This window comes from Trichosurus vulpecula, chromosome X (genome assembly GCF_011100635.1).
Source record: "Trichosurus vulpecula isolate mTriVul1 chromosome X, mTriVul1.pri, whole genome shotgun sequence".
Taxonomy (NCBI): domain Eukaryota; kingdom Metazoa; phylum Chordata; class Mammalia; order Diprotodontia; family Phalangeridae; genus Trichosurus; species Trichosurus vulpecula.
In genome coordinates this window covers 5,295,687-5,439,865 of record NC_050582.1, presented here as the reverse complement: position 1 = coordinate 5,439,865, position 144,179 = coordinate 5,295,687, and the positions used below count along the sequence as shown (strand labels likewise).

Sequence of the window (144,179 nt, the reverse complement as noted above, 5' to 3'; positions counted from 1 at the left end):
TATTCAATTTGGTACTAGAATATTAGCTTTAGCATTAAGAGAAGAAAAAGTAATTGAAGGAATTAGGCAAAGAAGAAACTAAATTATCACTTTTGCAGATGATATGATGATTTACTTAGAGAATACTAGAGATTCAAGTGAAAAACTACTTGAAATAATAAACAACTTTAGCAAAGTTGCAGGATATAAAATAAACCAACATAAATCCTCAGCATTCTTATATATATTACTAACAAAGGCCAACAGCAAGAAATAGAAAGAGAAATTCCATCTAAAGTTACTGTAGACACCATAAAATATTTGGGAGTCTACCTGCCAAGACAAACCCAGGGCCTACATGAACACAATTATGAAACACTTTTCACACAAATAAAGTCAGATCTAATTAAATGGAATAACGTCAGTTGCTCATGGTTAGGCCAAGCTAATATAATAAAAATGACAATTTTACCTAAGTTAATTTACTTATTCAGTGCCATACCAATCAAACTACCAAAAATTATTTTACAGAGCTGCATAAAATAATAACAAAATTCATCTGTAAGAACAAAAATCCAGAATATCAAGGGAATTAATGAAAGGAAATGCCAGGGAAGGTGGCCTAGCCATACCAGATATCAAACTGTACTATAAAGCAGCAGTCATCAAAACTACCTGGTACTGGCTAAGAAACAGAGTGGTAGATCAGTGGAATAGGTTATGTACACAAGACGCAGAAGTCAACAACTATAGCAATCTCTTCTTTGATAAACCTGAAGAATCCAGCTTCTGGGCTAAGAATTCACTATTTCACCAAAACTGCTGAGAAAATTGGAAAATAGTATGGCAGAAACTGGACATAGACCAATATCTTACATTGTATACCAAAAATAAAGTCAAAATGATTTCATGATTTAGGGATCAAAGCTGATAATATAAGCAATTTGGGAGAGCAGGGAATAGTTTACCTGTCAGATCTATGGGAAAGGGAAGAATTCATGACCCAACAAGAGATAGAGAGCATTACAAAATGCAAAATGGATAATTTTGATTATGTTAAACTGAAAAGTTTGTGTATAAACAAAGCCAATGCAACAAAGATTAGGAGGGAAGCAGAAAATTGGGAGAAAATCTTTATACCCAATGTCTCTGATAAAGGCCTCATCTCTAAAATATACAGGGAACTCAGCCAAATTTATCAGAATAAAAGCCATTTCCCAATTGAGAAATGGTCAAAGGATATGAGCAGGCAGTTTTCAGAGGAAGAAATTAAAGATATCTATAGGCATATGAAAAAAATGCTGGAAAGCAGTTAGAGAAATGCAAATCAAAACAACTCTTAGGTACCACATCTCTCTTGTCAGATTGGCTAATATGAAAAAAGAGGACAATGATAAATCATGGAGAGGATGTAGGAAAATTGGAACACTGTTACATTGTTGGTGGAGTTGTGAACTGATCCAGCTGTTCTGGAGAACAATTTGGAACTATGCCCAAAGGGCTATAAAAATATACATACCCTTTGACCCAGCAATACCACTCTTAGGGCTATATCCCAAAGAGATCCCACAAGTGGGAAAGGGACCTATATGTACAAAAATATTTATAGCAGCTCTTTTGTGGTGGCAGAGAATTGGAAATCAAGGGGATGCCCATTAATTGGGGAATGGCTGAACAAGTTGTGGTATATGAATGTAATGGAATACTACTGTGCTATAAGAAATGGGGAAGATATAGACTTCATAATAACCTGGAAAGACCTACATGATACAATGCTGAGTGAGGGGAGCAGAACCAGGAGAACATAATACACAACCACAGACATATTGATTCTGTGATGACTAACTTTGATAGACTTGGCTCTTCTCAGCAATACAAGGCTCAAAGACAGCTCCAAAGGACTCATGATGGAAAAAGCTAGCTACATCCAGAGAAAGAACTGTGGAGTCTGAGTGCAGACTGAGGCTCTCTTTTTTTCTCTTCTTTTTTGGTTTTGTTTCTTCTCTCTCATGATTCATTCCATTGGTCATAATTCTTCTTTGCAACTTGACTATTGTGTAAATAAGTTTAATGCAAAGGTTTATGTATAATCTATATTGGACTGCATGCCATTTTGGGGGTTGGGGAGGGAAAGGAAGAAAATTTGAAACTCAAGAACATGTAGAATTAAGTGTTGTAAACTAAAAATAAAAAATCTAATTAAAAAAAGAAAGGTATGTTGAACCTAGATTCTGGAGGATCCTAAATGCTAAAGAGGTATCTGTACTGTATTCTGAGAGGCAATTGGAAGCTACCAAAGGATTTTGAGCAGTTGAATGATTCAGGGAAAATTGTGCTTGAAGAAGATGATTCAGACAATTTTGTGATACAACTGTGAAAGGTAGCCTGTAAAATAAAGCCGGCCTTGACATTTACTAACAGCAACCATCAATAAGCCATAAATATGGTCTGATTTTAGTGTTTCTTAGACTGGAAACCTGGAGTCACACAACCATTTCAGTGTGTTAGGAATACTTGAGCCATGCAGCTCCATAAGCCACTGGATTTCTCAATAGGCCCATGAGTTTTAAAATGTTTTTCTTCCTGTGGAAAACAAGGAGGCATATCAGATTATGGAAAAGTTTGATAACTGTTGCCTTGTGCTAAAACCAACAAATGAATTGAAAAAACCACTCTGCTGACTTTCACATCTACTCTAGGAGCCTGGCAAGGAAAAAGATACAACCACCTGTTGACACTCGTGACTACTTTGTCCTAGAAAGATAGTAGGAACATTCAGGGGTAGATCAGTGGGTGATTTGTCTGAAAGACAGAATGCTACAACTAGACTGTGAGTGCCCCATTCCAGGGGTTTCCCTTATCAGATGCACAAGGTAAAACTGATATTTGGGATTTAGGTTGAAATATTTGCAAACTGGTTAAAAAATAATATTGTGAAATTCAAAATCAATGTTAAAAGCAACTAATTTTAAAGTAAATGAAAATTTCTGCAAGAACAGCTTCAATCTGTATCCTTTTTTCATTTGGATTAATCTTAACCAAATATATTATGTAATCACAGAATTGTACAGTTGAAGGTGATCTCAGCAATCACCCAGGCCAGCCTGTATCTGAAAGGAATCCTCACTGTGATATGTGTGTCTAATACTGACAAACCACTGCTGGACTTAGTGAGCCTGGGACACTGTCCCTACTTTTCTTCTATTAAGAAGTCCACCTCTGCTCAGGACCCGGGCCTGTGGTCCAGACTGACTTTCATCCTGGGGGAGCCTGGACACTAATAAGAGGGTCTCAGTATCTTTTTCCATCATTGGGCTTTTAAGCCTGCCACTCAGCCACACCCGGAAAATGTTGTTTAAGGCCAGGTTACCTCTGGTCTACGGTTATCTCCAATAAGGATAGTAAAAAATTTTGCTCAGTATATTATGTGAATCATATATTTATTTCCTACATACAAAATAAATGCCAAAGGACACAAAAGACTCAGTGTGTACTGGCAGTGACTTAAATAGGATTCAGTAACTTAATTTATAACTAGGTATATTCTACCAGGAGGTTGTTGAATAAGAAACATCAAAACATCAGTTTGTGGGACTGGTGAATAAGCAGGGACACATTTCACCTTTCTTCTTCACTGATGGAACAACTCCCAGAATCCTCCCACCAGGGATGAAGAAACTATTTGCAGCTTGTCAGCTTTGTCCAATGGACAGAGGGCCTCTGGAACTCACAAGCTCACCTCCTAGCCTGGACGTGTTCCTCTTGAACTGGTCACCTACTTGGGAAAAGGATCACAAGGCAGCCAGGGGCCCAGGTGCATGCTAGCTTTGCTGGGTGAGTCCATGTTCCATCTATGAGAAGAGCACTCCCCCTACTCATAATCCTACCCCCTGCCCCCAAGGAAATCTTGTGCCACATGGGAGAGAAGGAAGAGTCAGAGACTGAGTCCACTTTTAAACTTATACTATTCCCTGCTACGGGGGAGGCTCCAGGGACCACTCAGAGTTTGCTACAGTCATAACAAACTTCCAGATTTTTTTCAGAAGACGCAGGACTAAGTATTGACCAGAAGCAGCCAGTAGCTTCTAATCCTCAAAACACTAAGTTCCCTGAGCACGGATTCACAAACGTACGGTCAACCAGAAGCAGGAAGGTCAGCTTTGCACATACCTGCTCAGTCCGTCTTCCACATATAAAGTATAAATGTACTTTTTAATACAGTCATCTACACTACTCAGTCTGTAAAACACAGAGCATCTCCTGTTAACATATCTTTGTGCAAGTTTCCCCGCCCCCATGCATCCTTTCCTGGTCTCCCTCCCTTGAAAACCTGAGTACTTGCCTTCAAGGCTCAGCGCAACTGTGACTTCCTTCCTACATGAAACCTTTCCTGATCCTCCCAGTTGTTAGTACTCGCTCGTATTTCTCTATCTGTGTACATTTTGTCTCTCCTTCTCCACCAGCCCCCTAGTAAAATGTAGCAAATAGATGTCTTGGTTCTGTGTTTGAAGGACTGGTTTAGTTTGTCTTTTTATCTCCACGGACTAGGACAGCACCCTGTACACAGTAGGTGTTTCTTGAATCTAATTAAATGAACAAAAACATCTCACTGAGTTAACAGTGAATTTTAAGAGGAAATTAATGAAAAACTTTTAAGTTAAAAATAGTTTATTAACTTCTTTTAGAATTCATTTCTTGACTTGATAAAATTGCTTTGAAAATTAGTTCTTTTATTATTGATCCCTGTAATTGCACAGACTGCATTGCTCAATCTCTGAATAGGCTGGTTTCTGAATCTGGGTTTTAACATAAATTTGAAGCTTTGAAATTCAGATTTCACCACGTAGCTGGCATCTTTCTAAGCCTTAAGGTTTTCAGTGAGAGCCAGGGAATGCAATTATCTATGGCTGTAAGAGTTGCGTGGTTTTTAAATTCCTCTTAAGCACCTTTTAAATTCTGATAAGTAAGCCACCTCAACAAACACTTATTAAGTGCTTACTACAGCACATAGATGATGGAGCTGGATTGGAAGTGCATGAAGGAGAGGGAGGATTAAGAAAACTAAAGATGTAGGGAGGGGTCAGGGTGGGGGCAAAGAGCTTTAATGCCAAACAGGATTCTGTATTTGATTCTGGAGGTAACAGGGAGCCACTGGGGTCTATTAAGTAAGTGTTGGGTAGGGGGAGGCAGTGTGTGACATGGTCGGTTAAAAAAGTCATCTGCCATTTGGGCATGGGGTGGATCATAACGGAGAGAGACAAGACAAGGAGAAGAATTTTGAGGTTATTGCAGTAGTCTAGGTGAGAGGTGATGAGGGCTTTGTGAATGGAGAGAAGGGAATATCGTGAAGGTAGCAATGACAAGATTCGGCTACAGGACAGCTATGTGTGGTGAGCGAAAGCGGGGAGTCGAGGATGACACTGGGGTTACGAGCTTAGTTGTCTAGGAGGATAGTGGCACCGTGGATGGCAACTGGGAAATTCAGAAGATGGGAGGTCCTGGAGGGAAAGAGAATGAGTTTTTTTTTTTAAATTTAAATTTATTTATTTAACATATTTGGTTTTCAGCATTGATTTTCACAACAGTTTGAATTACAAATTTTCTCCCCATTTCTACCCTCCCCCCCACTCCAAGATGGCTTATATTCTGGGTGCCCTGTTCCCCAGTCAGCCCTCCCCTCTATCAGCCCCCTCCCCTCTCATCCCCTTTTCCCTTCCTTTCTTGTAGGGCAAGATAAATTTCTACGCCCCATTGCCTGTGTATCTTATTTTTTAATTGCATGCAAAAACTATTTTTTGTTTGTTTTTGAACATCTGATTTTAAAACTTTGAGTTCCAAATTCTCTCCCCTCTTCCCTTCCCTCCCACCCTCCCTAAGAAGTCGAGCAATTCAACCTAGGCCACACATGTATCATTATGTATAACCCTTTCACAATACTCATGTTGTGAAAGGCTAACTACATTTTGCTCCTTTTCAACCCATCCCGCTTTATTGAATTTTCTCCCTTGACCCTGTCCCCTTTCCAAAGTGTTTGTTTTTGATTACCTCCACCCCCATCTGCCCTCCCCTCCATCATCCCCGCCTTTTATTTTTTTTTATCTTCCTCCCTCTTCTTTCCTGTGGGGTAAGATACCCAACTGAGTATGTATGGTATTCCCTCTCAGGCCAATTCTGATGAGAGCAAGGTTCACTCATTCCCCCCTCACCTGCCCTCTCCCCTCCTCCCACAGAACTGCTTCCTCTTGCCACCTTTATGCGAGATAATCCACCCCATTCTATCTCTCCCTATCTCCCTCTCTCAGTATGTTGCTCTCTCATCCCTTAATTTCATTTTATTTCTTTTAGATATCTTCCCTTCATCTTCAACTCACCCTGTGTCTGCTCTCTCTCTTTTACATATATATATATATATAAATACATATATATATATGTAAACACACATATATATACACATACATACACATAGATATATACATACCTACACATTCACTTATACATATACACACATACATACACATACATACACATAGATATATACATACCTACACATTCACTTATACATATATATATATACATAAACATATATATGCATATTCCCTTCAGCTACCCTAATACTGAGGTCTCATGAATCATACACATCATCTTTCCATGTAGGAATGTAAACAAAACAGTTCAACTTTAGTAAGTCCCTTGCAATTTCCGTTTCTTGATTACCTTTTCATGCTTCTCTTGATTCTTGTGTTTGAAAGTCAAATTTTCTATTCAGTTCTGGTCTTTTCACTGAGAAAGCTTGAAAGTCCTCTATTTTATTGAAAATCCATATTTTGCCTTGGAACATGACACTCAGTTTTGCTGGGTAGGTGATTCTAGGTTTTAATCCTAGCTCCATTGACCTCCGGAATATCGCATTCCAAGCCCTTCGATCTCTTAATGTAGAAGCTGCCAGATCTTGGGTTATTCTGATTGGGTTTCCACAATACTCAAATTGTTTCTTTCTGGCTGCTTGCAGTATTTTCTCCTTGATCTGGGAGCTCTGGAATTTGGCAACAATATTCCTAGGAGATTTCTTTTTGGGATCTATTTGAGGAGGCGATCAATGGATTCTTTCAATTTCTATTTTGCCCTGTGGCTCTAGAATATCAGGGCAGTTCTCCTTGATAATTTCTTGAAAGATGGTATCTAGGCTCTTTTTTTGATCATGGCTTTCAGGTAGTCCAATAATTTTTAAATTATCTCTCCTGGATCTATTTTCCAGGTCGGTGGTTTTTCCAAGGAGATATTTCACATTGTCTTCCATTTTTTCATTCCTTTGGTTCTGTTTTATAATATCCTGATTTCTCATCAAGTCACTAGCTTCCACTTGCTCCAATCTAATTTTTAAAGTAGTATTTTCTTCAGTGGTCTTTTGGACCTCCTTTTCCATTTGGCTAATTCTGCCTTTCAAGGCATTCTTCTCCTCATTGGCTTTTTGGAGCTCTTTTGCCATTTGAGTTAGTCTGTTTTTTAATGTGTTGTTTTCTTCAGTGTATTTTTCAGTATTTTTTTGGGTCTCCTTTAGCAAGTCATTGACTTGTTTTTCATGGTTTTCTCGCATCCTTCTCATTTCTCTTCCCAATTTTTCCTCTACTTCTCTAACTTGCTTTTCCAAATCCTTTTTGAGTTCTTCTATGGCCTGGGGCCAGTTCATGTTTTTCTTGGAGGCTTTGGTTGTAGGCTCTATGACTTTGTTGTCTTCTTCTGACTGTATGTTTTGGTCTTCTTTGTCACCAAAGAAAGAATCCAAAGTCTGAGACTGAATCTGGGCGCGTTTTCGCTGCCTGGCCATATTCCCAACCAACTAACTTGACCCTTGAGTTTTTCAGTGGGGTATGACTGCTTGTAGACTAACGAGTTCTATGTTCCACGTTTGGGGGGGGAGGTGTCAGCTCTGTCAGACTCGCACTGCTCCTTCCCCAAGAACCCCCAACCCGAACTGGGCTTAGATCTTCGGCAGGCTGTGCACCCCTGCTCTGATCCGCCACTTAATTCCTCCCACCAGGTGGGCCTGGAGCTGGAAGTAACAACAGCCGTAGCTGCCCCACCTCCGCTGCCCCCGGGGCTGGAAGCCGAACCTCGAACTCCTTCCACTCCCGCAGCTTTTCCCACTAACCTTCTCCGCAGTCTTTGGTGTTTGTGGATTGAGGGGTCTGGTAATTGCTGCAGCTCACATATTCAGGGCCCTAGGGCCCCCTCCGCCCGGCTTCTGGTCTGGATGGTCCACGCCACTCAGGCTGGGCTCTGCTCCACTCCGTTCCCAGCTCCCAGCTCCCAGCTCCGTGTGGAATAGACCTCACCCAGAGACCATCCAGGCTGTCCTGGGCTGGAGCCCTGCTTCCCTCTGCTGTTCTGTGGGTTCTGCCGTTCTAGAATTGGTTCAGAGCCATTTTTTATAGGTTTTTGGAGGGACTCGGTAACGGAGCTCACTCTAGTCCCTGCTTACCAGCCGCCATCTTGGCTCTGCCCCCAAGAGAATGAGTTTTACATTGGCCATGTTATGTTTGACATGCCTATGGAACATCCACTTTGAGATGTCCAAAAGGCAGCTGGTGATGTGGAACTGGAGTTCAAAAGAGAGAGATTAATGCTTAATATCTACATCTGGGACTCACCTGCAGAGAGATGCTAATTGAGCCCCTGGGAGTTGAGAGTGAATGAGTGAGTCTGGAGAGAAAAGAGAAGAGACCTTTTGGGGATATGCATGGTGAGTGGGAATGACATAGATGAAAATCCCCCAAAGGAGACACAGAAAGACAGTGATTGGACAGGTGGAAGAGCCAGGAGATAGCAGTGTTATTAAAACCTGGAGAGAAGACTATCCAGGGGAAGGGGATCTGATAATTGAACAAAAGGCATAAAAAGATGGAATCAAAAGTAGACATCCAAGCTATCTATAGCCGTATAAAAATACTCTGGATCAGTAAGAATTAGAGAAATATCTAATAAAGCCATTCTGAGATTCCCCATCACACCCATCATGACAAAAGAGGAAATGGCTGGTGTTAGAGGGGCTTCAGGAAGCCCCAAGTCATTCCGGAAAGCAAGTGGAAGTTTTCCCTTAAAGTAACTAAAATGAGCAAACTCTTTAACGCAGCATTACCACTTCTAGGTCCATGCCCCCAGGGAGATCAAAGAAAAAAGAAAAGGACCCGTGTGGAAAAAATATTTCTAGCAGCTCTTCTTGTAGCAACAAAAAACTGGAAATGAAGTGGATGCTCATCAACTGGGTAACAGCTGAATAAGTTCTGGTATATGAATACAATTGAATTATATTTTGCCTTGAGAATTCGTTTTCATACCCGGGTTGAAATGCCCTGCCAGAACCTTGTTAATCTTAAGGAGTCTTGTACACCACTTGTACTTTTCTCCCTTGGCTCCTTTTCCAAGGAACGTTTTGGTACTCTGTCTGAAATCAGAAAGCGTTATTAGAGAAAGAATCTCACTGCAAATTGGTATGTATAGACATATATTACACATGTCTACGTGCATATGCATATACATGCATATATGTATATACATACATACACACACGCACACAGAAGCTGGGCAGTTTGCCCTGATGGGCAGCCTTGTTATCATGTCGTGCTGAGTGCCTCCCGATTCACTGAGAAGAAGCTGAGCTAGATACTGCACACCTACATAACCAGAGGAAGAATTTCTGCAGATGGCTGGAGGACTTTGAGAGAGGTGGTCGAAAGGGTCAGGTACAAACTTTTGAACAGCTCTCAGGAGCCACTGATGCCACAGACACACAGGGGAAGCCAGCCCCCTCCAACATGTCCCAAGACTTATAGCCCTTGTATTTCTGCTTACTTAAATGAAGAGGTATACTAGCTATGGTCTTTTGTATAACTAGCATTTGATGGGAAGGAGCTAAGAGGTTGATAGCAAGCTAAACATTATTCTCCCCTTGAAAGGATCAGGATGTTCATCCTTGGCTCCAAAGTGTTATGTACCTAAATTACCAATATTTGAGGTGTGGTAGATAAATAGAATTATAGCTCAATATCTCTCTTGGAGATAAGTGGGGGAAAAGAGCAAGTGCCTAGCTACCACCTTCCTCCTGTTCCCCGCAAAGGCAGAAATTGCAGTTTCCCTTGGAGAGGAGCAGGCCAGATGCCAGATCACATATCTATCCATTTCGCATGTACGCTGAGTTTTCTTGATCTATATGCAGCACTCCACACATATCCTACTTGTTTATATACACATGTGTGTGTGTATATGAAAAGTCTAGTTGCTAATAAGAAAATCCAGTGTTAGAGAAAGCTAATTAGACTAGTTTATCAAAATTGGAAATACACATTAAAGAGGAAAAGTTTTGTTCTTGGCAATCAGTCCTAATTTCCATGTGTATTCCTTTAAATAGCACATTATCTTTCCAGGACAATAACAATAGTGTTTAAGCTTTCCAAGGTACTTTCCTCCCCACAGCTCTGGTAAGGTAAGGTTGACAATTTGCTGATAAGGAAATTGAGCCTAGGAAGGATTGGGAAAATTGATAAGTGGAGTCAGGATTAGAACCCTGATCCTGTGGGTCCCAATCTGGAGGGCTATTCACTACACATGCAGGATTTTCCTAATCAGTGCCTGTTAAAGTAATGGAGTTTTGTTTGGTAAAGAGAATTTTTAACGTGCTGCTAAACAAGATAGACACTGTGTATAAACGATTCCCATGAAGAGATTGCAATGAATACACACTGTCTTATCTTGTTCCATAACTCAACTTGTATTGAAAAGGATAGATTTGAAAAGGGTGGTTCTATTAGCCCATCACCAAGGAAGATGCACCCTATGGAGCTGAGAGAGGGCTGTACCTGGAGTAGGAAGTCCTGGATTCACATTCTGCCTCGGACACTGCTGGGCAAGCATTTTCATCTCTCTAAGACTCAGTTTCCCCATCTGTAAAATGAGAATAGTGATAGCACCTGCCTCCCGAGGTTGTTGTGAATATCAAATTACAAAGTATCTGTAAAGCTTAATCCAAAGGTTAATTATTGCTGTTGTTTTTTGTTTCTGGAGGAGAAATGAACATTTTGGAGTCCGATTCATTTGGTTATTCTAAGTCATTAAGTCAACTGACATATGTGACACTTTTCTCACTTTAATCTGATGTAAGAAATAAATAATTTAATTTCTCCCCTTTGGCACCAGGCAATTTAAGGATGGCTATGGCTTTCAAGTCATATTAAGTACTCACTTAGCCTCAGATGTCATAATTGATCTTATACAGAAGTACCTGACAAATATATTCAGTGAGTAGTGAAATCAAAGGGACTTTGAAACCTTTTAGGCTCGTGTAACCTTGAAAACCAAATTATAGTGCACTATTTCCTAGACAGTGTGAACCAGCGTAAAAAGCTTCGACCAAAAAACCAAAATGTGACTTTAGGATACTCTCAGAGGATACTTTAAAAGACATTTTTAAAGGATTTTCCTAATAGACAGTGGAAAATCCATTTCCAGGCCCAGCTAGTGTGAATATTTCATAGTAAAACCTGTTCAGTGTGAGCACTTATCTTGTGTAATTAGAGGTTCCGCCTTTCCATTTGGGTTGAGGAGCCCCAAACAAAATGTGGGTCTTTCCCCTTAAATCAGAATTTTAAGCCACACTAGAAAGGGTGTTAGTAATAGTCTAAATCTGGTTCCCCATTCTAATCATTCTCATTCATTTTTCCTCTTACATGATCATAGTATGAACTCCCATTTTTCTATTTTTGAAAAACTATGCATTATTTCCTAAGGGTCTCTTCAGATTGCTCTGTGTTTTTCAACTTGTTGGTATTTATTGCATTATAATATTCCATTATGTTAACGGACTACTATTTATTTAACTGTAGCCCTTATAAAAACTGAGGTCCTTATCTGAACTTTGCTTCATGCTGATGAGTTGGGTCCCCCAGAGCAAGGCTACATCTCCCCTTCAGGTTTCTAGGGGCACCGTGAAGAGTTGAGGCCTATCTTCTTTAATGCCATTGGCTCAAGTCCCCATTCTGCTGTGTTCTCCCCAATATCAATCACAAGTGATTGGCACCCCAGTTTTACCATCAATTGGCTTTTGCAAAGGGACATTTACTGGGTAGATATAGTAAGAACAGAAGTCCAAATCATTCCCCAACACCCAGGGCTGCCAGCTCCCCTATATCACCTCAGTCCCTGGGAGAGTGGACTCAGCCTTAAAGCAGTTGCTCCAAAGCATTCGCCCTACTAATTTCATTTATCAACGTGGCATAGCCAACAGATGATTCTCTGTTGCTCTTTCTTGGCCGTCTTCAGCCCCCTGCTGTGCCAAGCCAAACAGGTCACTTGGGAGTTCATTTCTTTCTGGGTTCAGCTGTCCTCAAAATCTGACATGCCCTTAAACTCCTAGAATTTGGTGGCTGGTTTTCCTGACCTTTTGAAGCTCACCAAGTCACAGCCTATTCTGATAATTCTTCACTGAAGAGCAGGAAAGAACGAATGTCAAGAGGCAAAGAAGAGAAACCCATATTTACATTCCAAATGTGGGCCCCAATGGCAAGGGCCTGGGGCCTTTCCCAACCCAGAGACTTGAAGCTCCCTTTCCTCACTGAAAAAGCATTCAACAAGCCAGGAGGAGAAAGGGAGTGGAATTATCCAGTTAGCCCTTTTGGTGAACATTCTCACTTGTGGCTCAACAGCCAATAGAAAGGCTCCTGTTTTTCATGGTAAAAAGACCAGAAACAGTACCCGTGTGTGCTCCGAAGTCCACATGGGTATGTATCAGCAGAACACATTACACGTACTCCTAGGGACAGGCCTGTTGGTCCTATAGTTTTCCCATAATACAACAAATCCCCTATTATTGGGCATTTAGATAATTTCTAGGGTTTTTTTTTCAGTTACTTATAATACAATTATGAAAATCTTCGAACAGATAATTCTTTTTGGTTGTTTTTGATAACATTTTCATGGTATAGTACAAAAAATTGTGTTGAAGACAAAATATCAATGCTAGTTGTGCATTTTTAAGGCCAAGTTTGCAGGGAATAATTTTTATTTAATTGATCGATAATATATATCCAAGCCATTTCTAGAATGGAGAAAAAGAACGTTCAAACTGGCATAATACACCATGCCTTCCAATATGGCTCTCAGTCCCCCTCCCCCAAAAGATTTCAGGTAACATTTATAGGAATACTGAACAAGGAAAAGATCCAATCTGGGTAAACATCCCATTCCTTTCCATTTCACTGCCCTTGAGGGCTTCTCCCAGAGATCTACACTGAGAATCTAAATAAATACGAAGGAGATCAAGAGTGTGCCTCCAGGTCAGGGAAAGAAGGTACTTTCCGTGGTTGGGTCTTAGAGCTAAGCGATCGCTTCAAGGGATGGGGAAAGCACTGATTTTATCTACATAAGAGTTAAGAGTTATCACCCTTAAACAGTGTCCCTAAGAAAGACCTTTTGGTTATCTACCTATTAATCCACCTTTCCAAAGGGCTTTCTCCAAAAGTGTAGAAAGGGCAAAGCAAAAAGGGAAGATTTTAATAGGCTCCTACAATTCCCCTTCTGTAAAAATTTAAAGCATATTCTACATTTATTAATTCCAAGATCTCAGTTTTGGACCTGCCATTCAGTAGCAAGATACATTACAAAATATGTTCCCTGTTTTGCTTTTTTTTGTCGTTCAGTCACGTCCAACTCTCTGTGACCCATTTGGGGTTTTCTTGCGAGGCTACTGGAGTGCTTTCCCATTTCCTTCTCCAGCTCAATTTACAGATGAGAAAATGGAGGCAAAGTTAAGTGACTTGCCTAGGGTCACACCTAAGTGTCTGAGGCCAGATTTGAACTCAGAAAGGTGAGTCTTCCTGATTCCCAGCCCAGGGCTTTATCCACTATACCATCTAGCTGCTTTTTTGAATGTAGCAGAACAGTAAAATGATGAGTACTATTCCCAATGCAATATAACTATACCAAGTAACACAGACGGGGATATAGAGAGCAGTGTGGTGGGTGATCAAGCAGCCTTAACAATCCCAAAGATAAGATTGACATCATTTGAATAGGCCACCTCGGGGGTAGTTAGGATTGTCTAAGGTTTCCGACTTCCCAAAGTCTGCTCAATTGTTTACCAAATTTAAATGGACACCTTGCCAATACATAAAACCTACAGTGGAATACTTAAGATCATCATTAACTTCCAGAAGAGCAGAAGAAACCTTGGGACTATGTAATAGTCCTAATTCCTAAAACCAATCACAGGATTCTGATCAAGGAGGATCAAACTTCCAAGTGTTGACATTCTAGGCATCATTCTCAAATCAACAGCAGTTCTAGGCAGTGATTTCCCAAAATCACAGTGTTAAAACTTGTAAATCACACGAGTAGACCCAATTAATTTATCAAACCCAATATAAATCCACATTTCAAATTGAGAGGGAAGAAGCATTTACTAAGCACCTACCATGTGCCGGGTACTGTGCTAAGCACTTTACAAACATTATTTCATTTGATACAACAATCTTGGTACCATTATTATCCCCATTTTACAATTGAGGAAACCAAGGCAGAGGTAAACTGACTTGTCTAAAGTCACATAACTAACAAATGTGTGAGGCTGGATTTGAACTCAGGTCTGTCCTGACTCCAGTCACAGTACTCTACGCACTGTGCTACCTATCTGCCTCAAGATTAAAGGTTGCTACACGATTCTAGCTATTTTCCCACATCCACAAGGATACCAGAATCTGTGAAATTAAGCTTGCAAATCATTAGCAAAAACTAATTCCGATTACCCGAGGAGAAAGTAAACATTTTTCCAGGTACAGTTTTACAGTATTGCAGGCAATCTTTCTGGAGCTGCTATTCTCTGTTTATCTCAATTATGTTTAAAACTTCCTTAAACTTCCATTGCTACTTTCCTCTCTGTCTCTGTCTGTCTGTCTGTCTCTGTCTCTCTCTGGCTCTGTCTGTCTGCCTCTGTCTCTCTCTGTCTCTGTTATCTCTCTGTGTCTGTGTCTGTGTCTGTCTCTCCCTTTCTCTCACTCTCACTCTGTCTCTGTCTCTCTGTCTCTGTCACTCTGTCTCTCTCTGTGTGTCTGTCCCTGTCTGTCTGTCTCTGTGTCTCTTTCTCTGTCTTTCTATCTGTGTCTGTCTGTGTCCATCTCTGTCTCTTTCTGTGTATCTGTCTCTGTCTCTCTGTCTCTCTCTCTCACTCTGTCTCTGTCTTTGTCTGTCTCTGTCTCTCTGTCTCTCTCCCTCTCCCTCTCTGTCTGTCTCTGTCTCTCTCTGAATTGATTCTTGCTGGAGATTATGACAGTTGGAAAAAAGGTCCTTATTTAAGTGAAAAAAAATCACTACTATTCTCTTGGTGTTGGGGAATCAGAAACTGAAGTCACTCATCAGGGCTCTAGATGAGTTAATACCAGGGTATACAGATGTGCACTTTATTTTTTTACTTTTAAGAGCACCTCAATACACTTCTCATTGCCTTTTAATGGAACCTAAAGTCTATACTGTATCAGTATAAATTATCTTTAATTTTCTTTAGTTCTTTTTTTCAGTTACTGACCCTGATTGTTCTGAACTGATTTTTCAAATCACAGAATTGCATTTTTTTTCAATGATTCTTTACCTAATTTTAAAAAATACTGCTAGTTTCTTCATTTTCTTTTTTATATTTTTTTTTGCAGGGGGAAAGGCATGGCAATTGGAGTTAAGTGACTTGGCCAAGGTCACACAGCAAGTAAGGGTGTCAAGTGTCTGAGGCCGGATTTGAACTCAGGTCCTCCTGACTCCAGGGCTGGTGCTCTTCTCACTGCACTACTTCGCTGCCCGCAAAATGATGTGTAGCATTTATTACACAACTTTTTCTTTTTTGGAGGCAGGCAAGGTAATTGGGGGTAAGTGACTTGGCCAAGGTCACACAGCAAGTAAGGGTGTCAAGTGTCTGAGGCTGGATTTGAACTCAGGTCCTCCTGACACCAGGGCTGATGCTCTTCTCACTGCGCCACTTAGCTTCCCCCAAAATGATATGTAGTATTTATTACATAACTTTTTCTTTTTTGGAGGGAGGCAAGGTAATTAGGGGTCAGTGACTTGCCCAAGGTCACACAGCTAATAAGCATCAAGTGTCTGAGGCCACATTTGAACTCAGGTCCTCTTGACTCCAGGGCTGGTGCTCTATTCACTGCACCACCTAGCTGCTCCTGTTTTTTTTGTTTTTGTTTTACAACACTCAGTTTCACAAGTTTTGGGTTCCAAATTTCCTCCCCTTCCTCTCTTCTTCCTTCCCTTCCCAGATGGCATCAAATGCTGCTCATTTCTTAATCTCATATTTGTCTATTTTCAGTTTGTTTCAAATTATTTTCAGATCTAGTTTCCATTTTTCCATTGAATATGTAGCAAATTAGCAACTTTTCTTGCGCATTTCAAATTCATTGCAAAACTTTGCTTTTAGGTGATCAGAGCTGAGACTTCCAGATTTAATGACTAATTTTCCCATGTAAAATATTTCCAGTTTGGTTTCTTACTTTAGAACTTGCAAATTCAAGGTCTATCCTAATTCTATTTAGGTGACTTTGCTTCTAATTAACTCAGGCAATTAAATTCTACCAAATCATTCAGAGAAGCCCACTGTGGTTGGGTAAACCAAACTTAAAATGGAATTTTGCCTTCTTCCATATTATTTTGCTGGTCTTTTCTGAGACAGTCTTCTTTGCTCCAGGTGATTTATACAAAAAGACAATTTAAGAGCATACCTACCAGATGGTTTTTAAGCATCAGATAAGACTTACTTCAAATTGCAAAGTGCCAATTCTCTTTCTCCTTCAGTGTGTCTCTCTGGATAGAAAAAGGCAGTTTTCAAACAAAGTAATCAAAGCTATCTCTAGCCATATAAAGAAGGCTCTAAATCACTATTGATTAGAGAAATGCAAATTAAAACAACTCTTAGATGCCACCCCACACCTTGGCTAATATGACAAAAAAGGAAAATGACAAATATTGGAGGGGATGTTGGAAAATTGAGACAATAATGCATTGTTGTTGTGAACTGATTCAACCATTCTGTAGAGCAATTTGAGCTATAGAACTGTGCATACCCTTTGATCCAGTGATACCATTACTAGGCCTGTATCCCCAGAAGATTTTTTTAAAGGAAAAGGACCTATATATATGAAAATATCCCTAGCAGCTCTTTTTGTGATGGCAAAGAATTGGAAGTTAAGGAGATACCCATCAACCGGGGAATGGCTGAACAAGATGTGGCATATGATTATGATGGAATACTATTGTGTTATAAGAAATGATGAGCAGGATGTTCTCAGAAAAACTTGGAAAGACTTACATGAACTGATGCACAGTGAAATGAACAAAGCCAAACAATATTGTATGATGATCAGCTGTGAATGACTTAGCTATTCTCAGTAATACAATGATCCAAGACAATTCCTAAGGACTTATAATGAAAAATGGTATTCTCCTCCAGGGAAATAACTGATGGAGTCTGAAAGCAGATCAAAGCATACTTTTTAAAACTTTATTTTTCTTTTTTGTTTTTTCTAATCCATGTTTTCTTTCATGACATGACTAATATAGAAGTATGTTTTGCATGACTGCACATGTGTAACCTATATTAAATTGCTTGCCTTCCCAATGAGGGAGCAGGAGAGGGAGGAAAGGAGAGAATTTGGAACTCAAAATTAAAAGAAAGACTTAAAATTGTTTTTATATGTAATTAGGAAAAATAAAATATTAAATTAAAAATATTGTTCCATTATCTGTGATGCCTTGAAGTATAATGTATTTTTTTTAATCATCTCTTTTAATAGTGTTATTGGTTGCCACTCCTGATTTTCTGAATTCAATTGAAGTGTGATATATTTTATGCCAGCCCCTAATTTTCATTCTGTGTGGATTGTTTGTGTTTTCTGTGTGTTTCTTGTATGCTGCAAATTGTTAGGTTTTGCTTTCTAATTGATTCTGCAACCTCCTTCCATTTTATGGTAGAGTTTGTTTCACTAACATCTAAAATTTATTATTGTTAAGTTTGTTTTCCTCTCTATCAAAGCATGCTGTCTTTTTTTTAAAAATGAGCACAAGGTATTCATAGCTTGTTTTGCTTGAAACAATCTGATCCCAGTCTGTCCCCAACACACACACACACACACACACACACACACACACTCTTTTACCACCCCTTCCCCCCACTCCCCATTCCTTCTACTCTTTTTTTTGTGGGAGGTGGGGGTTGGGGAGACACAAATATCTCTAAGGAGCTTTGGTTTGTTTTACTTGAAGCAGTTTCTTCCCTTACTTCACTCTCAGATCCAGACACACAGACACCTTTCTCCTTTCCCATTTCACTCTTTGCTGACTTTTACTGCTGTAATTTTTTTTGATACTTTCTTTAGCTCAGATTAGAGTATGGTTCGTGAGCTTTTCCTCTCCCCTGGGCCTTTGTTTAAACGATCTTTACCTACAGCATTCCATTTTGAGAAATGAAAATCCTTTCCTTCCCCTCCTTTCTTTTTCCTTCTCTGAGATATTTCTTTCTGATCACCCAAGATCAGAGCTAATTTCTATTTTATCTCCTTAATGACCCACAAAGAGAGTGGGACTCCCAAGGTATAATAATAGTCCTGTTTCCCCCAATAGTATATAATCATTAACTCCTTTAATGCTATTCATACTTGTTTATTATTCTTAATTTTCTTTTGATTACTACATTTTCCCTTTAAAAACTATTCAACTGGTTTTGTTAAAAGAAATGTTTGGAAATTATTAATATTGCCAACTCTAGGGCATCTAGTCCAATCCCCTGCCTAATGGAGAAGTCCCAGCTATAAGGTTTCTGACAGGTATCATCCAACTGTCACTTAAAAACCATCAGTAATAGGAGGTTACAAGGCATCTTACAAGGCAGTCCATTTCATTTTTTTGGACAGCTCTCATCACTAGGAAACAGAGTGTGAGATACTGTCCAACAAAATGTGATCTCCTTCCTAAACAGACACATCTTCACTCACTAGGAAGATCTCCTAAAATACCAAGAGAGCAGGTTTTGCTTGGAGGATGCGGCATCTTGCCTTCTGCCTTCCTACCCTGTACACATACTGTCCCTGACCCCCACCCCAACATTCTACTTTTTGCTTTTTCTCTGGGAACAGTAATCAATAAAATTAATGCAAACACCGTTGCTGTAAAGGCCATGTCAATCTACTGCTCTATGGCTCCAATTACAGTTCCTCTGACTGCCTAGATCATGTGCCCCAGCTTGGTTGGCTATTCCCCAATTGATGGCCCATCTACTTGGTTTCCAGTTCTTTGTCACTATAAAGATTGTGGTGGTGTATATGGGGCCTTTTTTCCATTGACCTCTTTAATATATATGTGCATATATATATACATATACACAGAAATATATATACATATACAAATATGTGTGTATATGTGATTATATATTCATTTCATTTTATATTGTAACCAGAATGGACTTTGTTTTCTTTGAATGACTCACCTTACCTCGTTGAGCTTCCCTGGACACTGGGGCTTGCTCTTCCGGGACAGGAGGCCCAGCGGCCGGGGATCAGGGAGCTTCCTGTGTGATGAGTCATGGGGCTGGCTGAGGGGAGGTGTGTTAACCTGGTCTACGCTAGGGGGAGGGGCCAAGTCAAGAACCAATTGGCCCTGGTCGTTCAGGCGGCGCTTGATGACCTCAAAAACTCTGTAAGAGGGGAGAGGACAACTTGAAGATCCTCCTTTCCTTTTACGGTTGGAGCCAGAGACGCCTACAGCCGAAGCTGAGCTGCCGGTAGCAGAGCTGACTGGAGGCTAGTAGGTAATCTTCTTGCCGTAGAGGGGAAGTATGTATACGATTTTGCCTTATACCATCTCGCTTCTCTGTGGCCTCCTGGTTACCCTTGTGAGGCGGACTTATTGGGCCTGGAAGCTTTTGATGAAAATATCAAAATGGGGACGCTGGTTTGTGGGATTGTTACTGTGGAGTATAAATACATGCTTTAGTTCTCCTGCCTTCTGCCTAGAGAATTCCTTATATCCTGCAGTTCCGGACCTTTTAGGCACATATGAGATTCTCTTTGAAATCATAAATTCTGCCTTCCTAATATATATATATATATATATATATATATATATATATATATATATGTATGTATATTCATTTTGCAAAGCTACATATGTATGCCTAGCAGTGGCATCTCTGGGTCAAAAAGTATGAACCTTTTAGTTACTTTTTCTGTAAAATTCCAAATCGCTTTACAGAATGGCTGGACCAATTCATAACTCTACCAATGGTGAGTTAGTGTACCAAAAGGGCAGAGCCAACATGGTGGGGTAGCAGGAAGAAATAGGATGAGGAGAAATTTAATATATAAATACAATAAATAGAAAATGTAACAGACCAAATAATTAAGATGAAATCCAAGAAAAGTCACAGTGAGTCCAGGTTGACATAGGGACACAGACAGAGAAGTCTCCAGACACTAAGCATGGTGATTGGCCAGGACATGCTGCACAGAGCCTTCCAGTGGTCAGGGACTAAAAGAGGACCAAGGTTATACATTGGTGCAAGACAAAGTCCTAGATGTATACCAGAGCACTGTGACCTTATGCAGGGTGTAGGAAGAGGTGCCAACTGGCAGGTTGATTGCTTACTCCCCAGTTCTGAGTCACAGATTGAATGCAGGCTAAGGAGGGGGCTTCTACCTAGGGGTGGCATTTATGGCCGAGCAATGCTTGCAGGTTCTAGGCTGTGTACTAAGAGACGAGATAGTTCAGAAGCAAGCAGCAGCAGTGTGGCTCAGACCTCAGGACTGGAGTTCGGTCTGAGTTCCAACTTCTAGCCCATTCTGGAGCCTGAAGAGGAATAACCAGGGCAACAATCCCAGACCAAAGGGAAGCTTATGGTTTTGTCACCCTGAACCAGAAGAGCTTTCTACAAGGCTGACAGTGGTTGAGTTCAGCAGCATCTACTTTGGGGTAAGTTATTCTTAGCTGTAAACCTATATCCTTTGTTTTCTGGAATATCCTATTCCAAGTTCTCTGCTCCAAACCAAGGCCAGGAACTTGCAGAGCTCAAATTAGGGGGGCAGTGATCATATTTTGATCTGGATCAGATCACTTCAGGAGCACTGAAATCTTTCAAGTGGTCAGCCTGAGCTGTTACTGAAAGCCTGGAATAACACAACACAACACCAAGAAAGCCACAACGGGACCAGGCAAGACTTTCTTTCCAGAAGTGCATGGAGCCTGCGTGGCCCTAACAAAAAGTCCAAAGTCAGAAAGTAGGTGGGAAAAATGAGCAAACAGAAAAAAGAATCCCATGCTCAAAAAGCTATTATGGAAACAGGGACACTCAAGACACAAACCTAGAAGAAGGGAATGACTCAAGAATATCTACAAGCAAAACCTCAAAGGAAAACACAACTTGGGCAAAAATTCAACTAGAATCCCTGGATGAGATGATGCAAGAATTAAACATGTTTTTTATAAGTGAAATGAGAGTGCTAGAGGAAAAAATGGAAAAGAAATAAGATCTATGGAAGGAAGAATTGGAAAAGGTATGTATGAGCAGTTTGGCACAAAACCTCACTCAAGCAACTAACTGTGAAAATTTGAATGGACCAAAGAGAAACCAATAATTCCATGAAATAACAAGGAATATTAAGACAAAGGCAAAAGACTGGGGGAAAAGTAGAAGAAAAATATAAGCTAGCTTATAGCAAAAGTGATCCGGAAAACAGATGGAGGAGAAAAAATTTAAGAATCATTGGATTACCTGAAATCTCTGAGCAAAAAAGAGACTAGACATTATATGTTGAGAGGTGGTGAAAGAAAACTGTCCCGATTTCTTAGAGCTAGAGGACAAAGTGGAAATAGAAAGAATTCACTAATCATCTGCTGGAGGAAAAACCAATCCCAAATGAAGATTCTCAGTAACATCATAGCCAAAATCCAGAGCTTCCAGGTCAAAGAAACAAAATATTATAAGCAGCCAGAAAGAAAGAATTGAAGTAGCAAGGAGCCACAGTCAGGATCACATACAGTTTAGCACTCATCAGTATAAAGGAGCAGAGAGCTGGGAATAGGATATTGCAGAAGACAAAGGATATAGGTTTACAGCTAAGAATAACTTACCCAGCAAAACTGAGTATAATGCTACAGGTTAAAAAAATGTCTTTAATGAAATAGAGGACTTCGGAGCATTCCTGAAGAAAAGCCTAGAGCTATGTAGGAACTTGTTCAAGCACAGAAGCTAGTACAAAAAGCTAAACAGGAGGAACAGTGATAAGGGATTAACAAGGATAAACTGCTTACATTCAAATATAGGAAGATGATACATGGAACCCTCCCTGACCCCTCTCATCATTAGGGGGTCAGATAGGAAGTTGAATTAGACCAAAAACCTGAGAATGGTTCTGTTATTTCATGATCATCTCAGAAGAGGAATGGAAAAGTAGGGAAAATTATTTCACACAAGTGAGATGTGCAATTGAGGTGTGAATCGAGGGGAGGAGCTGATACTTGAACCTCATTCTCATCTGAATTGGTAAAAGGAGGGAACTATACATAGACACAAACATAGACACACACAGAGTTCCTTTAGTAGGGAAATAGGAGGGAAAGAGGGGGGCACCTTCAGTTGTCCTGATCTATATCTTGCCACTGGACCCAGATGGCTCCAGAGGAGAGAGTGAGGCTGGTGACTGCACAGCCCTGCCTCACTTAAATCCAAATCACTTGCAAGTCAAGACATCACCTCCTTGATGCCATGATCCTCTTCGAGAACGAAGGACAAACAACAACAGCACAGGAGGGAACAAGGAGATGGGAGTAGGGGGAATTAAAGAGAAAGGAGATTAAGAGAGGGATAATTCTAAGCAAATCAAACTCTACATATGTTAGAACTACAAAAATATTTATAGATATTTTTGAGGAGGCAAAGAATTGGAATCTGAGCGACTGCCCCTCAATTGAGGAATAGTTGACCAAGTAATGATATATAAATGTGAGTTCACCTAATATAGGAATGATCTTCAACTTTTTTATACGTCATGGACTGTCCCTTTTGGCAGTGTGGTGAGGCCTTAGAAGAATGTTTTAAAATGCATAAACTAGAATAAAGAAGATTACAAAGGAAACCAAATATATTGAAATATATTTATCAAAATATTATGAAAAGTCTACAGACTCCAAGAAGCCCTGATCTTATCCAACCTCTGCGTTTTACAGATAAGCAGAGTGAGGCCCAAACACTGAGTGAGCTGTAAGGCAGCACAGGTGGGAAGTAGAATTGAGATGTGAAACCAGGCCTTCTGTCTTCAAATCCAGAGTTCCTCCTACTGCACCATGCGTATTCATCTTTTCCAACACCATCTTTACAAAGAAATCTAATTAAGGAGATTGCTGAAAAGAAATCTCTACAACATCCATAACAATTGGTTATCTGCCCTTGGCCTAAACAAGGGAAGTACTCAGAATTTGGCTACTGGGATTACAATGATGCCAGAACTTGGCTTGAATGTCATTGCCACAATGATATTTTAAGTAATACTGTTATTGGAATGGTTTGATACATAAACCCCTCGGTTTGTAGAAATCAGAGGCATTACTTTGGAGTTTGATCAGAAGCAAATATATGAACAGGCCATATTGTGGTGCCCAGGTGTTAAGTGGTATATGTGGCTGGTGCTTTCAAGCAACAAGCAGCTGTTGGGTAATAATGGGAATTTGGGGATGGTTGTCAAGTTTCTCAAGTACCAAGCTCATGTTAGAAGAATCAAAAAGCAAAAATAAATTCTGATGTCATGGAACAAAAAATATATTCTCCAATGAAAACACAGAGAAGAATGGTCTTGGGCAGAACTCCCGCCCAACAAGCCTCCATCCCATTACTGAGCCTGCCTTCAGGCAGGTTCCAGGAAATTGGAATGACTAAGCCATCCAGTCAGATTAACATGACATACGAGCAGACATCCTTGGACACTAAAACATTTGCTAGTTTCTCTATATGTGTTGTTGTTTGTGGGCCAGTCTATTTCATGAAGGAGGGATTCCCAATGGGTAGTTAGGTCCTCTAGATGCTCTTGTTTATGGATACCATATATATTGTTTCTTTTTTTTGAGGGGGGAAGGCAAGGCAATTGGGGTTACGTGACTTGCCCAAGGTTACACAGAGAGTAAATGTGTCTAGTGTCTGAGGCCAGATTTGAACTCAGGTCTTCCTGAATCCAGGGCCGCTGCTCTACTCACTGTGCCACCTAGCTGCCCCTGATACTGTAGATATTGTGCTGATTGCATTGAGGCTCTTCCCCCCTCCCCACAAATCCTATTGGGTCTCCTCTGTGATTTTCATATTCATTCAGAAGAAATTGGCTTCATTCACACAGGAAAAATCGAGTAGATACAGAATGCCCATTTCCCAGAATGGATTGTCCATTCAATTAATCCATATATCTTAGACAAGTACTGCATAGGGCCAGTGAGCTGGCTCCTTCGCTGAATAGCAAGAAGCAAATGAATATGTTATTTCAGATCAGGAATTGCTTTGTTCGTATCTTTGTACGGCCAGTGTTTAATATAGGGTCTTGCACATAGTACCTGCCTGATAAATGTTTATTGAATTAAAGTTAATTGAATGGAAGGTGGGTTGGGGAAACTTAGTGATGTCAAGTTACTCCCTGATACTAGAGCTTATCATTTTTTAATGCCATTATTCCCTTTGTGATGCCATGTGGCTGATAATCATAGAATGCTAGGATCTCTGAAAAATCAAAATTAGGGATAACCCAAAGGGTGCTAGACAGGGGCAGTGAGCTTAAATAGACTATAGCCCTTACCAGTAATCATGTGTGTAAGAGGTTGTGAGAAAGATATTGTCAGGGACAAGTATGGTTACAGGAGGAGACAGGCCATACACAGCCCAGCTGGGTGCCAGATCCTCCACCACTGGGAGTGCCCCTTTATCCCTTCTTCCTGCTGGGGCTGCTTGACTGCTTGCATGGCTTGAGTAACAGAGAATTCACTAGTCCTTCCAATGAGATGGAGGACCACCAGGCCTTACCATCTGTCCTGTCACTGCCTCTTAAAGTCCTCCAGGCTTCACCACTCTCCCCGACTCTATACCCTTCAGATCTCTGGCACTGTCACCTGACCCAATGACATAAGCTTGGGCCTTGCCATCTGCCCCTGTTGCTGACCCCTTGGCACTTCCAGGCTTTACTGCCCTCCCTGCAGAACTTTTTGTGTGTCATCTCCCCCAATTAGAATGGGACCTCCTTAAGAGTATCAACTGTTCCATTTTTTCTTCTTGTATTCCCAGTACTTAGCACAGTGTGTTTTTCCATTCATTCATTCATGAATTGCGTGCGAGGAATGACAGACGGATAGTCAAAGTGCTGCAGTACTACAGAGTGTTTATGGAAGGACACGGACAAGAGTGACAAAAGAGGAAAAGGCATTAATGGGTTGACATCTGCACTGGCATAAGAAGTACCCACACCAGTGAGATCCTGAATCCATCAAAGCACTCTGCACTAGTCCTGTAGCAAATATAGCCAATGATGGATGGATGTCCCAAGTGTTCCATCAATAGTTCAGAATTTCAGGGGTCTGGGGATCACACCGATGGGAGCATTCTCTCCATTACTGCCGGCTACGACCCACCTACTCTTCCTTACCGGTGGGAGTTGTGTCCATGTTTCTCTGTGGATACTCCACAAGAGTTTCACAAAGAGTGTTCATGAATTGGAAGAACAATCTAACACTTTGGTTAGATCCTCTATGGATTACACTACTGAGATCACAGATCCTTTGAACTGGCAAAGGAGTGTAGAGAGCCGCTCTTAACTAAGGGTCTATAAATGTGTGGTTTTAATATTTTAATAACTATATTTCAATATTATTGATTTCCTTTAGAATCTCATATATTTTATGCTTTTAAAACCTTATTCTGAGAAAGGTTCCATGGGCTTCACCAGGCTGCCTGCCCAAAGTGTCCTTCACAACACAAAAAGATGAAGATGCCCTGCTTTAGAGACATCTCATTTCACACAAAAGGCATATTCTTTAAAAATGATCTGGAATTTTTTTTGCAAAATGAATCATATTTTAAATATTCTAGGGAAACTCATTATATGATGATACTTTCTAGTGAATCAATTTATAAAGCAAGAATTTTTGTGCAATGAAAAATTCCCTAATTTGTTGTTTTTGTAAGTTCTGATCTTCCTGTGCCATATCAGGGTTTCTTAAAGCAATATTCACCTGTACTGACTGTGTGAGTTATGGTCTCTATTTCCTCAGGCTCCTTTGCTGGACCCTCATCTACGTCCTGCCCCTTAACTATAGATGGCCCCCAAGGCTCTGTCCTGGGTCTCTTTTTCTTCACTCTCTCCACTTGTTTCACATGGAGACTTCAGCTCCCACATGGGTTTAATTATCATCTCTATGCTACATATTTAGCCTTAGTCTTTCTCCCAATAGCTAATCCCCCACTCCCAATGGCTGATTGGATATTTCCACTTCGATGTTCTGTAGACATCTTAAACTCATTATATACAAAACTGAACTAATGATTCCCCCCCCCCCAAAAACCTTTCCCCCTTCCAAACTTCCCTGTTACTGTTGAGGGCACCACTGTCCTCCAGTCCCTCCAACTCACAACCTGGTTGTTATCCTGGATTCCTCACTAGCTCTCACCCTCCATATCCAATGGGTTGCCAAAAGCCTACTGATCTCACCTTTGCAATACCTCTCAAATACTCCTCTGTTCTCTCTTCTAACCTGGTCCCCACCCTGGTGCTTCACCTCACACCTGGACTATTGCAATAGCTGCTGGGGAGTGGGGGGGGGGAAGCTGCCTGACTCGGGTCTCTTCCCAGTCCAATCCATCCTCCACCCAGTTGCCAAAGTGATTTCCCCAAAGTACAGATCCTACCACATTACCCTCTCCTACTCAATAAACTCCTGTGGCTCCCTATTACTTCCAGGATCAAATAATAATAGCTAATATTTATATAGTACCTACTACGTGCCAGGCACAATGCTAAGTGCTTTGCAAAGATAATTTCATTGGTTCCTCACAACCATCCTGGGTGGTATGTGATATTATCATCCCCACCTTACAGATGACAAAATTGAGGCAATCAGAGGCTAAGTGAATTGCCCAGGGTTGCACAGCTAGTAATTGTCTGAGGCCACATTTGAATCCAGGTCTTCCTGACTCCAGGCCCAGGGCTCTATCCACTGTACCACCTAGCTGCCTCAAATATAAAGTCCATTGCCTCTTAATGCCCTTTCTAACCTAGCCCCTCCCTACATTTACAACCTTCTTATACCTCCTTCCCCCCCAGGTCCCCTTGCTGGCTTCCTTGCTGTTCCTTCTACAAGATGTTCCATCTCCTGACTCTCCCCTTTCATTGGCTATCCCCATGCCTAGAATGGATGCCCTCACCTACTCTCCCCAGATTCAGATGATAGTGTAACTCTGGGAAACTGATCAGGTAAGTTAACAGTTAAGACAGTCCACATTAAGCCACCACAACAAACCTAACAAATAGATATTTGCCACTTCTGACTATGAAGTCTATATTCTGGACCCAGATTTATTAGGACCTCTGTGACAGCTTAGGGAAGGGGGAGCTTTCTGGCTATATTGCTGTCATCTTCTCACCCCCTTTCCGGTAGATGTAATTTGCATGTGCTAATATGCTTGCAGCCCACGGTGTATTATCCCCATTGCCATTGGAGCCATCTAGTTTGGATTGTTTGGGCATCGTTGATTCACTGGGCTGTGGGGACTGTGTTGCACCCATAAGGTCAGTGACACATGTGCCCTTTTCTGAATCCTTCCCTATTTTCTTGAGCATGTCCGTGTCAGAATTTATAGGACCCTGACAATCACCCGGAACATCTGGACGGGGAAATTCCATTTTCCACATATTTCTACAGAAGTCCTAGTATATTAAAGATTAAATACAATGCCTTGGCCAAGGAATTCTCAGGAATTGCCTTCTGGTCCTCATTCTGTTTGCTTGAGTTCATTTGAACTTTGGACAAAGCTCGGAAGGGCTTTCAGTGCTATTCAAAGCTTCCTAAGAAACGTAGTGAAAGCCCCTCTTCATGCCTTGCCCCATCTCTTGGTAGGTAGCATTCCATTAAATACATGTAATCTAGCCAAACGCAGTTTACCATTCCATTTAATCTCAGCAGCTCAATGACATATTCTACATATTTAGGTCACTCGTTCCGAATTTCACTTACATTGACCGAGACTATTGTGTTTTCCACAGATACTTTAGGGAAGCGGGCAGGCAGCTGGTAGACATCCTCATTGCCGGCCTGAGGGCTATAAAAAGCAATTCACCAAATCTGTCTTGCCCCACTTCATTTCCCATCAGTTTTTCAAGAACTCTACTCTTGCCCTCAGGATTTCAGCACGTCTCTCCCCGGCAGAGCAGCCGAAACTGCGCTTGCGAATTAGTCACCACCGATTTGCATATTCATTCGCAGGGATTTTGCCCACTAGCTTCTCAACACCTTTTCCTACTTTTGATTAGTCAGTCCTTTTCTCTGCAATTACCTTTCTCCCCCCAATACATTTTAAAGCAGGACTGTAGGTTCAGAGATAGAAGGGACTTTGAGTGGCCACTAGTCCACCTCTTACACTTTACTGAGGAGGAACCCGAAGCGCCGAGATGTTAAGGGATTTTGCTAAGGTCACCCACTAGGTCCTCCAGTTCCAAAGTCCCACCCCCCTCCTGGGTACCACAATGCCTCCTCGGCACTTTCTCTTCAAACGTGCGGCGTGCGGCTTGATGAACTGGCTTCATGAGGGACTAATGTGATACAGAGTAGCCTCAGCGGAGTGGGGGCGGGGTAATTACAAAAAGGAAGGGAATAATCGTGTATTAAGCGCCTACTATGTGCCAGGCACTGTCCTGTCGCAAACAGCGCGTTGCAAACGTGAACTCTCTCCTCAATGGCTCTTACAAATAGGAGGCATCTGTATGTCCACAATCTTAACCGACTCACTCCAGTCCAGGTTGGTCCGCGGCCAGCCAGCAATCTGGGTGGGGTGCGAGCACGGACCCGGACTTCAACTTTCTGTCCGAAATAAGAAGCTCAGCGGGCTGTCGGAAGAGGAGAGAGGCGCCCTTCCTTCTCGGAGTCCTCTCGGAGACCGTGCCAGGCAGGTGCTGGGGGCCCCCACACTTGGCCACGATCTCTCCTCCTTTCAGCCGCGGGACGAGTTACCCTCGCAGTTTGGGAGAGGAGGGAAGGAGTGAGAGGGGCCGCCCAGACCAGTTGGCCGCGGCGATCGGGGCATTTCTGGCCGTGCTGCGCTCCTTTCCTTTCTGCTCTCGATGGCGACCCTTCTCCGAGCCCCCCGCCCCCGCTCAGGCCAGTGAGCTCACAGTGACCTCCTGCTTGCAGCTGTCATTTGCCTCTCCTGCCCGGGTCTCCCCTTCCTCCTACCCCCGCTGCTCGCCTCCCCCCAAGCTTCCTCGGCCAGAGCTGGGTGGGAGGGCGCAGCTCCCACCGAAGCGCCTCCTCCGCCTGATGAGGGTTGGTGCCCACCCGGAGCAGCGGAGCTGAGCCTTCGCATCCTACCCTCCCCTCCGCCCCCCACCCCAAGCCCCGACCTGCCGGCACCAGGGCTGGTTCCTCTCCCGCACCGCCCCCCCTCCCCTCCCCACCCCGGAGGCAGTCCCTGCCCCGCCCCCTCGGCCCTCCTCCTCTCGGCCCCCTGCCCCTCGCCCCCCTTCCCGTCGGCTCCCCTCTCCTCCGCCCCTCTCCCGCTGCGCCCCGCCCCGCCTCTCGCGCCCCCCGCCCGCCGGCGCCCATCCGGCGCATGCGCACCCCCCGCGCTCCACACCCCACAGCCCCCGCTCGGCCAGGAGTATTGTAGCGGGGGCTCGTCGCCTTGGCCCTCTCTCTTGCTTTTTCTCTCTTTCTTCTCCCCCGTCTGTCTGTCTGTCTGTCTGTGTGTCGGTCCCTTTCTTCTCTCTCTCTGTCTCTCTCTTCCTACCCCCCCCCCCCCGTACTCGCACGCACACACACACCCACGCACACACACGAGCCACACTCGCCCGCTCGCTCCCGGGAACATGGCGGCGAGTCAGGGCAGCGGCGGCGGAGGCGGCGGGGGCAGTCCGGCTCCCGGGCCCGCGGCCGCGGCGGGGGCGGGGGCGGGTCCGGGGGCGGGCCCGGGCCCCGGGCCGGCTGTCTTCAGCCAGCCCTTCTCGGGCGGGCCGCAGTGGCCCCCGGGGAGCCTGCAGCCCCCGCCGGCGGCCGGCCGAAGCCTGGACCGGGCCCTGGAGGAGGCGGGCACGTCGGGCATCCTGAGCCTCAGCGGCCGCAAGCTCCGTGACTTCCCGGGCTGCGGCTACGACCTCACCGACACCACGCAAGCAGGTGCCGGGGCCGGGGCGGGGAGGCTGCCGGGGCGTGGCGGGGGCGCGGGCGTTGGCACCTGGCTGGGAGAGAGCCCCCCTGGGTCCCTCCCCCTCCCCCGGTGCCCGAGGGCCGCAGGGGCTCGCGTTCCCCCGGTGCCCCAGCCCCTTCCCCTTCGCGTTTTTGTTTGTTATCCCCGAACATTCCGGGTTTCCTCATTGTCCCAGGCGTCTCCCATCCCTCTGAGCTCCGTCCGCCCTCGGAGTGGAGCTGGTGCTGGGGCATTGGCGCTCCTGCTTGGATTGATCGGTGCCCTTGGAACAAATGAAATCACGTCACTTAGTTACTCAGCGATGTCTGATGGGGGGGGGGCTTGCTTATTTTGGGTTATACCAGAACCTTACAATTAAATTTAGAAGGAGAAAGCGAACGGAACATGGCAAAATTTAAAAGAAAAAAAAGCCTTCCCCCATAAAGTTACCGGGATCAAATTAGACATTCTATGTTAAGTCCATCAGCCAGCATCGATTAAGTAAGGGCCTACTATGTGCTAACCCCGTGTTAATCGTTTTACGGACCTCCAAGTGCCGCTATCAGTGTTAGGTATTAGCATTTTGACTGAGAAGATAAGTGTTATATTGTTTTCATTTAGCAGTGACCACCCAGTGTTCTTAGAATTCTTCAAATACTTATTTTCTACTAATCTCTGTCCTGTATTGCATTTTCTCCTTGGGGTTGATTATTTTTAAGCGTCTGATGAAAAGGTCACTTGGCTTGTTCTTTAGTTTTGTGCTCTCTCTTCCATTTTCTATGCAGAGTTAAATCACAGATGAAATTGCTTTAATTGTTCGGAAATAGATATGGTGATTCTAAAGCATTTAGGCTTGCCTGTAAATTTGCTGTTAATGAGAGACAATAAAAGACCATTTATTTGTAGAACAAGATTTTAGCGTGTTGAATGTCTGGAAATCCAGAAAATCAAGGTGTAATATTAGCTTACATTATCAAGGCTTTGCATTTTGTCCTCTAGACAGTCCTGTAAGGTAGTATGAGAATAATTTTCCTGATTTTTACGGATAATGAAACCAAGGCCCAGAAAGCTTGTTTGCCCAAATTCACATGGCAGAGTTAGGATTTGAGCCCAGGTCAATGGCTAGAGTGTGGGGCTGGAAGTCAGGAAGTTCAACTCTGACCTCAGACACTTACTGGCTGTGTGACCCTGAACAAGTCACTTCAGCCTGTTTCCCTTAGTTTTCTCACCTGTAAAATGATCTGGAGAAGGAAATGGCAAACCACTCCAGTATCTCTGCCAAGAAAACCCCCAGAAAGGGGTCAAAAAAGAGACTGAAAAATGACTTACTGAGAACTTCTGAGTTCAAGTACTCAGTTGCTGCTGCTTCAGGGTGCTGAAGTGGTTGCTCAGAAGAGAAAACAAAGCAGAAGCGATCCCTTTTCCCTTTTAGCTCTATAATTCTGTGATTAGGATTTAACCTGGAACCCTTTCTTAAGGACCGCTACTTTCAATTCATTCATGAAACAAAGACTTGTGATTTAAAGGCCCCTCTGTGCAGTAGTCCTAAGTTATGGTTCTTAAAACCTATTGGATGTCAGATGTCATGTCAGAAGGCACGTGCACAGATAAATATAATACAAATTGTTCTAGAAGCACAGAAGGAAAATAAAAAGTTCTTTGAGATCAGATAAGGCAAAATACTTTTGAACCTGGAAAGCCTTCATAACAAGTGTTTGTTATTATTAAATTGACTTTTAGGGGTGGATATGTAATTTGCGGAGCTTGCTAAATGTTTTTTCTTTCACATTGAAAGTATTGCCCAAACATCACAAATAGATATTAAAGTCACTTTTTTGTTATCATGTTCTTGTTTGTATTTGGTCCTTTCTGAGGATGCTTAAGGAAGGGATTGTTCTGTACAACTTCATTACGCAGAAGTGAAAGTATGAACTTCCAGTGGTTCCCTATTACCTTTAGGATAAAGGTCCAACTTAGCCTGCTTATTGTGGACCTCCACTGCGTGGACCTTTCTGACCGGTCTCCCCTAACCGTGGTGCCCTTTTCCAGCACTCTGTTCCAGTCACATTCATTAATCCTCTCTAGAAAATTGTACAGATTGTTTCTTTTCCTCCCTTTTGTCCACCTACCTAACTTGTGCACACATTTTTTTTCCAGGTTTAGCTTGCTTTGTTTGTGAAATCCTCCTTGACAATTCCAGCCAACAGTGAACTTTTCTTCTTTTGGACTCCTGTATTGTATACATGACACATTTGGTATTTATACTACCTTTCTTGTTTTCTTTTTTCCTACAAAATCATAGAATCAAGGACTTTAGAGCTAGAAGAGAGCTTAGATATCTGCTAGTCCTGTCTTTATGTTTGATTCCTTTGACTAGATCACACACTCCTTGAAAGGGCCTGAATCTCCTCTCCTCCCCGCAACTATCCTGTCCTTTGCTCACAGAAGGCAGTGGGTAAATATTTGTGCAGTGATTGGCCTGACATATATGATTCTTTTGTTCATTTTGGGATTCCTAGAATTGTACATACATTTAGCAAACCAATTTAGTATTTAGAATTTAGAAGCTTCCAAGATCCTGTTGTCTCCTTTCCAGGTAGTTGTTTTCCCAGATTTATTAGAGAGTTTAAAAGTCAAAATTAGGTATAGCGAACTTTACCTCTAGTCCAATATATCCCTGAAAGGAATTACCACTATGAAATATCTAACAAGTGGTCATTTGGCTCTGCTTGAAGACTCCCAAGGAAAGGGAATGGATCCTCTTTCAAGTCCAACTGTTCTACTTTGGAGCAGCTCTGATGGCTTAGAATGTTTTTTTCACCTGACATCAAGCCCAAATTGACCTTTTGCAACTGCCCCCCCCCATTACCCCTGGTTCTGCAGTCTAGTGCCAAACAGAACAAATCTAATTCCTCTTCCACGTTCCAGCCCCTGAGATATTTGAATACTGCTTTCAGGTCACTCCTCATTCTTCTCTTCTCCCGGGAAAACATCCCTAGTTCCTCTAGATGCTTCTCATATGACATGGATCCCTTTGCCATCTTGGTTCCTTTCCTCTGGACAGCTTGTTGATGTCCTTCTTAAACTGTGGCATCCCCAGAGTGCACAGATGAAATCCCATGAAGTCTTTCTCTTTGTTAATTTGATTTTAAACTTTGGTTAATGTATAGTTTTTAATAATGTTGCACGTTGTTGATGTTTTTATTTTTGGATCTTTCTTGAACTTGCTGCAAAATCTTGTGTTGCTCCTTCTCCCCTTGTTGCTAGTTTGACTTTCCTTGGCTTCTGTGATACTGTTCTCTTCTGCTTCTCCTCTTTTCTGTCTGCTAGCTCCCTCTTGGTCTCAGACGCTGGGGTTTTGTGACCCAGGGCAAATCACTTAGCCTCTCTTTGCCTCAGTTTCCTCACCAAAATTGGGGTAATAACAGCACTTACCTCCCAGAGTTGTTGTAATGAGATTGGTATAAAGTGCTCTATAAATGTTAGCTATTATTGGTATTATTTATGCTGCTACTAACCATCAGTGTCCTTGTAAGTTCTCAAACGACGTGTCCGAAACATTATCTTTCCCCTAAAACCTACCGACCTCCTCTTCCTTTCACCTTCCTGATTTCTTGTGATGGCTGCTAACTGTACTTCAGATCTCAGGCTCGTCTTTGACTCTTTCCCTCACCTCCTGCATCCTTTGATTGACTGACTGACTGGCTAAGTTTTGTCTATTCTTCTTCCACAATTTCTCTCCCAGCCCTCTGCTTTGTACCTATATGCATTGTTTCTAGCTGTATTTCAGGCCTTGACTTTAATAAATAACCCTCTTTCACCCTTTCTCCACTCTCTTCTTTCAGTAAACCATTCTTAACATAACTACCAAAGTCATCCTAATTCACAAATCTGACCAAATCACTTGGCTGCTCAAAACCCTTCTGTGATTCCCTTTCACCTCAGCCTGACTTTTAATGCCCTTCCCAACTTGACTCCAACATAACCTCCTGGCTTTCTTATGTTCTAGCCATCCTCTGATCTTGTCTTAGGGGATGGCCATTCCCCATGCCTTGAACATATGCTTTCTGCAGCATTGCCTAGGAAATCAGCTTACTTGAAGGCCCAACAAGTTGGTATCTCCTCCTCAAGCCTTTACCTATCTTCTCAGCTGAAATGGAGCTTCCCATCTTCACATTTACAAATGGCATGTTGCCTGGATACTTCTTTACACTTATTACATTCTGTCTTGAATTGTGTTTATTTGTGTATATATCTTATCTCCCCCTTAGATTTAACTCAGTTGGATTTTCTTTTTAGTTCTGAATTCTCACCTTTCCTCCCCCTCTCCCACCCATTGAGAAGGCAAGAAAAAAAACTTCATAGATTTCAGATCCTTGAGGGCATGGATTGAGTGTTTTTCATCATTATATTGCTAGCACAGAAACATGCACACTGTTCATGAAACAGTGAAGTGATTATGTGTTGCATTTGGAGTAAGGAAAACTGGGTTCAAATCTCACCTTTGACACTCACCAGTTGTATGACCTCAATGAGTCTCATGCAGCCTTAAGAGTTATCTACTAAGTTAGAGCCGGCAATGAGAGGCATTGATGAGCACAGTGCCTTGTACACAATTAAGTGCTTAAAGAATGTTTGTTGAGTTGGATTTTTTAATGTGCTGGTACTCTATGTCATGTTGGAAAATGGCATTTTCAGAACTCTTAATTCCATGAATGGTGGTGGCTATGGCCTTTGATTCTGCATTATCAATTTCCTGTCTGTGGCTATTCTATAACATTAACAAGCTAGACCCATCTTTGTTCTTGGTAAATATTTGTTATAGCCTTTATTGTTAGTATCTATGCAATTTCACAGGACCTCCTCAAATTATTGTATCGTTTTCTTTTTCGCAGTAGTTCCCTCTTTTCTTTTTCTTTCTCTTCCTTCCTTCCCTCCTTCCCTCCCTCCCTTCTTCACCATTCATAAGCCCAATTCCAATACTGATTATCTTTAACCTGCCCTGTTTTTTTTTTTCTGACCTGGCTGGGCTTGACCCTCATTAAGCAGCCTGGAGGCTCTGCTGATTTGTTACTAGTAGTAGAGTTGGACTTTCAAATTCCCTACATATATTATCTCATTTAATCCTCACAACAGTTTTGTGAAGGACATGTTATTCCCACTTTACAGATGAAGGAAATCAGACTTAGAAGCAAAGTGCTTTAGGGTCTCATAGCCATTAAGTATCAAAGGCAGGGTTTGAAACCAGACTTTGCTGACTCTGGTTTAGCCCTCTATCTGTTATACTACCCTGTAAAAGATTTTCAGATGAGATAGAAAAATCAACTTCATTTTACTATCATTTTTGGGGGACTATATTCTCAAGAAGTTCTACCTTATGCCCAACTTCTTTTTTGCTATAATTTAAAACTGTTTTTTCTAGTTTTGTCATGCATGCATCCTGTGCAAGTCATTTATAGCCTTCATATATTTGACTATAAATATTTTGCTCCATAACTTGTCTCTAGAGTAAATAGATCTGACTTTTTTGTGAGGCAATGGAGATTAATTGCCCAGGGTCACACAGCTAGGGTTAAGTGTCTGAGGTCAAATTTGAACTCAGGTCCTCCTGACTCCAAGGCCCATCTTCTCTACACTGTAGCACCTAGCTGGCCCTAGATCTGACTTTTCATTGATCTTCTCTAGACTACGTGTTCTGAAGATGTGGCTACCAAACTGTTATTAAATATGAAAATATAAAAGCTGCGATCAATCCTGATAATAAGGAAGGAAGGATGACTTTGATAGAGCATCTAAATCACCTTGACTTGGGTTCTAACTTGTGGTCTCCTCTTGCCCCCAGCTCTTTTATGCTACATTTAAGTTTACCCACATTATGTGGACCATAGTTTATTTTTATTCAAGTCTACTATTTTTCACTTGGTTTTTTGGCTTATATGCCTTTCTATTGGCCATCTGTTCAAAGTACTGGAGCTGTTTCCAAATTGGAATTTTAGCAGTTTTTTCTTTTAGAATATTAGTAAACTCTGTTATTATCTCTATTATAATCTAATTAGTAATCTACTTCCCCCCCCCCATCTTTCCCCAAGCAGGAATAATATTCCAGCAGCTAAGGCACTCATTGCCACATCACTCTGGCTAAACTTGGGCAATTCCAATACTACACCGTTCATCCTTCCAGTTTAACAATGAGTTTTGTACTGGGGGAGCCCTTCTACTTGTTGGCCCAATGAAATGTAATTTTGCATAGACCATGCCTTCTGATCTTTTTCAAAATAATATTAATGTAGGGCACAGAGTTGGGCCTCATATTTTTGACTTGGATTGAAGCAGTCAGCCTTCCTGTGAATAATAACTCTCTGCTCTCCTCAGCTGATAAATAATTTCCCTTTACAACATACCTGACAAATGCTTATCTCTTCTCTGCATGTCTGTTACAAATGATGGGGCAGCCTGCCCAGTTCTTATATTGAGCCAAAATCTGCCTCCTTGTAACTTTTCTTCACTGATCCTGTGGGGTCAGTGGAATCCTGTTCACTTGACAGAACTTCCCCTAGGTGAAGACACTACTGTGTCCTCTTCCAATTTTCCTTGTCTGTGTTAAAAAAAAAAACCAAAAATAGTAGCTAACATTTGGATAGTGCATATATTTGATATTCACAACAACCTTGTAAAATTAGGTAATACAAATTTTATCATCCCCATTTTTCAAATTAAGAAACTGAGGGACATTGAAGGTAAGTGATTCGTAGAGCTGGAAATTGTTGATAGACTGGTTAGTCTCTATCACACTGTACTTGCCCCGTTACTTCAGCTATCCCTTCAGTCCTCTTAACCACCATAGTGGCTTTCCTCTGCATGTGTTTCAGCTTGTTGATGTCCCTCTTAAAATGTGGCTTGTAAGTCCTGCCTCTGACACATACTGACTGTGTGACACTGGCCAAGTAACTTCAGCTTTCATTGCAGAAGACTATGACTGCAAACTGCAGAGCAGAAATAGATCTGTGTTGGTAGAGGGAGATTCCTCACCGGGTATTTCTCTGTACCAAAATCACAGGTCCAGAAAAAAGACTCCTTAGGCTGATATGAACATTTTTGGGTAACGACATCACATGGCTGATTTACATTGCACCTCTAGTTACTACAGCTATCCATCCATCCATCCATCCCTCCATCCATCCATATATCTATATCTATATCCACATACATATATACACACACAGTAATCTAGTTTCCCCCTTGAGGATAAAAAATTTGAGAATATACATCAGCATATAACATGTATATATTTAATAAGAATAGCCAGCAATTATAGCATTTTGAAGTTTGCAAAGCTCTTTATAGATATCATGTGTATATGGTTTGACTGTTTTAAGATACCTGTTCTTTTTGCTTTTGCTAAGTTCGATAGCCTGTGTATGGTTAGTTCTTGTGAGAGAGATTCATTCTTTTTTTTAGTGATCAGTTTTCCATCGTTTTGGCTCCAGGGTATAGAAAGTAATTGAATTCTGCTTAATGTCTACTGTGTTAACATGTTTGTGATAACATAGCTGATGATGGCCAAAGTATGCTTTTAAAGAATATTTGTATGTTGTCAGTGCAAAAGAATTTTTGTTTAAAAATAACATTTAATTTCTTATATGTGTATGTATAATTCTTTTTAAAAGGAGCAGTTCTTACTGCTTTTTCAGTTCTTTAATATAAATAAAATCCTACAAAACCAGGATAAAATGTTAACCCAAAGCCCTTGGCCTTAATTTTGTGTGTATATATGCCTTTGATATGTATAGCATGATCACAGGGAGTTTTTCTGATCACGATCAGAACTCAGATTCATCCTCTACTTCAGGGGTTGGCAAACTGGAGCCTGCAGACTGTGGCCTGAGGACCAAAAACATGTAGCAACCAGTTTTGGGGCCACTGACTTAAGAATAGTTTTTTACATTTTAAATATAACAAAAGTTTATTTAAAAATGTAAAAACTATGCTTAGCTCAAGGGCTGAACAAAGACAGGTGGTGTCTGGCCGAAGTTTGCTGACCTGTACTTCATTTAAAAGAAAAATGAGAAAGATGTCAGCCAGTCACGAGACATTTATTAAGCACCTGTGCTAAGCACTGGGAAAAAAGGGAAAAGATAGTCCTTGCCCTCAAGGAATTTACAGTCTAATGGGGAGATAACTTGCAAGCAAATATGTACAAACAGGCTATATACATATTAAATTTGAAATAGTCAAGAGGGAAGGCACTAAGTGACTATGGCACATATCCCCACTCCCACCACTAACCAAAGGAGGAGTTACCAAGGAGAAGGCCAGACAGTCAAGTAACCATGTGGCTTAGTGAACCAGTCCAATGTGAGCAAATAAATGAACAAAGCATTTATTAAGCACTTACCATGTTCAAAAATCACTGTACTGACAACTGGCGGTACAAACAGAAAAGTCAGCCAGACCCTGCTTTTTAATGGGAAAAACAGCACATGGGGATGGTTTCAGCTGCCAGTCTGATGGAAATAACGGTCCCCCTTGGCTTCTGCAACTAGTCCCATTCTGTAACTTGAGTGCCTGGACTTGTTGTCTAGGTCTGTATGTTCGCTGACACAAACAGGCATCTCTTTTTGATCTTCTCCGTCCACCTGATTGACTTGATGGTAAAGCATTTAACTAGAAGCTTTTGGACAGTTTAGTCCCAGTTTGGGGACATTATATGTTTCTCATCACTTGAAGAATGATTCATGTAAATGAATTATTCAAATGCAATTTTCCTTGAAGAGACTGATTGTCTTTGCATTTTTAGCAGTTTTCATAAATAATTTTATAGTGTTTTTTAAAACACGCATATGAAATGTTATTTGTAACAGCTATTTGAGAAAAGGAGTACTAACTAAATGCTCATTTAATTGGGTGTGTGAGTGTGTGTGGTGTGTGTGGTGGGTGTGTGACACAGGTGAGTGTTAATGTTCTACAGCAGTAAGAGCAGGGAGTTTTTAGTTTTGCTTCATCTTCTATCTAGTGCTGTGACTCTGGGTAGCTTACTTTGCCCCTCTGGGTACACAGCCTCCTTATAGGTAAAATCAGGGGAGTTGGATTCGGGTGTCTCTCCAGTGTACATTTTAGCTTTGAGATTGGCAGTTAGGTTGCATAGTGGATAGTGACCTGGACTTGGAGGAAGGACCTGCATTCAAATCCTGCTTCAGACATTTATTTAATTGTCTGACCCTGGGCAAGTCATAACCTCTTTCAGCCTCAGTTTTCTCATTTGTAAGATGAAGCGATCGGACTTGGTGGCCTCTATAGTTGCTTTTAGCTTTAAATCTGTGATTCCCCCTCTAGCCATTGTAGGAATTCCCACTGTTTTTAGAATCTTTCTAGTTGAATGTATTTCCTATCCCCATACATCGAGTGAGACTTAGAATATCTTGTCTTCCTTCTGTACGATATTCCTATCATTTTCGATAGTGTGATCATTGTACTGTCCTCCCAAGTCTGAAATCTGGGAATGATTTTTGATACTCATCTTTCTCCCCTGCAGTGCTCAGGCTAATGGTTTTCTTCTTGTCATTGCTCAAACTATCTCTCACGTTCCTCTGTCCTGAGGCTCGTTAACTTATTGTAATGGTATCCCAGTCGTCAGCCATTCCAGAACATCCCGTATATTGCAACTAAGATAATTTTTAATGTCTACTATTTTATTTTAATTTCGTTAGATTACAGTTCTCTAATTCTTGGAATTTAGTTATTTGGTCTCTCAGCTAGAGACAGCTACATGGCACAGTAAATAAAATGTTAGACCTAGAATTAGGAAGAAAGACATGAATTCACATTTGGCGTCAGATGCTTACTAACTCTGTATGACATTAAGTAAATCACTTAACCTCTGTTTGCCTCAGCTTTCTCAACTGTAAAATGGGGATGAGAATAGCACCTACCTCCTAGGCTTTATGAGGATCAAGTGAGGTAATATTTGTAAAGTGCTTAGCACACTGCCTAGTACATAATAGGTGCTTAATAAATCCTGCCTCCCTTCCTTCTCTACCCTCCTCCCTTACATTGGAAGGGACATGCTGAAGGGGCTAGAGAGAGGCCCTTCCCTACCACAAAACCATGCCAGCTGCTGGGAGGGATGGGAGGTTCCAAAAGGAAAAAGCCACTGAGAAAAGACCCCAGTGGCAGCTCTCTGGAGTCACTTTGCATAGAAGTTACCAGTTATTTGTACCTGTGTAGGGCATCACTGCATGGTAATCAGAGTTTAGAACTATTGGGAGTCATTAAGAAGAGGCTACATTGTGATCCGTATATTTGGTGTCACAAGTTGGTCAGGTGCATAGCACATTTTACAAAGGTCTTTGCCCACAGGGGTTACAGTTCAAAGTCTTGGGACTTGAAGGGTTAAGCTTCAGTTATTTTCAGAATTAATTTATGTGAAACTCCTCATTGCCAGAGTGTTAGAGAAATGAAATAGTACTAGTCTTTAGTTATAAGCTCTGTGACAGAAGTGTGATTTGGATATGCTTGATAAGGTCCAGAAGAAATGGTCTGATGGGATGATAGAATAAGATCTAGTTACATCGACTCAATGAGAAAAAGAAAGAAAGTGCAGAAGAACTGACCAGGTAGTGGAAATATACTTCAAGTATTTGAAGACGCATATTGGGAATCATGGTAAACTTGTGTCTGTTGCTTGTGAGGACAGATTAAAAAGGGTATGAGCTTCCATTGGAGGAGGAGAAATTTAAGAAGAAATTTTGGACTCTGAAAATGACACCATATGCAATATTTCCAGACTTTTTTGTTCCTTGGCATCTGTGACCTGGACACAGAAGAGATGACACCCTGAGCATTGGTCTTTACTTCCCCTGATTTCCTAATGCTTTCATGCTTCAGCATTCTACTAGATTGATTTTTTTAATATTTATTTTTATTTTTAGTTTACAGCGGACGGTTCTACATAATTTTGAGTTCCAGATTTTCTCCCCTTCCTCCCCCCTCCCTCACCAAGACGGCATGGAATCTCATATAACTACCATGAATAACTTCGCATTGAATTAATTTATACACCAGTCAAGTTGCGGAGAAGAATTATGACCAATGGAATGAGTCATGAGAAAGAAGAAACAGAACCAAAACAAACAAAAAAAAACAACCCAAAAACAAAAACAAAAGAGAAGAGAAAAAGGCGAGCATGTAGTGTGCCTCAATCTGCATTCAAACTTCATAGTTCTTTCTCTGGATGTAGATAGCATTCTCCATCATGAGTCCTTTGGAGTTGTGCCTGCACCTTGTGTTGCTGAGAAGAGCAAAGTCTGTCAGGGTTGGTCCTCACGGAATCCATATATCTGTGGTTGTGTACAGTGTTCTCCTGGCTCTGCTCCGCTCACTCAGCATTATGTCGTGTAGGTTTTTCCAGGTTGTTACGAAGTCTGCATCATCCCCATTTCTTATGGCACAATAGTATTCCATTACCTTCATATACCACGGCTTGTTCAGCCATTCCCCAATTGATGGGCATTCCTTTGATTTCCAATTCTTGGCTACCACAAAAAGAGCCACTATAAATATCCTTGTACATATGAGTCCTTTTCCCGCTTGTGTGATTTCTTTGGGATACAACCCTAGAAGTGGTATTGCTGGGTCAAAGGGTATGAACATTCCTGTGGCCCTTTGGGCATAGTTCCAAATTACTCTCCAAAATGGCTGGATCATCTCACAACTCCACCAGCAATGCAACAATGTTCCAATTTTCCCACATCCTCTCCAGCATTTATCATTTTCCTGTTTTGGTTATTTTAGCCAATCTGACAGGAGAGATGTGGTATCCAAGAGTTGTTTTGATTTGCATTTCTCTAATCAGTAGTGATTTAGAGCATTATTTCATATGCCTATAGATATCTTTAATTTCTTCCTCTGAAAACTGCCTGTTCATATCCTTTGACCGTTTCTCAGTTGGGGAATGGCTTGTATTCCTATATATTTGGCTCAGTTCCCTGTATATTTTAGAAATGAGGCCTTTATCAGAGATACTAGTTGTGAAGATTTTCTCCCAATTTTCTGCTTCCCTCCTAATTTTTGTTGCATTGGCTTTTTCTGTACAAAAACATTTCAATTTAACATAATCAAAATTATCCATTTTGCATTTTGTAATGCTCTCTATCTCTTGTTGGGTCATGAATTCTTTTCTTTTCCATAAATCTGATAAGTAAACTATTCCTTGCTCTCCCAAATTACTTATGGTATCAGCCTTTACTCCTAAATCATGAACCCATTATGACTTTATTTTGGTATATGGTGTAAGATATTGGTCTATGCCCAGTCTCTGCCCTACCATTTTCCAATTTTCCCAACAGTTTTTGTGAAATAGTGAATTATTAGCCCAGAAGCTGGCCTCTTTGGGTTTATCAAAGAGTAGATTGCTAAATTTGTTGATTTCACCTGCTTGTGTACCTATCCTATTCCACTGATCCACACCCCTGTTTCTTAACCAGTACCAGGCAGTGTTGATGACTGCTGCTCTGTAGTACAGTTTAATATCTGGTGTGGCTAAGCCACCATCTCTAGCATGTCTTTTCATTAATATCCTAGATACTCTAGACCTCTTGTTTTTCCAAATGAATTTTGTTATAATTTTGTCCAGCTCCGTAAAATAATTCTTTGGTAGTTTGATTGGTATGGCACTGAATAGATAGATTAATTTAGGTAAAATTGACATTTTTATTATATTAGCTTGGCCTAACCATGAGGAACTGATATTTTTCCATTTATTCAGATCTGAGTTTATTCGCGTGCAAAGTGTTTCATAGTTATGTTCATGTAGGCCCTGGGTTTGTCTTGGCAAATAGACTCCCAAATATTTTATAGTGTCTGCAGTAACTTTGAATGGAATTTCTCTTTCTATCTCTTGCTGTTGGGCTTTGTCAGTAATGTATAGAAATGCTGAGGATTTATGTGGGTTTATTTTATATCCTGCAACTTTGCTAAATTTGTTTATTATTTCAAGTAGTTTTTTACTTGGTTCTCTAGGATTCTCTAAATAAATCATCATATCATCTGCAAAAAGTGATAATTTAGTTGCTTCTTTTCCTGTTCTAATTCCTTTAATTTCTTTTTCTTTTCTTATTGCTATAGGTAATGTTTCTAGTACCAAATTGAATAATAGGGGTGATAATGGACATCCTTGTTTCACCCCTGATCTTATTGGAAATACATCTAGCTTATCCCCATTACAAATAATGCTTCTTGATGGTTTTAGGTAGATACTATTTATAATTTTAAGGAAGGTTTCATTTATTCCTATGCTTTCTAGTGTTTTTAATAGGAATGGGTGTTGTATTTTGTCAAAGGCTTTTTCTGCGTCTATTGAGATGATCATATGGTTTCTGCTAGTTTTGTTGTTGATATGGTCAATTATGCTAATAGTTTTCCTAATATTGAACCAGCCTTGCATTCTTGGAATAAATCCTACCTGGTCATAGTGTATTATTCTCGTGATGAGTTGCTGCAATCTTTTTGCTAATATTTTATTTAAAATTTTTGCATCAATATTCATTAGAGAAATTGGTCTATAATTTTCTTTCTCTGTTTTGACTCCACCTGGTTTGGGTATTAGTACCATATTTGTGTCATAAAAAGAATTTGGTAGGACTCCTTCTTCACCTATTTTCCCAAATAGTCTACAAAGTATTGGAATTAGTTGTTCTTTAAATGTTTGATAGAATTCACATGTAAAACCATCTGGCCCTGGAGATTTTTTCCTAGGGAGTTCATTGATGGCATGCTCAATTTCTTTTTCTGAGATGGGGTTATTTAGAAATTTTACTTCTTTTTCTATTAACCTGGGCAGTTTATGTTTTTGTAGATGTTCATCCATATCTCTAAGGTTGTCAAATTTATGGGCATACAGTTGGGCAAAATATTTCCTAATTATTATTTTGATTTCCTCTTCATTAGAGGTGACCTCACCCTTTTTATTTTTGATACTGGTAATTTGATTTTCTTCTTTCTTTTTTTTAATCAAATTGGCCAAAGGTTTATCAATTTTATTGGCTTTTTCATAAAACCAGCTCTTTGTTTTATTTATTAATTCAATAGTTTTCTTGGTTTCAATTTTATTAATCTCTCATTTGATTTTCAGAATTTCTAATTTGGTATTTAATTGGGGATTTTCAATTTGTTCTTTTTCTAGCTTTTTCAGCTGTGTGCCCAGATCATTGATCTCCTTTTTCCCTATTTTATTCATGTAAGCGTTTAGGGATATAAAACTTCCCCTAAGAACTGCTTTTGCTGCATCCCATAAGTTTTGGTATGTTGTTTCATTATTGTCATTCTCTTGAATGAAGTTATTAATTGTTTCTCTGATTTGTTCTTTGGCCCATTCATTCTTTAGAATTAGATTATGTAGTTTCCAATTAGTTTTTAGCTTATTTTTCCATGGTTCTTTATTAAAAATAATTCTTATTGCTTCATGATCTGAAAAGGATGCTTCGACTACTTCTGCTTTTCTGCACTGGATTGTGAGGTTTTTATGCCCTAGTACATGGTCAATTTCGAGTATGTGCCATGTACTGCTGAGAAGAAAGTATGTTCCTTTTTATCCCCATTCAGTTTTCTCCAGAGGTCTATCATATGTGCCTTTTCTAAAATTCTGTTTACCTCCTTAACTTTTTTCTTATTTATTTGGAGGTTAGATTTATCAAGTTCAGAAAGGGGGAGGTTGAGGTCTTCCAATATTATAGTTTTGCTGTCTGTTTCTTCCTGTAACTCCCTTAACCTCTCCTGTAAGAATTTGTATGCCTTACCACTTGGTGCATATATGTTAAGCAATGATATTACTTCATTGTGTATGGTGCCTTTTAGCAGGATATAATGTCCTTCCTTATCTCTTTTAATTAGATCTATCTTTACTTTTGCTTTGTCTGAGATTAGGATTGCTACACCTGCTTTTTTCACTTTAGATGAGGCGCAATATATTTTACTCCAGCCTTTTACCTTTACCCTGTGTGTATCCCCCTGTTTCAAATGTGTTTCTTGTAAACAGCATATTGTAGGATTATGGTTTTTAATCCGTTCTGCTATCTGCTTCTGTTTTATGAGAGAGTTCATCCCCTTCACGTTCAGAGTTATGATTTCTATCTGTGTCTTTTTCTGCATCCTATTTCCCCCTGTTTATGCTTTTATTTCTCCTTTTCCCCTTCTCCTCCTCAACAAAGTTTTGCTTTTGACCGCCACCTTCCTCAGTTTACCCTCCCTCTTTATTCCCCTCCCTTATCTTACCGTTTACCACTTGCTACTTCTCCCCTCCCTTCTGACCACCCCCTCCCTTTTTCCCCCCTTCCCCTTCTATTTCCCATAGGTCAAGTTAGATTTCTAAACTTATCAGGGTCTGTTATTCCCTTCTTGAACCAGATCAGATGACAGTGATGCTCAGACACTGCTCTTCTCCCTCCCTTCTTTCCCTCTATTATAATATGTTTTTGTGCCTCTTCATTTGGTGTAATTTACCCTTTTCTACCACCTCCTTACCTCTTCTCTCATAGCCCTCCCTTTACAGCTCTTACTTATGTTTTTTGTCTTTACATCAGTTAATTTATACAGGCATTCACAATCTATGTGTATTGCTTTCAATTGTCATAATAGCTGTACCATTCTCAAGACTGACATATATATGTATATATATGAAACACACAAATGATGATATACTCCCACATAAAGATGCAGACAACCTGCCCTTATTGGTTAATAAGGTTTGTGGGGGTTTTCCCCCCGGTTACTTTTTTATGTCTCTCTTGAGTTTTGTATTTGGAGATCAAATTTTCCATTGAGTTCTGGCCTTTTCATCAGGAAGGTCTGGAATTCCCTTATTTCATTGAATGTCTATCCCCTTGCCTGAAAAAGTATGCTTGGTTTTGCTGGGTAGTTGGTCCTTGGTTGTAGTCCCAGCTCTTTTGCCCTTCGGAATATCATATTCCAATTTCTCCTGTCTTTTAATGTGGAAGCTGAGAGATCCTGCGTGATCCTGACTGTAGTTCCACGATATTTGAATTGCTTTTTTTTGGCTGCTTGCAGTATTTTCTCCTTCAGTTTATAGTTCTGAAATTTCGCTATAATATTTCTTGGTGTTTTCACTTTGGGATCTCTTTCAGGGGATGATCGGTGAATTGTTTCAATGACTATTTTGCCCTCTGGTTCTAGGACCTCTGGGCAGTTGTCTTTGGTAATTTCTTCGAAGATACTGTCAAGGCTCTTTTTTCATCGTGGATTTCCGGTAGACCAATAACTCTTAAATTGTCTCTCCTGGATCTATTTTCCAGGTCAGTTTTTTTCCCAATCAGATATTTCACATTTTTTTTTCTATTTTTTCATTCTTTACATTTTGTTTTACTACTTCTTGGTGCCTCATAGATTCATTAGCTTTCACTCGCTCAACTCTAAGTTTTAATGAGTTAGTGTTTTCATTTTGCTTTTGACTCTCCTTTTCCAATTGGTTGACTTTGCCTCTCAGGTTGTCATTTTCTCTCTCTAGATTCTGAATCTCCATAGCCATTTCGCCAATCTTATTCTTTAGGGACTTGATTTCATCAGTGGATTTTTTCCATATTTTCTTTTAGCTCCCTAATTTGGATTTTAAAATCCTCCTTTATTTCTTCCAGCAGTTCCTTTTGGGCTGGAGGCCAGTTCATTTTCCCTTTTGAGGTATCCGATGTATCTACAGTGTCATTGCTGACCCCTTCTGTATTGGTATTGTGATCCTGCCTGTCTCCATAAAAAGAATCTGTTGTCCTTGGTTTTTTTGTTGTGTTCTTCTTCATGTTTGTTGGTTTGCTTTTTCCTGGCCTTACAACAAATTTCTGCCTTTGGGGCTCAGGGCTCTCTGTCCCAGCTTTCTTATTCTGGGGATTGTGAGCCTAGAATTATAGCCTTCAGTTTCCTGAGGTGTGGGGCAGTCGTCTGGCTCCCTGACATCTCACTCCCTATGGGTGCTCTCCAGCACTGTTGCTCTTCGGCAATGGTCTCAGCTGTTTGTTGTTTGACCTGATGTCTGGCACTTCCCCTGGGGGAGCAAGATTACGTCTGGGCTCCTGGTATTGACCCCTGCTGACTCTGCCCCTCTGGGACTAATGAATTTCTACTATTTGACCACTGAAGCCCTATTTCTTTCTCCTCTGTTCCAGGTTTCTTTTTTTTTTTCCAAGGAATTCTCTGGGTGAGGGCGGGGAGGGATTAGAGCCGTTTACCTGGCCATTATGTCTACCGGAAGCTGCGTTTCATTTCTTCGGGCTGCAAGCCTCAGGAGTAGGTGTTTTCCCGGCCGGTGGTGTTGCGATGCCTCTCCTTGCTTCCACAGACTGTGGTCCTGTGTTGGGAGGCTTGGGGATCTCTGTTGGTTTGGGGCGCCCAGCTTTCTCCCAGCGTGTCTCCCACGTGGATTTCCGGGCCGGCTGCTTCCACTTTGGTCTGGAGCAGCCCCCCATGTAGAGCTCTCTCCGAGCCTACAGATTCGTGCCTTTGGCGTTTCAGACTCTCCCAGCTCAGAAATTTGCCCCAGGCAGACTGCTCGGGGTTTCTGACTCTCTCAAATCTGCTCAAATTCACTTTTTTATAGGAATCTGACAGACCTTGTGAGAGAGCTCTGGTAAGATGCTGCCTTCATGCGGCCATCTTGGCCTACTAAATTGATTTTTAACAGTCCACCAGATACATATGGGCGTATCCAGACACTCCAGCACAAACTATACTGCTCCCTCTCTACCACTGTTCCCCTACTATCTCTACCTTCTTGGTCAAAAATTGGCAAAACAGAATAAGGAAACTCATAAATGTCTGGCAATTGAAAGACATCTTTTCAAGGGCACTATGCATCATATTAAGGGGAGCATCAGCAGCTCATGACATGCCTGGGAAAGTTATTTCAGTGTAATTACTCCAGGGGATAGCGATTGCTAGTCCTGGGCAAAATGAGGAGGTCAGTAGGTTCCTTTGATTTCCTGTGTCCTCACTTCCTTTTTCCTTTTGGGTTCTCCTGGGTTCACTAGTTTCCTTGGGCCTTCAAGCTCTCCTCCAGTTGTCCAGAGTTCTTTATTGTCATCCTTCATCCAAGCCGGCCTTCTTCATGTTCCCCAGATCACAAAACCACCTTTTCCCATCACAAACTCCGTTTCCTTCACTGAGTGACAGGAAAAAGGCAGTCTGACTATGTGATTAAAGGGTTGTATACGCCCTGACCTCTTCCCTTTCCTTCCAGGACAGAAGGACAGGAGGTGACAAATTGGCACCACACCAGTTTCAAAAGATTGCTAATCTTTGTTGAAAAGCGTCTTTTGGACTGCCTTCAGCCAGACGTCCTAGGGAGCAGAGTCTTGTGCAACTGGCAATAGTCCTGTGCCAATTTGTTCACCTCGAATCCAGTCTAATCCAGCAAGCAATTAAGTGCCTATTTCTGTGGTCAAGGTACTGTGCTAAATGCTAGGGATACAAAGACAAAACACAGTGCAGTTCCTTCCCTCAAGGAGCTCATACTCTCCTTGGACAAGGGCTCTTAGCCTGGTGGCCATGCATAGATTTTAAGGGGTCCATGAACTTGGATGACAAAAAAATGCCATCTTTATTTTCATTCACCTCTAACTGAAATTTAGCATTTCTGTCAATTATGAATGTCAATAAAACACAGGAGTATTGACAGTAGCTGTGACTGTGTCTGCAGTTTGAGATGACAGATATTTTCATATCGAATTATAGTTGTAGCACATATCTCACAACATTGTTTACATTTATCCCTACTTTGGAATCACTGTAGTTGTTAGCCCTTCTGCTGGATTGCATATGATCCCAGTCTTTGTGCCTTCAGACAGGTGTTCCTGGAATGGAGCTGGCCACTTCTTGGGGTCCCTAAATTTCACCTGACTGCTAAAGGGGTCCATGACACCCAAGAGGTTTAGAACAAGAACCCTTGTCTTAGGAGGGGGTCAGAAAAGGCACATGGGGTGAGACTTAATGCTAGGAAGAGGTGGAAATGAGGAGGGCAGTATAGGCCCCACACAGATGGGAGAAGGAATGCTGCATCTAGGGAACAGCTAGCTAGTAGGCAGATTTGGCTAGAGCACTGAGGGTTTGAAGGGAAGTAATTTGTGTGGGCTAAGTCTGGAAAGATTGGCTGCAGCCGGATCAGAAAGGACTTCAAAAGAGAAGCTGAAAAGTTCCCATTTTATTCTAGAGACAACAGGAAACCAATGAAGACTCTTTTTAAAAATTTTTTTTAAAATTTATTTAATATATTTAGTTTTCAGCATTGATTTTCACAAAAGTTTGAATTACAAATTTTTTTTTCCCAATTCTACTCTCCCCCCACTCCAAGATGGCGTATATTCTGGTTGCCCTGTTCCCCAGTCAGCCCTCCCATCTGTCACCCCACTCCCCTCCCATCCCCCTTTCCCTTCTTCTCTTGTAGGGCAAGATAAATTTCCATGCCCCATTGCCTGTATATCTTATTTCCTAGTTGCAGGCAAAAACTTTTTTTGGTTGTTGTTTTTGAATGTCTGTTTTTAAAACATTGAGTTCCAAATTCTCTCCCCTCTTCCCTCCCCAACCACCGTCCCTAAGAAGGCAAGCAAGTCAACATAGTCCACATGCATATCATTATGTAAAACTCTTCCACAATACTCATGTTGTGAAAGATTAACTATGTTTTGCTCCTTCCTAACCTATCCCCCTTTATTGAATTTTCTCCCTTGACCCTGTCCCTTTTCAAAAGTGTTTGTTTTTGATTACCTCCTCCCCCCGTCTGCCCTCCCTTCTATCATCCCCCCTTTTTTATCTTCTTCCTCCTTCTTTCCTGTGGGGTAAGATACCCAATTGAGTGTGTATGGTATTCCCTCCTCAGGTCAAATCCGATGAGAGCAAGATTTACTCATTCCCCCTCACCTGCCCCCTCTTCCCTTCCTACAGAATCACTTTTTCTTGCCACTTTTATGCCAGATAATTTACCCCATTCTATCTCTCCCTTTCTCCCTCTCTTAATATATTCCTCTCTTATCCCTTAAATTGATTTTTTTTTAGATATCATCCCTTCGTATTCAACTCACCCTGTGCCCTGTGTGTGTGTGTGTATACACCTACATATATACATACATAGACACAGACACAGACACACACATATACATATACATATATATACATATATATGCATATTCCTTTCAGTTACTATGATATTGAGGTCTCATGAATCATACACCTCATCTTTCTATGTAGGAATGCAAACAAAACAGTTCAACTTTAGTAAGTCCCTTATGATTTCTCTTTCTTGTTTACCTTTTCGTGCTTCTCTTGATTCTTGTGTTTGAAAGTCAAATTTTCTATTCAGCTCTGGTCTTTTCACTGAGAAAGCTTGAAAGTCCTCTATTTTATTGAAAGTCCATGTTTTGCCTTGGAGCATGATGCTCAGTTTTGCTGGGTAGGTGATCCTTGGTTTTAATCCTAGCTCCTTTGACCTCCAGAATATCGTATTCCAAGCCCTTCGATCCCTTAATGTGGAAGCTGCCAGATCCTCTGTTATCCTGATTGTTTTTCCACAATATTCAAATCGTTTCTTTCTGGCTGCTTGCAGTATTTTCTTCTTGACCTGGGAGCTCTGAAATTTGGCCACAATGTTCCTAGGAGTTTTTTTTGGGATCTATTTGAGGAGGTGATCTGTGGATTCTTTCAATTTCTATTTTACCCCCTGGCTCTAGAATATCAGGGCAGTTCTCCTTGATAATTTCTTGAAAGATGATATCTAGGCTCTTTTTTTGATCATGGCTTTCAGGTAGTCCAAAAAATTTTTAAATTATCTCTCCTGGATCTATTTCTAGGTCAGTGTTTTTTCCAATGAGATATTTTATGTTGTCTTCCATTTTTTCATTCCTTTGGTTCTGTTTGATAATATCTTGATTTCTCATCAAGTCACTAGCTTCCACCTGCTCCAGTCTAATTTTTAAGGTAGTATTTTCTTCCGTGGTCTTTTGGACCTCCTTTTCCATTTGGCTAGTTCTGCCTTTCAAGGCATTCTTCTCCTCATTGGCTTTTAGGAGCTCTTTTGCCATTTGAGTTAGTCTATTTTTTAAAGTGTTGTTTTCTTCAATTTTTTTTCAGTATTTTTTTGAGTCGCCTTTAGCAAGTCATTGACTTTTTTTTTCATGGTTTTCTTGCATCCTTCTCATTTCTCTTCCCAATTTTTCCTCTACTTCTCTAACTTGCTTTTCCAAGTCCTTTTTGAGCTCTTCCATGGCCTGAGACCAGTTTATGTTTTTCTTGGAGGCTTTTGGTGTAGGCTCTTGGAGTTTGTTGACTTCTTTAGGCTGTATGTTTTGGTCTTCTTTGTCACCAAAGAAAGATTCCAAAGTCTGAGACCGAATCTGGGTGCGTTTTCACTGCCTGGCCATGTTCCCAGCCAACTTACTTGACCCTTGAGTTTTTCAGTGGGGTATGACTGCTTGTAGCGCAAAGAGTACTTTGTTCCAAGCTTGAGGGGATGTGCCATTGATTTCAGAGCTATTTCTATACAGCCAGCTCTGCCACCCCAGCACTACTCCTTCCTCAAAAACCACCAACCCGGACCTGATGCAAATCTTCAGCAGGCTCTACACTCCTGCTCTGATCCGCCACTTAATTCCTCCCACCAGGTGGGCCTGGGGCTGGAAGTAACTGCAGCTGTAGTTCTGTAGCTGCTGCCCCTGGGGCAGTGGCCAAACCTCGAACTCCTTCTCCTCCCGCAGCTTTTCCCACTAACCTTCTCTGTTGTCTTTGGTGTTTGTGGGTTGAGAAGTCTGGTAACTGCCACAGCTCACTGATTCAGGGTACTAGAGCCTGTTCTGCCTGTCTCCTGCTCTGGCTGGTCCTGCTGCCTCCCGCTCCCCTGCACTCCGTGCGTGATAGACCTCATCCAGCGACCATCCAGGCTGTCCTCGGCTGGAGCCCTGCTTCCCTCTGCTATTTTGTGGCTCCTGCAGTTCTAGAATTGATTCAGAGCCATTTTTATAGGTTTTTGGAGGGATGTGGTGGGGAGCTCACGCAAGTCCCTGCTTTCCAGCCACCATCTTGTCTCCACCCCCAGAAGTCAACAACCCCAGTGAAGGCTCTTAAACAGGGGAGTGATGTGGTCAACCTTGTGCTTCAGGAATAATGTCTTGGCAGCTGTGTTAGAATCCAGAAGACCAGTCAGGAATCTGCTGTAATAGTCTAGGCCAGAAACAAGGGTGGTCCAGACTTAGTGGTGGCCATTTGAGCAGAGAGAAGGGAATGGGCAAAAGACATGTTGTGGAGGTGGATTTGGCAAAATTTGGCAAGTGATTTGATATGGGAGGTGGGGGAGAGGGAGGATGAAGGATAACTTGAAGGTTGTCCACCTTGATGACTGAAAGATAGTAGTGCCCTCAGTAGAGATAGGGACACTCTGTGGGGGAAGTGGGTCTAGGGGGAGGAGAATGCATTCCATTTGGAGCTGTCCAGCAAGATATTGGGTGGCCTTGGTGGTAAGGCATTCAGTAGAAGAGCATGTAGACCAAGCACTCTTAACCTGGGATCTAGTGAATTGGTTTTTAAAAAATATTTTGATAACAGTATTTCAGTATAATTGTTATTTTGGTAATACTTTGTATTTTATTTTATGCATTTAAAAACATTTTGAGAAGAGCTCCCTAGGCTTTGCCGGCCTGGGGTCTCTGACAACTAAAAAATTAAGAACCCTTGCTGGACGGAGAGAAGTCCTAGAATTTTGCATCCTAGGCCGTTCTATGCTATGCTGACCAATTTCCCATTTATAAACAAATGGTACAGGTCTCTCCATGGCATCTCAGTCTCCTTAAAGTGTTTCTATTCTGCTCTGCCTTTTAGCTTTAACCTTGTTGTGGGCCTTAATCAACCACAAGTTTTTTCTACATGTGCTGGCTTACCTCTACATATATGGGTTATGTATGCATTTGACCAGCCTGGAAAAGCCAGAAGTGCAGAGACCTAACAGTTGACCTGTGTCCTTTGAAACCTAACTCCGTGTAGTATGTGAGCCTGTCACATGACCTCCTTGTCTCCTTCCCAGCCTCAGCGTTATTAAGAGGTATGACAGGAGAAGGGTGGGTTTACTTTGGGGATGATTAGCATGCCTTTCAGCCCTTTTAGCTGAAAGAGCAGCTGATTTGTTAGTTATGGTTTCTCGGTGGAAAGGAAAGGCTGGTAGAATTGTTGACAGACGGCTGCCAATTGTATGGCAGTTGGCACTGGTTCTTTTTCCTCTGTGTGAAAGCCTCTCCTTTGATTGTGCCCAGTGGTTACAGGACTTTCCACACTGATAGATCACCCATGTTATCTGTGTTCTGCTTAGTAGCTGTGCCTTTTGGTATCAGGTTTTTCTTAGCTTTAATTTTTTTTTTACTCAAAATGAGCACCCCACCACCCATTGCTACAAGTCAGGGTGGTCTTTTTGTTGTTGCTTTCCATAACTGGTAGTTGTACCACATGTTTCAATGTGAAAATAAAATTTCTTCCCTCCATGATGCCCCCATAATTGATATTTTAGCCTATTATGGTGTGTCTTTGAAATTCTGTGACCCGTGCATTTTATTTATCCATTGGCACTTCAGTGCTATAGATTGACTATTATTTTGTCCTGATTGATAGTATAATGACTTCTCAGGAGTACTCAGTCCAGAAGCCACCTGTCTCAGCAACACTGAACTGAGTGGGGCAGAAACTACGGTTGGTCTAAAACTGGAAAGAAAGACACAAGGTCTTGGGAAATTTAGGAGTGACAGCTGAGGAGTTTTTACTGGAGTCAGAATTCACTTATCTGCATTCTAGTCTTTAAAAGCATAAGGGCACAGAGGTTTGATTTGGGGTTTACAACCTAGTCTAAGGGTCAAACTTCATATCTTTCTTGAGTCAGATCAGCAGATTGTATGTAGATCCCAAGGACTTGTTGAAGGGTAGTTGATAATAATACTTAACCATATAATGGCCTAATTCTTCTCTTTCTTAACTATATATTATCATTTTTGAGATATACAGGATAAATTAGAGATAATCAATAGAGGGAAGCCACTGGCATTAAGGGGGATCAGGAAAAGTTTCTTGTACAAGGTGGGATTTTACTGGGACTTAAAGGGAAGCCAGGAGGCAGAGATGGGGAGGGAGAGCATTCCAGTCCTGGGGGATAGGCCAAAATGTTCATGGAATATCAAGCATTGATCTAGTCACTAGAGTGAAGAGTACATGGGGTTGAGTGAGGTGTGAAAAGACTGGTAAGGTAGGAGGGGGCCAGGGGAGAAAGAACAGACTTTATATTTAATCCTGGAGGTGATGGGGAGCCACTGGAATTTATGGGCGTAGCAGAAAACATGGCAAGACCTTCACTTTATGAAGAACAATTTGATAGCTAAGTGGAAGATGGACTGAAGTGGGGAGAGAGGCAGGCCAACCCATCAGCAGGCCAATCTGTAGTCCAGCTGTGAGATGATGAGGGCCTGCACCAGGATGGTGGCAGTGTTGGAGGAGAGAAGGACTGTATCTGAGAGAGGTTACAAAGGTAAAATGAACAGTACTTGACAGTTTGTACGTGGATTATGAGAGTGAGGAGTCAGGGATGATGCCTACTTTGTGAGCACGGGTAATTGGGAGGATGGTGATGTCCTTCACAAGAATAGAGAAGTTAGGAAAGCGGTTTGAGGGAGAAGATAGAGTTCAGTTCTGGACATGCTGAGTTTAAGATGTCTGTAGGACATCCAGTCGAGATATCCATTAGGCGGTTGGAAATGCAAGACTAGAGGTCAGGAGAGAGGTTAGGGCTGAATAAATCGCTCTGAGAATCATCAGTATGAAGATAACTGAATTCATGGGACTGAATGAGATCACCAGGTGAAATAGTGTGGGGGAAGAAGAGGAGAGGACCCAGAGCAGAACCTTGTGGGCCACCCTTCATTAATTGGAATGAGCTAGATTAAGTTGAGCAAGGGGGGCTGAGAAGTAGTCAGATACATAGGAGGAGGACCAGGATAGAGTAGTGTCTAGAAAGACTAGAGAGAAGAATATCGAGAAGAGGCTGACTGACAGTGTCAAAGGCTGCAGAAAGGTCAAGAAAGATGAAGATTGTGCAGGGATTTAAAAACTATTTGATACTTTTGGAAAGAGCAGTCTCAGTCGAATGATGAGGTTGGAAGAGAGAGTTAAGAGTGAGAGGAAAGGAATTAGAGATATTAAGTGTAGATGGTCTTCTCAAGGAGTTTGATTACAAAAGAGAGGAGAGAGATGGAATACTAGCTAGTAGGGATGGATGGATGAAGTGAAGGGTTTTTTTAAATGGGGGCCATATGGGCATGTTTGTAAGCAGCAGAGAAGCAACCATTATACAGGGAAAGATTGAGGATAAGTGTGAATGGAGATAGAAGGGGAAGTCTATTGGAGAAGACAGGATGGAATGACATCACTTGTGCATGTGGAGGAACTTCCCTCAACATGGAGAAGGGTCCACTTAATGTGAGACAGGGATGAAGGAGGAAATAGCGTCAGAAGGCACCTGGTGGAGGGGAGAAGAGGGAGTTCTCAGCTAATGGCCCTCAATTTTTTTCAGTGAAATATGAGGCAAGGTTCTCAGTTGAGGGTATGTGAGGAAGGGGTTCTATGGGAGCTTTGGGGAGGGATGAAAAGATACAGAAAAGTCTCTGTAGTTAGTGGGATAGTAAAGGATTGCCTTATAGCAGTGAGGGCCCATTTAAGCCTGTGTAACACTAATTTGTAGTGTACCCAATCAGTAGGGTTTTGTGATTTTTTCTTCATCTTTGTTCAGCAGCAGGTGTGTAGAAGTGAATGCAGAGGATTGGTAGAGGGAGTTTGCCTACCCAGAATGCCCTGCACCAGTGAAATCATACATCTGGATCATAATAGTATAACATGGCTTTATTTGTAATAAAGAATGTGAGTTACAAATCCTGATTTTTTTGTTTTCCTTTATTTAGAATCAGAAAATGTGATTCCTCTGGTGAATGTGAAGCTTTATTATAAGATATAAAGATAATCTAGGAAGCATAGCAAGTCATTCTACATTGACAGAAAAAGAGAGTATGGCATAAATACTTAATTAGATCCTAATCAAAACATCATCGAATATGATGGAAAACAAGATATTCATCATAATATCGACTTGATTAATATAAGTAACCTATAATACTTTAAAATAAAAGTTTGTCCATACCATAGTTTTTATCAGTCAATGAATATTAAGTGCCTGTTTTGGACCAGATGCTGTTCCAGGTCCTGGTGATACAAATACAACGAAGAAAATGAACCTTACTGTTAAGGTGCTTCCATCCTGTTGGAGAAGACAACATATCTAATTAGATAAAAAAGAGGGATTCTGAGTTTATAGGGGCAGTAGGGATTCACTGGAGTTTAGTGGGTAGAGAAGTGATGTGGTCATATCAGCAACAAGGAAAACTCCCTTTGGTGGCTGTGTGGCAGATAGATTGGAGCGGCGAGAGGCATGTTAGGAGGCCATGACATCTGCACTTCAGCAGATGGCCCTGTATGTGACTCATACCATAGATTGTTCTTTTTCAGATCTTCCTTTGAAGCTCCAGGTGATGTAAAACAAAACTTGCATCCAATTGCTTTAGACTATATTACCAACCCAGGCAGGTTCTCAGCAGTCTTAGATTCAGTTTTTAGAAGAAAAGGTAAATAGTGATCTATCTCTTGTCAGTCCACTGCCAACATTGCTTCTAATGATTTATGAAGATTTTTTTAATACTGCAGTGTTAAGTAAGCATTGTTTCTTATGGAGTCATTGAGATAGCTTTCACTACTCAGAAAATGCAACAAAATTAGAAATTTAAGGAATGTTGCAAAGATTACTTCATTAATCCTCAAGTGGAACTCTTGGGAAGATGTGTTTCACTTGAGAATCTTCTCCTGTGCCAAAGGCAGTCTCTATATACATGGTATCCAGATCCCAATTAGTGTGAATAACGAATCCCCTGAGGTAGCTATTTGAATATGCTCCATTAGAAGTTATTATAATATGATCATTGATTCCAGTCCAATGAAACTACACAATCAGAATTTGAATAGTACCAACCAGAATAATGTAGTGACTTTAGGGGATTTATTATTCACACTAACTCGGATCTAGCTATAAATATCTGCTGAACTAAATCTTACTTTTCATGACCCTTTTCAAAGGATAGAGATATCTACCCTAAAGAAAGAAGGCTTTGAAGATATTGTGGAGCATTAAATCTCTCCTTTCTCCATTTGTTGTTGTTGTTGCTGTTGTTCTTCAGTCTTTTGGTCTTGTCTGACTCTTTGTGACCTTCTGGACCATAGCACACCAGGTCTATCCTTCACTGTCTCCTGAAGTCTGTCTACATAGTCAAAGCTTGGGTGTAGTCAGTGAAGCAGTATATGGTTTTTTTCCTGGAACTCCCTTGCTTTCTCCTTAATCCAGTGAATGTTGGCAGTTTGGTCTCTAGTTCCTCTGCCTCTTAAAAAAACAGCCTGTACTTCTGATAATTCTCAGTTTGCGTATTGCTGACACCTAACTTGCAGAATCTTAAGTACAACCTTGCTGGCGTGTGAAATGAGTGCAATTGTTCAGTAATTTGAACATTCTTTGGCATTGCTCTTCTTTAGGATTGGGGTGTAAACTGATATTTTCCAATCCATTGGCCACTGTTAAGTTTTCCAAATTTGCTGGCCTATTGAATGCAGCACTGTAACAGCATCATCTTTTAGGATTTTAAATAGTTCGACTGGAATTCCATCACCTCCACTAGCCTTATAATTGTTAGTAATGCTTCCTAAGGCCTATTTGGCTTCATTCTCCAGGATGTCTGGCTATAGATGAGTAACTATACCATTTTGGTAGTTATTGGAGATGTTACGATCTTTCTTGTATAGTTCTTTGTTGTATTCTTGCCTCCTCTTCTTAATCTCTTTTTTTCTGGTGAAATTTTTTTATTTTAAACTTAAATACAAAATGAGAAAAGGGAAAAATATTGCCATGCACACAGCAGAGCATGAGAGGATTCAATATAAAACAATAAATTTCCATTTCAAGAAAACTTAATTAGTAAATACTACACATTGTTTCCAAAGCTGCCCAGCTTTTCTTTGCTTCTGTGTCGGTTTTCTTTGTTCTTTGCTGTGCACTTTTTACTTTATTTGTTTTCCCCTTTCTCCCCCCACCACTCAAAGAAGGCTACAATTAAGGGTACGTATGTGTATGTATATATAGGTATATATGTATATATATGTATATATGTATGTATACATGTGTGTATATGTATATATATACACACATACACAGATATCTATAAAAATACACATAATACCCATACTCATACACATGTATGTTAGACTATAATATGCTTATTTCCTCCTATCATCTGTATCTCTAAAGTTGGATAGCATCTTCCTTCAGAAGTTCAAGTCTGTCCATATTTTTCTAAATCAACCATCTCATCATTTCCTACACCGCAGCTATATTCCAACCCAGTCATATCCTATCCGAGAGATTGTCTATGAGAATTTTCCCCCATTTTCTGCATTCCTTCTATTCTTGAATATATAGGTTTTGTTTATACAAGAAAATTTTAAGTTTTACATTTAACAATGCTCTCACCTTTTAATATAGTTTAAGGTCTGATACTGCTGAATCTACTTCCTTTGCACCTTTTCCCCTAGTTTCTTTGAAGTTCCTGACCTTTTGTCTTCCAAATGAACTTTGTTATTATTATTTTTCTAACTAAGTAAATTCTTAATCTCTTATACCTCTGTTACATCCCTACCATTTTTGTCTTTTATCATGCCCATTTTTGCATGAAAGGTTCCCTTAATATCTCTGATGTTCTTGAAGAGATCTCTTGTCTTTCCCATTGTGTTGTTTTCTTCTATTTCTTTGCATTGCTCATTTAAGAAAATCTTATTTCTCCTTGCTGTTCTCTGGAATTCTGCATTCATTTGGGTGTATCTTTCCCTCTCTCCTTTGCCTTTTACTTTCCTTCTTTCCTCAGCTATTTGTAAACCCTCGTCAGACAGCCATTTTGCGTTTTTGCTTTTTTTCTTTGGGATGTTTTTTGTTGCTGCCTTCTGTACAATATTGTGATTCTCTGTACATAGTTTTTTCAGGCACTCTGTCTACTACATCTGTTTGTCATTAAATCTATTTGTCACTTCCACTTCATATTCATAAGGGATGTTATTTAAGTTATACCAATGTGGTCTGATGGTTTTCCCTACTTTGTTCAATTTTAGTCTAAGTATTGCAATAAGAAGCTCATGATGTGAGCCATAGTCAGCTTCATCCTTCATACTACCACCCAAATGCAGGTCTAACCACACAAGGTTTTTCCCCCGTTTAGCTCTAATACCACCCTCTGTAGGATTCCTTACTGGTCCGCCTATGCACTGGTGCTTTCTACTCTCAAATTACCTTACTTGTTTTGAGCAATTTTACATACGCCTGTTTATTTACATGTTGTTTTCCCTGTGAAGATGTAAACCCCTTGAAGGCAGGGATTGTTTCTCAGCTTCATCCACCATAGTAATAATAATAAAAACAGTAATAACTGGCATTTACATAGTAGTTTAAAGTTTACAAAATGTTTTTCATACATCATTTCCTAATCACCTTTTGAGATAAGTACAGTTATTTTACACTATTTTAAAGGTGAGGAAACTCAGGCCCGGAAAGGTTGTGTGGTTACAGAGCTGGAAATTGGGATTTGAACATAGGTTCATGACTCCAGCACTCTTTCTGCTATGTTGGCACATGGGTTGTAGCCATGTTAGGGACATTCCTTTGCCTATACTCATCATGATTACTGCAAGGCAGCATGACCAAATGTTTAATGAAGCGATATTTCTTGTTGCTTTTAGACCCTCTGATTTGGCTCTCTGAGAAGGACTTATGAGCTGGTGTGCCATTTAACTGCCATAGTGCTTGGCACATAGTAGGTGCTTAAATGCTTTTTCATTCATTCATTTACATTTTGTCTTCAGGTTTCTTTATAGTATGAGTGTCATCATGGATTTTACTGTTCGGTTCCTCCAGTAGCATATGAACTTACTAACTATTGTATGATAATTTTAGAGTACCAAAAGTTAAATGAATGTTGATAGACAGTTTAAAAACCGTGATTGTTAGCACCTTTTGTCCCCTTCTCAGCCTCTAAATACAGAAGAAGGGTTTTGTGTATGTTTCTGTTGCCTGAGTCTCTGTGGCTGAAGAATTCATCCTTTAGTGGCCAGCGGACTTGGCAGTGAGCTTGGAGAGGATCACCTTCTCTACACTTATAACTAGGTGGATCCTTAGATAGCAAACACATTTTGTTGCTGAGACTATATACAAAACCTTTACAGTTTGCAGTCCACCGTGCCAGCCTTTGAGAATCCAGGCAATGAGAAAAGCATCCCAGTACAGATGACTTTGTTGGAAGAACTTTGTCATCTATTAAACTGATATTAAAGTTTGTCATTGGACTTTTTTTGGTGGTGGGGGGGGGAGAGAGAGAGAGAGAGAGAGAGAGAGCGAGAGAGAGAGCGTGCGCAAGGTTGGGGGGAAGCGTAAGGTGCCACCATTGTGAAGTGTTTCAAGAATGTGAACAAATAGGTTTGTTTGCTGCCTTCTCACTTCCCCTTCTATGAATATACTTTCTCACTATTCTTTTGGCAGATTTAGTTGTGTTGCTTATTAAACATCTACAAAGGATGTTTTTGCTCTTTCAAAATCTGAGGCAAATTGGAAGTAGACTTTGTTAATTAGAGGGTTGGTAATTAGCTAGTATTTTTATTTTGACTATAATATGTATTATCTTCTTTAGCTCCACTGAATTAGAATAATTCTGCATTTTTAAAGTGGTGTTTACAAAATAAATAGAAAACCTCCTGTAGAAACTTGGTTAAGCACATTTAATTAGGTAGCCTGGAGATGCCTGGAAGTATCAAAGCCTCCTGAAGGAACTTGCAAAAATTTTTTGTAAGAGATAATTGAATGCTCTTTTTCTCCAGGGTAAATGGCTGTTAGAGGGATAAGGGCTGGCTCTGGGTTGCCATTGTAGTTGGGAACCAGGAACACGTCCTTCTTTAGTGCAGGTCGTGAAAGGTGGACCTCTGCAACTGAGAGGCTTTGAGTACTGCCCAGGTACTGACAGGGAAGGGACTTGCTGAGAGGGTCACACAGCCTGTAGCTTGTATATGTATGTATATATGTATGGTGCATGTACCATATGTGTACATGCATGTATATGCATGTACATGCAAGTATGTAGTATATGCGCATGTGTATATGTACTGTGCATGTATGTATAGCTATATGTATGCATGTGTCAGAGGCAGGGCTTAAAGGTAGGCCTTCCTGGCTCTGAAGGCCATTCTTTTTATATTCTAATATACTAACTCTTGTTGACAAAAGTTGATAGTTTCATATACAGTCCTTTTTCTCTATTTTTATTTATTAAAATATCCTTGTTTGTTTTTAAGTTAACAATAAAAAGAAAATTAAAAATGTGTAGGTTATAAAAGTATTTACTTGGTATTCTAAAACTGGAGAGGCAGCATGCTAACCTCAGAATTTGGGGGATTGGGCTTCAGGTCCTCTGATCCACACATGCTTCCCCTCTCAGGACCACGGGCAGTTCTGGAAGACTCAGTTGAGCTCCCCACCCTGATGTAGTCAGAGCTCTGGACCAGTATACTGTGTTTGCTTGCACATTTCATCTCATACTCATTAACCCCCTTTGCAATCTGGGGGGAAAATATGGGACAGTGTTTTTCTAGCATAATTCTTCTTCCTCACTGTCAATATCACTGTCATAATAATGCCATAATAACAATAACATTTATGTAGTGATTTTAAGGTTTTTGTTGTTCAGTCATTTTTCAGTCCTATCTGACTCTTGGGGTTTTCTGGCAGAGTTACTGGATTGGTTTGCCATTTACTTCTCCAGCTCATTTTACGGATAAGAAAACTGAGGCAAACAGAGTTAAGTGACTTGCTCAGAGTCACACAGCTAGTAAGTATCTGAGGCCAGATTTGAACTCAGGAAGTCTTCCTGACTCCAGGCCTGGTGATCCCATCCACTGGGCCACCTTGTAGTCCCTTTCATTCTTCTGTTTCTGAACAATTGCCTTACAGATTCAGAGATGGAAGGGACCTCAGTTCAGTCCCCTGGATATAGATGAAGAAATCGACGCCTATATCTTAATGGCACTGGGCTTACATTTAGAAATATCAGTTCCCCAGATGCCCTGGGGTGACTCAGATTAAGGAGGACTGTTGTAAAACACAGCAGAGGAGTTTAGGTTTAGTGTGGTAGCATACTCGAGCAGATAGAATATGGGATTTTACTAACTGTGTGACCTTAGACAAGTCTCTTTGCCTCTATGGGCCTCAGTTTCTTCCTGTTTAAAATGTAGAGGATTGGACTAGATGATCACTAAAGTCTAAATCTCTTTTCCAGGGAAGTAGTGACTAGGAGGAAGAAGGAATATAAACAGAAAGTGTAGCTTGAGAGGCTGTTGAGAGGATGAAAGTCTACATTAGGACAGTAGCAGCAAGAATGGAGATCTCGGAGATACTTTGATCCCATTTCATTCTATTCAGAGTCCTTCTCTTTATTCAGGGATGTTGGCTAGTCAGATGGTATCAGATCAGATCTTCTCTCTTCCTCGCCTCACTCCACTCCTTCCTCCATCCAAAAGGAGGCCTTCGTCTTTCCCACAGCACTTGGCCGAAGCCCTTGGCTCCGTACTTTTTTCTTTGTCTCCTTTACCATAGTGGTTTAGATAATTGTACTTTTCCCTACTAGACTGTGAAAGCAGGTTCTGTCATATCCAATTTTTTTATTCATACCATCTAGCACAGTACTATGCACATAATAAGCACTTTAACACAAGTAAGAAAATTTAATATCTTATTTGTTTGACACTCACTGAAACATAATACTCATATCAAATCCAAAATGTCAATAAAAATACCTCCCCTGAGTATGTTTTTGAAGGATATGTTTCTTTGCTTGTTAGAGTAGATAGCATTATCCTATTGTATCTTATATTTCATGTGTTGAACATTCTAATTGCAGGTAACTTATATATGAAAATAATGCTGTTGATTACCATAGTTATAGGTTTGCTTCTAACACTCAAGTGAAGACAAACTTTCATTTTCAGATCTTTCAAGAAATCGATTTACAGAGATTCCTTCTGATGTCTGGTTATTTGCGCCACTCGAGACCCTAAATTTATATCATAATTGCATCAAAGCCATTCCTGAAACCATAAAAAACCTGCAGATGTTAACATACCTTAATATTAGGTAAGCACACCTTTTTTCCCCATGGTTATTGGTGTTAACTCAGATTGTCATCCATTCTACTAGCTGCATAATGTTTGGTTCCAGTTGACACAGGATTTTGCTTGTATTCGGTGTTTTGTCTTGTTTCCCTTATTGATGATGTTATAAGAAGGGCTGAGGTGGGAATTAGAGTGTGGTAGTTTGGGAAAGCCCTAGTGGGTTGATCTTGAACCTATCAAAGACAAATGAATAGTATTGCTGCCATTCCCTTGAAATGGTTCTAGGGTGAGTTACCTCTTAGAATTTATTTCTTGTTGGGTTTGTTTGAGTGGGATATAATCATTTTTCTTCTAATTATCACATTTATTTAGCTGGAATTCAGGCAACATAATCGATAACATTTTTTCTTTTTTGGTGTAATCTGTCAATTTTTATACTTAAGTTCTCATTCAAAAGTACTTTTGAATGAATTATCCATTGCCATATTTTGAACAAGAAAGTAATGCACACAAATGCAAAAAGACAGAAGTAAATGAAGCAGCTACTAGTTGGGTTTGGTGCATGAATATCTTATTACATATTTAGAGGAACCTTAGAGTTTTGGTCTCTAATCCTCATTAACTTCTTTGTTTAAGCCTCCTTTTCCATTCCACATGGTATAAGTTATTTGGGCAAGAACTTCTGAGAGCTTTATGGTTTTTTTTTAAATTTAGAGTATTAATAAAGCCTTCTGCTCTGGATCTAAGTTTTATTTAAGTAAAGGGAAGCTAATGTTGAAAACTTTGTGGGTATAAGATGGGATTTTTATACAACGTGGATTGGGAAGACTCAAGAATTTTTCCGTATCTTTTTTTTGGAGTAAAAGAGACTACCAAGTAGAAGTTTCTATACCAGAGTAGTAGTAGTTTGGACATATTAAATCGTCACATTTTATGTTGGAAAGTTTTAGTTTAATGTTGCCCATGGACCCCATGATATTAATACTGTTGGACCTTAGGTTCAAATTCTAGGGACTTTTATGACTTGCTCAAGATCACATAGCTAGGAGGTGTAGGAATTTGGACAGGATTTGATGTAGGACAGGATTGGAACCCAGGTCCTTGGACTATAAATCATTGGATAGCATTGAGGCAACTAAATATTTAATATATCTTGAAAGGAATAGTAAAGTACCTGGGAAATTAAGTCCCTACAAACTCCCTCCATCATTAAAGAATGCAGCTATAAGATCTTCCTGAAGCTGAACAGGTGAATGGTGGAGAACTTCACCTGCATAGCACCTACATTTCTGTTAGGATCATTAACTAGTTTCTTCAAGTCCTCTGCTGCTTGGATATCTTATTTCCTTGCTCTTTGGCATATTAGGGACAATCTGGGACTCCTTGCTTTGTGAACATTAACACTGTAGTCTTGGATGTCCCTTGGGTCACTTTTACATGGTCACAAACCCCAACTGAAAACCCATCTTAAAAGCCCCATTTCCTTCCCAGCAGTTTCCTTGATGCACCCCTCAGCTATACTGTTGACACCCATCTGTCAGTAATTTGAAGAATAAGATTTTTTCAGACAAGATAGAGACTGGATCTGTGATTTCATCATGGTATGGAACTACCTTTGCCAAAACAGTTTGATGCCTTTGCTGCAATTGATAGTACTGAAGAGTTTCCTGGTGTAGAAGTGTCAGACTCACAGGCCCCCAAAGTCTAGGGGAACCGGATTAAAATATAATGGGAAATGTTTAACAAAATAAATGAAAATACAATAAAATGTAGTGTTAATTTGTGGTTTTCTAAGTCACATTACAGCCAACAGAGATCCATTTCTGTTTGAGTTTGACACTCCTGTCTTGGAGAACTGAGAGTTTAAATGATTTATCCATGGTCCCACAGCCTATATTTGTCAGAGGCAATACTTTAATCTAGGTCTTTTCAGTGTCACCACTATAGCACAATTTGTGAAACTCAGATATATTTTGTTCTTTTTTTTTCATTTAACAGTTTACTTTTTTTCGAAAAACTATATAATAAAAACTACACATCATTTTCAAAGCTCCCCTGTGCTTCCTTCTAAGTTTTCCTTAGTTTTCTACTAGGCACTTTTTATTTTTTCTAATTTCCTCCCCACCATGCCCTAGAGAAGGCTACCATTGGCCACGTATTTATGTATGCATGGAAAACCATACTATACATACTTCTACTTATCAGTTCTTTCTCTGGAGGTGGATAGCATCTTCTTTCATAGGTCCTTTGTAGTTGATTTGAGTATTTATAATATTCAAATGACTTAGTTGTTGAAAGTTGTTCTTAGACCAATATTGCTGTTACAAGAAATAGATTATTTTAGGTAAATTGTCATTTTTGTTATATTGGCTCTGCCTTCCCATGAACAATTAATATTTCTCCAGTTATTTAAATCTGACTTTATTTGTATAAAATTGTTTTATAATTATTTTCATGTAGTTCCTGGGCTTGTTTTGGGAACTATACTCCCAGGTATTTTATACTGTTTATAAATGGGGTATCTCTTACTGTCTCTTCTTGCAGGGTTTTGTTGGTGGTGTATAGAAATGCTAATGATTTATGTGGGTTTATTTTATATCCTGCTACTCTGCTAACATTGTTAATTGTTTCAACTAACTTTTTAGTTGAATCTTTAGGATTTTACAAGTATATCATCATATACCATCTGTAAAAAAGTAGTTTTATTACCTCATTGCCCATTCTGATTCCTTCAATTTCCTTTTCTTCTCTTGTTGCTATTGCTGGCATTTCTGATATTATATTTTTCAAAAGCTTTTTTTTTGCATCTATTGATTTAATCGTATGATTTTTGTTACTTTTGCTATTGATGTAATCAGTTATATTAATAGTTTTCATTATATTATACCATCTCTGCATTCCTGGTATAAATCCTGCTTGGTCACAATGTATAACCTTTGTAATATATTGTTATAGTCTCCTAGCTAATATTTTATATAGGATTTTTGTATTATATTTGGTTCTTAAGTTGTATTATGTATACCATTGTAGAAATGAAACAGTTGACTAGTAAGTCTTTTTACCAAATACTTTTCCTGGCTTTCTTTTCTTTAGATCTCTAAAACCTAATCCTTGGTTTTCGTTTCAGAGTTTTGGAACAAGTTATATCGAAGAATGTCACCTAGTTCTAATGGTTTTTAGCAGTCTCCCAAGTATACAGTGAAAAAAGTAGTTACATATATTTTCCTTGTTATGTATAGACAACTTGAGTCTAGTAGAGGAGGTTAATTCTCCTGGATTCCGTGATGAATTTACAAAGAGATAGGGCATGATAGGGCATTAGAATGGAATATGCCTTGAGTATTGGCACTCATATCTTATTTATCATGTGACTTAAAGATTTAATCTGTCCATGTTTATATAAGTTTTAATATAGCACATTTCACTAGTCTGAAAAAGCCCAGCATGGAAAGTAATTAATGTAGTTAGAGGAAGGTGAGGAAGAGAGAAATATTATTGTCTTTCCTCCAGTGAAATGAATAGGAAGAAATTGTTGCTCCTCCTAAGAAGAAGGAAGTTTAACAGAGCCCTCTGCTAGGGTTTTTGAGAATTACAGAGGAGAGAGAAGCTGGGCAGGCTGCATGAAGACTGCTAAATATGCTGAGTATATTGCCTTATGCAATCCAAACTAGGACTTTCAGTGAGACCAAGAGCAGGGGACAGCAGGTACCAACAGGGGCAGTTTCCAAACAATGATACCCAGATTGTTGGCTTTCTCACTCCTTATCTGCCATGCTGGTTGTAGAGAAAAAAGAACATGGCTCTATCGAAGCCATTAGTCTTTTGGATGAATTCATTTCTCAGGCTTCTCATGAGTGTAGAGAGTAAATAGATGCTGTCTGAATTGGGGAAGGTGTACTGATACTGCTTTTGTTGCCTTATTTATTTTTGTCCTGATTAAATATGTTATGTAAAAAAAGATAATAGATTGGTGGTGATACCTAGTTTGGGAGAGTCATGCTAAATTTTTGAGAATAAGTAGATGACTTGATCTCCTTGGTCAAAGTTATGCTATTGACTTTTAAAGTGAAATGCTTTTCCTTGACAGTGCCATGTGTCAGGTTTCAGAAACATTGCTGATAGTTTTTCTGATTTTTTTTCAGTCGAAATCTTTTATCAACGTTGCCAAAATATCTGTTTGATCTCCCGCTTAAAGTTTTGGTTGTCAGCAATAATAAACTGGTATCCATTCCTGAAGAAATAGGGAAATTAAAAGACTTGATGGAATTGGTGAGTAAATAATTGTTAATTATATTTCACATAAGCAATGTATCCTATCAAATATATAGCTATCCCTTGTTATGGAGTATACAGGATTTCACTATAATGCAATTTTAAACAAAATTGTGTTGATATAGGATACTGTTGTTTATTTTCATGACATTTTAAGGTTTGCTTTTCCTGGTATCTAATAATCACCAAACTAGGAAGAAGCCTGGTTAGAAGTCACTCTCCTCTAACATCCCAAACTAACTTTTAGGGTGAGAAGGGGGGTAAAAAGACTTATAGTGCTATCATATGTTTGAAAGACACTCTGCAAACCCATAAACATTTTTCCCATTTTATAAACAAAGGACATAGACAAGGAACAAGAGACAGTAGTAAGAACATCAAGGGGAAAAAGAAGAGAAGAAGAGGCCTGAGGGTAGGAGGAAGAGCAAAGCCTCCTTTTGCTTATGTGGTTTTTATTATATTTTGAGGTCAGAAATGTTTACAAAAAAGCTATGAAATGCAATAACAAAAATATAATAATAAGTTAAAACAATTGCCTGGGCCTATAAAATTGGAAATATTAAACTTGGAGGAGTGAAAAAACAGTCAAGTCTCAAATGCATTAGGATCATGAGATTAAAGAATTTAGGGTGGGATGGACCTAAGAGGTCATCTAGGCCAGCCCCTTCATTTTACAGAGGAGGTAACCCAAATCCTGGGGAGGTTGTGACTTGTCCAAGGTCTTACAGGTAATTAAAGTTCCAGGTCCTCTGACTGTAAATCTAGTACTACTCAACAACTTCCTCTCTTTACATCTTTCTGTATCACAGCCTCACATAACAATCATCACAGTAGATGCCATTTTTACTTTTTATTTTGAATATTAATCATAAACTTTTTATTTTTCGTTAAATATATGCTCCACAAGATCCTATTCCATTATTTTGTTGTGGTATGGACATGACTTTGAGTTCTTGAAAGTTTTACTTATGAAGCACAAGCTCTGGCAAGTCCTTCCATTTTGATAAGACTTGGAACATGGTCCTCGTGATTAACTGAGGCTGATTTCTCAGGCCTGGCCTAAGTACGAGAGGCTCATCAGTGTGTTGACTATGGAAACTCATAAAGCAAAGCAAAGCAGAGTTTCCCTCAGGCCAGTGTGTTCCCCTTCTGTTTTCTGTAGTGATGGGGGCAGAATGGCAGAGAACAGGTGCAAGGGTCTTAGGAATCTCCATTTTTATAGTATCTGTGGAAACTTGAACTTAGCCTTTGTTACTCTAAACAGGAGTTTATCATTGCCATACAGTGACCAAAGAGTGGTTGTACTACAAGAGGGACTGAGTTGTAACATTCTTAACATTCTTTCAATGAACAAAACTAGAAAAAACAAGGTAATTGTGGCTAATTGTAAAGATGGCTCACAGGTTTATCCTTGGAGAAGCAAAGAAAGGAAGTGGTGGACTTGGTTTTACTGTGCACCTGTGGGCAACAAGGAAACATATCATAGGAAATGTGATCATCTCATATTGTAGTGTTCGTGATACGTATTTATAAAAAGATTGCCTTGAAAATAATTTCAGCTTATGCACCAAAATCTCTACCCAAAGGATGGCGAGATGGAGAAATTCTGTGAAGACTGATAAGACTCTCCAAATTAAGTTAACATACATTTTGATACTTGGCGACTTGAGTGAATACAAAGGTGACACTAGGTGAGGACGGTGAGCTATAGCATGAGTTGGTCAGAGCATGTGCAAAGCTGCCCTTGGGGCTTCCAGCCAACTCACAAGTACCCAACTGGCCACTGCTGAGAGGGCTTGGCACCTCATGGACAATGATGACGAAGTAATCCCCTTTGACTGCTGAGTCGGAAGAGCCAGTGACTCGGTGGACCTTTAAAAAGGAAGTGACTCTGTCCCTGGCTCTCTTTTCTTTGCTCTTCTTTACAATGCGGGGCTGTTTTGGGGCCATTATGAGCTGCTTTCCCTAACATGTAGTGATTCCAAACCCCCAGCTGCCATTGCTCAAACCCTGTTCTCTGTCCCCCACTAATTGCTTCCTTATTCCTATGCCTGTCAACCTCCCTCCCCCAAAGTTGACAGTATTTTCTAAATTGCCTAATAAGGAGTGAACATGGAGGGACAAGGAAATAGGGAACTTAACCCTGATTGTGCCAGTTCAGTAAGAGGCTGAAAAAGGGCCTTAAGGCCAGTCTGTTACTTTATGAGCTTTGGGGTTCTTGTATCTTGGAGGGGTTGGGACAGTATCAGTTGAACAAATGGGAAAAATCTTTACAGCAAATTTCTCTGATGATGGTCTCATATGCAAAATATTTAAGGAACTGATTCAAATTTAGAAAATTAAAATCTTTCACTAATAGATAAATGGTCAAAGGATATGAATAGGCAGATTTTTGTTTTCTTTTATTAAAGTATATTTTCATTTTATTTTTTCTCAATTACATGTAAACAATTTTTAACATTCTTTTTTAAAATAATTTTTATAATTTTATAATTCCAAATTCCCCCCTTCCTCACTTTCCCTCTCCTTTAGAAGGCAAGCACTTTAATATAGATTATACATGTGTTATCATGCAAAACATATTTTCATATTAGCCATGTTGCAAAAGAGAATACAGACCAAAAAATACCTCAAGAAAAATAAAGTACAAAACTATGCTTTGATCTGTATTCAGACTCCATCAGTTCTTTCATTATTAGTCCTTCAGAATTGTCTTGTATTGCTGAGAACAACTAAGTCATTCACAGTTGGTCATTGTACAGTACTGTTGTTACTGTGTACAGCGTTCTTCTGGTTCTGCTCAGTTCATTTTACATAAGCTCACATAAGTCTTCCCAGGTTTTTCTGAGAGCATCTTGCTCATCATTTCTCAGAGCACAGTAGTATTCCATCATGATCATATACCACAGTTAACGGGCATTCCTTCAGTTTCCAATTCTTTGTTACCACAAAAAGCTGCTAGAAATATTTTTTCTTTGATCTCTTTGGGGTACAGACCTGGGCTGCTATTGCTGGGTCAAAGGGTATGTACAGTTTTATCGCCTTTTAGGCATAGTTCCGAATTGCTCTCTAAAATGATTAGATCATTCCACAAGTCCACCAAGAGTGTATTAGTGTCCCATTTTTTCCACCTGCTTGCCTACATTTGTTATTTTCCTTTTCTGTCACATTAGCCAATCTGATGGGTATGAGGTGGCACCTCTGAGTTAATTTATTTATTTTTTTAGTTGATTAGTCATATCTGACTCTTTGCAACCCTGTTTGGATACTGGAGCGGTTTGGCTTTTCCTTCTCCAGCTCATTTGACAGATGAGGAAACTGAGGCAAACAGGGTTAAGTGACTGCCCAGGGTCACCCAGCTAGTGTCTGAGGCCAACTATGAACTCTGATTTTTGTGACTCTAGGGCCTGCATTCTCTCCACTGCACCACCTATCTGCCCCTGTTTTAATTTTCATTTCTCTAATCAGTAATGATTTAGAGCATTTTTTCATTTGACTATAGATAGCTTTGATTTTTTCTTCTGAAAATTGAAATGGGCAGTTTTTAAAGGGGAAAAAGTCTAAACTATAAACCATACGTGAAAAAATGCTCTATATCACTAATAATTAGAAAAATGCAAAGTAAAGCAAGGGAGGCTTCACCTTACACACTTTTCACACCGGCAAAGGCAACAAAACAATTTGAAAATGGAATATGTTGAAGGAAGTGCAGGAAAAATGGCACACTTGTACACTGTTGGGGGATCTGTGGATTGGTGCAGCCATCCTGGAAAGCAGTTTGGAACTCTGCTCAGAAAGTTAACAAACTTTGCATACCCTTTGACCCAGGAATATACCACTTCTAAGTCTGTACCCTATAGAGAAAGAAAAAAAGACCTACATCACGTACAGAAACATAGCAGCTCTTTTCATAGTTGTCAAAAATTGGAAATTATGGGGGTGTCCTCTTTGGAAATGGCTAGACAGATTCTAGCATATGAATGCAATGGAATCTCATTTTGCCATAACAAGTGGGGAAATGAACACTTTTATATGAAGCTGGGAATACGTCTATCAGTTGTAGAGCAAACTGAGGACTAGGAGAACAATCTTTACTATAATAGCAGCATAAGGAAAATACATTTGAAAGACTTAACAACTCTGGCCAATGCAATAATAAACCAGGAGCCCAGAGGCCTGAGGATGATACATACCGCTCACTTCCTGAAAGAGCTGAGATGAGCCAATGTGGGAATTTGTTTGTATGTTTATGATGAGAGTTTTTTCCCCAGTGAGGTGGAAGGATCATGGGAGGGACAGATTATAAATGAATAAACAAAAACTTAACAGATCTTCATTAAAAAAACCATACCCCAGGATTCAGTAACTTGCTCTTTGTGTATTGAGAGAAACCTGAACTAAACAAATGGCTATAATAACTATTCTTATACTGGGAAGTTGAAACTTAATCATAGGAACATGAAGCAGTTTGCAGGACTGCTGAGTAGGCATTTATGCTTTTCGCTTTAGCTCTGTACTGTCTAGACAGTCCCAGGTCCATGCCATCTTTTGAGCTCAGCTAAGTCTTGGGCTTACACTCTTCTGAGTGTTAAGTCAACAAGCATTTATTAAGTACTTACTATGTGCCAGCGACTGGTCATCTTCCGTGATCTAGAAATCTCCTTCGCCACCATTGAGCACTGACCAATCAACTCGTGAGGTTGCCTCCAAGATTGGACACATCCATCTCAGGATCTATTACTGTTAGTCCCCTGTGATCTGGCAAAGAAACACAAAACATTAGAGGCAGCCAGAACACTGGGCTCAAGCTTGTCCAGTTGAGTCCTCCTGCTTTTGCTGCTCTGTGGCATCTCTTTCTAGGAGAGAACAGTAACCACCCCTTGCCCTTGCCCTTGCCCTTCCAGTGAGGGGATCAGAGCATTCACATGATTTGCAACCCAGAAGAGAAAGAGGTAATTGAGGCTGGGTCATTCCCTTTATTTATGTTGCTTTTTCAGCACCTACATTTCATACTTTATACCTCTCTCTCTTGCTCCCAGATGAATGTTTTTTGTAATAAAAGAATAAACACTTGAAGAGAAAAAAGAGTTTAGCAAAACCAACTCATATGACCCAAAATCTGATGTTGTGTGCAGTGTTTTATACTCATTTTCCCCCACCTTTGCTAAGGAGTAGGAGGAGAAGTACCTTCTCATGTCAACTCTTTGTGAACAAGTTTGGTCATTATCATCTTACAGCAACCAGCTTTGATTGTTTGATATTAGAGAGGGGAGGGAATAATTATTTATTAAGTGCCTGTCATGTGCTAAGAACTTAACAAATATTATCTCATTTGATCTTCACAGCAACCCTATGAGGTAGATGCTATCATTATTTCCTATTTTGCAATTGAGAAAATTGAGGCAGAGGAGATTAGGTGACTTCCCTAGAGCCACACAGTTAAGAAGCGTTTGAGGCTGGATTTGAACTCAGATCTTCATGATTCCAGGCTCAGTGCTTTATTCACTGTGCCCTTTTGCTATCCTCAGTTTGTGGACATTTAATTTGTTTCTAGTTCATTGCTTTCATAAAAAGAGGTGCTATAAATACTTCATTGTATATGGGGCCCTTCTTTTTGTCACTGACTTCCTTGTGGTGTATATACACAAACACACACACACAGCGCAGTGGAATCAAAGGTATGGACATTTTAGTTAATTTCTTCATGTAATTCTAGATTGCTTTCCAGAATGCTTATATTAATTCACAGATCCACCAACAATGTATTAGTGTGTCCATTTTCCTATATTCCCCCTAGTATTTACTGTTTCCACCTTTTATCTTTACTCATTTTCTGGGTATGAACTAAAACCTCTGAGTTACTTTGGTTTGAGATTCTCTTGTTATTAGTGATTTGGAGCATTCTTGCATATCATCTTTAATACTTTGTTATTCTTTTTGGGAACTTATGTTTATTCATATGATTTGGTTCACTGTCCTTTATCTACTAAGTCATCATCTCTTCCTCCTCTCTGTGTTCTCATCCCCAAAGCACCTTTCACTGCAGACAGAAGTATGTCTGTCCAGAAGCAGTCATGATCTTCATCATCTTGAAAGTGCCAAAACCTGAGCTAGCATGTGTGGTTGGCTGGAATCAAACTGGAAAGCTTGATGAATGAATGCTTTGTGCAGTTCATAGTTAAACAGCAACCACTTCACTTATTTGTCACAGATTTGAAATATAAACTTGTTTGTAAAACCTTCTGAAAAAGAATGAAGGAAGATTATGAGTATTATGCCTCATAAATAGAGAGAAACAGTAGAGTGTAAAGACAGTTTAAACGAAGCTAAGTAAAACACCAGACAAGAAAGATAGTCTTTTTTTAAAAATTTATTTTTAATTTTCAACTTTCACTTCCACAAGATTTTGAGTTACAAATTTTCTCCCCATTTCTACTCTCTCCAACCCCAAGATGGCATATATTCTGATTGCCCCTTTCCCCAGTCTACCCTCCCTTCTATCACCCCACTCCACAAGAAAGGTAGTCTTGAGAGCATTTGAGGATGAACCAGAAGCAGGACACTGAACAGAAGAAAAATTGTGCTTGATCTGTAACATAACTGTCTTGGATTTGCTTATAGGGGAGTTAGAAATAAATGATGCTAAAGAGAAAAAAGTGGGAAAAACAGGTGGGTTAGACAAAATATATGTAGAGATCATCTGTGCAGGTCACACAATTATTAGGGCACTGAAGGATTGATTCACAAAGTTATTTGAGGGAGGGGAAGATAGGAAACCCATGAAAAAAACCTTGGATCCTAGTGATACTAAACAATGGAAAAGTAGAGGAAGGGTAAGTAACCAACTTGCCCAACATCTGAACCCAGGTCATGTGAACCCAAACTCTGTACTCTTTGCACTACATAACCTGCTCAAACCTTTTCTATAGTTTTCCCTTTCCTCCTAGTCCTATTTGTACCCTGAACCTTTCTGCCTTAAGTAAGTGGCCCATCATAGCTGTCATTAGTGACCTAAAGGTTCACAGCGTTTAGTACTTTCTTTTACTTCTGGCTAAGCAGCAACTGTGTTTTGGTTATTGCTCATTTTTTTGCATTGCCTGGTCGAAAGTTAATGCTCAGTTGAAATTTCTGAGGGGAACAGGTTATTCAGCGATATTAGGTTAAAATCCAAACTTTCTTATGGAAGACTTTTGGCCAATGGTCAATCAATAGGCTACTAACTTATTTACCTTGATGTGGTAAGAGATAATAGATTTTTAGAGAAACTATATTATTAGGATCTAATTTTTTGCAGGTAAGTAATAATGTGCTGTATGAGTCATTTAGTTGGGGTATTTCTCAATTTGATAAAATTGCTAATTTTGTTTTGTGTCTTTCATGTAGGATATTAGCTGCAATGAAATTCAAGTTCTTCCCCAACAAATAGGAAAATTACATTCGCTTAGAGAACTAAACATAAGAAGAAACAATCTTCATATGTTGCCAGATGGTAAGAAACTCGCTGTTCTTTACCTAACATGAACAAGAGATTAAAGAGACTTAAAATTTAACTTTTTTCCTCTCTTAACAGAATTGGGAGATCTCCCTTTAGTTAAGCTGGATTTTTCTTGTAACAAAGTGACAGAAATTCCAGTTTGTTATAGGAAACTCCGTCATTTACAAGTGATAATTTTGGATAACAATCCAATGCAGATACCACCAGCACAGGTTTGTACCAGAAGCTTATTCTTTCTTTCCTGCCTCCCATACCCATTTGCTTCTGTCTCTCATATTACTTAAGAAACAACTTAACTGGGGCTAAATTTGTAGTTTATGTATCTGTATCTAAATATAATTGAGTTCTTTCTTTCACTTTGGAAAGGAACACCAGTTCAGGCATCGCATCCTGGTAGATAGCCATGAAGTTGGTATTGGCAAGCAGTGCATCATTCCATCCAACGTAATGGCTATTTTACTAAGTAGTATTCTAGTATTATCTCCAGTGAGATCATAATTGTAAAACACTTAGCACAGTGCCTGGCACATAGTAAGGACTATATAAATGTTAGGCATTATTATTATCATCCTTATTGTTATGATTAGCCCAAATGCTTTCATTTACCTCCCAAATGCATATAGTTTCTCAGTGCAGTGGTTGATCAGGTCCAGTGCCCTGTGGTGTATTTCGGGGGGAATTTCTTCCCTTACACTTGGAATGATATTTTTCCTTAGTGTAGTCACTTTTCTCCATAGATTAGTACGATACATGTTGTTTCTATAAAAAACACGATATCTGAACACTGGTAGCTGGGTTCCACATATTTCTTTGGAGTCTTTAGTAGAAAAACCAACAAATATTTATTGGGAAGCCATAGTGCTTGCAATTCGCCATTTTTGAGATTGCTATTGTGGTTAGCATTTTCTCCTTCCTAGGATTTTTACTGTACTAGAATGCAACATTTTAAAAAATAGCTAATATATCCAATGCAGCATATCAGGCACTGGGGATACGGAGATGAAAAATAGTGCAGTCCTTGCTACGGAGGATCTTGTTATCTAGTAGATAACATGTGACACATATTGACCAGAAGGCTCTGTACTGTCTAGTATTTTTATCACTGACACAGAGAAAATTGTAGATAAATAAGTCAACAAACATTTATAAAGCCCCTAGCATGTTCCAGGTACTGTGCTACATGCTAGAGCTACAGGGACATCAAGGAACAAGGAGTGTGCATTCCCTTGGGGGACATATAAGTTTAGATGAAGTAAATAAAAAGTAATTTGGGGAGGGGGATGGAGGCATTAGCATGTGAGGGGGATCAGAAAAGGTTATCAACTTAACATGTTAAACTAGTAGATACTAAGTTGTTAATATCTAATAACGAATTACTAAGAGTAGCTTACACTTACATGCATTACTGTTACAAAGTATTTTACTTATATTTGATCTTAATAGCATATGATATACTTAGAAAATTTGCTGATGATGCAAATCCGGGAGGGACAGCTAATGTCAGATGAGTCAGGCTCTAAATAAGATCTTGATGAGCTAGACCATTGGGCCAAATAATAGAAAATATACCTTACTGAGGAGAAATGTCTGATACTTGGGTTCAACAAGAGGTGGGAGGGAGGTGGGGTAAGAGAGCAGCTTGTCTGAAAAATTTCAAGGGCTTAGCTTTAGTGAACTTCCAGGAGATATGAGGTGGCTGCTTAAGCTCATCCAGGTCATCTCAACCCAGGTCCTCTGGCTCCAAATCCTGTTTACTTTCCACAGAACTGCCTTGGAATAGAATGATCATTGAATCAGTTTGAGTTGATGAGGTCGCCAAGTAAGAGAATGTACAAGTTGTAGGACAGGGACCTTCGATTATAAGTGGAGGAGAAGTTAAGTGGCAGTGGAGGAAGTGGAGGCAGCTTTTCGTAGGAGTTTGCCTGTGAAAGGGAGGAAATACCTAAGATAATGAGAAACAATAGCAGGGTTAAGTGAATGGATCTAAAAAATACTTTTGTTGAGACTTGAGACCTTTTGCATTTTCCATAACAGTTATTTCTCAATTTTCTCTGTCCCTTCCAACGGGCACTCCCTCATAACTCTTCTCAGTTAACAAAACTAACGTGTCTGAAAGAATACACAACTTGTTAAACCAATTGTCTGTCCCTCACTTTCTCTTTTTGAGGATGGAAGTGTGTTTAATCATTTGTCTCTAAGATCAGGATTGGTCATTGTAAGGATGAATGTGACCTGTGTGCATTTGTAGGGAACAAACTAGTATCTAAAGAAAGATTGAAGGGGAGGGAGGGAGCAGGGGGGGGAAGGAGGAGGAGGGAGGAGAGAGTGGCTGGGGGAGAGAGAAAAAGAAAGAGTAGGTGGGGGAGAGGGCAGGGAGGTCTACTAGAACCATGAAGTGCTTGAAGTTTGGAAAGGAAATAGAAAGGGTGGGAAAGGCTCATGGAACTTCAAAGGTTAAAACTAAACAAAATTGCCAGATGCTAATGCCAAAAGATTTTGTAAAAAAGGATTGAGTTCTGTCCACGTTTTGTCCCCTCCCTTTGGAATAATAATAGGCAATGCCATGGAATTCTTTACATCTCCCCATTCAGGGGATCACATTGAACTCCTTCCTCTCACCACTGGATTCTTTAACAGAAGGTTCAGTTCTCAGTCCCCCTCCCTGGAAGAAGCATCCAAGACAGACAGAACTCTGAATTTGTTGTGCTTCAGCTGAGATAGAAAAAACAGGTGTAAAGATTGTTGTGAGTAATATTCAACAAAAGGTAGACTGAGGCACATTCTCTCCAAGCAAGATAACATTTTGTTAACAAGGACACTACTTGCCAATGGAATGGATTGCCTCAGTTTAGTCAAAGACCCTCGATGGGTACTCACTTCATTTTTATAAGCATAGAACAAAGAAAAGAATAGGGTAGGTGAGATAATATTAAAATTGGTTATAGGGTTGGTGATATCATGGGGGTGATTAATCATGATTGGTTACATCTCTGAGGCATGGGGAACAATATGATTTGTTGAAAGTTGGAAATGAGGGGCTAGCAACAACTCCCTCCTTGCTTTCTGTAACTAAGAAATGTTCATTGTTTGAGTCCATCTGCACGGTTAAAGATAATGGGCCAGACTTCTTTGGAGAGCAAAGCTGACATCCTTGAAAGATAGCTTGGTGCTGTAAAGATACTAGGCCAGATTCCCTGGTGGCCACTTGTGGTCCTCAGGAATAGCAGATTTCCTTGAGGCAAGAATAGAACAGCAGGGCAGCTAGGTGGCACAGTGAGAAGAACACAGGCCCTGGAGTCAGGAGGACCTGAGTTCAAATCCGACCTTAAACACTTGACACACTTACTAGCTGTGTGACCTTGGGCAAGTCACTTAACCCCAATTGCCCTGCCTTCCCCCCTGCAAAAAAGAGAATAGAACAGCAATTAGCAAGAGAACTGTATTTCTGAGCTTAATTCCATCTCAATTTCTGCACCAAGTTCAGAGACAAAGAATCATGACTTAGGCAGTTATGGAACAAAATCAATTAATTGCAAATAGGATCACTAAAAATGATACAGAATCAATTTAATCTGCTCAAGACCTAATTAAAAGATATATTCAGGAAGACTGCATTTTGCCCAATGATAGCATAGAAAAATGACAGAATATCAACAGTGATTATATATGCACCAAATGGTATAGCATCCAAATTCCCAAAGAAAAAATGTTACACGAGGAAATAGACAGTAGAAGTATAATATTGGGGCAATATCAATTTACCCTTCTCAGACCTACATAAAGCTAACCATATAATAAATAAGAAAGAAATTAAGGTGAGGAATAGAATTTTAGAAAAGTTAGATTATGGTAGACTTTTGGGGAGTATCGAATTGGAAAAGAAAGGAGTATACCCATTTTTCAGCTATGCATGGCACCTTTACAAAAGCTAACCATGTTTTAGGGCATAAAACCCTCACAAACAAATACAGAAAAGTGGAAATATTAAATACATCCCTTTGGGAACATAATGCAATAAAAATACATTCAATAAAGGGCCTTTGAAGCATAGATTAAAAATTAATTACATACTAAATTGCCTAATCCTAAAGAACAAATCATAGAAACCATCAATAATTTAATTAAATATAATGACAACATTGAAACGATACTGTAAAATTTGTGGAATATAGCCAAATCAGTTCTTAGGGGAAAATTTCTAACTCTAAATGCTTACATCAACAAAAGAGAGAAAGAGGAGATCAACATATTAGGCATGCAACTAAAAAACCAACTAGAAATAGGACAAAATAAAAATCCCTCAATTAACCACCAAGTAGAAATCCTGAGGATCAAAGGCGTGATTATTAAAAATGAAGCTAATTGAATCAGTAAATAAAACTTCTTAATAAAAAAGCCCAACCTAATAAAATTGATAAACAATTGATTAATTTGACTAAGAAGAGAAAATTACCAGTATCAAAAATGAAATGTGTGAATACACAGCAAATGACAACAAAATAAAAGTATTAGGAGCTATTTCGCCTAACTGTATGCCACTACAACTGACAATCTACATGAAATGGGTGAACGTTTACAAAAATAAAAATCACCTAGATAAACAAAAGAGGAAATTGAATACTAAACACTATCTTAGAAAAAGAAGGTGAGCAAGACATAAATGAACTCCCTAAGAAAAATCTCCAGGATCAGATGAATTTACAAGTAAATTATACCAAACATTTAAAGAACAAATCATGCAGTACTATATAAAATATTTGAAAAAATAGATAAAGGAGTCCTACCAAATTCTTTCTTTGATACAAATATGGTTTTCATACCTAAACCAGATGAAACAAAAACAGAAAAATAAAACTATAGACCAATTTCTCTAATGAATATTGATGCAATTTTTTCTGTTCATATTTTTATTATTTAATATTTTTAGTTTTCAACATTGATTTCCACAATATTTTGAGTTACAAATTTTCTCCCCATTTCTACCCTCCCCCAACCCCAAGATGGCATATATTCTGATTGCCCTTTTCCCCAGTCTGCCCTCCCTTCCATCACCCCACTCCCCCCTCCCCATCCCTGTATTAGGAGGGCAGAGTTTATAATTTCAAAGAGGATCACATATATGTCTGAAAGGTTCGGAGCTGCTGGATATAAGAAACTCTCAAAGTAGGAGGCAGAAGAATCAAAGCATGTATTGAGGCTCCACAGTAACCAACCCATGAACCAGCATCCCCATTTTGATACATTGATCAAAAGCTTCCAGGCCCAATAAGTACGCCTCACAAGAGTAACCAGGAGGCCACAGAGAAGCATGATGGTGTACAGCAAAATCATATACGTACTTCCCCTCTATGGTAAAAAGATTACCCACTGGCCTCAAGTCCTTGTTCAGCTTCCTCCCGTAGGTCAGCTCTGCTACCGGCAGCTCCTGCTTCAGCTTCGGCTGTGGCTGTAGCTATAGCTGCCTCTGGCTCCAACGGAAGCTGTTTTTAACCATCCTGCTTCTGTGGGGGTGTAAGGTACGCGGGGAAAGCACAGGTTCTTTCGATCTGCTTAAGCAAGGGAAGCAAGGTGAAGGGGCCAACAAGCTTACTCCAGTCCAACATACAAACAGCATTCAGTTCAGGGGAAAAAGCCAAACTAGTTAAGGGCACTTGTTGACTAAGTGCTAAGGAGCCCATTTTTGGTTACCAACACAATCCCCTTTCCCCTTACTTTCTTATAGGGCAAGATAGATTTCTATACCCCATTGCATATATATTTTATTTCCCAGTTGCATGTAAAAAAACCTTTTTTTGAGCATTTGTTTTAGAACTTTGAGTTCCAAATTCTCCCCCTTCTTCCTTCCCCACCCACCCTCCTTGTGGAGTAAAGCAATTCATCATAGGCCACACATGTATCATTATGCATAACACTTCCATAATAGTCATGTTGTGAAAAACTAACTATATTTTCCTCCATTCTATCCTGTTCCCCTTTATTCAGTTTTATCCCTTGACCCTGTACCTTTTCAAAAGTGTTTGCTTTTGATTACTTCCTCCCCTGATCTGCCCTCCCTTCTATCATCCCCCCTCTCTTATCCCCTTCCCCCTACTTTCCTGTGGGGTAAGATCCCCAATTGAGTGTGTATGTTATTCCCTCCTTAAGTCAAATCCGATGAGAGCAAGATTCACTCATTCCCTTTCACCTGCCACCTCTTCCCTTCCAGTAGGACTGCTTTTTCCTGCCACTTTTATGTGAGACAGTTTACCCCATTCTATCTCTCCCTTTCTCCTTCTCCCAGTATATTCCTCTCTCACCCCTTAATTTTATTTTTTTTTAGATATCATCCCTTCATATTCAACTCACCCTGTGCCCTCTGTGTATATATATATATATATATATATATATATATATATATATATATATATATATTCCCTTCAACTACCCTAATACTGAGAAAGGTCTCATAAATTACAAATATCGTCTTTCCATGTAGGAATGCAAGCAAAACGGTTCAACTTTAATAAGTCCCTTATGATTGCTCTTTCCTGTTTACCTTTTCATGCTTCTCTTGATTCTTGTATTTGAAAGTAAAATTTTCTATTCAGCTCTGGTCTGTTCACTGAGAAAGCTTGAAAGTCCTCTATTTTATTGAAAGTCTATATTTTGCCTTGGAGTTTTGCCAGTTTTGCTGGGTAGATGGTTCTTCGTTTTAATCCTAGCTCCTTTGACCTCCAGAATATGGTATTCCAAGCCCTTCAGTCCCTTAATGTAGGAGCTGCTAGATCTTGTGTTATCCTAATTGTGTTTCCACAATATTCTAATTGTTTCTTTCTGGCTGCTTGCAATATTTTCTCCTTGACCTGGGAAATCTGGAATTTGGTGACAATATTCCTAGGAGTTTTCTTTTCGGGATCTTTTTCAAGAGGCGATTGGTGAATTCTTCCCATTTCTATTTTATCCTCTGATTCTAGAGTATCAGGGCATTTTTCTTTGATAATTTCTTGAAAGATGATGTCTAGGCTCTTTTTTTGATCATGGCTTTCAGGTAGTCCAATAATTTTTAAGTTATCTCTCCTGGATCTGTTCTCCAGGTCAGTGGTTTTTCCAAGGAGATATTTTACATTGTCTTCTATTTTTCATTCCTTTGGTTCTGTTTTATAATATCTTGATTTCTCATAAAGTCACTAGCTTCCACTTGCTCCAATCTAATTTTTAAGGTGGTATTTTCTTCAGTGGTCTTTTGGACCTCCTTTTCCATTTGGCTAATTCTGCCTTTCAAGGCATTCTTCTCCTCATTGGCTTTTTGGAGCTCTTTTGCCATTTGGGTCAGTCTTTTTTTGTTTTGTTTTGTTTTGTTTTTGTTTTCTGTAGGGGGGAAGGCAGGGCAATTTGGGTTAAGTGACTTACCCAAGGTCACACAGCTAGTAAGTGTGTCAAATGTCTGTGGCCGGATTTGACCTGAGGTCCTCCTGACTCCAGGGCCGGTGCTCTACTCACTGTGCCACCTATCTTCCCCTAGTCTTTTTTAAGGTGTTATTTTCTTCAGTATTTTTTTGGGTCTCCTTTAGCAAATCATTGACTTGTTTTTCATGATTTTCTTGCATCACTCTCATTTCTCTTCCCAGTTTTCCTCCACTTCTCTTACTTGCTTTTCCAAATCCTTTTTGAGCTCTTCCATGGCCTGAGACCAATTCATATTTTTCTTGGAGGCTTTTGATATAGGCACTTTGACTTTGTTGACTTCTTCTTGCTGTATGTTTTTATCTTCTTTGTCACCAAAAAAAGATTCTATAGTCTGAATCCTCTTGTGCTGTCTGTTTGTGTTCCCAGCCAACTACTTGACCCTTGAGCTTTTCGTCAGGGTATGACTGCTTTTAGAGTAGAGAGTACTTTGTCCTAAGCTTGCGGGGCTGCGCTGCTATTTTCAGAGCTTTTTCTACTCCACAGTCAACTGCAAGTAAGCTCTGCCATACCAGTGCTCCTCCTCCCCCAATAACTGCCAACCAGGTCCATGACCCAGATCCAAGGAGGGCAAAGCAAGAGAACCATGCCTCTGCACCAGCGAAGCAATCCCTGCACTCCTGCTCTGATCTGCCACTTGATTCCTCCCACTCTGTGGGCCAGGGACTCCAGAAGCAGCTGATGCTGGAGCTCTGGAAGCAGTCATGCCACCTCCTCCACCACCCCCAGGGCTGGGGCTGGACCATGTACTTTTCTCACCCAGATTTAGCAGTTTCTCTACTAACCTGCTCTGTCATCTTTGGCATTTGTGGGTTGAGAAGTCTGGTAACTGACAGAGTTCAGTGATTCAGGGCCCTAAGGCCTGTTCTGTCTGATCTATGCCCTGATGCAAATTTTCAAAATAAAATACTATCCAGGAGATTATACCAGTATATCATAAAAGTCATGTACTGTGGCCAGGATGGATTTATACCAAGAATGTAGTGCTGGGTCAATATTAATAGTGTTATAAGTGTTATTGACCATATCTATAACAAAACAACAAAAATTGCATGACTATTTCAATAGATGCAAATTTTTTTTTGACAAAGTACACCTATTTGTATTAAAAGCACTAAAAGCATAGAAATACAGGGAACTTTTCTTAAAACATTAAGTAGTATCTGTCTAAAACCAAGAACAAGCATTACCTGCCAGGAGGATAAGCTGGAGGCCTTTCCAATAAGAGCAGGGTGAACCAGGGATATCCATTAAAACCATTACCATTCAGTATTGTACTAGATATGCTAGCTGTAGCAAAGAGACAAGAAAAAGAAATGGAAGGAATAAGCATAGGGAATGAGGAAACAATAGTATCACTTTTTACAGATGATATTATGACATACTTAGAGAACCCTAGAGAGGCAACTAAAAATGTAGTCAAAACAATTAACTTCCACATAGTTATAGGATGTAAAATAGACCCACACAAATAAATCATCAGTATTTCTACATATCACCAACAATGTCCAGCAAGAAGAGATAGAGAAATTCCATTTAAAACACCTGGAGACAGTATAAATACTTGGGCATCTATCTGCAAAGACATACAGGAACTATATAAACACAATTACAAAACATTTATCATACAAATAAAAATTATGAATATGATATTCCAGAAGGCAAAGGATCAAGGATTATGATCAAGAATCACCTACCTAGCAAAACTGAGTGCAGTCCTTCAGGGAAAAAATGGATAGTTAATGAAATAAAAGACTTTCAAACATTCCTGATGGAAAGACCAAAGCTGAATAGAAAATTAGACATTCAAACAGAAGATTCAAGAGAAGCATAAAAAGGTAAACATGAAAGAGTAATCATAAGGGAGCCAGAAAAGTTAAACTGTTTTTATTCCTATTTGGGAAGATGATACATATAGCTCCTTAGAATTTTATCATTATTAGGGCAGTTAAAAGGAGTTTACATAGATAGAGGGCATGAGAGTGAGCTGATTGTATTGGAATGACCTTCAAAAATGAAGGGGTGAAAGAGATGCACTGGGAGAAGGGGGAGAGAAGAGGTAGAAAAGGGCAAATTTTCTCACATGAAAGAGCTGTGCAAGGAAGAGCTTTTACAATGGAGGGGAAAATGGTGGTGGGGGTTGTGGCAGGCAGTGCTTGAACCTTACTCTCATCAGAATTGGTTCAAAGAGAGAAGAATATGAATATATGTATATAAATTTATATATTATATGTATGTAGATACACACATATTCATTTGTATATAGAAATGTAACTTACCTGATAGGGAAATAGGGAAAGGGATAAGAGAAAGTAAGGGAGGATGATAAAAGGAAAGGCAGACTCAAAGAAAAACAAAATGAGCTTTTAAGAGGGACAGAATAAAAAGAGAGAGGAAGAAAGAGAAAAAATGGGATGGAAGGAAATACACAGTAATCATAACTTTGAATGTGAATGGGATTTGAGCCCATCCATAAAATGGAAGCAGATAGCAGAATAGATTAGAAAAGAGAATCTAACAATATGTTTTTTTATTAAGTTTTATTTTATCAGAACACAAATACAAAATAGAGAAAAGAAACAAAGACATATCATAAACTCAAATATTGAAACTTAAATATAAAGCAAGAAAGAAAAAAACATGTCATGTGCATAGCAGAACATAGGAGAGGATTCAAAGTATGTAACAATAAATCTTCATTTCAAGAAAGCCTGTATGATAAATAATATACCTTGTGTTGAGAATTGTCCATCTTTTCTTTGCTTCCTTGTGTTTTCTTTTGTTCTCTGATGTGTACTTTTAAACTTTGTTCTTTTTCCTCCCCCCCACCCCCAGAAGGCTACAATATAATTTAGATATTTCTTGATATATACATACACATACAGATATATACATACACTTTTATATACATACATGCGTGTATAGACATATACTTTCCCTAACATAATCTACTCCTGATCTTTGTTTTTTATGTTTGTACATATCTTTCGTTTCCTATCCTTCCTGCCTCCTCTACTTTACTTCTACCAACTACATGACCTTCCTATTACTTGCCTACTCCCCTCCTCCACCAACCACCATGCCCTCCTATCACTTGCCTTCCCCCCTCTAAGGATCGATCCCTCCCCTATCCCCCCGTTCCCATTAATCTAAACTCCCTTTGCCTATTCCCTCATTCTCCCCTCTAAAAAATCCCTCCCTTGTCTTAATCCTTCTCTTGTCTTCTCCCCTTCATTAAACCCCTGCCCATTTTATTTTTTCTAAATTTAGAAGACTTTTATACTCTAATATATATATATATCTTTACATATATATACATACATATATATATATATACATATATATATGTATATATATAGTTTCCTCTTAAACCCATTCCCAATGAAAGTAGGTTACCAGAACTAGCAGCCCTCCTCCCCCGGTCTAAATCCTCTGCATCCTTTCTTCTTCTTGCACCTCTTTTGTATAAAATAGTTTCTGTTTTTAGCTGTTTCTAAATGGTTTTACTTTTTAAATTCATATCATAGGTTTATCCCCCTCTTTCTTATAAGCTCGACAATTATTAATAAGAATATTAGACATAGAGTTTAAATTTTATGTTATATAAAAGGTAAGCAGTCTGTTCTTGTCAATCCCTTATAGTCAGTCTTTGGTGTGTATCTTATGTTTCTCTTATTTCTTGTGTGTTGAATCTTCTATTAAGTTGAAGATATTTTTTAACAAAGTATTGAAAGTCTGGGGGTTTGTCAAATGTCCCATTTTTTTCATTCAAGATAATACTGAAATTTGAAGGGTATGATATTTTCGGTCAGAGCCCCAGGTCTTTTGCTCTTTGATATATTGTGTTCCAAGACCTGCAGTCCTTTAATGTCTCTGCTGCTAGGTCTTGTGTAATTCTAATTGTGGCACCACCATATTTGAATTGTTTTAATCTTGATGCTTTTATTATTTTATCCTTGATCTAGGGGTTTTGGAATTTGACTATGATATTCCCATGAGTTTTCCTCATAGGATCTCTCTTAAGTGATGTGCGATGGATTTTCTCTATTTCTACTTCCCTGCCTTGTTCTAATGCTCCAGGACAATTTTATTTAATTGTTTCTTGTACTATTGTATCAAGATTCTGTTTTTGATCATGACTTCAGTTACTCCGATTATTTTTATATTTTCTCTTCTTGATCTATTCTCCAAATCTGTTGTTTTTCTTATAAGATGTTTCACCTTCTCTTCTATTTTTTATTATTCATGTTTTGTTTATTTCCTGATCTCTTATAATTTCACTGGCTTCCCTTTGCCCAATTCTCATTTTCAAGGTGTCATTTTCCTCCTTCAGATTCTGAATCTCCTTTTCTAATTGGTTGACTTTCCTTTCATAACCTTGTTTTTCTTGGATTATTTTTATTTTTTGTTTTTCTTCCATCTCTGTCATTTTTAAATTTTAAAGTCTTTTTTAAGATCTTCTATAAATTCTTTTTGGGCAAGTGACCATTTAACGTTGCTCTTTGGGGATTTCTTTACTTCAATGTCCTCCTCTGAAGATGAACCCTGGTCATCTCTATTCCAGTAATAGGTTTCTGTGGTTGGATTCTTTCTCCTTTGCCTATGCATTTTTTTGTGGTATTAACTTGATTTTTATAATTACCTCTAGCCCTGGGGTATGGGAAATGGTGACTCTTGCCCCTGATCTTCAGATCTGCCCTCTAGCCTGGAACCAAAGCCAAACCTCCAACCTCCTGTAAGTGCCCACAGCCAAGGTCTTTCTGCCCCACTGCTTCTGCACTCACTGGGTGTGTGTTGGTTCCTTCTCACCCCTACTGCTCTTCACAGCACAGCTGGGTCTGGCGTTCCTGGTTAGGAGAGGTTCCCGCAATCTTCCTGGGCTCAAACACACGACTCCCCTCACTATCATGGGGTAAAAAGTTCCAGTGGCTGGGGCTGAGGCAGCCTCTCAAACCAACTAACCCCAGGGCTTGACACTTGTTAAAACTGAACCTAGCCTGGAGGTGTTTATTCTTCACCAGGACCAAACCCAGTCCTGGCGTTCTTCAGATCTTCTCAGACTGTCCCTGGAAGATCTTGGTTGTGTCCCTATTCTTCTTTGTCTCTACCCCACTTTGTTTGCCCTAAGGTGCTATTTTAACTCTTTTGCTGGGGAAAGTCTTGAGAGCTTGGAATTTTCTGACCTACTCAGCCATCTTCCCAGAATCCTCTCCCAACAATATGTTGTTTACAAGAGACACACTTGAAATGAGAGAGACAGTTAAAATAAAGGGCCGGATCTGGATATACAGGGGTAGCAATTGTGATCCCAGACAAAGCAAAGGCCAAAATAGACCTAATTAAAAGAAATAATCAGGGAAACTACATTATACTAAAAGATAACATAGACAATGAAGAAATACTAAAAAAAATTTTACAGCAAGTTTCTCTGAGGAAAGCCTCAGTTCTCAAATATATGCTGAGTATAGAACTGAGTCAAATTTATAAAAATAAGAACCATTCTTCAACTGATAAATATTCAAAGGATATAAACAGGCAGTTTTCAGAAGAAATCAAAGCTATTTAAAGTCATATGAAAAAATGCTGTAACTATTGGTTGAGGTAGCTAGGTTGCACAATGGTTAGAGTGCTGGGCCTGAAGTCAGGAAGACTCATCTTCCTGAGTTCAAATGTGACCTCAGACTCTTCCTAGCTGTGTGACCCTGGGCAAGTCACTTCACCCTGTTTGCCTCAGTGTCCTCATCTGCAAAATGAGCTAGGGAAGGCAATGGCAAACCACTCCAGTATCTTTGCCAAGAAAACTCCAGACGAGGTCACAGAGTTGGACAATGACTGAAAAACAATACTATTGATTAGAGAAAGGCAAATTGAAACAACTCTGAAGAACCATCTTATACTATTGGAAATGACAGATGGCGGAGGGGGTGAGGGAGAAATAGGTACACTAATGCATTGTTGGTGGAGTAGTAGACTGGTCCAACCATTCTGGAGAATTATTTGGAACTAGGTTCAAAGGGCTATAACACTGCATACCCTTTGACCCCGCAATAGCACAACTAAGTCTGTATCCCAGAGCAAAAGGAAAAGGATCTTTGTATAAACAATTTTATATCAACTCTTTTTATGGTGGCAGAGAATTGGAAATCAAGGTGATACTCCTCAATTGGGGAATGGCTGGACAAGTTGTGGCACCTGATTGTGATATAATATGATTGTGCTGTGGGAAATAACAGAAAAACATGGCAAGACCTGTATGAACTGATGCAAAGTTTCTGAAATGAGGATGATCAGGAGGTCATTGTGCACAGTAGCAACAATGTTGTAATGCTGATCACTTGTGATAGACTTGGCTACTCTGATCATTAATTCAAGACAGTTCCAAAGAACTCATGTTGCAAAAAATGCTATCTACCTCTAGAGAGAGAACTGATGAACTCTGAGTGTATCACTTTCTTTACTTTTATGGCTGTTTTTGAAATATAACCAATATATAAATGTAATTTCACATGTACAGTTGATATATTGCTTGCCTTCTCAGTGGGTGAGGGAGGGCATGGGAGGGAGAGAATTTGGAACTCAAAATTTAAAAAGGTAAGAATGTTAAAAATAAGTAAATAAAAAAAGAAATACATTCATTTTGGTAGGGAGAAAGGTTAGGACGGGGGGAGGTTCAAAGAGACAGAGAATATAATATAGTAGGGAGGGAAGAGTCTCAAGGAAAGCAAATTTTACCTTTAGAGGGTAGATCATACAGGGGAAGAAAGAACTGAGAAATTGCTGAATGAGTTGCGATATATGAATATAATAGAATATTGTTTTACCTTAAGAAGTGATAAAAGATGGATTCAGAGAAACCCAGGAAGACTTGCATGATCTGATTCAGAATGATGTGTACAGAACTAATATTTCCACCCAGAATTCTGTTCTAGAGGGTTTTTGTTCTCTCACTACCCCCTTCCCTGTTTACCATATGGATAGGGATAGGGATAGTCACTGAACCTTCAATTTCATTGGTATAGAGAACTCTCAGGTAAAGAAATTCCTTCCACCAATATGAGTTGGCACCTTCTCTGCAATTTATAGTTGCTGTGCTGCTACTTCTACTCCTAGTCTTACTACTACCACCGCCACTACTCTTCTTCCTTGCTTTCATTTGCCTTTGTACATATCTGTAAACATCAATATGTATATTTTGTGTGTACATGGTGGTTTGCATGTTGTCTCCTCCCATTAGATAGTAAGCTCCTCAAGGCTAGGGACCGTCTTTTGCCTTTCTTTGTATTCCCAGTTTTTGGCACATAATATGTACTTAATATATACTGACTACTAAATAATAATAAATGACCAAATAAATAATAAGTGACTGGCTACTACTTAGGTGAGCTTGGGTAAGGCATTTGACACCTCTCTGGTCCATTTTGCCCTCCATTGTTCTTGGATCGTCTTTACCACTGCGACCATGAATCTGTGACACTTGAGGATTTGATTTTGCAATAACAGCCCTTAGAGAGCTAACAGAATTCCTCATATGTAGAACTCAGTTCTCTGTGTGTTGTTTTTGGCTTTTTGTCTCTCCTATTCTACCGCCAACTCTTTGAGAGTGGGGCTGTTTTTGCTGCTGTTGTTTTTCTTTGTGTCTTCAGTGCCTGGCACATAGCAGGTGCTTAATAAATGTTTGCTGACTTGTCTACAGATTTGGATCTGACATCCTATTTTACTGCTAATGAAATCCATGAATAGGCTCAGACAGATGAGATAAAATGGGCTCAACATGAGAAATGTGCTGTTACCATGGCTTAGGAGTACGAGAGCTACAAGCCTGAGAGGTGGCATTCAGGAGATCGTAATCAGTGATCATTAAATAGTAGAATTTCTTTCGTTAGGATAAATGGATTTGAGAGTCAGGGGGTAGAGAAAAAGGGAAACTAATTAGTACAAGTATTAAAAATTCACAAGCTTCAAAATTTTTGATTTCTAGAATCCTGCCTTTTGGGGGCTCTCTAGCCTCTTATTTCCATGGGAGTGATGCTTATCAAGTGCTAAGTATATGCCAGGCATTGTGTTAAGTGCTGGAGTTAAAGAGGTCTCTAGTGGACAAGAGCCTGGAAAACAACAGACAGTTGAGTAGGGAAGAGGACATGCGCCATCTCAGGGATGCTGTGCCTACTGTTGGGAGCCTGGCATCTGTGTGAGCACAACAAGTGTGAAAGACAAGGGGAAGTTTAAGGATAGATTGAGGATCCCAGAGAGCATAGTGGAAAGGGGGGAAAGAGTAAGGTAGGGCTGAACTAGATGGGGAAGAGAGAGGATGGGAAGCTAGGGGAAGGCTGCTTTTGACTAGGAAGCTCCAATTACACTTATTGGGAGAAAATGGGGTAGGAATTTTGCTAGCTATGGCATTGAGAAGCATTTGACTGGGGACTCTCACCCTCATGGGATATGTGATGAGCTGTTCTCTTGAATATCAGGCATCCAGGCCAGTAAGTACTTCATTGTCATGTTCTGAGGGTCCTGACTGATGTCACATCCATTGTCAGTTCTTTTACCTCTTCCCATGTTGGTGGGAGTTAAAATTGAAGACAAAGGAGCAGATGAAGTTTTCAAGGGAGGTGCTGTGGGGATTAAAGAGGAGGAGCAAATTTAGGTGGGAGGAAGAAGAGGAAGCTGTAAAGTTGTAAAGAAAAGATCTATTATGGAACTACCAAGAGAATTAGGAGAGGTTATGTCAAGCATTTTTAAGCTCTTACCATATGCTGGGCTTTACTCTAAGTGCTGACAGTACAAATATAGGCAGGTAATACAGCGTTTACCCTCAAGGGGGAATATATCAAGTGCAGGGGTGCTGAAAAGTGGGGGGTTTGTAGGCAAGAAACCTGTAAGGATGAGGCAAGCTTGGAGAAGGAGCAGGCTGAAGAGAGTCCAAGCAAGACTGAAGTGAAATAGTGGTCAGAGGAGGGAGTCACTGATGAGGGCCAAAGTATCTCAGGGGTGGTAGTGTTGCAGGTGAGAAGGAAGAGGAAGAGTCTGGAGAGGGTCCAGGTGATAATGTCTTGAATAGGGTCATAGAAGCCAGGGAATGGGAGAGAATTTCAATGCTACTAGGAGAATTAAGAAAGAGGAAGCCTCTGTTTTTATAGGCCAACAGATAAGGAGCCAGTAGATAAGTTGAAAAAAGACTATTGGATCTGGCAATTAAGAGATCATTGGTGACAGTAGTTTTTAAGTAGAATGAAGACAGATCAATTTATAGTGACTTGGGGTGGTAAAAAATAGAAGTTGTAAATGTAAACTTCTTTCTCAAAGTCAAGAAATGGAAGACAAAGATAGGACAATAGCTGGGGGGTACAACAGGGGCCCTGGAAGGTTTGATTTTGTTTTGAAAAATGGGGTAGACCTAAATATGTTCACTGTTTTCTTTTTCTTTGTCTACTCAGAGGGAGAGATTGAAGATAAAACAGGATTTCAGAGGAGACTAGAGGGAATGGATCAGAGGCACAAGTGAAAGGTGTAGCTATGGCAAGGAAGAAGTAGCCTCACATCAGAAGACTTTATCTCAGGAAAACAGGAATCAAGGTCATGTGCTTGAGGAATATGGTAGAAAGTCATTAATATAGAAAGGATTGTGATTCCACAAGGAGAGTTCACTTGAACTTAGAGACTATAAATTTATAGTGGACTACGCAGTTTTCTGACTTCCTTCATCTCTTAGGAGCAGGAATAGAGAATCAGAGATGGAACAGTGACCAAAGGGTCAAAGGACACAAGGGTGAAGGAGAGTGTGTGTTGAAATGGGTAGCCATCAGGTCAAGACCACAGAGAGTAGAGGGTTGTGAATCACGAACAGGGGAGCAGGGATGAAGAGAGAGGAGGAACAATGAGGTTAAAGAACATATGAAGGAAGAATATAGGTGGGGGGTGGGGGAGAGGGTGTGGTTATAGAATGAAATTTCCTAGAGGTGGAGCAGTTTTTGGTGATGGTGAGGTCTAAGGTATAAACCTCTCAGTGGATAGTAGAGGAAAAGTATTTTATTTCTAAATCTTTCAGCATATTCTTGTTGCATTTGTAAGGATTTTTAAAAACTATTTTCCCCTTTATTTTTAATAGTCTAGGTAGTGTTTTTGAATCCCCAAATGTTTCCATGGTTTTAAATTATTGTGGCTCTGTTCTTTTAAGAAGGAAACTTTGTAAAACAGATGGGAAAATGGTTAAGCTTCTGTTTTCTTTTATCCAAGAACAGGAAGAATCAATAAAATGTAACAGTTGGTTATATTAATGGTATCAAAATTTCATTTATGATAATAAAGTACAAAATATTGAAATACAAAAAAATCTATTTTGATACACTGATATACTTGCACGATTTTAACAGGAAAAAGAAAACAAATGTATAAAAAACTGGAATTCCCTTTGGGACTGTGTAGTTAAATCCATTTTCTCTTGTGTTCCCTCACAGATATGTTTAAAAGGGAAAGTACATATATTTAAATTCTTAAATATTCGAGCATGTTGCAGAATAGAAAAGAAGCCAGACTCCTTGGATCTTCCTTCATTAGGTAAAAGAATTCCATCTCAGCCTCTCACAGACAGGTAAGTTTGTATTCATAATGGTTGGACTGTGTGATATTTAGCCTCCAAATAGGTATGGAATTTTCTTATTTTTAGAAATCTATTATGAACCGAAGTTTCTGATATTTTAGGAATAGTGAGAACAAGTTAAAAATGGTTTCTTTTCCATTCTACAACCTCACGGGAATGGTTTTTTGGTGTCGAAAGCCCATTCTGCTGTACTTTGTGAAATTGGGCGGTTGGAAGAAGACCAGTGCAGTTCAGCAAGCATTTAGGGAGGGTCTAATAGCTGAGGGCTGGGGCTCCTTATGCACACAAAAAGAAAGAAAGAAAAATGTTGCCTCAGATCTTGGAAACGGTTTGGTGGGAAGGAGCACAGCACTTCCCCACTGTAAGGCAGGGAACTTTGGGCTTCTCAGAACTGTGTGTTATGTGGGAAAGTTTTGTTCTTTATAATTATATAATATATGTATGTAATATAAAATACAATCTATACAATTATACATTGAGGAAGAATGCTCTAGTTGTTCTTTGAAAAAATTAAATTGTCATATTTTTTATAGTATGGAAGATTTCTATCCAAATAAAAACCATGGTCCTGACTCTGGTATTGGAAGTGATAATGGAGAGAAACGATTGTCTACAACTGAAGTAAGTCTTGTTTTTTCTTCTGAGAAAATGTTTTATTCTAAAATAGTCCCTAGTATTTTAAATAAGCAGATGACAAGAGGCATGCATATGCTTGGATGTTTCTGTCATTTTCTTTTTTAAAAAATTTTTATTCATTTTGAATTTAAATACAAAAAGGCAAAAAAGGGAACATTTCCATGTACGCAGCACAGCATAAAAGGAGGATTCAACATAAAGCCATGAATTTCCGTTTCACACTGTTTACTTTTTTGAAAAACGATGTAATAAATACTACATGTTTTCAAAGCCACTCTGCTTTTCTGTGCTTCATTCTAGTTTTTTTTGTTCTCTCTTAGGCACTTTTTATTTTTTTCTCCCTCCCTTCCCACCCCTCCTTAGAGAAGTCTACCGTTAGAGATATTTGTGTCACATATGTCATATATATGTGTATATATACACATATATGTAAAACTACACTATACATAGCTCTATTTACAGTTCTTTCTCTGGAGGTGAATAGCATCTTCCCTCATAGGTCCTTTGTAGTTGATTTGAGTACTTATAATACTGTGTACAGTGTTCTCTTGGTTCTGCTCATTTCCCTCATTATTTCATGTAACTCTTTCCATGTTTTTCTAAATGAACCAGCATAGTAATATTCCTTCACAATCATATCCCACAACTTTTCCAGCCATTCTTCACTTGATGGGTATCCACCACAAAGAAAGCTGCTACCAATATTTGTTAATTTTTTTTTTCCTTTTCCCACAATCACCATGGGAAACAGACGTAATAGTGGTATTTCTGGGTCAAAGGGAATATACAGTTTTATAACTTTGAGTGCATTATTCCAGAATAGTTGGGTCAGTTCACAGTGAATTAATGTCCCAATTTTTCTACATCCCCTCCAACATTTGTTATTTTAGTCAATCTGATAGGTGTAAGATGATATCTCAAAGTTGTTTTAATTTGAATTTCTCTAATCAACAGTGATTTTTATATGATTACATATAGTTTTGATTTTTTCATTGAAAAACTGCTTGTTCATGTCTTTTGAGTATTTATCAATTGGGGAATGATTTGTATTCTTATAAATTTGACAAAGTTCTTTATGTATTTGCTATAGGAAACCTTTATCTGAGAAACTGTATAAAAATTTTCTCTCAATTTTCTGTTTTCTTCCTAATCTTGGCCATATTGTTTTTATTTGTATAAAAACTTTTTTATTTAGTGCAATCAAATTATCTATTTTATACCCCACAATGTTCTCTAATCCTTGTTTATTCATAAATTGTTCTCCTATTCTTAAGTCTGATAGATAAGGTATTCCATGTTCTTCTAATTTTATTATGATATCTCCCTTTATATCTAGGTCATGTATCCATTTTGACCTTATCTTGGTAAATGGTGTAAGATATTGGTCTATGCCCAATTTCTGCCAGATTACTTTCCAGCTTTCCTAACGATTTTTACCAAATAATTAATTCTTATCCCAAAAGCTTAAATCTTTACATTTGCCAAACACAAGGTTACTGTAATAATTTGCTGCCGTGTATTGTATGTCTACTAGGTTCCACTGATCTTACCTTTCTATTTCTTAGCCAGTACCAGATAGTTTTGGTAATTCCTGAATTATAGTATAGTTTAAGATCTGGTACTGCTAAACCTCCTTCCTTTACACTTTTAATTAATTCTTTTGATATTCTTGACCTTTTGTTCTTCTAGATGAATTTTGTTTATTTTTTCTAGGTCAGTAAAATTGTTTTTGGGTAATTTAATTGGCACGGCATTGAATAGATTAATTTAGATAAATTGTCATTTTTACTGTATTATTTCTGCCCAACCATGAATCATTTTATTTTTTTAAAAAAAGATATTAATGCTAATTTGGTATAGGATTTCAAGAGGAGAAATACATTTACAATTTCACAAGCAGACCAATACACTTTTAACAATTGTAATCTGTATTAGAAACTAGATGCAAAAAATATTCTAAAATTTGTTTTGTCAGTAATGATACAGCTTAACTAAAATTTGATGCAACTTAATTCTTACACTGTGTTCACAATGTTCTCTCTGTTCTTTTATTCCTTACAGCCATCAGATGATGACACAATCAGCCTTCACTCTCAAGTATCAGAATCAACCAGAGACCAGACTCTAAGAAATGACAATCACTTGATGGGAAACAAGCTTGACTCTCATAAAGGTAGTTCATTGATGGAATATTTCCTATTTTTGTTTTGGGTACCTACTCCTTAGAGTTGATCTGGGCTCAAAGACCAGGTTTAAATGTAATGCCTGTACTTCTCCTAGGACATAAAGCAGAATGGTGTCAGAGGGCTGTGGTTTAATATTCTTATTTTCTAATACATGTAAACCTGTACTAGACCAGGAGGTGTATGATTACATTGACCCCAACCCAGAGGATGTAGCAGTTCCTGATCAAGGAGATGCGCATATTGGATCATTTGTCTCTTTTCTGAAGGTAGAGAAAGCTTTTTTTGCCCTACTGTGAATGAATTTTTCCTTTTATCTCACAAAAATGGAGTGAACGTTTCAGTTTGACTTGACAACAAATATAAAAATTATTTTTTTTTCTTATTTAAGGGAAGAGAAAAATATTCTGAGAAATCTCAGAAAAATGAAGAATGGGGGGATGAGAAAAGGTAAGCACATTATACTTACATAATTCAAAAAGGTTATATGGTAAATATTTGTTAGAGAGTCTAATTGAATATTCACTTGAAAGAATCTAGGTGTAATTATTTGCTCCGTACTTCATTCATGTGTCCTATTTAGATTAAACTTGAATTTTTGTTACTTCACACACTTGTGTGCCACAGTCATATTAGAAATCACTGAAAATACATAAGAAAATCATAGATAACTAACTAGACAGACAGCAGAGCATTTATTAAGAGCCTACCATGTGCCAGGCACTGCACTAAGTGATGGGGATACCAATAAAAGTAAGCCAGACGGCCCGTGCCTTCACGGAGGTTACGTTCCAATGGAGGAAGACCTCACGAGCACAGGAGCTAGAAGGAGCTTGAGATGGGCACACAGTGACATGGAGGTGATTGGGAAGGGCAGGGGAGGCTGGGCCTAGGCAAGAAAAGGTAAAGCCTTAGCCAACTATCTGACAGTATAGGCAGCACGAGCATTTCTTTTTGAAGCATGATAATATTCCTCATATCTGTGTAGAGGTGAGGTGGTGATAGGCTTTGAGTCTTTAGGGACTGGGCTTTGCATCTCAGCTGTGACACTTACTGACTGTGACCTTGGGTAAATCACTTCATTTCTCTGAGCTGTACTCACTGAGTCCTTCATTTGGTGCTCATTCAGCAAGTATTAATTGGTGTTGTAAGGAAATTACTCTGTAAGCCTTATGGCAGAGGAGCAATAGAAGTTGTCTATACGTGGTGCCTCCAGTTCCCTTCCTCTTATTCTGTTTGCAAACCCCTGCCATCTGGCTCTTGCCCACCCTCATCTCACTCTCTTTAAAGTTACCAGTGATCTCTTAATGGCCAGTGTTCTCGTTCCTCATCCCTTGGGTCTCTTGGCACTATTTAACACCTCTGACCACCTCCTTCTTCTGTGTCCTTTCTGCTTTGTGGGTTTTTGGGACTGCTTTCTCCTGATTGTCCTCCTGCCTGTCAGACTGTTCCTTCTCAGCCTCCTTTGCTAGATTTTCATCTTTGTCATGCACTCACTATGTCTCCCAAGGCTCTGAACTGGATCCTCCTCTCTCCTCTCTCTCTCTCTCTCTCTCTCTCTCTCTCTCTCTCTCTCTCTCTCTCTCTCTCATATCTCATCAACTTCATTGGGTTCAATGATCTCTATGCAGATTATTCCCAGATCGATATATTCATCCCTAGTCTCCTGATTGCCAGTCCCACGTCACTAACTGCCTATTTGGATGTCCTGAAAGTGCCTTGAGGGAGCTCTTGGCATAGTGGCTTGGCTTAGAGACAGGAAGACATGAGTTCAGATCCTACCTTAGACACTAGTGTGTGATCCTGAGCAAGTCAGTTAACCTTGGCCTGCCTCAGTTTCCTTGTCTGTAAAACAAGGATGGTAATAGCACTTAGCTCCCAGAGTTATAGTGAGGATAAAATGAGATAATATTTGTAAAGCACCATATAAATGCTGTTACTATCATTATTTATTTTGAATCCAGCATGTACAAAACAAAGCTCATTATCTTTTCCTCTCAAACCCACTGCATTCTGACCTTCCCTGTTTCTGTCCTGGGCACCGCCATCGTTCCAGTTTCCCAGCTTTGTGAGTGATGTCATCCTCACCTCCTCACTCACCTCTTCCCACATATTCAATAAATTGCCAGATCACCTTGTTTCTTTCTCCATCTCTGCTCTCCATTCATAGAGCCATGGCCCCAGTTCATACTGTCATCACCTCTTGTCTGAATTATACGACAGCTTCCTAATTGGTGGCCTGGCTTCAAGTCCCTCCCTGCTCTGGCTGAGAAAATGATTTTCTGAAAGTGTGGTTGGATGATATCGTCTCTGAACTCAGTAAACTCCAGGACGTTCTTTTCCCCTTTGGGCTCAAGTTGCAGCTCTACCGTCTGGCGCAAAGCTCTCTTTCTGTTCTTTTTATGCAGTACTCACCTTCCTGTTCTTGCGTCCATGACACTCCCGTCTGCTGACTCTCCTTTTACAAGGGCTCTCTGGCCCCCAGGCCTACAGTGCTCTTCCTCATCCTGTCTGCCTTTTAGAATCACTGGCTTCCTTGGAGACACTGCTCAAGTGCCACCTGCAGGAGCTTTTTCCATTTGTAAACTTGAAAGTACTGTATGCTAAATGCTAGCAGTTATTATTATTAGGAATTCTTTATTTTGTCATACATTTCTGCTTTTAATAATGAATAGCAGCTACTGATTATTGATGAACTTTATTATCTGCACATTAATTATCCCCAATTACAGTGATTATTCATTATGAGTAGTAACTTTGTATTAATTACACTATATTAAGTAGAATAATCACTACAAATTATTTGAATGTTTATTCATAATTTTATTAATTATAAACAATTTATTATATACTACTCATACTCATTAGCACTAACATTTATTAATCATATACATGTTAATATTCATTATAAAATATTTTATCATTTATGACAATTTAAATTAATTCCTTAAAGGGAAGGACAGCTGCTGCTGTCTGCTTTTGCCTTTCCTTACTATTCTTGGGCTTAGCATATTGCTTGGTAGAGAGTAAGCATTTAGGAAGTGCTTGCTGAGTTATCGACTTGTCAGAATGCTTCAGTACATTAACTTCTTTGATCTTCACAATAGTCCTGCCACTGGGGTGGAGCAGGTGGTGATGTCCTCATTTTGCAAATGGAGAAACTGAGACAAAGACGAGATTAAGTGGCTCCCACAAGCTCTTGGACTTGGAAGAGATTGTTAAAGATCATGTCGTCCAAACCCTTTCTTTTACAAATAGGGAAAATGAGGCCCCAGGAGGGGAAGTGATGATGTTAAAGCCAAGACCAGGTAGAATCAAAGTCTCCTGACTTAGCGTGGGATTCTTTTTGCTAAAACCACACTGATTTGCAGGCATTTGAAGTGGTTATTTTGGCCATTTTTAATTACCTTGCATGTTTTCTCTATCAGCTGTCATTATCTATAAATTGAGATGGTTGGATTAGAAGACCCTCTTTGGCCTCTTCTGGCTTTATGATCTTATTATCTTTTGAATTTAAGATTTAAAAAAAGGGCCAGTTCACCACGGCTTGCTTATCTTCCTAAGCAGTTGCTAATTTCGGTTTGGTCTGGACCTACTGTGTCATTGGAGTGTAGGGCCTTTTCTCAGCCGTTGTAGATTGGCAGCTGCTCTGAAGTTTTGAGTTTGAAAGAATTGCCTGGAATACCAAGGGGGTAAGTGACTTGCCTAGGGCGATGCTGCCAATCTGGAATTCATTCTGCCATGCTGACTCTGTGCTTGAATTTCCTTGTGCCCCTTAATGAGGTGGTCATGACCATTGGGTTTGGGTATTGCTTTAACTGATTTCTGGTGCCCAAAAAATTTGTGGAGGAAAGACCTTTGAAAACCAAGGCATATTTCTCTCTTCCCACACTTCCCTTTTTCAGTTGAAGATATCCCCATTCTTCCTGGCACCAAGTTTTGACCTTTTATCCTCCTTGTCACTTCCCATATGCAATCAATTGCAATGGCCCACTGATTTTACCTTCACAGTATCTTTTGCCTTTGTCCCTTCTGTCTACTCACACAGCCACCACTTGAGTTCAGGCCCTAATCACATCTTGCTTGGTCTGTTGCAGTAGCCACCTCATCACTCTTCCTGTCTCCCATCACTCCCTTCTACAATCCATCTAGCAGCACACAGTTGCCAAAAGTAATGATCCTAAAGCACAGGTGTAAGCATGTGTAAGCCTAGCTTAAGAATTCTCAGCAGCTCCCAATTGCATCGACAATGAATATTTACTTTTTCAGCCTGGTATTTAAGTGGGAGGCCTCATCCTACTTTTACAGGCTTATTTCACATTGTCCCTCTTACTGTACTCGATATTTCATCCAAATGGATCTGCTTGCTGTTCTCTGCATTTGGCACTCCATTTCCTGTTTCCATGTCTTTGTACAGGCTGTTCCACCTGCCTGGAGTGTGCCCTTTCCTCACCTCCAGCTCATAGAATCCTTAGCTTCCTTCAAGGTTCAGCTCAGATGCCCCCTCCTGTAGGTATTCTTTTCAGACCCTCTTAAGGTCTTAGTATTCTTTGCCTTCTCAGAGTATCCTGTATTTCTTTACCCTGTGTATGTGTGTGTATACATATATATGTGTGTATATATATATACACATGCATATACATATATATATATATATCTGTCTGTCCATCCATCCATCCATCCATCCATCCATCCATCTATGTATCTATCTATCTATCTGTCTGTCTGTCTGTCTATCTATCTATCTATGTTACATCCCCTCAGTAGAGGGCCAGTAAGCTTCTTTAGAGGAGGGGCAGTTTTTCACTTTGCCTGGTTCGGTGCTTTGCAAAGTTGTCTTAGATTGAATGTCTCAGCCTTAAACTCCAGAGGGAGCTATTAGGGACTTGCCAGGTAGGGAGGAGGCTTTAGACAGGTCTTCTCATGTTGACGTTTTGTGCACTCTCAAGGTTTTACGGTGTCGCTGGCTCCTTCTTGAATGAGCTTTTCTGTGCTCACGATAGCTGGAGATGGAAGGAGTTGGTAATCCTTTTTGCCTGGGTATTTGTGCTTTGTGAATAGTATAAATGGCATTTTGATTTTATTCTCCCTTTCTTGAAAGTTTTCCTAATCTTATTTGAAATTTATTCTTGGCCTTTCTTTTAGTTTTGAAACCTTCTGCTTTTATTTTAGTTACCTCTTTTCTTGTCTAACAGAAGTGAGTGATTGATGAATGAAGTTTTTCTTCAGTTATGTGGGAATTTTTATAGTGCTCGAGTTATTTCAGTTGCTTAATATGGAAACTCCAAGTGCTTCTACTCCAAAGTTGGAGTGAGGCCTTTGGAAATGTGTGTGACTGACTATGGCCCAAGTCCTGTGGCTGTTCATTCCTCACACTGTAACTTGATGGCCAGTACCGTATTTCAATACGCAGCAGGTGACATTCAGATTGAGGCTTGCTAGACTGGAAGCTCTATGACAGCCCATCGAACTGAGAATGTTCAGAGCACAGACATTAAAATGGAAGCGTTCTTCTTCTGTGAAGAAGTAAAACGGCCTTTGTTTTTAAAAGTTGGAGCCTGCTTTACCTCCATATGCATTTGGGAATAACAACATTTGTCTCCCCTTTCAGGATTCCAAAAGAGCAATTTCTTGCAGAGGAAGAGGATGACGATTTGAAGGAAGTGACAGATTTAAGGAAGATAGCTGCTCAGTTATTGCAGCAGGAGCAGAAGAACAGGTATTCGTGGCAGCAATCAGATTTAAATGAGAAGGTTACGTGTTCATTAAACAGATTATTAAAAGTTCAAGTATAGGAGATTTACAGTAAATGGCAGGGTCCCTTGGGGGAATTTTCAAGGATCTAACAACTACGAATGTAATGGGAAATATTTAGGCAAATATATGCTTATGTGTGTGTGAGTACAACTTAGAAATGTGAATGTATTTCAGAGGAAAACTTTAGAGGCAATAATTTAAAAAAAATCTTTATTTCAGATTCCTTGGGTGACTTCTTTTCCCTAAGTGATAAATTATAAACATATACATGAATTGTGCATGTCTGTATGTGTGTGTATATGTATTTGTGCATATATGTGATATCCCCAAAGTCTTAGTGCAGTTTGAAGCTTTATTTCAGAAGCATAAATGCTACAAACGTACCCAAAAGATCATTTGAAAGTTTAAGTCATTTACATTTATTTAGTTTTGTGAACTTTGGATGATAAATTTTATGAAGAAGGAATGCGCTGTCATTCTGCATTGTATCTGTGACAGTTTCTTTATGACATTTTCTCAAATCGCTGGATCTGTAGAGGAAGTCAAAAGTTTGAAAATCAGCTAGAGTGGCATATTGTCCAAGGTTGGATTCTAATAAGAAACTGAGAGATATTTCAACCATTGAAATAATTAACTTTTCAAATACTGTTTTTTGTAATTTTGTAGCATTTCTTCTTCTGAAGCTATTAAAGCTTAAACTTGCACGAAGACTTAGAACACCCTCTGTGACTGTGTGTTTGTATGTGTGTATATTAGCATATACACACACTTGTATATGTATACATATATATACACACACATATACATAAACATCTTGTTTGCATGCGTGTTTGAATACTAGAAGACATTTCATAATTGTGTCTATGCTTAAAATAAATATTTGAATAGTTACACTGTGCCTTTAAAAGATCCTAAAATGAATGTGAGAACTCTTTGAGGCCCCTGTGAATTATATAGCTGACATAGTAGTTGGCTAAAACATTGCGCTAATGAGTTCAAGTTCATAAATTCTCATAGCTCAGTTTCATGGCCATAGACTCTCAGCCACCGGCAGCCTTAGGTCACAAGGTGCCCCAAGGGCCTGGGAGTACGAATCAGTGGAGATCCTTCCTAATTACTGGGGAAAAGGAGCAAAATCCCCTTCCTTGCTGAGGTTAGGCTAGTTGTAGCATCTCTTTATTCAAAGAAATCACATGCTGTAGGGGTCAAAATAGTGACAAAAAGTGGTGACAGGAAATCACCGACATCTTAAGGTTTTTGATGGTACAGATGTGGAACAAGTCTGATTATTGAGCTCTCGTATCCTAATAGGAGTACAGCACAGTAACTCTCAAAGCAGCAGGATTTTTGTTGTTGTTTATATTAACATATGAGAAACAGTGTTGCCTGGTGGACAGAGATCTAGCATCAAAGCCAGGAAGGCCTGACCTCAGGTTTGACCTTTGATAAATACCAACAGTGTGACCCTGGGCCAATCACTTAACCTCTCAAGGTTAAGCTCTCAAGTCACTTAACCTCTCCCTTAGGAAACTCTCTAACATTGTAAGTTTCACAGGTGCCAATGTGCATCGGTAGGGGAGTTTCCTCACCCGAGAGTTCCCTATACCAATGAAATCACAAGTCCAGTCCCCCAAATCTGTTACCATCTTTTTGGAATGGGGTGACTGAAGTGTTCCAGTATTTATGCTGTTGTGATAATGCCCAACCATAACCATGGCAAATGGTTAACTGTGTACACATTTCAGCGATCATTGTGATCCTTTATTTACAGATAGGCTGTTTTAAAAAAATTTTTTTTGCATAGTCAGTGGATAGTATGCCAATATGCAAGATATCTTAATGAAAAGGCCTGGACTAAAATATTAAGATACTTATTAGAATCTTAAACTTAGAATAGTGGCATAATAACTGGCTCATATCCTTTCTGCATGTTTGATGTGCCTTCCTTCCTAGTGCTTTGTGTCCTTTGTGTCCTTCATGTCTCCATTTTCTGGGATGCCTTTATTTCTTTATTTCTCTATCTTGAATCCTACAATTATTCTCCACTGGGCTTTCTCTGCACTGGGCACTTGTTAGCTTTTTTCTTAATTTCAGAGATGAAGATGGAGGTGAGCCCAGTCTTGCCTCATATGATGCTACTCTACTCCCTGGGCCTGGTTCCTGTTTTGCCTCCCAGCAAATGGCAAGAGAGTTTTGTTTTTTGAAAGCACCAAGGGACTCAAGAATGGGGGTGGGTGAGAATTGGAGCTGGCTAAGGAGGCCCAGTGGCAGGGGGCGAATCCACTTGTCAGAGTGCATTTGACCCTGAGAAGGTTGAGAAATTCTTTGGGTGTCCCCATTCAGTATTTGAACTTGACAGTAGAAATGTCCATACTAAATCTTGTTCGAGCACTATATCTGTTAGTTGATCATTCATCTCTGTTTTCTCACATGACCTGACTTTTTTATACTCTAGGTATTAACAGGAATTGCATGGCAATTTTATAGTTTTATTTCTGGAAATTAATACAGAACCAGCACCTAGCATGGTGCCATACACATGGCAGACCATCAGCATATGCTCAGTTAATTGGAAAATAATCAAAGTTTATAGACCTCTGTGTTGAAAAGTAGCCTTTATTTGACAAGCGGCTGTTTGCAAGATAACTTCTATTAAACTTCCTTATCAGGTGTAAAACACTCAATTGGATGTTTTCAGATTTGTTTTATTAAATGTTGAAAGCCAATTATGCTCTTTTGTAACAAGATTCAAAATATTTAAAGGAATTGACAGGCAAAAAAACCCAACAACCTAGTGAGATAAGTGAGGAGCCTGGCTAATTTTTTACCATTTACTATTTATTTAGAAGGTTAAATAAGCATTAAGAGAGGCAGTGTGGCAGACTGGAAAGAAGCCTTTCAGTTAAGAAGTCCTGCCTCTGCCGTATGGCCTTGGTGAGTCACTGCCCTGCTGTTTCTGGCAGCTCTGGATGGATACAAGCTGCAGCACTGTCACTGATCTCCATGGTTGAGGGTTTCTTACACCAATGAAATCACTGCCCCCCTCTCCCCGCCAATGAGTTAAATTGTGCAAACACTTTTGTTGGCGGCCTACGTTGAGATGGAGTTCAGGTGATCAGATTTGGAGTCTGGTGCTTTGTCTCTAGATCTTTTCTTTGCTCCGCTTTGAATAATCAGCTCATGTTCTTGGCTTCTTTCTGTCAGTTGGATGTGATTGCAGAAACTTAAATTGAGCATGGTTATTAAGAGCAGATTGTTCTGCAAAGACATTGATGTAGTCTCTGCCTTCTCTGTCTTCACCCTCTAGAATTTGTCTTACCTCCCAGTTTTACCCTGCATGGGTCCGGAGTTATTTTACAACAGAGATGATCTTAATGACTCTCCAAGCTGCAAATAGACTATAAAAGTTGTAATGGTTTTCTTGTCGGATCTCATTGTATTTGTCCCATTTGTTTTTGCCATCTGCACACTTGACTAGGAATAATTCTTCACACCAGCGGTTGTTTTTGACTACCATACTGCATGAGCTATCTTTACTTTTAATGTAGGTAACCTTGAATGTTTATTCAACTGTTCACTTTTTACCTGCTTAGTTTATAGTGAAAATCAAGGTACTAGTGAAGGAAATATCGATGTGGCTAATCCCAAAGAGCACAGAATGCCAAAGATGTTGCTATTAATTGAGTAAGATATCATAGATGATTTTCTTCCAGAAACTGTTTGGTTTATGGTTGGACAGCTAGATGGCACAGTGGATAGCGTGCTGGGCATAGTCAGTAAGACTCATTTTCATTAATTGAAATTCAGCCTCAGACACTTACTACTTTTGTGACTCTGGACAAGTCACTTAACCCTGTTTGCCTCAGTTTCCTCATCTGTAAAATGAGCTGGAGAAGGAAATAGCAAACCACCAGTATCTTTGCCAAGAAAACTCCAATGGGCTCATGAAGAGTTGGCTGAACAATAACAAGAAAATATTTTAAAATTATTTTTCTTTTATTCTCTGAGCGTACACTAGCTAGTTGGTTCCTGAAGGCATCCAGAAGGGTCTTGGATGAGATGGAGTTGCTGGCAGAAAATCAGTATTTTTCGTTCGATAAATCATTAAGTAGGCATTTTGTAATTGAATATAATTGTAATATTTTTTTTATAATTGAATTAGCAGGAAGAGATTTTAAGTGATCAGAATCCGAAGACTTCACCTCCCTTCCAGCTAGCCCATCACAAACCCAAGAGGCCTAAAATAGTTTCTGAATTTTCTTCATGGATTGAATCTATGTTCTATTGGCTACCTAGGCATGATTTTCTTCTCAAAATACACTTAGTTTTATCCCATGTATCTAATTGCTTAAAAAATTCTCTGCATATTCTAAATTCTTATTACATTTGATCATATTTGAAACGTTGTCCTAGTGTGTATTTGAAACAGTGATTAAAAAACATCGAATTTGTCCTTGAGATTAATTTGGGTGATTAAGTTCAGCCTTTGTAAGAATATGTTCAGCCTTTATAAGAAATGATTCCATTTGGAACATTTTAACCAATGTATTGAAAGTTCTCCAGGCTTCCTCATGCTTGCCATTATCAGAAAGTGATGTGCTACCTGAGGGTCATCAGCAAAAGCTAAATGAGAGTGGCAACTGCTGCTTGTCTGTGTGTGTGTGTTTTTAAAGCATGCCTCCTGTCACCTTAATTCATCTGATGCTCCTAGCATGTAGACTTGTTGGCTTTCATTTGCCTGTTTCAGAGGATGCTTCTCATACTTGGCTAGCCTTGTTCCAGGGCGTTTTCAATCATGCCAGTTCATGTGATAGCATAGTGATTCTTTTATATGCCTCTTACTTTTGACCATCTTTTTATTTGCTTTTAGACAACATAAAAGTTTTGACTTGTTTTGGAAAGGAGATAGTACTAAATATTATATAAAATAATTCAAGACTAAAAGAGCTGTAACTGAAATTGAGTCACAGAGATCAATCACTGCGATTGAACTTTACTCAATATTTGGATTGCCAAAGCAATGTTGTTTTTGGTTGTGAGTTAGAGTGCTTATGTGCATAACTATTTTATGGGACTTTGAAAAGCTCTTGTGACAATTTCAATTTCAGGGTCATCAAATTAACTTCTGACTTGCTATAACTAATCACTCAGTTCTTTCTACTCTTGAAATCTGTCCATTCTTCTTTCCTTGCTGTACTAATGACTTCCCTGTCCTTTCCCATCCACATCTCCTTACTTCTTCCATCTTTGGGTTTGGTTGATGCGCGGGAAATGTGAATACAGACGGAGACCTTTAAGTTATAGAACATCATTCAGTGAGAAACTCTTCCAGAGGACCCGAGCAGCAGGACGTGCATCAAGGTATCTCAAGTTTGTGAAGTGTTTAAGGGCCATTTTCATGCAACTGATTGTGGAAAACTTTTGGCAGTAGCCTTTTGCTTGGAGCACTGGTATTAATTTTTATATCTGGGTCAGTGACATCTTTTAGTGAGCAGTAACGTAAGCTCATAGCGATTTATCAAGTGTGTAGTACCACAAGTTTCTAGAGATGACATTATTAAGCAACTTAGAATGTTGAACAGAGCCAAGTTAGGTTTGCCTGAGAAATTTAGGGAGTTCCCTATTTTATACTTCTTTATTTATATCACCAAATATCATGTAGCCTGATTGCATATAACAGCATGAACAGCCAACTCTGAATTCTACATTTCTACAAGAGAATAGAGAATAATCTATAGCACACATATCATATAGTTTTTGTTTATCTCTGGAACATGCCTATGTGGTCAGAAGTTTACCTTTTCTACCCAACCATAACCACCTCCTAGCTATGTCTGGGTCCCAGCCATGTAGATGGCGATGGGTAACAAGACCTTGATTCTCTTAATGATTGGACAGAATTATCCATTCACACTTCATGTTCTTACTCCCTGATCCTTATCCTCCAAAATTGCAAAAGGGGCATAAGAAGAAAACAAACCCATTTTCTTGATTCAGGGGAGAAGGGAGGCAGCCACTTTCCCATTATAGATGATGAAAGAAAAAGCTCTGAACTAGGGATTAGGAGAGATTGTGTTGTTTAGCCTTGGGCTGATTCTACCACTAACTAGCTCTGTGGCCTTGGGCAAGTCGCTTCTTCATTTGGGCCTCAATTTCCCTATCTCAATTTCCCCCCTAAAACAAGGGGGCTAAGTGATCATTGATAGTGTTACAATTCTATCATTCTAAACTGACTGAGAGGGCTTTCCTCTGTGGCTTTATGTCAAAGGGATGTCCAACATATGGATTAATTATTGGGCTGCAATCACTTGTAGTTTGTTATATAAATGGACCGCTGTTTTATAGAATTCTCACCAAGGAATTTCAGAGGTCCTTAAAATTAACGTTTAAATAAATGAAGTTTATTCACAGCTTTTTTGACATCTATGAAATCACTTTGATGTCAACCAATAAAAACTTGGGAATGTTTGTGAGAGGGTTGCACTCTAAAATGATCTAGCTTGGAAATAACTTCCCTGATACCTGTCTCCCAACTGGCAGTTACATTTAGGGCCTTTTGTAGCTTTGCACTCCATGAGGATAATCCTCATGCCCTCCCCCTTTTTAGGTCATTGACGCCTAAAGACTGTCTAAAAACTGCAGGTAGTTACTGCCTTTTGAATTTTACTTTTCTGAATTCTTGGAGATTTAACCATGGAATTTCTGCATCACTCAAAGTGCTTCCTGCTTAATAATCGCATTGGCACTGGAACAAGGAATTGTAATTTAAGGTAAAATTGCTTTAGAACAAAGGATGTAACAAACAAGCTTCAGGTAGAAACTGCTGGGAAGCCATAAAATATTGTCAAAGTGATGGTAAAGATTCTGGGATCATCATTCTCTTCTTTGGACTCTTCCGTATCATTTTATTATCTTTAAAATTGGAAGTATGTATATTTGCATTGAGAATTGATCTTGACTGTGTTCAACCTGCCATAAATGGTAGGGCTTATTAGTTCACAGTCAGCATTTTTGACTGTGTATTGTTTCTTTCTCCTGTCAAATGCATGTACTATAATTTCCTTTATATTAAAATACATTCTAAATCAGTCATGCTGGCACCTAAAACATGATTTCATCTCTTTCTTCTGTCTTGGAAAATTGACTTTCTCAGCTGGAATTGGTAGGTATACGTGGGCGTCATGGCTAGGAGATGCCCCGGGCTTGGTACAGGAAGAGGTGCATGAAAGGCTCAGTGAGCTCCATTCCTACCAAACTTGCCGCTGTCATTAGGAGCTGCTGTTCTAAATGGTATTTCCAAACTTGTTTCCCAACAGTTTTCTTTTTGGCTTGGTTGTAGCGTAAAGATGTTATTGATGAGCTCGTACCCTAATTATTATAAATAAACATCGATTTCTTGTTTTGTTTCTAGGCTTCTTAATCATTCATCTTCAGTAAACCCAAGAAACAGACCTAAGCAAACTGTGGAATTTGAAAAAAGGTATACAACCATGTCCGTGCTTATTTGTTTTTGGTCAGTCTGGTTTTTTTCTGTTTGCCTGTTGCCCAGGGGCAAGCCTAAATGCAGGGAAGCTTGTTCGCAGGCGCCCTGGCGGGAGATGGGCTTTTCGGTCACAGCAGCTCTCCAAGGCACAGGCAGAGGGAGCCACCCCAGGACAATCTCTCGTTTGGCTCTAAGGTGACTTGGTTCCCCACAAAGAAGTTTGCCCCTGAGTGCTTCACAGACTGGTCTGGCAGATTGAGAAAAAAAGTACCTATGGCATGGACTTGACAAAAATGCTTTGTGATTGAGCAAAACAAAGATAAGGAGACTTCATTTGTTCTCCTGCTGGGTTCATATGTGTCGTTTGACTTGCAGATTCACAAAGCATTTTACATAGTTTATCTCATATGTTCCTCTCAATGTCCCTGTGAGGCTGGTGTTGTTACTCTTTCTGTTTTACCAATGAGGAAACCGAGGCCAAGTGAGGATAAATGACTTTCCCAGGGTCACACAGCTAGACAGTGTCTGAAACTTGTCTTCCCAACTTTGAGTCTAGGGCTCAGTGTACTGTAGGGCCACCTAGCTGCCTTCCATTTTAAATTAGTTTTGATCAATCCATTTGTCTGTGCATGTGGTCTCAGTGGGGGATGGGCACCATGCAGATGAACACTAGGAGACCACACTCAGTTTTTGAGAATCTGGGCAGCCATTGAAGCTTCGGCCCTAGGGTTGGATCTCAGGATGTGTAACTTATTGTCCTGAGTGGTAGGAATAGGGAGAGTCATAACTGCTTAGAGGAGAGAGATGAGAAGCAAGGGAGATGGGTGCAAGTGTTGAGGGCCTTCAGGGCCCAGAATCTGCCTAATGATGAAGAGTCACTTAGAAAGGGCTAATGTCCTCCCACTGTTCATGCCAAAAATCGTCACAAAGAAACAAACGGACAGGTGTTACATCTTTGGAAGTCTCCAAGAGTTGTTTTACACTGACAACAAAATTCATTTAAATTTGCTTGTTTTCACTCATTCATGTGGTAATTTTGAACTTGTATATCATGTCTATGTAATCAGAGCAGTGTATGCTGGATGCAAGAATTTTTTGGTTTGTTTATTATAAGATAGAAAAGTCACTTGACCTCTGCATTCTAAGTTCTCTCCTCTGTAAAAGAAGGGGCTAGGATTTCATAGGCTCATTGATCCAGAGCTACAAGGCACTTCAGCAGTGATCTAGTCCAGATCATAATCTTCTGTCTCCAGAGCCAGTGCTTTTTTCACGATATCTGCTGAATTTGGTCCCTTTTAAGGTCACTTCCAGCTTTAAAATCGCATGATATTAATAACAGAAGGAAAGAAATTTTTCCTGCATGTTGGTGAAATGAAGTAAATAAAACCAGACTTGTGTTTTTGGAGAATTTTAAAAATTATGTTCATCAGTGAAGATAAATGGATCTTTTTTATTATTTGTTCTTTGATAGTTTATACCTAGAACATCTTTTTGTGTCCTGGACCCCTTTGGCAGTCTGATGAAGCCTTTGGACTCCTTTTGAGAATAATATTTTTACGTGCTTTAAATAAAACACACAGAAAAAATTATATTGAAAAAGTTATTAAAATATTTTTTAAAGTTCCTGTGCCATAGATCAGGAACCCCTATTGTAGATGAGGTTAAGATGAACATTTGTGTAGTTATTACAATTTATTAGGTAGTAAAATTAATTTTATTAGTCCTAGAATTTTCAGAATGCAAATAATGTAATTTTTAGCCAAGCTCACTGATGCCACTATTTGTTTTTTTTGGGGGGGGCAGGGCAGTTGGGGTTAAGTGACTTGCCCAAGGTCACACAGCTAGTACGTGTCAAGTGTCTGAGGCCGGATTTGAACTCAGGTCCTCCTGACTCCAGGACCGGTGCTCTACTCACTGTACCACCTAGCTGCCCTGCTACCTTTTGTCACTGTTAAACTTTGGCCTTTCTGACTCCTTGCTTTTGGGTTTGCTGCTCCATGCTGAGTTTACCAAATGAGATCTGAGAGCTGACTCACCTGGTGAAGCCAGTTTATTAAGGAACGAGAATGTGACTCTCTATTGCTCCTGCTTTGGTACCCAAGAGTGTTTGCCACCACAGTAGCTGGGCATGCCTGGTTATGAGTTACAAACATTGATATTAAAAAGGCAAAGAGGTGGGTGCATGCTTCAAGACATTTTCACACAACTTGGACTTGTTTGTTAAGTAACCTAGCTAGCATTTATATAGCGCCTGCTGTGTGCTGAATAAGCACTGCACAGATGTTATCTCATTTGATCCTCACGTGGCCGTGAGAGGCAGGTAGGTGCTATTGGGGTTCTCATTTTACAGATGAGAAAGGTAAGGCAAACAGAGGTGAAATGACTTGCCCAAGGTAATCCAGCTGTATCAGAGATCTATAAAACTCCCTTTAAAACCCCATCTTACTAAGAGGTTGACACTATTTTCATTTTCTTTCTTAAAAGGAGGAAAGGATCGTCCATTTCCTAAATTTTCACTTGAAGGCCTAAATCCCCAGAAGCAAACATCAGTTACATCCCTTCTCCCCTTTCTTTCAAAATGCTGCTTAAGCAGCAGCCACATTTTTCTTCCCTTCCCTTCTCTCTTCCAGACTCTTTCAAAGTCTATCCTTTCCTCCTGTTAATCCTGAAAGTTGGTTAAAGGAAACAACAGGCTAGGTGATAGAAAAATTTATGTTACTTATACATTTATTCATTCCCTTTAAGCAGAGCAGACAGACATGATCATGAATTGAGCCAGAGAGAGTCTGACTGCCTTGTACAGAAGAATGGACACGTTTTTATATTTTTAGAACAGTCACAATTCAGCATGTTTTTGTGTTACTCAATTTTATGATTCCCATGTATGTTTAACCATGATACAAGACAATGGGATAGCTTGTAAATAAAATAAGATAAGAGTGTTGACAAGGGTCAGCTGAAACTACAACCCAGCATTTCTGTGTTTAATTTACCATTAACATTCCATAACATAGTATATGCCCATAAAATATTAAGCGAGGTAGTTTCTTGGGATTAGGGGAAGGAATGTTCTTAGGTCAACCGGATCTGACCTTGTTGGCAGAGAAAAGGTATTCTCTGAGAAAACTTTAGAAAACAAAGAAGCCCAGGTCCAGGCTCCTCTTCCAGTTGATCATAAATTCAGGCTCTGGGTCTTATTGAAATTGCAAAAATGATATAAAATGGCATAAAATGTTGCACACTCCAAACCCTGTCTCCTTTGGCACACACATGATCCCCTCCTTTTCCTGGAACCCCTCCCTCCTAAAAAACCTATTCAGCCCTCCCCCTCAACACAAAAGTTTTATCTCATAGAGCTTTCCTTTAACCAACACATTGTGTCAGTATGCAAAGATGAGGAAATGGGAGCTTGAGAAAAGCCAAAACACTTCCGAAATGCTATAGAGAAGCAATCATTCAGCCACATTGATTGCTATGTAGAGCAGTTTAATGATACACCGATTTAGCATCCTGTAAACAGAGCTGAAATGAACTCTTGTCTTGCATTGGCAGTAGAAGTGTTTAACTTCTCTCTCCATCTCCCAAGTGCCCTGAGGAGTGCTTGGCATAGAGTTCTTTTTATGAGGGTGCTGCTCTGAATGGTCCTGTGATTTCATCAGTGTAGGGAACTCTCTCTTATCACTGCAGGTCAACAGCTCCTGTGTAATTGATTTACTCGAAGAGCTGCCCGAGGCTCATCTGTGATGGCTTAGCTAGTCAGTTACAGGGTGGCAGAACTTGAATCCAGTTCTTCCTGCCTGGCTCTTTCTCTGCTTTGCCTCTCTGTCTTGCACTGCAGATAGCTCTTACTTTATAAATGCTCACCCACAATGGGGTGGTTTCTGTAGAGCATCATTTATTTTGAACTCTTGAGTTTTTATGGCAATACACATTTTACCAAGTGAAGTAAAAGGGCAAGTCTTAGTAAATTTATCTAAGAATTTTTTAACAAAAGAAAATTCCTATAATAAAATGGTGACTTAATAATGAAACTTTTTTTTACCAAATGTACACTTAAAGATATTTCCAAGCATTTTAACAAATTAAGATGTGTTTAATTTTTTAGTGTCTTGGCAGATGAAGTAAATTCTGCATTGTCACCCTTCATGTGGCAGGTAAAGATGAAATTAAATTGCTATTATGTTCCTCACTGTGCACTAATTTAGATAGTTAAAAGACATTATTTTATTACAGCCTTTAGGAAATAAAAAGGATCCAGTTGATGAACAGCAGTGGCCTGAAACTCAACCTATAATCTGGCAGAATGAAGAAAGGAGGCGAAGCAAACAAATTAGGAAAGAATATTTCAAGGTATCTTGTTTTTTTAACGTGCTATGTAACTATTATTCATCTTGTCATTTTTATTGTAAATGTAATTGATTTACAATAGAACATATTGACAAGATTAAATGTTGCAATATGTAGTATTGATATGTGATCCAGTAAAGTCTAATAAAATTAAAGTAATTTTGAAAATTAGTCATGTCATGATATGAGAACCATAGTTTATAAACTTTGGGTACAGGTCAGGTTGAAGATCTTTATTATTACTAGCCAAGGTAGGAGAGATCATTTGATTAATAGCATTCCATCATCAGCCACATGAGCTCTGAATAGAATTTACTACCATTATACAGGGTGTTCTAAAGTCTTAGAGCATTTTAAAGGTGTTAAAACTTAAAAATGCCTTAAGACTTATAGGACACTTTGTATATAGTGGAGGAAGCAGTCGCTCTTGGTCTGCTGCTGACATCAGGAGCAAAGCAAGCAACTTTGTTGTGTTTTATGGCTCCCAAATGGAAAATGAGGGAGAGCAAAAAGGTACAGTGGGTTGATAGAAGGAGGGTGTGCATGTGACTTCTCACTGAAATTGAGGCTAGTTTAAAGGTGGAGTACTTAGGCCAGGAGAGGGAAGATGCAGGGCCTCTTTCTGCTTTCTCCATTCAGTCGATCCGTAAATACAGAGTCAGACCTCAGGGCAAGGGGTAGAAAAGTAGCAGTAGCAGGTGGATGGTATTACCAGCCTTGGGGTGACAGAGCTCTGATCACATACTTGGAGACCTGCAGAACAAGGAAAAGCGAAAAGGACAATGGGAGTAGAGACTAACGCTTGGATGAGCTTGGGGATCCAGGAAACAGAGTCTCTAAGTCAAGGGGTCAAGGAAACAAAGTTCAGTTTGTATTTTTGGTTGCTCTGTGTGTGTGTGTGTGTGTATACATATATACATACACACACATATATGTATATATATATACATACATAGACATACATATATAAATAAATACTGTAGGGGATAGAAGGCCCAGATGGCATCAAGGCAGGCTGGAGGATTTATTTTAAAGTTCTTTTCTCTTGGTCTTGATGGGGTACAGTGTATAACAAGAGGCAGGGCTTTCTTGTTCCAAGATTGGGTGAGTTATTTTCAGTGTGATCTGTGGATTCACATCAGTTTTTCATGCCTGATGGTCCTCATGGTAGATGGCAGTGTTGGTAGCTAGCAGGATCTGGGACAGACTCTTCTGTTTAAAGGTATTTTCCCTCAATTAATGGGCTTTTATGTAGACTCTGTCTCCCAGTACAGTGTTGTTTGAGGGAGTACCAGGCAAGTGGACAGAATTTTTGATACCTATTGGTGAACAACTTGATATCATTTCATTAGTCAGTCAGTCAACAAGCATTTTAAAGTGTCTACTATGTGCCCAAGCACTGCACTAAGTCTTAGTTGTGTTATTGTCAGGAAATTCAGTTAATCATTCCATGGCTTGTAGACTCAGGGTGATGTAGTGAGTAAGGATGCTATTGGATCTATAAAGTACTGCAACCTTTCCTTGCAATTGTTCTGTAAAATGGTCGTATCTGTCCTTGGTGCTAGAGAAGGGAACTAAGTCCAGGAGGAAGTCACTGTGTAGTAAATGGAATGGGATCTTTCTCCTTACCAGGAGAAGTTTCGTTTCAAGCCATATGTTAGCAAACAGTTATAAGTGCATATTCAAGAGCAGTAATTTGACACGAGAAAAATTAGTTCTTCTTAATTTCAAAAGGGCCTTGTGGTGGGAGACGAGCGGGTTACTTTGCCTCCGCAGGCTTTCCCGTCTGCCTCATAGGTGAGGCAACTTGAACCGTACTGTTGGGCTTAAGAAAGGAAATTGAAATCGACTGAGATCCTTTAATTGTTTCAGTTATTGTTGTCCTCCTGATGGTCAGGCAGGCTACCCACCTATTGATATTCAAAAGGCAAAAGAATTTTGGACAAGACCATTGTGGGAATTTGTTCTGCTGGACTCTGAATATTTACAAGGACTTGGTTTCCTTTTGTCTTTTTCCAGTGGTGGGGTGGAGTATGGGGAGATAGGAGTAGAAAAAAGAGTCATCAAAGCATCTTTTTAAGAAAGGCAGAGAATGGCACAGAAGGACAGACCAGAGGCCAAGGTGCAGAGGGAGGATATTCCAGGTATGGAGGAGAGTTTGTACAAACGTACTGAGACAGGATATGGTATGTCGTGTGTTCCCAACAGCAAGAAAGATAGCTTGGCTGAACCATACAATGCATATGTATTATAGTAAACCAGGGAAAATCGTTTGATGGCAGGTTTTGAAGGGCTTTAGAAGCTGAACAGAAGAATTTAAAGCTGATCCTAAAGGTATTTGGGAACCACCACAGTTTATTGAGTCAAGCCAAGGCAACAAGCCTTTCTTAACACCTCTTAGGTGCCAGGCACTGTGCTAAACTGTGTGGATACAAAAGAAAATAAAAGATACCTTCTGCTGCCTGGGACCTCTCAGTTTAGTGAGAGAGGTAGCATGCAAACAAATAGGTACAAACAAGACACAGACAAGATAATTTGGGGGTAATCTGAGAGGGAAGTGTCTTGTTTGAGGAACATCCAGGAGGCCAGTGTCACTGGAGAGCAGAGTTCCTGGAGGGGCAGGAAGGGGCGAGTTTATAAAGGACTTTAGGAACCAGAGGACTTTATATTTGATCCCGGAGCTGATAGGGGTCCCTGGAATGTATTGAATGGGTGTGGGAAGTGACCTGGTGAGATGTACATTTAAGGAAGATTAATTAGACAGCAGAATGGATGGGCTGGAGTGAGGAGAGACTTGATGCAGGGTATTGTAGTAGTCCAGGTGTGAGGTGATGAGGGCTTGTGCCAGAGTGGTGGCAGAGTAGGTGACATATATGCAAGATGTGAAAAAGGTACAATGAAGAGGACTTGGCATTGTATTGGATGTGAGGGATGAGACAGGATACTGGGTTGGGAGCCTCCATGATTGGGAGGATGGTGCCCTTGATAGTAGTAGGGAAGTTAGGAAATTCTATTTTAGACAGGTTGAGGTTAAGATGACTACAGTGTCCATCAGGCAGCTGGAGATGTGAGACTGGAAATCAGTGGAGTAATTAAATTAGGGCTGGATAAGTAGATGTGGCAATCATCAGCACAGTGATAAGAACTGAAAGAGACAGGAGAGAGGGAGAGCTTAAAGATTAAAGAAATCCTCAGAAGAGATCCAGTGTACCTTTCAGTCCTCTGTTTATCCTATTGAACTGCTTTGGTACCCATTGAGGTCCTGTAGGGAAACTTGTTTCTCTCTCCTCCCTCCCTCCCCCAGTCTTAACACTACAGCATCATACAATCCCCTCCAGTGACTCAAGTAAATTAACCTTTCTAGTTTTCTCTTGATGCTTGTGTATTGGTGTTTCAAAGTGCCTACTCAGCTCTTATATTTTTATCAAAAATGCTTGAAAGTCTCCTTTTCCTTTAAAGACTCGTTTTTTACCTTGTGGGATTATACTCGGCTTTGTTCATGCTCAGTTTGTGTCAAATTATCACAAATTCCCAGTGAATGGAGTCCAAACTTAGTTTATGTTTAAATTTGTTGATCAGCAGAGGGATTTGCAGTGTTCCTTACGAGTCACAAGATGTCACTGTAAGCACATTTCAAAGAGACTTACCCTGTAATTCACAGGCTTTACACTAAATTAATTCAGAACTGAACTGATACTTTTTTCATAGTTAAAATATCTTTTGGTTGTCCAGTACCTTTCTGTCAAAGAAAAGAAAAAGGTAGACATTCTCTTTCTTCTTCAGTCTCCTGAGAATTGAGAAGACTTTTCACAGGATCTATTATTGGACTTAATCTGAACTTGTTTTTCATTCAACAGTGAGTTTCAGTACTCTAAAGAGAGAATTTGGATCTAAGTGGAAGCATCACTTAGTAACTCTTTTGGAGTTAATTTGTTTCTGTAACTTGATGAAATTTATCTGGAAGCTTCTTTCTCCCTGGCCAAAATAAATCCTGCTATGCCACTAGGGTTTTATGACTTTTCCATCTCTAAGCAAGAAAGTGTCAATAAAAGTTATTCTAAGGGAGTTTTCAGCAAGAGATAAAGAGATCGAATCTGCCACTGTTGTGAGCAAGTGTTGGATAGACTTTTTCAGAGGAGTGTTGGAGGCAATGAAATCACTATCAAATATTGCTAGAGGAGATGACTGTACATGGTTTGGGGTAGCCTCTCAGTCTTTCCCAGGACTATAGAGCCCAGTTCTGCTGCAGTGCATTAAGTGGTCAGAACAAAATGATTCACCTTCAGGTATGAGGGTATTCAAAGAATGAATGCCCATTCCCCTACAATGTAATAAGGAAATTATTTCATGTAATTTAAAACAAGATACCAGCTGAACATGCAAATCCTTTTTGCTTGTAATGTTTGCTACTTGGTGATAAGGAGGAGTTCAAGTCAATCTGATGGCTGATTCCTGGTGTGTGTGTGTGTGTGTGTGTAAAAGAACATTAAAGCACTCTTTCTGAGGCAGTTTGAAGGCTCACCATTTCACACCAGATAGAGGGAGCAGACCAAGCTGAATTATCGAAATGTCTGATTTAGATTTTTAAACATTAGCGTCTATCTCATCATAGTATTTCAGAGCCTTTTATTATTTTAAAGTACATAAGCTAGCTTTGTGGTGCAAATGGAAAGAGTGTTAAACTTGGAGTTAGAGGATCTGAGTTCAAATTTGGTCTGCTACTTGGCATTCTGTAATTTGAGGAAAGTCATTTTTTTGAGCCTTCAGTTCCTGATCTCTAAAATGAGAGGGTTAGGTTAGGTGGCTGCTGAGGAATACTTGGAGCTCTGACTTTTTGATCTTGTGACCTTTTTGTAAGGGATTAGTCAGGTTATCCAAATGGTTCTAGATGCTATGATTCCCATCACTGTTACATATACTGTTGTGCAATGAAAACCTTGAGATGCATTTCTTTTTTTTTCTCAGAATAATGTTGCTCTTCAATAATGCAATTCGAGTCAGCCAACATTACCGAATGCCTCTTAAACGCCTCTTCTGACTGCCCTGGTAGTAGGGCTCTTCCCCTTCTCCACATCCTTTTTATTAAGCTTCTCTTATTTTTCTTGCCTTTTTTGTACAACCTGCCTAATGGGGAAGTATGTTTTACACAACTTTACATGTATAATGGGTATCATATTTCTTTATTCTCAGTGGGTAAGGGAGGGGTGGAGGGAGAGAATTTAGAACTCAAAATAAGAAAGGTTAAAAAATTACACCCCCCAAAAAATTGCACCCCAAAATACAAGCACTAGACCCTTTCCTTAGGTGCTTATACTCTTCTGGAAGGAAGCTTATATCCTTCAGATTGGTTTTAGATTGATACATTTGAAGCAAACTGGGTCTGTAAAATGGTGTAGGTCACATTTACTTCCTTTCTTATTACTTTACTGTGGGCTTAAGTGGCCTGTTGACCTGACTATATATCTAGTTTGTCAACCTACATTTCACTGTAACACCTGAATCTACAGAAGAAAAACTTCACCATTTTACACTAGATAGAGGGAGCAGACCAAGTTGAATTATCAAAATGTCTGATTTAGATCTTTAAACATTAGCATCTATCTCATCATAGTATTTTAGAGCCTTTTATTATTTTAAAGTTTAGAAGTTCATTCAGACTAGGCATGCCGTATTTACTAGCTTGAATGTATAATAGTTTTAGAATTAGCGTAATAGTTGCTGGAATGTAGGTGACTTTGTTAGATGAATGATCTCTTCATTCATAAGATCTTAGGTTAAGAGCTGGAAAGCACCTCAGCTGGTCGTCTAGTTCAACACCCTCCCCACCATTTAAAGATGAGGAATCTGAAGCCTTGAGAGATTCAGTGATTGTGCCTGAGGTCACACAGCTCATAAATGACTGAGGTGGTTTTTGAACCCAGGACCTCTGACTTAAAATTCAGTGTTTCCCGTTGTACCGTGTTGCTTTTCCTTCTCTTAACTGAATTTTCTAGTCACCTGATGAATAGCCATTTATGCCTATAATTGGAAAAATGCTATAATAGCCCCTGGGAGAGGCCTCCTCAACTGCAGGGACCTCAGAATGGCTATGCCAAATTTATGGTAGTCTGTGAGTAGGCCTCCAGTCAACACTATAGCTAGTGAATTCCCACGCTTGGTCAATTTGTTTTCCTAGTCATCCAGACGACAGTTTTCAAAGCAAAGGCATTTAATGAAATAGCACAGTAAGAAAGTAATAATAGAGCATCCCTCCTCAGTCTCCTGCCCCCCACCCTACCTGGGGCACACTAAGTCAGGAGGAAGATTGGGCTTGCATGTATGCATAGGGATTCATGAGGGGGGGCTGCCTCTCCCTTATTTAGAACCTTACCTTTCTTTTTCTCCCTATTCTTCCTCTGGTTAAGTTACTGGACTTACTCTGATGCTTATCAGGGAAGCCATCTTTCTTAGAAGGGACCAAAACTTCAACTAAAGCCTCAAAGGAACATGATGGTCCTGGACCACTATGTGATTTTTTTTCCCACTCAGGAAATTACTAACATGTTCATCAGACGGGCCTTTCCAGCAGGGTTATTATGCCTCATCAATAGCCAACATGGAAAGTACTTATTGACGTTTTATAACCCCTGTCTGCTACTGCCTGGGCCTTTGAAGTATCTTACTAAAAGCTTTTCTTAAAGGAACCAAAACTTTTTCCTTCTGAACATTTATTTTGAACCTAAAGAAAGGATGTGAACAACGCTTTTTTCACATGGGCACTTTATAATGCAAATTCAGCCAATGTTTTCTTGTTCATTTTTGTGTATTAGCTAGAACAACACCAGAGAGGACAACAGAAGGCCAGAATTTGAGGCCTGTGCCTCAAAGTCAGTTTCCTACCATGCCTTGAGGGTAGTGATTAGCATATGAAGGCCATTCAGAGCTTCTGAAGCTTTTTTTTCTTTTAGAGAGAAGACCAAAAAGGTTTGAGAACCTTTTTGGTACCTTTAGCTTTCCTCACCTGTGATTTTATCCACAAAAAATCATAATTCTGGCTTCTTGGAGGAGTCCAATTACTTTAATGCATGTAGCCAAATTGCTTTTGTAGATGAGTTCTGGGGTGCTTTTTTAGGTAGCTGATAATAGTTTGCTCTTTTAAATATCTTGAGCATTTTTTCTATGCAGTCTTACTTATTACTAATTTGCACCTTTTCTGAAAAAAAAAAGTTTGCTTGGCAAAGGTCACTTCAGCCTGGCTCTTGTAGAAGTTATTATATATTTTTGATTATTCAGGTCTTAACAGTAAGGTTTTATTGTATTTGAATATAGGCCAATTTACTTTGGTTGGGTTTTGGGGGCACCTCCTGTGCCCCGGCCTCTGCTAGTTGGTGGTGGAGTCACTGTTGCTGCCTTCTAGGACCGTGGTCTTCTTGAGGAATCAGGATGAAGGAGCATGAAACAAGGAGAGACCAATGCAAGGCCCTGTCCAAGATGTTGCTAAAGGGTAGGGAATGGCCCATAGAGAAGGAAGGGGGAAAGCAGCACTGGCAGAGGCACATGGGGAATGCCAAGTTTGGAACAGTTGATGGATTTGAAAGGTGGAGGCAACAGCTTGAGTAGAGGTCCATAGTCAGGGAAGAATATGAATGGTGTGGATAATAATGAAGGAATCTGCTTCTCTAGAAAGAAAAGCTGAAGTTTCTCTTGTGTTTTAAGACTTGCATAATTGTATTTGAGCCTCACAACCACCCATGAGGTTGATATTGCATGTACTGGGATCCACATTTTTACAGATGAGGAAACTGAGGCTCAGAGAAGTTAGGCGATTTATTTATAATCACAGAGCCTAGGTCTTCATTGCTCCAAGTCTAACATTCTCTAGGATCTGCCAGTGATCTGTAGGATGAATCGGTAGTGGGAGAGACTGGAATCAGGGAGTCCACTTAAGAGAAGAGTGTTACAGTGGCTCAGCCTTCATGTTAAAAGGTTCTGAGATATGGTCATGACAGTGGGAATGAAGAGGAAGGGCCATACCTGACAGAAGAATTGACAGGTCTGGGCCCCGAATTGGACCAGTGGGATAAAGGAAAGAGAGGAATTGTAGGTGAGTGTGTATTCTCAGGCTTGGGTGGCACCAAAGGAAGGATCAAGTTGGTTTAGGAGATGGTCGTAGCCATCGCAAGATTGGCTTCAGAGTTACAGCTACTGTTATAACCCACCACAGTTTTTGGCTGTTTGCCCTTTTTAGAAGCACCCAACTATAAATAAGTCTATTGGCCATGGAATTCAGTAGCCCAGAAAAGGTAAGAAGAGTGCTGGGGTACTTTAATCTTCACTTTTTATTGAATTTGATTTGAATTGAATGGTATGGCAGGGGGAAAAAAATCATTTTTGCTTTTCAAATGTTTTGCAGTATAAATCCTCAAGGAAGAGTTCAAGTGGAAATGAACATGATGAGGTAAGAAGACAATTAGCAGTTATTGGAATTATTTTGTCTTTGTGTCTCTTCTTCTCCCTTCTCTACTTTTTTTGTTGGGGCAAACTTGTTATGTGGAAAACTCCTGGTATGACAACTTTCTTCACCTTTGGCAGGTACCCATGACTTAGTGCAGGGGGGTCCTTAAGGGGTCTGTGGATAGATTTCAGGAAGGCCTTACATTTGGATGGAAAAAATTACATTTAAATTTTTAATTCAGCATTTTCTTCACGCATGAATATTTTGAAAAGCCATTATTCTAAGCAGAGGTGCGTGGACTTCACCAGAAAGCCTTAGGGGTCCATGACATCAACAAGGTAAAGAAGCCCTGACTTTGAGTCCCACAGAGTTGCCTTCACTGAAAGGTGAAGTGATTTTTCCATGGTCACACAGCCAGTATGTGTTGGTAGCACTTGAACCCAGGCTGTGTCTCTAGACACTCCACTGTACTGTCTCTCTGTGGTTTTTTAGTCTATAATAAATACTCTTTACATCGATGGCATTCTGATTATTTTATTACGTAACTTCCATAGTATACATTAGCCCCAAACTGTAGAGTCATCAGATTGTCGGTAGTTTTATCAATGTTTGTTTTTTGTTGCCTTCATATATTCGTTGTGAATTTTGGCCTTATCTTCCTTTATATTATTGTTATAGACCACTATTTAAAAAAATTTTTTTTCTTTCTTTTTTTTTTTTTGGAGGGGGGAAGGCAGGCCAATAAGGTGACACAGCTAGTAAGTGTGTCAAGTATCTGAGGCTGGATTTGAACTCAGGTCCTCCTGACTCCAGAGCCAGTGCTCTACTCACTGCACCACCTGGCTGACCCCATAGACCACAATATAAATCTCAGGTTCTCATTGATAAATCAAAGCTAAGTTTATATATAAATGCTGAGGAAGTGACAACTCTTAAGTTGGACTGTTTCAGCATTCTCATTGGTTAGAACCGCAAGGTAATGAAAGCCACAGATGGACTTGTGAATAAACTTGTTTAATCAATAGTTTACATTCATAAGAGGTGACTGGGAGTGGGAGGGATAGTTTATGTGACAGGGAATGCTGATGTTGTGTTTAGGAAGTAGGACCAGAGATGGGCGAAGTCAGGAGTGGCCCAGGGGTCTCATTTTTCCTTCTCCAGCTTTGGCACCCTATTTCTCCCTGTGACTTCTCTAGGAAATTTTTAGCAGGACAAACAATGGGTGATGTTGCATGATTGGGGGGAAAATGGAGCTGAGTTGCCTGTAGGGGATGAGGCGTCACTGGGATGCAGGACTCTGAATGTTTGACAGACTTTACGACTGAAAGGTTGAGCTGCAGGCCAGGCCTTCTGTTCTTCGTGAGCCGCAAAGTTCAGCTCAATGTTGGATTGACTTGTTATAGGACTGGCACTTAACATCATTTTAGGCAAGTTTTTGCTGAGTAATTATCCCAGAGGGCTCGCCATAAATGCCCCAGGAGGAGCGGGATATTTCATTGTCATTTGTCATCAGGAAGTAATCCTAGCAAAGTTTTCATATGTGGTCTTATAAATGGTCCCCCACATATAACCTGTAGTAGATGAGAAAGTTCAGTGTCATACTTAGATGACTGAAGCAACTTTGAGTTTCTTGTATGTTTCCCTAGATCATTGTTCACATGTTTCGTATTTTTTGTCTCTTATTTTAGCAAGACAGTGATAATGCTCATGTGTCCCCACAGTCTCCAGTATCATCCGAGGTACACGTGTGTGCGTGACTGTGTGCGTGTGTGTGCGGGACTCCTCCTCCTCCTCTTCCTGATATCTTCACTCCATCCCATCTTTTGTACAGTGTCATTCATTAACACTGGTTTGCTTTTTTCTCCATTTTGTTTGGCAAATACATTAAAAGTTCTTCTATGCACATTCTCTTTTACTAAGCTCAATCTTGGAGTTTGATACCCATGAATTATTATTGAGAAAGATCTTGTATACATATTTCATAGAAAAAATAATGTACCATCTAGAGAGCTTCTCCCAGCTCTTCATTGTTTGAAAATAAGTAATGAATTTTAAGGACAGCTGTTACAACTTGTAAGAAACTCACATTCTAATGGCTGTCTCCCACTTGGGCATGTTTTAGCATTGACTATATGAACAGAGGTAACCTGATGATCAAGGACTGGATTTAAATGTCACCTCAGCTAATCTCTGTGTCACCTTGGCCAAGTCCCTTTCTCTCTCTGTTTCTGCAGTCATCTAGAGAGGTCAGGGCTTGGCCAGAATGCTGCTATTTCCTGGGGAATGGGTCCGCATGCACTGGATATTGGTGCATTTATTCATTTTGTTTCAGTAGCCCAGTGTAATACTTAAATGTGTGGGCAGGAGAGGGTGGTTTTTTTCTTTTTACTTACAAGAGGCAGACTTTTTCTTTCTGTTATATTTGTTTAGTTGCTTTATGTCTTAATATTTTACTAAGGATTTTAAATGAAACTAGGAAAATCATTTGGTGAATATGTATGGAGAAATAAGATACACGTAATTTTCAGAAAATTTTTAGATTGGGTCACTGAAATAACATGTCTGGGATTCCACATCATTCCTTCTGCATTTATTGCCGCATATATATCTTTAGCATTGAGTATTGGAGCTAATGGAGGAGCATACTAGCATGGGGAAGACTTTGGTGGCTGAAGTAGAGCTTCTACTGACCTCCATGCTGAATATTTGAGAGTCTGGAGAATTCTGAGTGCTTCTATTTTGGCTGTAAAATGAAGATAATTATATGTGCCCTGCCTGCCTCATGGAGTTGTTATGATAATAAAATGAGGTATATAGTGAAGGGCTTTGAAACATAAAGTTCACCCATAGGCCTGACAACAGGTTCAGATTTGCCCTGCAGATCCTACTAGTGAGAATTTAAGCATTTGCTGAGTATCATCTGCCACCCTACTACAAATTCTTTACCTACTATGTAATCAATACATGTTGCTGAGCAATTAATTTTTCTACTGAATTGTCGAGCCTCAATGAAGAGCTGACTTGATTTTTCTGAGACTTTAACCACATCCTTATTTTCTCAAATCCTATCTACTTATTTCCTATCTTTCATGACTATTGTTTCTGCCCTTTTTCACATTGTATGTGGTGAGACATATACAAAGACACGTGTTTCGTCAGAAAATAAATGATTGTTAAATGCTTTATCCACTTTATTTGAAGCACAAATCTCTCCTATATAGAGGGGAATTATTTAGGGGGAGAACGAATACAGCAAAAGAAGGGTGCACATGTGAACAACTATCTTGGTCATTGTGAAAGCCAATAGGTGATATCGGTTTGATCTCGTTTGTAGGATTACGACAGAACTGACAGTTATTCACACGGTCCATTTGGCTTGAAGCCTAGATCAGGTAAAATCTGTTCTCTAAATTCAATGTCTCCGAGGTTATGTGTAAACTGGAGTTTCCAAATGAAGTGGTACTCAGTCCAAAGCTATTGGCTATATGTAATTTCTTTCTCCCCTCCTAAAAAAGAATTTTCTTTTAACTTTGTCTTTCCAATTCCTGTTCTTCATTCCTTTCTTCGAACTCTTCACCATCAAGCTCCCAGACACTTGAGTTTTTTGTCTTCGAGATACCGGAGTCTTATTTCTATCCTGCTGGGACTGCTCTTAAAACAAGCACTCCTGCCAGCAGACCTAAGCCTGTTTAAAATTATAGCATGCCATTATGTTGGCTTTCAAAAAGAGATCTTTTTGCATCTGGCAAGCCCAAAAGAAAATGCATCCAGGTACCTTGGCAAGGTATTGAATCACAGTCCTTACTCCTGAATAAGCATCCTGACCTTCAAGAATAATTTCCTTTTGCTATGAAGAGAATGAAAGTCTGAATTATATTCAGTCATCATTTTTTAAAGCGGGCTAGTAAAACTCTTAACAGCTTATTTTCGGATCAGGACACATGTGGAGGTCCAAAAACTTGCATGCTCGCTCTAGTCCTGCTGTTTTCAGTTATGCAGATGAGTAGGTTTTTATTCTGTTGTGTTAATGTGTTTTAATATGCATTGATATAGTGGTAAGGAAATTAAAACACACGTATCACTTCATTTTGCACGGATTCCTTTTTATCATGCCTCTTTTGCCAGTGTTGGGTTGGTTTTTTTCTGTTTCACCATTTTCACTGCTTATGTTAAAAGCGACCAAATGTCTGGTTTTCATAGCTTTCAGCCGTTCGTCTCGCCAGGAATATGGGACAGCAGATCCTGGATTTACAATGAGAAGAAAGATGGAACATTTAAGGGAGGAAAGGGAGCAAATACGACAACTTCGTAACGTAAGTTAAATTTCTAGTTTTGATTTGCTGTGCAGAAATGGAGCCAGATTTCAATTATTAATTGGGAAAATGAGCTTAATTTTACTTTCAAAGGAGTGTTCTTAAAAATATGTTGATTGTATAATAAATTGTAGGATAATCATACCAGTTGTTTTTAAAGATATGAACAATTTACAACTCATATCCTCTTCTTTTTTTAAACTAGAATCTTGAATCGAGGTTAAAAGTCATTTTGCCTGATGATATTGGAGCAGCATTAATGGATGGAGTAGTCCTTTGCCATTTAGCCAATCATATAAGGCCACGCTCTGTAGCTAGTATTCATGTACCATCACCAGCAGTGGTAAGTCCCTTATTTACAGAGTGAGTTTTATCCAGTCAGTTGTAAATTTAGAAGTCCATTGCTCTGAATAATACACTTTAATATATTTGGTTTCTATTCAGGCTCTTTTTTATTATATAAAGTTCATGATGACCTCTAGCTAATGAAAATTTGATGACTCATGAAATTCTTCTCTTTACAGCCTAAGCTAAGCATGGCAAAATGTCGAAGAAATGTAGAAAACTTTCTTGATGCTTGTAAAAAATTGGGTGTCTCACAGGTAATTAGAATTTGTTTGAAATGTTCTCACTAAAATCATCTCATGCACATTCACTAAAGTCCTCCTCATGATACTCAAAGGTACAGCATAATCCCTTGTGTGGGGCATTCTACCAGGCTGGAAAGGCCTGGCAATGGACTGTAGATTTGAGGATTAAGCCAGCTAAATCTGGAGAGGCTCCTTCCTCATCAAAGGAGTGGCCACAAGGTAACAGAATGATTTCTGCCACAGAAACTTTTGAAGATGGCCCACTAAGGCTCGGAGTGCTTGTGGTCTCTGCCATTGAAAAGTGTACCCCACTTAGGAAATCACAGTTTCTTCGAGCCCTGAAGGTTATGTGTAGATACCTTCCCTTGATTCCCAGATTGAATTTTGGCTGCTATTTAAGATAATCTTATTGGGCTTTTTCTGACCAATTTAAGAAGCTGTTGAATTGCGGAGTATGGAGCAGAGTGTGGGATTGGCTCTCCGCAGGGCCAAACACCCGGTGATAGAGACCACTGTTCTTACCTGCCAGGCAACCATGAGCACTTGGGTCTCAGGTCATTTTACTCTGGGCTGGCGATTCAAGTTCATGGTGAATGATCATATCTAATATATTATCTAGTTTATTTTCCTTATTTCTTGAAAACTTTAGTAGCAGCTTTTGACAATGTCTGGACCAGTCAAACTATACAGTTAGAAGTGATTCTGCTCACTTTTCATACTGTCTTCCCTACTAGCAAAGAAGGATTTAAAGCAGAACCCAGCTTAATTAAAGCAGGCTCTAAAGCACAATTAAAATATGCCACTGTCAAATTGCTCTTATAAACATAGGTGCAATTGACTGAATGTGAGAAGGCCTGCCCCATGCCTGGAGCAGCAGGCTATAAGGGACTTGGCTCAGCTGAGATGTCTGTCCATTGAAGGTTACAGAAAATGTGGGCCTTGGCTGAATTTTATCTTCAGTGGAATTGAATATGAAAGAGTCCCCTTTTCTAAGAAAAGAAATGTAAATTTAAGTTACAAATTATTATCATGATATCATTGGATCATAGCTCTAGAGCCAGAGAGGACTTCAGAAGCTGACATCTCCTCATTTTACAGGTGGGGGGAAGCCGAGGCCCAGACTTGCCCAAGGTCACGGAGGGCATAAGTGACAGAGTTAGGATTTGTACTCCGATCTTCTTACCCGCAATCCAGTACACATTCCGCTGAACCATATTGTACTCCAGTTTTTTAATTATTCTTAATTTTGTAATTTCAAAAAACTTTTTTTATTATGTCCCATATATGATACACTTAAAATTCTAAGGGTGGTAGTAAGAGATTTTTGCCTTTTCTCTTTATTACCTACGGCTTGTTTATGTGTAAAGTTTGTATTGTTTTAAAGTTGCGTTTCTTATTTTCTGAACTGAGAGAATATTTTTTCCAACCTACTCTTTTACTCTTTACACTGCTCTTCTTTGCCATTTTTATTTTGATGCTTTCATTATCATTTTAAAACTGAGGCCACACAGTTTATTTTGAAAACACAGAATTCTTCCTTAGCTATTCTTATTGAAAGACTTAATTTGAAAGGAAGAAAATGGAATAATATTTTACTGAACAAAATACTCCAGTATGTTGAATGACAAAGGGCTATTATTGACTGGGCTGGGCTGAAATTTATCTTTTGTAAATTCTTGTTTCACGTTTCAGGGTCAAAGATATGCAAAGGAAATACTTAAATTATGTAAGAGAATAAACATCTCCAGCACTTCACAGGGCCCGTTTCTTAAGTTTTATTGATCGTCATTTATCCATCCTTGGTCATTATTTATTAAAGCCATTCTCTTAATAATGTCTACCTAGTCCGTGTCTGCATACTTTTGTTTTGGAGGGGGGAAGGCGTGGCAATTTGGGTTAAGTAAGTGTGTCAAGTGTCTGAGGCCGGATTTAAACTCAGGTCCTCCTGACTCCAGGCCTGGTGCTCTACTCACTGTACCACCTAGCTGCCCCTGTATACCTTTTTCAAAAAAGGCAAATTCATCTTAAACCAATATCCTCCTAGTGAGACCTCACTCACTAATTCGTACTGCTGTCTTGGTGAGTTAGTGGAGTTCTACTATGCTATTCAAAAGCTATGGCCTAGAGATCATGTCTTGCCCTTTTTGTTTTCCAGGAAAGACTCTGCTTGCCGCACCATATTTTGGAAGAAAGAGGCCTGGTGAAAGTTGGTGTCACAGTTCAAGCTCTTCTGGAGCTGCCCACTACGAAGGCGTCTCAATTATCAGCGGCTTGACAGGACTGGAAACAATTATGCAAAAAAATTCTAGTTTTATTTATTTGTACTCATTTTAAGCACCTCAACTTTCTGAATGAGAACAGCCAATCAAAAAGCTTTTGTCTAGAACGAGTCTTTGTTTTATTATGTAGATAACATTGAAGTCAAATCAAAGCTTAAGTAATTAAGCTCCTTTCAAAATGAGATTCACAAGACAGTTTCTCATGTACTCAAATTCTTTTTACTAAGTCAATCGATAATGCTTGATTATTTTTTTGGAAAAACTAGATTATCAATAAATTGAAAATGTGGCTTGCATATTTTGAAATCTCAACAGAATGGTAGATATCAGATAAATTAATCCATTTTTACTAATTCCAAATAGTCTTATATTTGAGTTCTTAATTACACTCAAATATAATTTTTATGCTTCACAAATTCTCCAGTCTTTAGGAAGTATATTACCTACACAGAACAAAGAGTCGACGAAAAAGCTTCTATTCCGATTCTTTTATTCTGCTAGGTTGGTGCCAACGCAGTTTCAGTTGTGCTGGAGACTGTTTACATGGGAAGTGCCTGTGTAATTGATGACTCTTAGAGTCTTAAACCTTTTTGGAATTTCTCTATGTATGGATGTGTTCATTAGAACTTTGCCGATATTTTCCTAGTTTTCTGTCAGGCCAGTGATGGGTGTGAGGATTGAAACGTGCCTCACGATGTTTTGTTGCACACTATTTTTTGTTATTTCATGTTGTCAAAAAATAATATGTGTGATTTATTTATACTATTTAATTTTACAAAACTTAATCATCTTTTAAAGTGTATTATTACTTGAGTCGTATTTTATTTCATATTATAGTGAAAAGAGGATACATAAAACAGTGAGGTATTTGAGAACTAGGGAAATCCTGATTATCAGGCATATTTTAATACAACTGCCAAAATCTCAGGTTTACATCTTACCTTTCAGACTTGTTGTCACATCCTTCCTGGCTTCACAATACATCTGCATAGCAGCAGCAATTTCCATAAGTAATTTAAAATATAGGGCAGCAGTTCGCTATGCTACACTATTCAAGGCCACCATTTGAGCACATTCATGTTCGTGCCTTGTGCTGTGGAGGTGGCCATTGCAGCCAGCTGGGCTATGAAGAAAGTTACAGCTGGGAGGCTCTCATTAGTTTAGAGTAAAAATTGTCTTTAATTTAGAGGTGGCTAATTTGAAGGCAGCAGCAGAGAGAGCTCAAAAATTGGCCTAATTTTGGCCTTTTTCCCCATAGAAAATTCTGGCTGGTTACTTTTGAGGTCACCATGCCAAGTACCTTATCTTATTTTCTTCTTATTATTTGCACTTGTTACCTCTTAATACATATGCAATTTGATTTAAAATTTTGGCCTGGGTGTTTCAGAGTTCTAACTTTGGCGGGAGAGAGGATGGGGTGAGTGAAGGGGGAAAAAGGGTGTCCAAGTTTCATTCTCTAAATGGATAAAACCTGTGAAACCAAACCGTGGCGTACTAAGAGCTGATTCAGGAGCGGTTCGGATTTTTTCCCCATCGCTGAGTAGCCGTGCCATTTATCATTGAATTTTGGCTTTAGAATAAAGGATAGTCTTTACATTTCTCTAGTAGCAAATTGGCGCTCTTCAGGAAGTATGTCTCCTGGTGGCTGTAAGATTGAAGGAATTCAAGTGTATTTAGTTTATGATTTGAAATATCTTCAAATAGTTACTTTTTCAAAAAAGTTTACTTTGAAAACAGCTTGGTGAAGTAACCAATCACTGTCTCCCTTGTGAAGTACTTGGACAACCTGTGAATTTGTGTAAGAAATGGCTACGAGGCCATTTTTGTCCAAAAATTTGACAGTGTTCCAGCATTATAACCATTAAAATGCAACATCTTAACTCTTTTAGCATATCATTCCCTTTATGATCCAGCTATTACAATATCTTGACAAGTATTTTTATGTTTCACATGAGTGCAGTTCAGTGGAACCCCAGGAATGTTACTCACCCTGAAGACGTTTAGGATAGTACCTTATTACTGACTAATTATTTATTACTTTGAAAAATAGGCTAGAACCTTGATAAAACATTCTTTGTTGAAAGGCAGAATTCAGTGTGAGGTGGGAGCTTCCCGTCATAATCCAGGGGGGTTTATTTACTTGCCTGTGTATACCAAAAGGCAGTTTGTCCTGAAAGATGGGCCTATGGCATAGCCCTCTAGGATAGCAGTAGAGCAAGGCTCCAATGTATTTCTCTTAGTAGATTTGCAGTGTTGAAACTTGGTGTTGGTGTTTTTGGTGATGTTTTCTATTATGGTATATTTATTTCAGCAGATACTGGATTAAGAATGATTTATTTGCATTATAGGAATTGGATTTGCTGTTACTTGGGGGATGATGATCAAGCTTAAATATTTTCATGCGTCCTAAACTAACAGTACAGTAGATTGCTACTTCTGTAAGATTTGATGACTTTGTGGCACAAGGAAGCGTAAATGTTAGATATGTTAGAATGGAAACAAGGAGTAAAAATGTATTACTGTTTGGTTAATCATTATCTTTAAATAATGTTAAGTTAGTGACCTTTTTTCTACTTGAGTCTTTTGGAAGCTTTGGAAATGTGTACTAGATCCTAGCTCTACCGTGATCCATTTTCACATGCATTGAGAAAATCTGTCAAATTGCTCATTTGTAAATTACCTATGCCAACTGTGGGTAGAGAAAATGGAATGAAAGAATAAAAGTCTGGGACAGCATTTCTTTCTTTCTTTTTCTAATATCAAAACTTCCATTTCTTTTCATGTATTTGAAAGCTTGAAGTCTGTGCCTCATAGTGTGTATGTATATTGTAGACCACACAGAAAGCGTTCACATTAGAAGCATTTTGATGACATTTCAGAAGACAGTTCAAATGAGAAGTAGACCTTTTTACACAAAATGAGTTGACCTATATATAGTCTAATGTACAGTTGCTTGGCAGTGGTTTCAGTCTGCATGGAGAGGGAAGCTAGAGTGAATTTTGATGTGCTTTGCTAATTAAGAGAAGCAGCCGGTCTCCATCCTTAAAGCTTCCTACTTAAATGCTTTTGTCCGAGGTACTTGATTGGATCAACCTTAAGACAGAGGATACAACTTTAAAACTTTAATCTTTTTCATTTTCACATAATTCTACTTGAAAGCAAAAAGAATCTCTACCCATTCTAACCCCCTCGCTGGACTATCAGGTCCTTGACTTTGTTCCATCTTTGTTTTGCTACTGCCTAGAAATGTATATTGTAAATAATGTTTATTAACTTGAATTTCATTTCCCAGGTTTTATTACAAGCTTATGGGATGATCTTTAATTGAATGTTGGACAAAAAGTAGATTGTTGCCCAGGGAAATGATTTTCATTTATAGCCATTCCCTGTTATTTAGCAGCCTAATCTAGTTTCAAATTTACGGATTTGCTTAACTAGTGAACACATTTTTGTTGTTGTTTCTGTTTAGTCTTTTCAGTCATGTCCAACTCTTCATGATCCCATTTGGGTTTTTTTGGCAAAGATGAGGAACAAACAAACAAGCAAACAGGGTGAAGTGACTTGTGCACAGCTACGCAGTATCTGAGGCCAGATTTGAATTCAGGAAGATGAGCCTTCCTGATTCTAAGCTCGGCACTCTATCCACTGCTCTGCCCACCAGCCCTAGTGAACAGATTTGGTATTTATTAAATGAAGACTTGAAGTTGACTGAATTTTAAGGTACACCAATTGTATTCCTTACTTTTGTAACTTAATAATTGGCTTTTTGTGCCAAATGGGGGCAGCATATTCTGTGACTCTGGCCCATGGTGAGGAGTCCTGGAACCTGGGCTGCTTTTGGCCTATTTTCCATCTAGAACAGAGGTTCCCAAACTTATTTGGCCTACCACCCCTTTTAAAAAAAATACTCAGTACTCCCCTGGAAATCTGCTTTCTTTAACCCTTTAACTTTTTTTTGAAATTTGCATCGTTTCAAAAAATGTAAAATATTTTTTAAAAGATGCATCTTAAATCTAATAATTTATTGTAAATTTGTGTTTTTTTCCCACATTGAAATTTTGATGACACAATATTGCATTGTGTAACCGTGTAACATCATATTGTAAACAAGTCATTACACGCACATAATTCCTGCCAGTGCAGGACAGAGAAGACACACACACACACACACACACACACACACACACACACACACTCACCTGCTAATAAGACCTGCAGACAGACTTGACCACTGATTGATTATAACTTGCATTTTGTGTGTTTATTGGGAAAATAATATATTCACTACAATTTTAACTCTATTACACAACATATGAAATATGTACGAATGGTTTTTCAGAATTTTCTTCTCTTCTCTTCTTTCCTTATCCTTCTACCCTCCCCCTTATTTTAATTCACACCCCCAGTTGCACTGGAGGCTACTACTGCCTCCCCCAGGAGGTTGTATTGCCCACTTTGGGAACCTCTAATTGAGCATTTATAATATCCTTTGGAAATGTCTTGTGCTCTAACTATAAAATGAATTGAGTTGAGAAAATTATGAGTTAATTATTTCTTCACAAATAGACTTTATTTACAGCTGCATTTGAAGATAAATCCTATGGCCATAGTATGTAGGGATCATAAAATTTCTACTTATGTTTCAGTTGTTTGTGAAGTCTGTTACAGCCAGTTTAATATTGATCAGATACATGGAAAAGTATAGTTGGAAGACTTCTGTTATGTCATTTATGCTGGCACGGTGCAAATACAGAAGGCTTTGAGAGAGCTCTTCATTCCCAGTAAAGTTGAAAGGCCCAAGGTTCTTAAGGAATGTATTGTTGGTTTTGTAATACTATAAAATTTGTCATTGATAACATCTTGCTTTATTTATAATTGAGATAACCGTGTCATTTCTAGTAAGAAATAAATGTGTTTTAAACAACTCCATCATCTGCATGAAAAGTGTGTAGGGTATGTGTGCAGATGAAAACGTGCATGGAATTAGATTTTTAAATGTATAAATTGGACTTTTAAAAACCATCCTCTGGTATTTGTAATAAAAAATGTCAAAATTTAAAATGGCATTTTGAATTAGGGCAGTGATTTCTTATAGACTTTCACCAACTTTTTCCCCTAATTTTTCTATTTCAAAATGTTTTCTTATTACTTTCAAGAGCTTTGATATTCTCATAAAATTGCAAATGGTGTGGCTTAATGCTCTGATGAGTTTTTTCATATTTTAAATGCACATTTGAAGTATATTTTAAAGTTCATAAAACATCTAGTTCTAAACAAGATAGAATATGTGACCATGAAAATTATTAGTGTGATCAGGAACTGGACAAGGAGGAGCCAGTCCTAGGAGTGCATGTCTGGTGAGTCAACCTCTGGAGGTTCCTGATGTGGAATGGCGGGGCCCAGCTCTCTCCTTTGGAGTGTGTTGGATACACTGTGCACCTACTGTGTAGTGAAGCCTTTGGGTTGGCTGCTGAGCCAGAACTGAGTGTGCAAGGCACTTAAGTGGCCAAAGAGCTTTTTCCCTGGCTACCTTCAACTAAGGATTACAAACTGCTAGGGCCCTTAGGGTGGAACAGGGACCCTGGGGCCTTTGGTACCATCTCATCAGCAAGCACATGGTATAGCTGTTTTCCTGTTTCTTTTGTGTTTGTTTTTTCTTCTCTTAGGTGAAGGAGTATTGGCTTAAACTAAGACTCTGAGTTTCAAGAGGTTGGAAGAGAGTGCCCAGGAGGTCCAAGGACTAGAGTCCTTACCAGAGTTTGTTGGCAGCTGAGCAGTACGGGAGTGGCTGAGGAGGAGGAATCTGCAGCCCATTAATGGATGAGCCTGTTAGCTGAGATACTTTTTGTCTTTCAGCAAGGGAGCAACTCCATTCATTGGCGATTGCTTTGGAAGGGCCCTGTAAAATTTAACCCACCATCCCTCGGGCCTGAAGTGGCTGGGGGCAAGGGTGCCCCTCCCTCATTCAGGGGTTCATCTTTGGTTCTTGCTCTATATTTTCAGTAAATATCCCTTTGTAAAAACAAATCAATATTAATTGCTTAAGTTAATAGCAGGACTCTTGGTATTGGTATCGATGATAACGAGGAGATCAATTGGTCCTGGAACACCAGAATTGGGGCTGAAGCCGATTGCATTAAAGAAGACTCCAGAAGCATGAGGGGGAGATGTAGTTAGCTACCCTCTGGGGATCCTTCTAGCCAGTGTGAGTTTGGGTTGGGACGAGGACCCCTAGAGTCTATACTGGCCAGCTACATTAGAAGTATTCAGGCAAGTTAGAATGAAAACTCAGTGAATAAGTAGGAAATGATGATAATCCTTCCTTTTAGTGATGCATCAGTCAATCAGCAAACATTCATTAAGCGCTTACTACATGTGGCAGGTACCATGCTAAGCAGTGGGGATACAAAAAGAGGCAAAAGACAGTTGCTACCCTCAAGGAACTTCCAATCTAATGGGAGAACATTGCATACAAATCAATGCAACCACATATGCATTCACATGCATACAAAGCAACCTATAGACAGGGTAAATACGAAATAATTAAAAGAGGGAAGGCACTAGAATTAAGAGAGTTTAGAAAGTGTGATCTGGAGGAAGATCAGCAAAAGAGGCAGAGAAGGAGCAGTCAAATAGGATGAGAACCAGGAGACATTGGTGTCTAAGAAACCTAGAGAGAAGGGAGTATCGAGGAGAGAGTTTTCAGTAGTGTCTGTCCAAAGCTGAAGAAAAGTCAAGCAGAATGAGGACTGAGGGAAGGCCATTGGATTTGGCCATTAAGAGATCATGGGTAACTTTGGACAGAGCAGTTTTTGTGGAATGAAGGTCAGAAGCCAGATTTTAAGGGGTTAAGAAGAGAGTGAGAAGAGAAAGTAGAGGCATGGAGTTATAGATAGCCTTTTCCAGGGGTTTAGCCACAAAGGACAGAGAAGATAAAGGATGATAGCATGGATAGAAGCATCAAGTGAAAGGGAAACATGGGTGTGCTTGTTATTGTTCAGTTGTTTTCGAGTTGTGTCCAACTCTTCATGACCCCATTTGGGGTATTCTTGCCAAAGATACTGGAGTGGTTTGCCATTTCCTTCTCCAACTCATTTTACAGATGGGGAAACTGAGGCAAGCAGGGTGAAGGGATTTGCTCAGGGTCACACAGCTAGTAAGTGTCTGAGGCTAGATTTGAATTCAGGAAGATGAGTCTTCCTGACTCTAGGCTTGGTGCTCTATCCATTGTGCTGCTTAGCTGCCCTGGGGAAGGGCATGCTTATAGGCTGTAGGAAATGAGCCAGTAGAGAGGAAGATGGGATGGAAGGGGATCTCTTGAGCAAGTAGAGAGCTTGGCCTTGGTCAGGAGTAAGGCCACTTCATCCTGTGAAATGAGTGGAGGAGAGTGGCAGAAGGCCACTGATGAATGGAGCTCAGTATTTTAAGTAAAGTATGACACCAAGGTCTCAGCTGAGAGCATGAGGGAAGGGGGATCCTTGGGAGGTTTGAGGAGAGATGACGTTTGTAGAGCCACAGAGGAGAATGGGATAGGGAGGTGATGAAGGATGTATAGAAAGGATCACACTATTTTCTTTTCAGCACATCATTACCAAGAAACTGCTCAGTAAGTTGGCACATTTGAAAGAGACGGTCTGGCTAGGGTAACTCATCATAATGATAGTCAGCTTTCATATGGAACTTTAAGGCTTGTGAAGTAAGTCATTTGATCTTCACAACAATCTTGGCAGATCCCTGTTTACAGATGAGGAAACTACAGCAAACAAAGGTTAGGAATGTGCCCATGGTTGTAGAGCTTCATGAAGTGGCTCATGAAGTGGCTGGATTCAAACTGTGGTCTTCCTGACCCAAGGTCCTGGGACTTATCCATACTTCTCAGGAACCCCATACTTTGTGCAGGGTTACTTGTTAACAAGTGCAGATTTCTCCAGGCTTTGGTTTCCTTCCGTGTTCTAGGTGGAGGGGCTGTATGAGAGAGTCTCTAAGGTTCCAGCTCTGACATCATCTGAGTCTATTAGTTTACTCCATAACTCTGCATTTGCCTAGTCAATAGTTGACCAGGATATGACTATTTGATATGCTCCTGGGTATCTGGGAAGTGGTGTTAGGCATGTTGGCTCATCAACCAAAATCTAGTCAGAATTATTCCACACGTGCCACCAAGTTCCAAATACATACCTCAAAACTGGAGCCGCAGGTTTAAAATCAAAGCTCATTTCTCCCTTTGCCTCACGTATACAGAATAAAGTGAGATGAGATATTTGTTAAATGTCTGTTGAGGAAAAGTTTTCTTGCAAAACTATTTGGATCATTTTGGAAAACTTGCTCACTTCAATAATCTTATGGACATAATGGAAAATTCACTGATTTGAAAGACAGCTTGTCCTCCTTGACTGAATCTGCATTCTTATCTAGTATTCATAATCATTTTTATTCATAAAAATAAGAGTTAAAGAAGTTTCATAATTAAAACATGTTATGCTTGGTTAGTCAACAGCCTAGTCAACGAAACACTGAACCTCCCCTGCCCCCAGATACTTGAGTTATAATTGTATATAACTATATATTATGTAACCCTAAATTCCTGAAGTATTACAGTACTGGTATTTTACATTACTCTCTATTTCATTATCTGAAATTTTAAAAACTTATCTCTGAGAAGTTTAACACTGTGCTATAACCAAATAATTAAGGTAGTTATCATTAGGGCTATAAATCTATGAAGGAAGGAAACAAGCATTTATTAAACACTTATTACGTGTCTTGTACTCTGCTAAGCACTCTACAAATAAATCATTTGATCCTCAAACAGAAGAAGAAGCTAAGACAGGTTAAGTGACCTATTAAATGTATGAGGCAGGATTTGAACTCAGGTATTTCTGATTCCAGGCCTAGCACTCTACTGTGCCACCTAGTTGTTGCCTTTAGGTCTGTGTCATCTATAACCATAATGTTATAGATATGAAAATTTAGAGCCATCTCCACTCCAAAATTTGTGCCTGATCTGTGGTACGGCCTTCCAGGCTTGTATTGGTCTAATCGGCTACAGTTGAACATGCTGTACCTTGACCCTGACATAGTGATGTCATTTTGGTCCTCTTCAAGCATGAAGGACAACCCACCTACCTGATCTTTGTCAACTATAATCATGAGGTAGGCATTATAGAAATCACTTAGTCATACCTTTCTGGCTAAATTCATTTTTTGGGTTTGTTTTGTTTTAGAGTTGGGAACGGGCCTTGGAGATTGTCTGAACCTCCTCTTTTATTTTACAACTGAGGATGCAAAGGTCAGAAAGGCAGCATGGTGACTATAAGACGATGAGATCTTGTCCCTGCTAAGAACATTGGCTGTGGAGATGTTCAGTTTTACTCCAGTAACCTCGATGTTATCATTTTCATATATACATGGTTACAAATGATGACCTTTCCTTCTCTGTAAAAGGGGAACAGTTTCTGAATGAATTTTATTTAGGATCAGTAACTTTATTTTTGTGATTATTAGAGTAAATTCTCTCCACTTAACTTTGTACTTTAACTGTTATTTATATTTTTCTTTCATGATGAAAAGTTAAACACAATCAGTTCAGAAGCCTTAATTCATTTGCTTTTGTTTAGAATCTCTGTGCATGTCTGTGCACACACACACACACACACACACACACACACACGCATGTATGCATCTCTATGCACAAACACAAATTCGAAATTGCTTTTTATCCTGCACTTTCCCATGCAGCATATTCTTATTTTCAATATTTATTGTTCAGGACTAGAGTGTATTGAGAATTTTTTTGGTCTGCTTTACTTTGCTACTGCTGGTATTTTCAAGTTATACATTTCTTTTTAAAAATCCCATTTCTTGTCATTTTTATTCCTTTTGCATGAATGAATTCTACATATCCAAAACCAAGATAGCCTCAATCTCTGTATAAAAATGCAAGCTATTTCGTAAATTGCTGTATTCAAGATATTCACAACTTTTAATGAGAATACCTATAAAATGGAAAAGTTTTGTTGTGAAGCTTTTGAAACATTATTTTTGGTTTTATCCTTTTATGTGCAGGGCAAAAATAATGAGTGAAGCCATGTATGTCTTTGCTCAAGAAAAAGGGGAGCTATGGCATTTGGTTTATAAAAAAACACAGGAAATTTCCTTTGTTTTCCAGCCACTAAAGAGTTCTCAGCATTTCTTCTGGTGACCAGGAGATGGTATATTGACATTATCTTAAGAATCATAGAATTTGAGGCCAGTCCAAATGATCTAAATTTTTTCACTGACTAAGATACAAAATAATTTGGATTTTGCTTTAATATTAGGGTGCTTGCTTTTGGAATTTTTATAGATAATTGTCATGGCTTTCAGGGGTCCTGAAAAAGCACCATTTTGAAAAAGTGGTGCAAAAAACTGGAGAAATCCACTTCTTTGTCTAAATAAAGAAATAGTTTGGTTGACTCAAAAATAAATGAAAAAAGTTATTGATTTATTAAAAGAAATTCCATTTATTATAATTTTATTCCATTTGCATGAATTCTACATATCTAAAACCAAGATCGCCTCACAGTCTCTCTATAAAAAGTATAAGCTATTTCTTAAACTGATGTATTCAAATTTTTCACAACTTTTAATGAGAAAATATTTGTTACCTTTAAATGGAAACTTTTATTGTGAAGCTTTTTTATTAAAATAAATTGATAAATTTGTTCATTTAAACTCGAAATTAAAGACATCAGTCCATTGGTTCCACAGAAAGCTTGAGAAAAGCTGAAGATCCCAGGGGACCCTGGGCATTGAACATCTTGATCTCCAGAAAGAGAGACATCAGAATAATTCCAAGCAATTTCTCCTATTTTCTGTGGCCCATCATGCACTATTTTTTTGTTTTTCTAACTTCTACAATGACCTTTGTCATAGTCAAACCAAAAGGACAAAAGATTGAAGGGAAACCTTGGAAATTTCCTGGTCTCAGGAAGGTGGTTTTTCAACATTTTTACAAGGATGATAGAAGTCAAGGGTGGTTCAAACTATCCAAATTTTTTAAATATCCAATATACAAAATAATTTGCATATTGATTTAGTTTTGTGGTGCCCACTTTTGGAATTTTTGTAAATAGTTGTCAAGGTGCTGGGGATCCTGGAAAGCAAGCACCATTTTGAAAAAGTCCAAAATAATTAAAGAAATTCATTTGTTTCCCCCCGCCCCCCCGCAAAAAGTTTCGTTGGCTGAAAAAAAGAGAAAAAAATGATTTATTTTAATAATTTTATTAAATATGAGTATTGTTATAATAAAATTTATTAAATTAAATAAGCTTATTAAAATAAATCAATGGATTTGTTCATTTAAATTCAGAAATAAAAGCATCACTCCATTGGTTTCACAGAAAGATTATGAAAAGCTGAGGATGCTTGGGGACCTAGGTCCTTTAGCACCTGGATGTACAGAGAGGCATCAGAAGGATTCCAGTCAGTTCCTCTGATCTTCTAAGTTAGACCTTGCTTTTTCTTGTGTTCTTCTGATTCTACAGTGATTTTTGGCACTGATAAACCCAAAAGGACAAAGATGGAAGGGAAGTGGAATTTTTTGGTCTCAGGGAGGTGGTATTTTGTCATTTCTTCAAGGAACATAGAAGTTGGGGCCAATTGAAATGATTCAAATTTCTTGATTGCCCAGAATACCAAATAATTTGGGTTTTTGCACTGGTAAAACACAGAGACAAGTCAATTATTGGAACAGGTTGGGTACATCACCTACATAAGGGGGAAGAGAAAGGAATAAGCATTTATATAATGCCTACTATATGTCAGGCGCTGTGTTAAGTGTTTTTTATAAATATCACATTTGATTCTCACAGCTACCCTCAGAGGTAATTGCAATTGAGGAAACGAGACGAACAGGCTCATTGACTTGCCCTGGGTAACAGAGGTAGGCCAGGCTAGATTTGAACTCAGATCTTCCTGACTCCATACATAGTGCTATGTCTATCTACCACACTGTCTGATAAGTCTAATTACTCCATAAATTAGATAAGGACCACCTAGTTCACAAAAACTGTAAGGAAAACTGGAAATTAGGTTCGGAGCAGTATCTCACACCATGTGCCAAGGTAATTCCAAAATGGATACAGGACTCATGTAAAAGGCAGCATCATTAGCAGTTTAGAAGAGCAAGGAAGGAAATGCCTTTTGGATCTTTGGGTAAGGGAAGAGTTCATGGCCAATAAAAGGTTGGAGGGAGGATCACAGAGGAAAGATTATATAAAACTGAAAAACAAATGCACTTACAATTAGACAGGAAATGGCTGGGAATAAAATGTTTACCAAAGGCTTCTCTGATGCAAGTTTGATAGCCAAGGTTTAGAAAGAATGGGCTCAAATGTGTAGGCAAACCAGTCATTCCCCAATGGATAACCAAGGGATAGAAATAGGAAGTCCTATATTAAAAGATACCCCAAATTAATATTCGAGAAATGGAAATGAAAACATGAAAAACCCTTCAGATACTCTCTTGGGGGAGTTGGAAATTTGTCCAGGCATCTTGGAAAACAGTTTGGAAATATCTCCTCCCTGAAATCACTCAAGTGTGTATGTCCTTTGAACCAGTAATTTCGTGACTACGTCTGTATCCTGAAGATGCTCAAAGAAATAGCAAAAAGGACCTGTTGGTTTGAAAATATTTGTAGCTGTTTTTTTTGTAGTGGCAAAGAACTGGGAACTAATAGAGTATTCATCAGCTGGGGAATGGCTGAACAAATTATGGTATGTGAATGTAATGGACTATTATGCTTTAAAAAGTGACAAAAGATTTCAGAGAAACCTGGTAAGACGTGTATGAAACTGCTATAGCATGAAGAAAACCCAACCAGAATAATTTATACAATGACATTATAAAAAAAACAACTTTGAGAGACTTAAGAACTCTTGATTAATAAACTATGATGAGGCAAAAGGCAGTCCCTGCCCTCTGGAAGCTCATGATATAATGGGGGGAAAACATGCAAACAACTATGTATGAACAAGCTCCGTACAGGATGAATAGGAGATGCCGAGTGGAGGCACTAGAATTTAGAGGGGTTTGGAAAGGCTTTTCTACAAGGTGGATTGTAGCTGGGACCCAAAGGAAGCCAGGGAGGTCAGGATGCAGAGATGAGGGAGGGCAGGCCAGGCATTGGGAACAACAAGTGAAGGTGGCCAGAGTCAAGAAATGGACCAACTACAATTCCAGGAGATGGATGATTAGCATTGTGATGCACCCAAGGAGAGCAAAATAAGATGGCAAGTGTGGGAATTTCTTTTGCTGGATTATGTATATTTGTAAAAGATTTTTCCCAATGGGGTAGGAGTTGTGGAGGGTCTTGAATGCCTGAAAAAAATAGGCTGAAAAATTAGGAGCACTTTATTTGGTGAGCACTGCAGAGCCTCTGAAACGGTGGATTGTTATGATCGTAACTGTACGTTAGGGAGATGGCTCTGACAGTTTGTCCAGAATGGATTCTGGTAGAGATGCATTGGAAGTGGAGTTAGGAAGGTATCTTAGCATTAGAAACCACATAAACCTCTAACATCATCAACCAGTGATTTGACACTGTATGTCTGCAACTCATCAATCACTTTCCCAATTCTTCCTTGTCTTAGGAAACATATCCATACTCTAAAGTGGGCCACTGACATTAGAAGTCCCAGGTTCTCTATGTTCCTCTAGAAATGCTTATGCCACGTTTTTTTTTTAAATTTATTTATTTATTTTTAGTTTACAACACACGGTTCTACATAATTTTGAGTTCCAGATTTTCTCCCCTCCCTCCCCAAGACGGCATGGAATCTCATATAACTATCACGTATAACTTCGCATTGAATTAATTTATACACTAGTCAAGTTGTGGAGAAGAATTATGACCAATGGAATGAATCATGAGAAAGAAGAAACAGAACCAAAAAAAAAAACAACCCAAAAATGAAAACAAAAGAGAAGCAAAAAAGGCAAGCATGTAGTGCACCTCAATTTGTATTCAAACTTCACAGTTCTTTCTCTGGATGAAGATAGCATTCTCCATCGTGAGTCCCCTGGAGTTGTCCTTGCACCTTAGGTTGCTAAGAAGAGCGGAGTATGTCAGGGTTGGTCCTCACGGAATCCATATATCTGTGGCTGTGCACAACATTCTCCTGGCTCTGCCCCGCTCACTCAGTATTATGTCGTGTAGGTTTTTCCAGGTTGTTATGAAGTCCGTATCATCCCCATTTCTTATGGCACAATAGTATTCCATCACCTTCATATACCACAGCTTGTTCAGCCATTCCCCAATTGATGGGCATCCCTTTGATTTCCAATTCTTGGCTACCACAAAAAGAGCCGCTATAAATATCCTTGTACATATGGGTCCTTTTCCCGCTTGTGTGATTTCTTTGGGATACAACCCTAGAAGTGGTATTGCTGGGTCAAAGGGTATGAATATTTCTATAGCCCTTTGGGCATAGTTCCAAATTGCTCTCCAAAATGGCTGGATCAGCTCACAACTCCACCAGCAATGTAACAATGTTCCAATTTTCCCACATCCTTTCCAGCATTTATCATTTTCCTGTTTTGTTATTTTAGCCAATCTGACAGGAGAGATGTGGTATCTAAGAGTTG

General features: G+C 39.5%; 1 protein-coding gene across 1 annotated transcript; it reads left to right on the top strand.

The window, feature by feature from the left end:
- Positions 1 to 30,107: 30,107 nt before the first annotated feature.
- On the top strand, positions 30,108 to 130,668 carry LRCH2 (leucine rich repeats and calponin homology domain containing 2). Its single transcript, XM_036740021.1, has 22 exons — positions 30,108 to 30,414; positions 63,602 to 63,746; positions 67,867 to 67,993; positions 75,380 to 75,485; positions 75,567 to 75,703; positions 93,389 to 93,522; positions 94,065 to 94,152; positions 96,229 to 96,340; positions 96,522 to 96,619; positions 96,742 to 96,800; positions 101,962 to 102,069; positions 107,391 to 107,468; positions 109,519 to 109,587; positions 113,696 to 113,744; positions 113,824 to 113,940; positions 122,330 to 122,374; positions 124,060 to 124,110; positions 125,706 to 125,763; positions 126,572 to 126,684; positions 126,890 to 127,027; positions 127,209 to 127,286; positions 129,430 to 130,668. The coding sequence occupies exons 1-22, from the start codon at positions 30,108 to 30,110 to the stop codon at positions 129,547 to 129,549; spliced, it is 2,337 nt and encodes a 778-aa protein (XP_036595916.1). The 3' UTR covers positions 129,550 to 130,668.
- Positions 130,669 to 144,179: the final 13,511 nt, after the last annotated feature.

Coding starts and splice junctions, on each gene's coding strand:
- LRCH2 (XM_036740021.1), top strand. CDS start 30,108: ATGGCGGCGAGTCAGGGCAGCGGCGGCGGAGGCGGCGGGGGCAGTCCG. Junction 94,153..96,228: donor AACGATTGTCTACAACTGAA/GTAAGTCTTGTT, acceptor TATTCCTTACAG/CCATCAGATGATGACACAAT. Junction 113,745..113,823: donor TGTCACCCTTCATGTGGCAG/GTAAAGATGAAA, acceptor ATTTTATTACAG/CCTTTAGGAAATAAAAAGGA.